At 42.0% G+C, this 144,179-nt stretch overlaps 3 protein-coding genes across 5 annotated transcripts; 2 read left to right on the forward strand and 1 right to left on the reverse strand.

Annotated features, from left to right (window-relative positions):
- Positions 1 to 23,326: 23,326 nt before the first annotated feature.
- Positions 23,327 to 42,272, forward strand: LOC115105579 (SAM domain-containing protein SAMSN-1-like). The gene is made up of 8 exons (XM_029627769.2): positions 23,327 to 23,550; positions 25,512 to 25,592; positions 25,847 to 25,981; positions 32,324 to 32,459; positions 34,565 to 34,716; positions 34,968 to 35,177; positions 35,405 to 35,555; positions 41,260 to 42,272. Exons 1-8 carry the CDS (start codon positions 23,488 to 23,490, stop codon positions 41,442 to 41,444), a joined length of 1,113 nt encoding a protein of 370 aa, XP_029483629.1. The 5' UTR covers positions 23,327 to 23,487; the 3' UTR covers positions 41,445 to 42,272.
- LOC115105580 (glycerophosphodiester phosphodiesterase domain-containing protein 5-like) lies at positions 40,633 to 101,100 on the reverse strand. 2 transcript variants are annotated; one of them, XM_065007351.1, is made up of 16 exons: positions 100,953 to 101,100; positions 81,435 to 81,612; positions 60,297 to 60,400; positions 59,997 to 60,090; positions 59,827 to 59,886; positions 59,619 to 59,717; positions 59,425 to 59,518; positions 59,075 to 59,220; positions 57,098 to 57,180; positions 54,950 to 55,100; positions 54,503 to 54,724; positions 54,237 to 54,382; positions 53,903 to 54,050; positions 45,747 to 45,829; positions 44,808 to 44,920; positions 40,633 to 44,674 (listed from the first exon to the last, which is right to left on the reverse strand). In XM_065007351.1, exons 2-16 carry the CDS (start codon positions 81,552 to 81,554, stop codon positions 44,598 to 44,600), a joined length of 1,740 nt encoding a protein of 579 aa, XP_064863423.1. In that variant the 5' UTR covers positions 81,555 to 81,612; positions 100,953 to 101,100; the 3' UTR covers positions 40,633 to 44,597. The 2 variants fall into 2 exon arrangements, with proteins under 2 accessions (XP_064863423.1, XP_029483632.1); XM_029627772.2 differs by having other exon boundaries at positions 100,654 to 101,100.
- A 1,159-nt stretch (positions 101,101 to 102,259) lies between these two features.
- LOC115104677 (serpin H1-like) lies at positions 102,260 to 116,148 on the forward strand. Of its 2 annotated transcripts, XM_029626031.2 has the most exons (6): positions 102,260 to 102,355; positions 111,045 to 111,130; positions 112,991 to 113,611; positions 113,731 to 113,829; positions 113,964 to 114,196; positions 114,897 to 116,148. In XM_029626031.2, the coding sequence occupies exons 3-6, from the start codon at positions 113,002 to 113,004 to the stop codon at positions 115,197 to 115,199; spliced, it is 1,245 nt and encodes a 414-aa protein (XP_029481891.1). In that variant the 5' UTR covers positions 102,260 to 102,355; positions 111,045 to 111,130; positions 112,991 to 113,001; the 3' UTR covers positions 115,200 to 116,148. The 2 variants fall into 2 exon arrangements, with proteins under 2 accessions (XP_029481891.1, XP_029481890.1); XM_029626030.2 differs by lacking the exon at positions 102,260 to 102,355 and having other exon boundaries at positions 110,959 to 111,130.
- Positions 116,149 to 144,179: the final 28,031 nt, after the last annotated feature.

Here is a 144,179-nt window from a genome sequence, read left to right on the forward strand (position 1 = left end):
CACCGACCAACCTACTTTAATTTCTGTCTCAAGTAAATAGACCATTAATAGGTATCACATGTCTTGGAGGTGCTCAGAAATACGTAAAGTATATTGTAAGGCTGATAACGCACACATGAAGGGTTTATGTATGAATTCTATGCAGTCAATGTAATGTCATTTATATTTTCCCATTCATAAAGCACACATATACTTACTATGCCAAACATTAGGAACACCTTCCTAATAAAGTGTTCCACAGGGATGCTGGCCCATGTTGACTCTAATGCTTCACGCAGTTGTGTCAAGTTGGCTGGATGTCCTTTGGGTGGTGGACCATTCTTGAAACACACAGGGAACTATTGAGATTTAAAAATGCATCAGCGTTGCATATCTTGACACGAACCAGTGCACCTGGTACCTACTACTATATCCTGTTTTAAGGCACTTAAATATTTTGTCTTGCCCATTCCCCCTCTGAGTGGCACACATACACAATCCATGTCTCAGTTGTCTCAAAGCTTAACAATCCTTATTAAACCTGTCTCCTTCCCTTCATCTACACTGATTGAAGTGGGTTTAACAGGTGATATCAATAAGGGATCATAGCTTTTCATGTCATGGAAAGAGCTGTTTTGCATTTGTGTGCCAATGCAGCATTTAGAAACATGCCTCACTTATCAAAAGGAATATGGGCACAACACAGAATGTTAAAGGAAATATGAATGGCCTCACTGAAGAGCTCAGTGACTTTCCAACAAGTCAGTTTATCAAATGTCTGCCCTGCTAGAGCTGCCCCAGTCAACTGTAAGTGCTGTTAGGTGAAGTGGAAACGTCTAGGAGCAACAACAGCTCAGCCGCGAAGTGGTTGGCCACACAAGCTCACAGAACGGGACCACCGAGTGCTGAAGAGCATAGCGTGTGAAAATTGTCTGTCCTAGGTTGCAACACTTACTACCAAGTTCAAAACTGCCTCTGGAAGCAATGTCAAAACTAGAACTGTTAGTCTGGAGCTTCATGAATTGGGTTTCCATGGCCGAGCAGCCGCTCACAAGCCTAAGATCACCATGTGCAATGCCAAGTGTCTGGAGTGGTGTAAAGCTTGCCGCCATTGGTCTCTGGAGCAGTGGGAACTGGAGGGATGAATCACGCTTCACCATCTGGCAGTCCAACGGATGAATCTGGCCTTGGCGGATGCCAGGAGAACGCTTCCTGCCTCAATGCATAGTGCCAGATGTAAAGTTGGGTGGAGGAGGAATAATGGTCTGGGGCTGTTTTTCATGGTTCCGGCGAGGCCCCTTAGAACCAGTGAAAGGAAATCTTAACGCTTCAGCATACAATGACATTCTAGACGATTCTGTGCTTCTAACTTTGTAGCAAAGTTTGGGGAAGGACAATAACCCTGTGCACAAAACGAGGTCCATACAGAAATGGCTTGTCGAGATCGATGTGGAAGAACTTGACTGACCTGCAAAGAGCTCTGACCTCGACCTCATCGAACACCTTTTGGATGAATTGGAAAGCGACTTCAAGCCAGGCCTACTCGCCCAAAACCAGTGCCCTACTTCACTAATGCTCTTCAAATCAAATCAAATTGTATTAGTTTATTAGTCAATATGCAACAGGTCACCGTACAGTGAAATGCTTACTTATGTGCCACTAACCAACAATGCAGTTTTAAAAAATAAAATATGAATAAGAAATAAAAGTAACAAGTAATTAAAGAGCAGAAGTAAAAATAACAATAGAGAGATGCTGATAGAAATTTGGTAAGACGAATTTAAGTTTCCCTGCATTAAAGTCCCCGGCTACTAGGAGCGCCGCCTCTGGGTGAGTGTTTTCCTGTTTGCTTAAGGCGGAATACAGCTCCTTCAGTGCGGTTTTGGTGCCAGCATCAGTCTGTGGTGGTATGTAGACAGCTACGAAAAATACAGATGAAATCTCTCAAGGTAGATAGTGTGGTAAACAGCTTATCATGAGATACTCTACCTCAGGCAAGCAAAACCTTGAGACTTCCTTAGATATCGTGCACCAGCAGTTATTAACAAAAATACATAGTCCACCGCCCCTTGTCTTAAAAGACACAGCTGTTCTATCCTGCCGGTACAGCGTATAACCAGCCAGCTGTATGTTGATTATGTTGTCGTTCAGCCACGACTCCGCGAAGCATAAGGTATTGCAGTTTTGAATGTCCCGTTGGTAGTTTAATCTTCCGCGTAGGTCATCCATTTTATTTTCCAAAAATTGCATGTTTGCTAGCAGAATGGAAGGAAGTGGGGGTTTATTCAATTGCCTACTAATTCTCATAAGGTAGCCCAACCTCTGGCCACTTTTTCTCCACCTTCTCTTCACGCAAATTATGGGGATCTGGACCTGTTCCTGGGAAAGTAGTATATTATTCACGTCAGGCTCGTCGGACTTGTTAAAGGAAAAAAAGGATTCTGCCAGTCCGTGGTGAGTTATTTTCAGTCATAAGAGACAGTAGCAGCAACATTATGTACAAAATGAGTCAAAAAATAAGTTACAAACAACGCAATGAAAAAAACACAATTGGTTAGGAATACGTAAAATGTCAGCCTTGTTCTCCGGTGCCATCTTCAACTTGTGGCTGAATGGAAGCGAGACCCAATAGCAATGTTCCAACATCTAGTGGAAAGCCTTTCCAGAAGAGTGGAGACTGTTATAGCAGCAAAGAGTTGACCAACTCCATATTAGTGCCCATGATTTTGGAATGAGATGTTCGACGAGCTGGTGTCCACATACTGTTCGTCATGTAGTGTAGCTAGCATTTCCTCCTTATGACAAAATCGTCATACAACTCATTGTCTATTAACTATTGAAAAGCTGTGATCTAAACATGAATAATTAACATTAGGGTTTATAAGAAATTATACAAATTATGGATTTAATGTCCGTATTTTTAGGAACCTCATTAATGGTATCATATTGCAACTCATCTCATAATTATGAAAATATTGTATTTTTTCTATAAATTGTCAAATATAATTTCCCCTCCCAAAAAATAGCCTAAGTGTTAATTGAAACAATAAGGCCCGAAGAGGTGTGATATATGGTCAATATACCACGGCTAAGGGCAACGCAGAGTGCCTGGACACAGCCCTTAGCCGTGGTATACTGGCCATATATCACATACCCAGAGGTGCCTCATTACTATTATAAACTGGTTACCAAGTAATTAGAGCAGTAATGATAAATCGTGGTATACGATCTGATATACCACGGCTGTCAGCCAATCAGCATTCAGGGCTCGAACCACTCTGTATATAGCCTCGTTATTGTTATTTTATTTTTTACTTTAGTTTATTTAGTAATTATTTTCTTAACTCTATTTCTTGAACTGCCTTGTTGGTTAAGTGCTTTTGTATTCGACGCATGTGACTAATACAATTATATTATATTATATTTTTTATTTTATTTAACCTTTATTCAACCAGGCAAGTCAGTTAATTAAGAACAAATTCTTATTTTCAATGAAGGCCTAGGAACAGTGGGTTAACTTCCTGTTCAGGGGCAGAACGACAGATTTGTACCTTGTCAGCTCGGGGGTTTGAACTTGCAACCTTCCGGTTTAAATAAATATCTGGAGACAAACATCTGCAAAAGTAACCATTTAAACACTTTATCACATTTCTTATTATTATCTTATTAAAGTTTGACCAGAAGATCACGACCCCCAAAAATAGCTTAAGCGTTAATTTAAATAATAATAATAATAAAAAATCCCCATAACAAAAGCAGCATGAGCTGGAGCGTTGTTTTGTTTGTTTTGTGCAGCCAGCCAGTGTCACGTCCTGACCTTAGTTCCTTTTTTATGTCTCTATTTTAGTTTGGTCAGGGCGTGAGTTGGGGTGGGCATTCTATGTGTTCTATGTTTTTGTATTTCTATGTGTTTGGCCTGGTATGGTTCTCAATCAGAGGCAGCTGTCTATCGTTGTCTCTGATTGAGAGCCATACTTAGGTAGCCTGTTTTCCCATTTCGAGTGTGGTTGATTGTTTTCTGTCTCTGTACCAGACAGAACTGTTTCGTTTTTTTGCTCGTTAGTTTGTGTTCAGTTTAAATAAACATTAACATGGACACGTACCACGCTGCATATTGGTCCGATCCTTCCTACTCCTACTCCTCCTCCTCAGAAGAAGAGGAAAACCGTTACAGCCAGCTTAAGTCAGTGCTTGCCTGTTGAGTGTGATTATGGGTGGCCTGCCTGGTCCGGAGCAGACCTGCCTGTTTGTGAGAGCTGTCTTGGACAGTAACGGCTCAATGTTTTCTATGTAGTTAAATTACTAGTTGAACTTGCAGGTTGCTAACTCAGGATTCGATACTGTAGCCTAGCAGTAGCTCAGGGATAGATAGTGTTATTTCTGTTGACGGGGATCCAAAATGGACTCTCTCAGGAAATTGACATAAAGGAGATTGAGCTTTCAGTTGTACTGAACATTATGAAGAGATATTTGTGTATTGTCAGTCCCGGCCTGTACACCCTGTTCACTCATGACTGCAAGGCTAGGCACAACTCCAACACCATCATTAAGTTTGCTGATGACACTACAGTGGTCGGCCTGATCACCGACAACGATGAAACAGCCTATAGGGAGGACAACAACCTCTCCCTCAACGTGATCAAGACAAAGGAGATTGTGGACTACAGGAAAAGGGGGACCGAGCATGCCCCCATTCTCATCAATGGGGCTGTAGTGGAGCAGGTTGAGAGCTTCAAGTTCCTTGGCGCCCACATCACCAACAAACTAACATGGTCCAAGCACACCAAGACAGTCGTGAAGAGGGTACGACAAAACCTATTCCCCCCTCAAGAGACTGAAAAGATTTGGCATGGGTCCTAGGATCCTCAAAAGATTTTACAGCTGCACCATTGAAAGCATCCTGACGGGTTGCATCACTGCCTGGTATGGCAACTGCTCGGGCCCCCTGACCGCAAGGCACTACAGAGGGCAGTGCTTATGGCCCAGTACATCACGGGGTCAAGCTTCCTGCCATCCAGGACCTCTATACCAGGCGGTGTCAGAGGAAGGCCTGAAATTGTCAAAGACCCCAGCCACCCAAGTCATAGACTGTTCTCTCTTGCTACTGCATGGCAAGCAGTACCGGAGCGCCAAATCTAGGTCCGAGAGGCTCCTAAATAGCTTCTACCCCCAAGCCATAAGACTCCTGAACAGCTAATCAATTGGCTACCCAGAATATTTGCATTGCCCCCTCCCCCTCTGGAATGCTGCTGCTACTCTCTGTTATTATCTATGCATGGTCACTTTAATAACTACCTACACGCACATATTACCTCAATTACCTCGACACCAGTACCCCCTGTACATAGCCCCATTATTGTTATTTACTGCTGCTCTTTAATACTTTATTCTTATCTTACTTTTTTGGGGGTATATTCTTAAGAACAAATTCTTAGTTTTCAATGACGGCCTAGGAACAGTGGGTTAACTGCCTTGTTCAGGAGCAGAAAGACAGCTTTTTGTCAACTTGGGGATTCAATCTTGCATCCTTTTGGTTACTAGTCCAACACTCTAACCACTAGGCTACCCTGCCACTCTGTAAATCTACACACAATTATGGGGTATTGTGTAAGGATGTATAGTATAAGGATGTAATGTAACAAAATGTCGAAAAAGTAAATGAGTCTGAATTTTTCCCGAATGCACCGTAGATATAGGCAAAGAGGCACACAAGACACTACCATGCTTTTGAACTCAACAAAGCTAAAATATTAATTTTACTTACACAATTAGACAGTCAATTTACCCTATTCACATCCCGGACGACCCCACAAAATCGATTAGCAAAAAAATGAAAAAAGCATAACTTGTAAATTTGTAAAATACCTTAAAATGAGAAAAAGCTGATGTTTTTTTTGCCTGTTTGGGTTTACTGGGTGAATTAAATTGACTTGGAGCTCCATACAACAGATCACAAGGTTATGTAGAGAGGAACGTGTCCTATTCATGAATTAGGCCAAAGTAATCGGACAAGCGTCAACATTTAATCCCCTATGCTCACTGTGTAAAGTGTCAATACAGCTACTTCATTAGTTGTCACATACACTACACACTTCAGGACATTACTTTTACAGCAGGTTTGACTGTAACCCAAGGTAGGATTTAAGGAGGGGAAAGGGGCTACTTAGTCAGTTGCACAACTGGATGCATTCAACTGAAATGTGTCTACCACATTTAACCCAACCCCTCAATCAGAGGTGAGGGGGTCTGCCTTAATCAACATACACATCATCAGCACCCAGGGAGCAGTTGTGGTTGGGGGTTAACTGCCTTTCTCAATGGCAGATCTTTCCACCTTGCTTGGGGATTCAACCAGCGACCTTTCTGTTACTGTCCCAACGCTCTTAACCGCTTTGCTATTTGGTAACTGAGAAACTGGGTTTTATATGGGCATTTATAACAGACTTTAGGGGTTTCTGATACTAACCAACCCCAAATATACAGAAAAAAAGGGTAATACTGGAAAGATCATGCCATTCCAATCACACAACACAGACTTGACTGAGCACAGAACTCATGGACTGTGTATACAGGAAGCCCAATTCTGATATTTTTTTCCACTTAAGGCCTTTGCAGTCTGTATGATTTTAGACGTCTTATACTACGATTTTGCCATTCCAGACAAGTGTCCAAGTCATGGGCAAATTCTTAGGTCGTAAATGATTGTAGGACATCTTGGCTCATTCAGGGTCTAGGTCTGCGGATTAAGTACCGCTATGTGCGGTTGTAGGCTCAGACCAAGTTCTGGCGGTGTCCGTGCATTATGGCAAGTGTTACGAGCCAATCCCGGTGACTGACCAATAGGAACACGGCCAGCACTGAGTATGCACACAATAATACGACTATTTTGAATAGTCAGATTTACATAATTGTTAGATTTAAACATTTACATGCTGTGCAAGAAGAACGATTTCCCTAATAATCTTGTTCATATGACACATCTCTAATATCAGACTACCTGAGGGGATTTTGATAAATGCACAAAATTGCTAATCAAAGTAAATGTTCTACCACAATTACCATTTTATTTTGGGGAAGCTTATTTGATTTTGAGTTCCGACAAGTTTGTATGTGAAAACTATTTCTAAGATGCATACTTTCAGTTTTTCCCAACTCGCGTCACTTACGCATTAACAGAGTGAGGCTTGCGCTGCAGGTGCTGGCACAAATACACTGCTGCAGTTGACATAGCCTACATTGGCTAATGTAGCTTCGCAAGCCAATCGCAGAGAACTGAAGGAAATTGTACAATCTGGCCAGGTTGATATCGAGATTTTAATTTGGTAACATTGCACAGTGTGACATGTAATAATCATACATCTGAATCCGACATAATCCGAGTCTGCAAAGGCCTTAATTGGTCTTTTGACCAATCAGAGCAGCTCAAAAAAATATCTGATGTAAAAAAAGATCTGATGTGATTGGTCAAAAGACCATTAGTGGAAAAATGTATCTGCCTTTGTAAATGCAGCCATGTTGATTTATCTATCCGATCTGACCTCAGCAATCCTTGGCCCACAACAGAGATCACATGGTCAAGGAGCAGCACTTAAACCCACTCATGGGTCAAGAAGGACTGTGGTTGGATGGCTTGTAAGCCCCTTCAGACCTCTTTCTAATGGAGTCATACTGTAATGTGTGCCCCTCCACATCAGAAAGGATCTATGTGGTCACATGTGGACAATTCCATTTTTAGAGCTGATCAGATGCAAAGTTTGATAATAGAATTACAGTTTTGTGCTGTCATTCGGTTACCAAACTTTGCTTCTGCACTGTTCAAGTAAATGTGTTTTTGTAAAATGTTCTGTTAAAATGGTTAACGGTAGTCTTTGTGCTTAGAGTTGTATGGTTTGTTTAACTGTGTAATCATTGTCTCAGCATCAAGTCTCAGCATCAATCTGTTACTGTGGAATTTCCAATGGGCATAGCTTTGAACAGGAAACTAGGGTGCATCGTTCTGTTCCTTTATTTAATGAGTACTTGAGAACAGATTTCAGTCTCCTGGCCTGACCTGGCGAGCCGCATCACCCCTAATTGAAAGAGTCCAGCACATAACCAAATAACACATCTAGAACTTGCTACCAGACAGTGGACTTTTCTAGCATTACCACATACTTTTGACAACCAATATAACACAGCAACGAGTCATGACACTTGGCAAATCTTGAATTTTGACCTTGGAATAAATCAGTAATACCCTATGGAATAATCAATAAACCCCAGCATTCAGTGTGTTTACAGTATTGTATCCTTCCAGTCCCTGATCATGTTGCTCTCTTTCCTCTGGTCTAGGAAGTCTCGACAGAGAGCCTGTATGAGCCTGCCCTCAACAAACACCCAGTCATCCATGAAAACAGTAGTAGACACAGTAGCCCATCTTTGAGGGACAGTGCCAAGTGGAGAGGCTCAGATCCATGTACACCCACGGTGAGTTCAACCAGATGTTCAACAAACTATCAATACACTAACTAACTATTGTAACCCAAACCCTAGGCAAGTTGTTGCATATCAATACACTTGCAAGTTTGAGAAAGAAAAGACCACCTATAGTTGACTTTCCAAATAAAGAGGGACCTAAAGTAGTATATCATACCTCAAATCAGGCCAATAGCTTCCAACACACTGACGTTATGGTCTCCAACAACAACAAACCAGTCAGACACTGCTTGTGACCTGTGACTGCAGTCTGCTGCTAAAGCTTCAGGTCACTGGATGGGTGCCTGAAAACCAACATTTCTGTGTTAGCCTATATGAACCTCTAGGTTCATCAGGGTATTCTGAAATGATTTCAGCAGACCTACTTGTGTAACACATTACGTGTGCCAAATCAATGCAAAGTTTAAAATCATAAAAAATCCTACAATGTGATTTTCTGGATTTTTTTTTCTCATTTTGTCTGTCATAGTTTAAGTGTACCTATGGTGAAAATTACAGGCCTCATCTTTTTAAGTGGGAGAACTTGCACAATTGGTGGCTGACTAAATACTTTTTTGCCCCACTGTATGATGCACCAGATAGATAGAACACCACCCTCCGGTAAGACGGTATATTTGTAAACCACAGCTGGTGCATGAAATCTAAGGAAGACTCAAGATTTTGCTCACTTGAAGTAGAGTATCTCATGATAAGCTGTAGACCACACTATTTTCCAAGAGATTTCATGATTTTTTTTAGTGGCTGTTTATTTACCACCACAGACAGATGCTAACACTAAGACCGCACTCAGTCAGCTGTATAAGGAAATAAGCAAACAGGAAACAGCTCACCAAGAGGTGGCACTCCTAGTGGCCGGAGACTTTAATGCAGGGAAACTTAAATCAGATTTACCTAATTTCTATCAGCATGTTAAATGCGCAACCAGAGGGGAAAACATTTCTAGATCACCTTTACTCCACACACAGAGGCGCGTACAAATCTCTCCCTCGCTCTCCATTTGGCAAATTTGACCATAATTCTATCCTCCTGATTCCTGCGTACAACCTAAAAATAAAGCAGGAAGCACCAGTGACTTGGTCTATAAAAGTGGTCAGATGAAGCAGATGCTAAACTACAGGACTTTTAGAATCACAGACTGGAACATGTCCTGGGATTCTTCCGATGGTATTGAGGAGTACACCACATCAGTCACTGGCTTTATCAATAAGTGCATCAAGGACGTCATCCCCACAGTGACTGTACATGCATACCCCAACCAGAAGCCATGGATTACAGGCAACATTCACACTGAGCTAAAGGGTAGAGCTGCCGCTTTCAAGGTGTGGGACTCTAACCCGGAAGCTTACAAGAAATCCCTCTATGCCCTGCGACGAACCATCAAACAGGCAAAGCGTCAATACATGGCCAAGATTGAATCATACTACACAGGCTCCGACGCTCGTCGGATATGGCAGGGCTTGCAAACTATTACAGACTACAAAGGGAAGCACAGCCACGAGCTGCCCAGTGACACGAGCCTACCAGACGAGCTAAATCACTTCTATGCTCGCTTCGAGGCAAGCAACACTGAGGCATGCATGAGAGCATCAGCTGTTCCGGACGACTGTGTGATCATGCTCTCAGTATCCGACGTGAGTAAGTCCTTTAAACAGGTCAACATACACAAGGCTGCGGGGCCAGACGGATTACCAGGACGTGTGCTCCAGGCATGTGCAGGTGTCTTCACTGACATTTTCAACATGTCCCTGATTGAGTCTGTAATACCAACATGCTTCAAGCAGACCACCACAGTCAATGTGCCCAAGAACACAAAGGCAACCTGCCTAAATGACTACAGACCCGTAGCACTCACGTCCGTAGCCATGAAGTGCTTTGAAAGGCTGGTAATGGCTCACATCAACACCATTATCCCAGAAACCTTAGACACATTCCAATTTGCATACCACCCAAACAGATCCACAGATGACGCAATCTCTATTGCACTACACACTGCCCTTTCCCACCTGGACAAAAGGAACACCTATGTGAGAATGCTGTTCATTGACTACAGCTCAGCGTTCAACACCATAGTACCCTCAAAGCTCATCACCAAGCGAAGGATCCTGGGACTAAACACCTCCCCCTGCAACTGGATCTCTGACTTCCTGACAGGCTGCCCCCAGGTGGGGAGGGTAGGTAGCAACACATCTGTAACGTTGATCCTCAACACTGGAGCTCCCCAGGGGTGCGTGCTCAGTCCTCTCCTGTACTCCCCGTTCACCCACAACTGCATGGCCAGGCACGACTCCAACACCATCATTAAGTTTGCTGACGACAAAACAGTGATAGGCCTGATCACCGACAACGAGGTGACAGCCTATAGGGAGGAGGTCAGAGACCTGGTCGGGTGGTGCCAGAATAACAACCTATCCCTCAATGTAACCAAGACTAAGGAGATGATTGTGGACTACAGAAAAAGGAGCTCTGAGCATGTCCCCATTCTCATCGACGGGGCTATAGTGGAGCAGGTTGAGAGCTTCAAATTCCTTGGTGTCCACATTAACAACAAACTAGATTGGTCCAAACACACCAAGACAGTCGTGAAGAGGGCACGACAAAGCCTATTCCCCCTTAGGAAACTAAAAAGATTTGGCATGGGTCCTGAAATCCTCAAAAGGTTCTACAGCTGCAACATCGAGAGCATCCTGAACGGTTGCATCACTGCCTGGTACGGCAATTGCTCGGCCTCGGACCGCAAGGCACTTCAGAGGGTAGTGCGTACGGCCCAGTACATCACTGGGGCAAAGCTGCCTGCCGTCCAGGACCTCTACACCAGGCGGTGTCAGAGGAAGTCCCTAAAAATTGTCAAAGACCCCAGCCACCCCAGTCAGACTGTTCTCTCTACTACCGCATGGCAAGCGGTACCGGAGTGCCAAGTCTAGGACAAAAAGGCTTCTCAACAGTTTTTACCCCCAAGCCATAAGACTCCTAAACAGGTAGCCAATGGTTACACAGACTATTTGCATTATGTGCCCCCCCAGCCCCTCTATTACACTGCTGCTACTCTCTGTTTATCTTATATGCATAGTCACTTTAACTATACATTCATGTACATACTATCTAAATTGGCCCGACCAACCAGTGCTCCCGCACATTGGCTAACCAGGCTATCTGCATTGTGTCCCACCACCCGCCAACCCCTCTTTTTACACTTCTGCTACTCTCTGTTCATCATAGATGCACAGTCACTTTAACGATACCTACATGTACATACTACCTCAATAAGCCTGACTAACAGGTGTATGTATATAGCTTTGCTACTCTTTAAAAAAAATGTCTTTCTACTGTTTTATTTCTTTACTTACCTACACACACACACACACACACACACACACACACACACACACACACACACACACAAACACATACCTTTTTTTGGCACCATTGGTTAGAGCCTGTAAGTAAGCATTTCACTGTAAGGTTTACACCTGTTGTATTCGGCTCACGTGACAAATAAACTTTGATTTGAATTAGCCCGACTAACTGGTGTCCCCTCACAGTGGCTACCCGGACTATTTTCATTGTGTCCTGCCACCCGCCACCCCCCTCGTTTATGCTGCTGGTACTCTCTGTTTATCCTGTATTGTTACGGATACAAGTATCCTGAGTGTGTATCCTGTGTGTATTTCTTTTCTCTCCTTCTCCCCTCTTCACAGGTGGCAATCATCATTCCCCAATCAGTCATCAATCAGAAGATACACCTCCTCCTGTTTCCATTACTCAATCACATCCCCTTTCCCTTGGTTTATAAACCCAGTCAGGTGTTTTCTCTGTAGCTCGATCTTTCTGTGTATCTCTCTCCATCTCTATTTGTATGCAGATATCTCTCTGTTTTTGCAACTACATTTCACTTTGTCCGTTATCCTGTGAGTATTGTTTTGTTATGGTGTTTGACTGTTTGTTTGATGGTGGGAAAGGGGGTACCAAGACAAGTTGCCCATGGACATACACTACCCGTGGGTAAACTTTGTCTAAATACCCTAGTTAAAACTGGGCGGACCACCCACTGTATTTTTGGTTAGTTAGCTGTATTGAAGTAGGCTAGTCTAGCTTAGGGGGGTGGGTATAATTTGTGGAACGTTCCAACAACTTCGTAAATAACAAGGTTCCCAACAAACAACGCATACAGAGTCGTATAACAGTAGAATGAGATACCGGGTAGAGAGTGAGCTGTGTACACCGCTTAGGGGTGTTTTTGGATATTTGTTTATTTCCTTGGGTCCAGCTCAGCCCCTTTTCCAGCTCCCCTTTACCGTCTGTTTAAAAATAAACCATGAGTGTTTGACGGTAATTTAGTTGTCTGTGGTTTTTCGTTCTCACTGTTACTTTTTCACTATTATACTTTGCATGAGTTGTTATGGGTCTCATTACCATCCCCCCTCGACTGCCAGGCCAAAGGGATTTTGTTTACCTAATACCTATTTTTACTTAAATTGCACAGTTTGTTAGGGCTTATCAGTACGCATTTCACTGTAAGGTCTACACCTGTTGTATTTGGCACATGTGACAAATAAACATGTAGCTCAGGACCTGAAGCAAGGATATGCATATTGTTGATAACATTTGAAGGGAAACACTTTGAAGTTAGTGGAAAAGTGAAATTCATTTAGGAGAATATAACCCATCGGATCTGGTAAAAGATAATACAAACAAAAAAACATATTTTAAATGCAAGAGGCCATAATATAGTACTGCAGTTTATAGGCACAATTTAGATTTTGGCCACTAGATGGCAGCAGTATATGTGGAAATCAGGAGTATTTGTACAAACAAGATGGCGCCGACAGAGATGGTCACCTCAATTAGAGTCCTTAGTAAACTATGCAGTATTTTGTTATGTATTATTTCTTACATTGTTACCACAGAAAATCTTAAGTCTTATTACATACAGCCGGGAAGAACAATTGGATAAAATCGCGATGTCAACTTACCAACGACCAGGAATACGACCAGGAATACGACTTTCCCTAAGCGGGTCTTCTGTTTGGACCACCACCCAGGACAATGGACCTTATCCCAGAAGCTGACTCAAAACAATGGCGCCACAGAAGGGGCAGACAGAGCGGCCTCCTGGTCACGCTCCTTAGACGTGCACATCGCCCACCGCTCCCGAGTATACTGCTCGCCAATGTCCAGTCTCTTGACAACAAGGTAAATGAAATTCAAGCAAAGGTTGCCTTCCAGAGAGACATCAGAGATTGTAACATTCTCTGTTTCATGGAAACATGTCTCTCGGGATATGGTGTCGGAATTGTTTCAGCCACCGGGCTTCTCCATGCATCACGCCGACAGAGAAACTCCTCTCTGGGAAGAGGAAGGGCGGGGGTGTATGCTTCATGATTAACGACTCATAGTGTAATCATTACAACATACAGGAACTCAAGTCTTTTCTGCTCACCCGACCTAGAATTCCTAACAATCAAATGGCGGCCATATTATCTCCCAAGATAATTCTCGTCAGTTATCGTCACAGCTGTCTACATTCCCCCTCAAGCACACACCAAGACGGCCCTCAAGGAACTTCACTGGACTCTATGTAAACTGGAAACCACATATCCTGAGGCTGCATTTATTGTAGCTGGGGATTTTAACAACGCAAATTTGAAAACAATGCTACCTAAATTCTTCAACGCTGGTCTGACCAATCGGAATCTACGCTTCATGATTGTTTTGATCACGCAGACTGGGATATGTTCCGGTCAGCCTCATAACATCGATCTATACACTGACTCAGTGAGTGAGTTTATAAAGAAGTGCATTGGAGATGTTGTACCCACTGTGACTATTAAAACCTACCCTAACCAGAAACCGTGGATGGATGTGGAATTCCCACAAAACTGAAAGCGCGAACCACCGCATTTAACCATGGAAAGAGGTCTGGGAATATGGCTGAATATAAACAGTGTAGTTATTCCCTCCGCAAGGCAATCAAACAAGTGAAATGTCAGTACAGGGACAAAGTAGAGTCGAAAACAAACTAAACACCTTCTTTGCCCGCTTTGAGGATAATACAGTGCCACCGTCACGCCCCACTAACAAGGACTGCGCCTCCCCTCCCCTCCTTCTTCGTTGTTGATGTGAGTAAAACATTTAAAAGTGTTAACCCTCTCAAGACTGCTGGCCCAGATGGCATCCCTAGCCGCCTCTTCAGAGCATGCACAGACCAGCTGGCTTGTGTGTTTACGGACATATTCAACCGCTACCTATCCCAGTCTGCTGTCCCCACGTTATTGATGGCCACCATTTTTCCTGTACCCAAGAAGGCAAAGATAACTGAACTAAATGACTAACGCCCGTAGCACTCACTTCTGTCATCATGAAGTAGTTTGAGAGACTAGTCAAGGATCGTATCACCTCCACCTTACCGGCCACCCTAGACCCAATTCAGTTTGCATACCGACTCAACAGGTCCACGGACAATTCAATCGCCATCACACTTGCACACTGCCCTATCCCATCTGGACAAGAGGAATACCTGTGTAAGAATGCTGTTCATTAACTACAACTCAGTATTCAACACCATAGTACCCTCCAAGCTCATCAAGCTGGAGGCCCTGGGTCTCAACCCCACCCTGTGCAATTGGGTTCTGGACTTTCTGACGGGCCAACCCCAGGTGGTGAAGGTAGGAAACAACATCTCCACTTCACTGACCATCAACACTGGGGCCCCACAAGGGTGCGTGCTCAGCCCCCTCCCGTACTACCTGTTCACCCATGACTGCGTGGCCATGCATGCCTCCAACTCAATCATCAAGTTTGCAGATGACACAACAGTGAAAAAAACAACAACATTGCAGTGCTTCGTTATGTGGAGGATTATGTTAAAAGAGACAGCTGAATGAGAGCAAACAGGGTGTCTGTTGAGTGTGCCCCACCTGTTTTGACCCTACCTGTTTAAAAAAATACAATTAAAAAGTAGGCTTGTTTTGGATGTAATTCTGGCATTAATTCATGTCACATATCAGTTGAGCAAACAATGTAAAAAAACATTTGAGTTAATAAAGTACCATACAAACTTGGTCTTCTTTGAGTAAGGCAGCTCCAAAATGCAGCTGTTTCAGCCTAGCTCAGTGATTTGTGTGGTGGAGGGGCTGCCAGCGAAAGCACACAGAGTAGGCGTTGTTAATCATGTTAATTGGCTCAGGGTTCTGTCACTCGTGGACATTGTGTCACTGCAGAATTTACGGGAGAGCAAGGCTGAAGATTATGGATATACTGACAAGATACATTTCTCTCTGCCCTAACAATGGGAGTCATTGATTTACAGAAGAAGTGCTTATCCAAGAAGGCTCAAGGTCATCAAAATGAAGTCAAATCACGTTATATCTCCCGTAGCTTTAATTGGACTAATCATGTCAACATCATACTTTCAAAATCTTAGCTAACAAGCAAACAGTCATCATCATTAGTCACATTGACAATGTACTGGAAAATCCTTTTCAATCCTTGCCGTATGAAGAAAAATTAAAGATATCATCGGCCATTGGACATAAACATTACATACCAAGTCAGAAATCGCAAATTCTACATTGTTCTTGGAAGGAAGCAGTGGCTAACTGCAAGCGTCGCAAAGCAATCACTATTATGCTTCCCCTGCCTGCGATTCGGTGGAGAGGGTGTGGTTCAAGTCTGGGTTTAAGGATTTAAAACACCTGTCTGAAATGGTCTCAAAACACAAGAATTGTGCGTAACATCTAGACAACGCTGTTAAACTCAGATTACTGGGGAAATCAAACGCTGTGCCACAGCTAGACACCCCATCAGAAAGTATTCACACCCCTTAACTTTTTCCACATTTTGTTATGTTACAGCCTGGCCTACACACAACATCCCATAATGTCAAAGTGGAATTATGTTTTTTGAAATATTTTTGAAATTAAAAATGAAAAGCTGAAATATCTTGAGTCTTTGTTATGGCAAGCCTAATTAAAAATGTGCATAACAAGTCACATAATAAGTTGCATGGACTCTGTGTGCAATAATAGCATTAAACATGGTTTTTGAATGACTGTCTCATCTCTGTCCCGCACGCATAAAATTATCGGAAAGGTCCCTCAGTCGAGCAGTGAATTTCACACACGGATTCAACCACAAAGACTAGGGAGGTTTTCCAATGCCTCACAAAGAAGGACACCTATTGGTAGATAGGTTTTTTTAAAAAGCAGACATTGAATATCTATTTGAGGATGATGAAGTTATTAATTACACTTTGGATAATGTATCAATACACGCAGTCACTACAATGATACAGGCTTCCTTCCTAACTCAGTTGCTGGAGAGGAAGAAAACCACTCAGGGATTTCACCATGAGGCCAATGGTGACAATGGTGACTTTACAGAGTATCATGGCTGTGATAGGATAAATTTGAGGATGCAGTTACTCCACAGCACCTACCTAAATTACAGGGTGAAATGAAGGAAGCCTGTACAGACTACAAATATTCCAAAACACGCATCATGTTTGCAACAAGGGACTAAAGAAACACTGCAAAAAAATGTGGCAAAGCAATTCACATTTTGTCCTGAATACAAAGTGTTATGTTTGGAGCAAATCCAACACAACACATTACTGAGTACCACTCTCCATATTTTCAAGAATAGTGGTGGCTGCATCATGTTATGGGTATACTTGTAATCATTAAGGAATGTGGATTTTTAGGATAAAAAAACCCCGCAATGGAGCTAAGCACAGGCAAATTCCTATCGGAAAATCTGGTTCAGTCTGCTTTCTACCAGACACTGGGAGATGAATTCACCTTTCAATAGGACAATAACCTAAAACACAAGGCCAAATCTACACTGATGTTGCTTAGGAAGAAGACAGTGAATGTTCCTGAGTGGCCAAGTTTTGACTTAAATCTGCTTGAAAATCTATGACAAGACCTAAAAATGTTTGTCTAGCAATGATAAACAAAGAATTTGAGCTTAACGGGCAAATGTTACACAATCCAAGTGTGTAAAGCTCTTAGAGACTTACCCAGAAAGAAGGGTGTGACTACTTATGAAAATGAGATATTTCTGTATTAAATTTTCAATACATTTGCAAACATTTCAAAAAACTTGTTTTCACTTTGTCATTATGGGGTATTGTGTGTAGATGGTGAGAAAAAACAACAATTTAAGGTGGACTGTGTACAGCTGCAGTGATCGGTAAGCTGCACTGACAGCTGACGCTTAAAGTTAGTGAGGGAGATATAAGTCTCCAACTTCAGTGATTTTTGCAATTCGTTCCAGTCATTGGCAGCAGAGAACTGGAAAGAAAGGTGGCCAAAGGAGGTGCTGGCTTTGGGGATGACCAGTGAAATATACCTGCTGGAGCGTGTGCTACGGGTGGGTGTTGCTATGGTGATCAGTGAGCTGAGATAAGGTGAAGCTTTACCTAGCAAAGACTTGTAGATGACCTGGAGCCAGTGGGTTTGGCGACGAATATGTAGTGAGGGCCAGCCAACGAGAGCATACAGGTCATAGTGTTGGGTAGTATATAGGGCTTTGGTGACAAAACGTATGGCACTGTGATAGACTGCATCCAATTTGCTGAGCAGAGTTTTGGAGGCTATTTTGTAAATGACATCGCCGAAGTCAAAGATCGGTAGGATAGTCAGTTTTACAAGGGTATGTTTGTCAGCATGAGTGAAGGATGCTTTGTTGCGAAATAGGAAGCTGATTCTAGATTTAATTTTGGATTGGAGATGCTTAATATGAGTCTGGAAGGAAAGTATACAGTCTAGCCAGACACCTATGTATTTATAGTTGTCCACATACTCTAAGTCCGAACCGTCCAGAAAGTGATGCTAGTCGGGTGGGCGGGTGCAGGCAGCGATCTGTTGAAGAGCATGCATTTAGTTTTACTTGCATTTAAGAGCAGTTGGAGGCCACGGAAGGAGTGTTGTATGGCATTGAAGCTCGTTTGGAGGTTTGTTAACCCTCTGAATAGCACATATACACAATCCATGTCTCAATTGTCTCAAGGCTTAAATATTAATCTTTAACATGTCTCCTCCCCTTCATCTCTCTCTCTCTTTGACTTTCTCGCTCTCTCTCGTGTGTGTGTGTGTGTGTGTGTGTGTGTGTGTGTGTGTGTGTGTGTGTGTGTGTGTGTGTGTGTGTGTGTGTGTGTGTGTGTGTGTGGTGACTTAAAGAAGAGTAAAGTTAAGGTCTCAACATCTTGATGAATTTATTTTAACTAAAATGTATATACATTTCTGTTGCTGTTGTTAGGTTCTTAACAAACAGAGTTAAAAACTCAAATGGACAACTAGAAAAAGCTCAAACCAAGTTTATTCACCCACTGGGTCAAACAGCTGCAAAGACATGGCAGATAACACAAGCACATATATTTATAACCTTCTAATTGGCGGGGTCAACTCCTTACACATTTAGAAAACCAATACATCTCTTTTGCTAGACATGAATTTAATTGGTTCTTCTCACTGTTTCTAAAACCACTGTGGAAGTGTGTGTGAGATAGGACTGTAGTAGGAAAGTCGTTGTGGTGGGCCTCTCTGGCCCCCCTCTCAGATCTGTTGATTTGACCTTGAGATGCATTCCTCACTCCTCCCTAAAGTAGTTCCGCAGTTGGCCTGCCTGATCAGAGACTAACAATTTCCTTTTGCCTCCCTCCTTAGAAACATGGAACAGAATAGTCTTACTCTTTCTCTCTAACTCTTCAGTGTTACTCTGTGACTTTCCATATTCCTAGTTCCCATCTACCCTTCATTGACATTGACCCTAACATATACATTACTTATACATGTGAAGTAATTAATGAGTTCTAGTATGGAATCATGAATCAGTACATTTCAAGCTAGAATCTAACACTGTCCATTTTGAAAGTTCAGAAAACATTGGCCTACCTCGTCGCAGCACATTTGCTTGCACTTGCTTATACTAGAACTCAGTATTAATGATAAGAAAAACAAACATTATGAATTTACTGTACATAAATGTAATCATCAAAAAGAAAGGAGGACCAAGGTGCTCTTCATATAATTCATTAAAATGCCTTTATTAGTATGGCAAACAACGTTTTTTTTAAAACGACGCGTTTCGGCTGCATGGCCTTCGTCAGGGAGTACAAAAAAAGGAATACAATGTCCTCTTTTGAACAGCTTTTCCAATTAGCCCTAATTGGAAGAGGGAGTGATTTTTGTTCCATCGTCCAGAATGCCACACCAAGAAAGTGAATTTTGATGTGGAGAATCTGTTTATGGGTAAAATTGACTCCAACCAAACACGACGTAATCTTTCTAAGACAGAACGGGATGCAGTTGAATCATTGTCCAAAAAGGAACAGATTGTGGTTAAAAAAGCAGACAAAGGTGGTGCTGCAGGAGTGACCAGAGGCCTCATGCTCATGGAAACTGATGGTGTATCCAGTGGCCTGTCCAGGACATGTTGTATAGGGTGTTTTAGGGGGGCAATAACATTTTTAACCTTAATCGATGCAAGAGGGTTTATTTTATATAATGATGATGGTTCAACGCATTAAATGCTTCAGCATCGTCTACTCCAAAGTCCAGCATCCAAACAGTGCACTGTGCACACGCCATTTGAATGGAAAGGGACATCTCTTAAAAACACCATAATTGTAAAAACATTCAGCCTACAAAGTGTGTGCCAAGGGAAAATAGACTTCTATTGCACAAGAGAAATCATCCAAATGAGGCAAATAGCGCCCCTCTGTCTTAAAGCTGATTTAAGCTGTCCGGAGACACTGTATGGAGCAACCTCCCAAATGTTGTAACAATGCGTAGGGCTCCGTATAACTCTGCATTGACATGATTGGTTGATGGTAGGCGAGGGGTGGCCAATCATATTCACGGGGGGGGGCAACTTGACAACTTGAGAGTACTAGGCATTACATAATGCACACTGATATTATGGACACTGAAAGCCTACCCGTATTAATCTGCTGCAGACTGGTGATGCGGAGGCTGACATCTCTGAATCTAAGGGAACGCTGAAGAGGTTCCAGAGGCTAGTGAGAGTGAAGAAGGGAAGCCAGATTGGACTAGATGATGGAAAGACTGATAGCAATGAGTTCTCATGAATGCACCTCATCACAAAAAGCACAGACAGAGCTGCCTGACTGCCTCTTACAGAACAGATCTTATGAATTCAAAACCGCTAAAATTCTAGGGTGAACTCTTGTTCACAAAGCTAATGATTTTATTATTCTTTAAAGATTAACTGATGTATCGTCACACAAGGCCATAATCAGAACCTATGAATGAATAGGCCTACAAAGCCCCTTATTTCTCTTCTTGTCCAGGTCACTTGGCAGACTCTGTGTTCAGTAATGACAGTCCTGTCATTACCTGCATCGGGCTGGTGAAGAAGACAGAGAAGAAGATCTCTAAGGCTGCCCAACCATCACCATAGAAGCAGCAGACTAAGGAGACCAATGGGAAAGCTGTGGAAGGACCTTGGAGCACTTGGGTTCACAACCACCACTGGGGCCCCACAGAAGTCCCTCCACCCTGGGACGTCCCCTACCACACCTGCCACCAGGCCCCAGGCGAGTCCTGGAACCATGGCTTTGACTTCACCCTGCCCCGAGCAACAGCCTGGGACAACTTTGAGAATCTGGTCCAGGACCTGGACAGCAAACAGATACCCACAGATGTCTTTCTCCAATGGGTGATCACAGATCTTGACATCTCAGAATCCACGGTAAGTTACAGTTTACTTAAAGCGGTGTGTCCCAAAACCGATCCTCGAGTACCCTCAAAAGTACATACAACAGTACAAGCACACCTGATTGTACTTGTCAACTAATCATCAAGCCCTTGACAAGTTGAATCAGGTGTTTTTGTCCAGGGCTACAACAAAAATGTGTACTGCTGTGAGAAATCGTGGGCCGGAGTTGGGAAACACTAACTTAAAGGAGCTACAATTAGGGTTGCACAATTCCTGGAACTTTCAATAAATTCCTTGGTTTTCCCAAAATCCCAGTTGGAGGATTCCCAGAATCAGGTGGGAATAAGCAGAAACTCTGTAATCTTTCAACCAGGATTTCTTGAAAACCAGGGAATTTATTAAAAGTTGAAACCCTAGATATGATAGAGGTACTGTGGGACAATGTGGGACTGGTGTGTCCTAAGAAATTATTGCTTTGTAGGGCACACTTAACCCTGACAAATAAATTGATATCCATTTTTATTAAGAATTATGATTTCTATACAAAATAATTGCTGTAATTGAACACTACACAGGGAAAATTATTATTAAGGCAAACTTAAGGCCTGTTTATTTGGTACACCCATCTATTACCGGGTCGGACCCCCCTTTGCCTCCAGAACATCCTGAATTCTTTGGGGCATGGATTCTACAAGGTGTAGCGTTCAAACATTGTTCAATGGGTATCAGGGACCTAATGTGTCCCAGGAAAACATTCCCCACACCATTACACCACCGCCACCAGCCTGTACCATTGACACCAGGCAGGATGGGTCCATGAACTCATGCTGCTTACGCCAAATCCTGACTCTGCCATCAGCATGACGGAACAGGAACCGGGATTTGTTGGACCAGGCAATGTTTTTCCCATCCTCAATTGTCCAGTGTTGGTGATTGCGTGTCCATTGGAGACGCTTGCTTCTTCTTGTTTTTAGCTGATGGGAGTGGAACCCGGTGTGGTCGTCTGCTGCAATAGCCCATCCATGGCAAGCACCAACGAGTTGTGCATTCCGAGATTCCGTTCTGCACACCACTGTTGTACTGCACCGTTATTTGCCTGTTTGTTGTCACATTGGTATGAATGATTCGGGAGAATATTTTTTTATTTCACCCAAATTATGGCATGACGTGTAAATGCACGGGGACGAAGACCAAACAAACAATACAAAACACAGGGTAGAAAACCAAACAAAAGAGCGAAGAGTACCTCAAATAAATAACACACGTGCACAATGATTAACACACGGGACATGACCCCTAATCATCTGGGAAATCCACAATGGCACGAAAGCCAAAACACACAGCACACGCACACAATAATTCGACAGGACATCGGTAAACCAAGGGCACACTTATACAATTACTAATAACTGGGAATAGGGGCCAATTGTGCATAATGAAAGTTCCAGAGGGATCCGTGACATTTGTGGCCCGCCTGTTAGCTTGCACAATTCCTGCCATTCTCCTTCGACCTCTCTCCTTAACAATGTGTTTTCGCCCACAGGACTTGTTTGTCGCACCATTCTCGGTAAACGCTAGACACTGTCGTGTGTAAAACGCCAGAGGCCATCTGTTTCATACCACGCGCAAAGTCGCTTAGGTCACTCTTTTTGCCCATTCTAACGTTCAATCGAACAGTAACTGAATGCCTTGATGCCTTTATATAGCAAGCCACAGCCACGTGACTCACTATCTGTAGGAGCAAAAAAAAATTGTGAATGGGTGTATATTTTGTATTCATTTAACAATGATTTAACTTAGTGAGGTAATAGAGCTGAAACTGCAATATACAGGATTCGTGGAATTCACCCCTTCCTGTGTTCACCAGTCTCTTGGCCACTTCCTCATCAGTAGTTTTACTGGTTACAGTGAGTTGCATTTAACTTGGTGCGTTGTCAAAAAGTGTCATGTAGGCAGCAGTTTGTGATATTGATTGAATAGTCTTTCAACTTTCATAAAAGGATTTTACCATACAACAACAATCCAGCAGTCTGATCAATGAGGCTTTCTTGGTGCACTGAAGATGTTTCAGTTTATGTAGCTTGTTGACGAAACTTTACACCTTCCACCTAAAAGTACAACACATTCATGCCTTTGATTACAGATAAACAGACTGTGTAGATATAGTCACATCCTGCCTGACTTAGAGGAAATGTACCTGCTCTGCACAACTGTTGCGTGGTAGTAGGTTGTTGATATGATGATTGGTCGAATAGGCTACAGCACAGTTGATATGATGATTGGTCGAATAGGCTACAGCACAGTTGTTTTTGATCCAAAATAAACAGTGTACAGCGGTAATTCAGGTTCAGCACAATGCTTCACAGGAAACCGTCAAACGTCTCAAACAAAGACCCAAAGAGCAAGACAAAACCAAAGGTGAGATCTTTTAAATGTCAGGTTTTTGGGGGGTACAATTTGCTTTTCGATTTGCTACTATCCAATGTAATAACAAAAAAACTATATTTGATATGTCTAACTCGTTGGGCATTTTGCTTGACATTTTTAAACTGCGTGTATTACAATAAATTGAAATGCTCTAAGGCATATTTTTCCAAACATTGGGCTGTGTTATGCACATCAAATCAAACTTAATTTGTCATTTGCGCCGAATACAACAAGTGTAGACCTTACCGTGAAATTCTTACTTACAAGCCCTTAAACAACAGTGCAGTTCAAGAGAGTTAATAAGAAAATATTTACCAAATAAACGGAGTAAAAAAGTAAAAAATAATCAAAAGTAACACAATAACATAACAATAACGAGGCTATATACAGGGGGAACCGGTACCGAGTCACTGTGCAGGGGTACAGATTAGTTAAGGTAACTTGTACATGTAGGTAGGGATGAAATGACTATGCATAGATAATAAACAGTGAGTAGCAGCAGTGTACAAAACAAACGGGGGGGGGGGGGTGGGGTCAATGTAATAGTCCGGTGGCCATTTGATTAATTGTTCAGCAGTCTTATGGCTTGGGGTTAGAAGCTCTTAAGGAGCCTTTTGGTCCTAGACTTGGTGCTCTGCTACCGCTTGCCGTGAGGTAGCAGAGAAAACAGTCTATGACTTGGGTGACTGGAGTCTCTGACAATTTTACGGGCTTTCCTCTGACACTGCCTATTATATAGGTCCTGGATTGCAGGAAGCTTGGCCCCAGTGATGTACTGGGCAGGATATTAAAGATGAAGATTCACTCAAAATATTTGAGTTCATTATAAAAGCAATACTAGCATTTGCTGCTCTTGCTATTTGACCATTATTTCTATTAGACATCATTAGCTTTCCCCAGTAGGTGACGGTGACTGCAGCCGGCCAAGGTTCACGGTTCAGTAATGGTCAGATGGTCAGTGTTGGGCCACAAGCCAGGGTTTAATGTAACAGATGTTGGGCGAAAGCCTCAGAATTAGTTCTAATGGGCCGCCAGTGAACAACGGACCATTGCTTTTCACACGCTCTCCATTTTAATGACGATTATCTTTCAATTAGATTATCTTCAATTAGATGACAGGTTTTAGGGAGATCAGGAGGACTAGAATGTGCTAGAACAGTGGTTCTCCCCACACGTCACGTGTATCTCTATGGCCACAAGCACTGACCATGGCACAAACGGTTCACACCCTTTTTGTTGGCGGAGAGATAATTGTACAGGTTTAAAGCTTATTTCCTGCAATTCTATCCATTTTGCAATGGACAGATGTCATTTTCTTTGCCATTTAAAAGCAAATTTCCTGCAATTCTACACATTTTGCCATTTCTTATTAGTGTTCATGTGATATCTGAGTGACTCAAACATGACAACAAAATCAGTGGGTAAAAAAACCTAGCTACAAAAACATTACCTGACATGATATAGTTGATCTGGACATTTCTGATGTTACAAATAGATCTCCAAGGTCTGCAATGACTGACATGACAAGAAGAAAACAGCTGATACACTACCCAATTTTACAAACCTCATTAGCTGCAGTGAAGCTGAGCGCCACTCAGCACTCATCCATTACTATACAGTAGTTCTCAATGCTCATGAGTCCAAACTGAAACTGCAGTTACATCATTAAATCCAACCCTAATCAAATGCAACATTAGATACAATTCAGTACAAAAAAAGATTAAGAAAAATCTTAGTCCGGTGGATAAAATGCCATAATAGAGCCTGATGGTAATACAGACAGTACTATGTAAATACATGACCAGAAGAACAGCAGATTAGATGGTTTACAGGGTATAGGCCTACAGACATGACTGCTCGGAGTTCTACATAAACATGGCAGCCAGACAACATCTGTTCTGCTGTTACCATCCAAAACACATTTGAATCCGTTAATCTCCCATCTCACCCAGCGCTCCACCAGCTTTGGCCGATTTGACACCTTTAGACACCAACCAGCCCCAGTGAAGCCAGTGGAAAATGGCGATTCTTCGGTACGTGAAGCATCTGTCTGATTTCAACCAGTAATTCCCTATAAGTGACACTGTAAACTGTTTCACTGTTTCAACATTAGTTTTCGGTATTTGTTGAAACAAAACAACATGTTTCAAGTCAGCGGGGCTGACTCATCTTTTTAATGTTAACACACAATATTTTTGAAACACTAACTTTGGCCTTTGTATATTGCTGTATCGTAGTTGAAGCATGTCAACTATGTAACAACATGTGTGTGTTAATATGTGTGCAGTCTGCAGAGGGAGAGCAGGTTGACAGTGGTGACCATACCAGATCAGGAGGTATAGGGAAGAAGATGAAGGCCATCTCACTGACGATGATGAAGAGGATGGGCAGGAATTATGCCAAAGCCCTGTCAGAGGAAATGGTGAGTGAGCAGAGCCCATTGTGTCATACAGATCAGGCCTCAACATTCAGTGTACCACAGACCTCGGATAAAAGTCAAAAGAGTGAAATGTAAGTTCAACAAAAAGAAAGCAGATGCCCAAATGCAGAGGTATGGGCTAGTATGTAGAAAATACTAAGAGCACACAAACTATAGGAACAGAATTGGATCCTTGATAATACAGTGATAATACAATATAGTGATAATACAATATAGTTATAATAGAGTGCAAGGCTTCTCAGGAGGATCCTGAGGAGGATGACAGGCAAAGAAAGGATTATACTGTAAATGATGATGAACAAGCAGTAACGGTGTGTGGGTAAAATCACTGGGGAAGCCAAGCCAGAAAAAAAGCTATATTACAACCTATGTGTTGTGATAATTGTGTTGTTCGCTCTGTAACCTGTTAGTTCATATGCCTTGTGACCGTGACATATAGGTTTAAGTCTGAGACATTAAGAAGACACAGTAGCAGAATAAAGTCAACAAAATATATTGCATGTAACAAACAGTTACATGACCTACAGCATGGTCAAGCAAGATCATGTTTCCAACATTTTCAGACTACTAAATAACTATTGATTTAACCCAAGTTACTACACCAAGACAGTCGTGAAGAGGGCACGACAAAACCTATTCCCCCTCTGAAAAGATTTGGCATGGGTACCCCAGCTCAAAGCAGCCGCAAGGCATGAGGTAGGGAGGATGGTCTCGGAGTCAGAGGAGGTGGCAGCGGGACTGTACAGGCAAGAGATGGTGTCAGGTTTAACATTATTGGACCCTGGGCAATAAGAAATTGTGAAGTTGAAGCTGATGAATAACAGAGCCCATTGGGCCTGCCAGGAGTTAAGGCACTTGGCTGTGCGGAGATATTCCAAATTATTGTGGTCGGTCCAAACCAAAAACTGATGTTTTGCTCCCTCCAAATCAAATCAAATCAAAGTTGATTTGTCACGTGCACCGAATACAACAGGTGTAGTAGACCTTACAGCATCGAATAGCCCCCGTGATATGCAACTTTTTAGGGAAGTTAGGAACCAATATACACAGGCTTTTAGGAAAGCTAAGGCTAGCTTTTTCAAACAGAAATTTGCATCCTGTAGTACAAACTCAAAAAACATCTGGGACACTGTAAAGTCTATGGAGAATAAGAGCATCTCATCCTAGCTGCCCACTGCACTGATGCTAGGAAACACTGTCTCTACCGATAAATCCACAATAATTGAGAAATTCAATAAGCATTTTTCTACGGCTGGCCATGCTTTCCATTTGGCTACCCCTACCCCAGTAAACAGCCCTGCGCTCCCACACAGTAACTCGCCCACACCTCCCCCACTTCTCCTTCACCCAAATCTAGATAGCTGATGTTCTGAAAGAGCTGCAAAATCTGGACCCCTACAAATCAGCAGGGCTAGACAATCTGGACCCTCTCTTTTTAAAATTATCTGCCGAAATTATTGCAACCCCTATTACTAGCCTGTTCACCCTCTCTTTCGTATCGTCTGAGATTCCCATAGATTGGAAAGCTGCCGCAGTCATCCCCCTCTTCAAAGGGGGAGACACTCTAGACCCAAACTGCTACAGTCCTATATCTTTTCTACCCTGTCTTTCTAAGGTCTTTGAAAGCCAAGTTAACAAACAGATTACCGACCATTTAGAATCTCACAGTACCTTCTCCGCTATGCAATCTTGTTTCAGAACTGTTCATGGGTGCACCTCAGCCACGCTCAAGGTCCTAAATGATGTCATAACCGCCATCGATAAGAGACATTACTGTGTAGCCGTATTCATCGACCTGGCTAAGGTTTTCACTCCGTCAATCACAACATTCTTATTGGCATACTCAACAGCCTTGGTTTCTCAAATGATTGCCTCGCTTGGTTCACCAACTACTTCTCCGATAGAGTTCAGTATGTCAAATCGGAGGGCCTGTTGTCTGGACATCTGGCAGTCTCTATGGGGGTGCCACAGGGTTCAATTCTTGGGTCGACTCTCTTCTCTGTATACATCAATGATGTCGCTCTCGCTGCTGGTGATTCTTTGATCCACCTCTATGCAGACGACACCATTCTGTATACTTCTGGCCCCTCTTTGGACACTGTGCTAACTAACCTCCAGACAAGCTTCAATGCCATACAACTCTCCTTCCGTGGCCTCCAACTGCTCTTAAATGCAAGTAAAACTAAATGCATGCTCTTCAACCGATCGCTGCCCGCACCTGCCCGCCCGTCCAGCATCACTACTCTGGACGGTTCTGACTTAGAATATGTGGACAACTTCAAATACCTAGGTGTCTGGTTAGACTGTAAACTCTCCTTCCAGACTCACATTAAACATCTCCAATCCTCCGGCTTCCTATTTCGCCACAAAGCATCCTTCACTCATGCTGCCAAACATACCCTCGTAAAACTGACCATCCTACCGATCCTCGACTTCGGCGATGTCCTTTACAAAATAGCCTCCAACACTCTACTCAGCAAATTGTATGCAGTCTATCACAGTGCCATCCGTTTTGTCACCAAAGCCCCATATACTACCCACCACTGCGACCAGTATGATCTCGTTGGCTGGCCCTCGCTTCATACTCGTCGCCAAACCCACTGACTCCAGGTCATCTACAAGTCTCTGCTAGGTAAAGCCCCGCCTTAACCCAGCTCACTGGGCACCATAGCAGCACCCACCCATAGCACGTGCTCCAGCATGTATATCTCACTGGTCACCCCCAAAGCAAATTCTTCCTTTGGCCGCCTCTGCTTCTAGTTCTCTGCTGCCAATGATTGTAACAAACTGCAAAAATCTCTGAAGCTGGAGACTCTTACCTTTCACACTAGCTTTAAGCACCAGCTGTCAGAGCAGCTCACAGATCACTGCACCTGTACATAGCTCATCTGTAAATATCCCATCCAATCTACCTCATCCCCATACTGTTATTTATTTATTTATTTATCTTGCTCCTTTTCACCCCAGTATCTCAACTTGCACATTCATCTTCTGCACATCCTACCATTCCAGTGTTTAATTGCTATATTGTAATTGTTACGGCTGTGTAAGCAAGGCGAAGTCAGGTGCAGGAGAGCAGAGTAGAGTAAACAGGTGCACTTTTAGTCCATTCAACAATAGGCACAAAAAATGACATAAGTTCCCAAAAACACGGAACATAAACTATAAAAGTATCGTGCGTAAACATACACCGTTAACAATGAGCAATTACACACAAAGACATGATGGGGAACAGAGGACTAAATACATGTAGATTGATTGGGGAATGAAAACCAGGTGTGTATGGAACAAGACAAGACAAATGGAGCGGCGATGGCTAGAAAGCCGGTGACGTTGATCGCCGAACGCCGCCCGAACAAGGAGAGGAGCCAACTTCGGTAGAAGTCCTGACAGTACCCCCCCTTGACGCGCCTCGGGGACGACAACACCGGCCTCGGGGATGACCCGGAGGGCGAGGCGCAGGGCGATCCTGCCGGCGACGGTGAAACTCCCACAGCAGTTCGGGATCCAAAACATCCGCAACCGGAACCCAGCACCTCTCCTCCGGACCGTACCCCTCCCACTCCACGAGGTACTGAAGGCCCCCCACCCGATGCCTCGAATCCAGGATGGAACGAACAATGTCCAAAGGGGAGGAGAGACCTCTCGCACCTCAGAATCCTGGAGCGGACCAGCCACCACCGGCCTGAGGAGAGACACATGGAACGAGGGGTTAATACGATAATCAGAGGGAAGCTGTAATCTGTAACATACGTCATTCACACTCCTCAGGACTTTGAAGGGCCCCAGAAACTGCAGTCCCAGCTTCAGGGGGAGCAGATGGAGGGGCAGGTCTCGGGTCGAGAGTCAGTCTCACTGCGGTGACGGTCTGTGCTGGTTTTCTGGCGAAACGCGGGTCGCTGGAGGTGTACACGGGCGGCCTCCCATGTCTCCTCCGCGCGCCTGAACCAGTCGTCCACCGCAGGAGCCTCGGTCTGACCCCAATGCCAAGGCGCCAGAACCGGCTGGTACCCCAATACGCACTGAATACGCACTGCATTATTTTTTCTTGGTAAATTTTTTGGGGTAAGCCTGGCTTCCCTTCACGAATACATCCATGAATACATGTCACTATGAACAAGTTAGCCTACTCCCAGGCTTTTAGCCCAAAGACCTTGTCGTAGCGGACGGCCTAGTGGTTAGAGCGTTGGGACTAGTAACCGAAAGAACAAGGCAGTTAACCCACTGTTTTTAGGCCGTCATTGAAAATAAGAATGTGTTCTTAACTGACTTGCATAGATAACAAAATAAATACAAAAATGTGAAGACTGTTATATTATCAAATCAATTCTCTATGTGTAATTATTCCTTAAGTGATCAAACTAATCCTGTAATTTAAATTAACTCGGAAGTCGGGGCACCAAGGGAAAATGATGTTTATAGAGTTTCAATTTCCCGAATATAACTCTTCAGATATTTTATTATCTTATCGATTACAGTCTTCTATTAATGTATTGTTACCTCTTTAGTCTCATTCCTGAAAGTCGCAAACCCTTGGATATCTGCACGCACCCTAAAATAAATCATGAATCAGCAATATACAAATTGGCTTAATTATTTATTTACTAACTAATCAATCACATAATTACATAAACACACACAATAGTTTTACATTGGTTACTGACATGATACACTGAAAAGTCCCAAGTGCGCTAAGCCGATATGACGGCTTGGTAGACAAAGAAAAGGGGTGGGGCCAGCTCAAGAGTGGGAAACTCAGAGTGGACCCCCCTACATATACTACACTACACTCATGGAAATGCTTATACTTTGAACATGAACAACCGCTCATTCAAAAATAAATAGGAATTTACTTATTTATGAGTGTATGCCTTTGTTGTCCCTCTCTGCGATCGCCGGTCCGCCTAATGGATAGATTGTTGACAGAAAGTCTCTGGTTTGACCACCAGAGATCAAAGTCTTTCGGAGTTGTAGCTTGTTGTAATGGATATGTCAGAGTACCATTCGGTCGTTCGACCAGTTGCGTTTACCAGACTAAAGTACTTAAACAGCTGCAGCCTGAATAATTGTTCTTTAGTTTGTAGATTTCTTAGCCATATCAACTTGGGAATGATCTCCAGGTTCTCTGGTCTTGTTCTTTGGTAGAGTTGCCAACCATTTCACCATGTAGCGACAGCTTCCAAGTTTTCTGGTCACCAGAGTAGTTTGAACCTCTTCACACACCAGCATCACCTGGCATGTTTTGGTCTAGAGTAGTAGCCATTTCAACATGTGGACCCTATCCCGGCGATGTCTTGACCAAATGTACATTTTGTCACAAGTCATTTTATTCTGGAGTAGAAAAGGGGGTGTTCCATGACACCGACGTAAATGTCTGTGCTCACGGGGTGTAGTTACTGACTAGTTAAAAAACCACTCTAATTTAGAAGGCTAACATCACATTTAATATTTTCAAAAGTAGTCCCATACTCAATCAGTCATTTTGTACAATATTGAGATGTAAATCTGGTAACTGGGAAATATACACATTCAGAGAAACAGTTATGTTGTTCTGCTGTGATAGTTACATGACACATTAGTAAGGAATTCGACACGATTGTTCTTTAAGTACCCACGGACAATTTCAACTGGTTGGAATACTGAAATATTGCTACATTATTCAACCTTTTGAGGTTACCGTACTGCAAAGTCTTTCTCTGTGGTAACAAAGGGATTCTCAACCTTCATTTTGGCCCGAGTGTGGTAAAGATTTTTTGGTATTTATGACCTTCATAAACCTTTGGTGGGAGAGAGTGAGAGAGAGGGCTATGATCCTCACCCTAAAAGGGAGTGTCTTGACAACCAACATGTCTAAACATCACTGAGTCAAAACAAATCAAAGACTCATTACCACATCACCTGGTCACCAAGCGATTTGTGGAGCTAAAAAGAAGCAACTCTTCTCTCACAGAGAGGACCAGGGAGGTACAGTCAGAGCCTATGGTAGATGACACACACTTCCTGGCCATGTCAAGTCTCAGTAATAAATGGTAAGGCAGCTCTGTGTGGATTAAGGACTCTTGGCAGAAGAGAGGAGAGGAGCTCTTCTGTGGCCTTACATAAACTGCCTGGGATACTGAGCAGCTTTGGCACATGAGAAATTAAACACGGAATAGCTTAGAGCCCTGGCCTGACCCAGCCCTTTGATTGGTTTTGCTTTTTCCTGTTCTTCCTCCTCAACTACCACGCTGTGAGATAAGATGAGATGGGGAGTGACAGCATAAGAAAAGGAGGGCAAAGAAAATAATAAAACGTGACCTTTATCTGTTGTTTTTTACTGTGTAGGTTGACGGGACAGAGAGAGATGAAGAAGGAAGAGGGGATATTGTTAATGGTGTCCATTCATTTCCAAAAGGACACAGAGTGTCCAGTCACTCCCTTGAAAGTCTCTACGGTCTCAACAGTGGACACAGCAATTCCAGTAAACTCATTGGGCACACAGCCAAGACCTTACTGAAATAATTAAGTTCCCTTTCACTCTCTACTAATGCAATTTTCGCTTACTCTGCATTACAGTAAAGCATGCTACACATTGTGGTTGATAAAAATCTAAGTATGGAACCCAATCTACAGTTGAAGTCGGAAGTTTACATACACTTAGGTTGGAGTCATTAAAACTGGTTTTCAACCACTCCACACATTTCTTGTTAATATAAAACTATAGTTTTGGCAAGTCGGTTAGGGTATCTACTTTGTGCATGACACAAGTAATTTTTGCCAACAATTGTTTACAGACAGATTATTTCACTTACAATGCACTGCATCACAATTCCAGTGGGTCAGAAGTTTACATACACTAAGTTGACTGTGCCTTTAAACAGCTTGGAAAATTCCAGAAAATGATGTCATGGCTTTAGAAGCTTCTGATAGGCTAATTGACATCAATTGAGTCAATTGGAGGTGTACCTGTGGATGTATTTCAATGCCTACCTTCAAACCCAGTGCCTCTTTACTTGACATCATGGCAAAAGCAAAAGAAATCAGCCAAGACCTCAGAAAAAAACAGTAGACATCCACAAGTCTGGTTCATCCTTGGCAGCAATTTCCAAACGCCTGAAGGTACCACGTTCATCTGTACAAACAATAGTATGCAAGTATAAACACCATGGGACCACGCAGACATCATACCACTCAGAAAGGAGACGCGTTCTGTCTCCTAGAGCTGAACGTACTTTGGTGCGAAACGTGAGAATCAATCCCAGAACAACAGCAAAGGACCTTGTGAAGATGCTGGAGGAAACAGACACAAAAGTATCTATATCCACAGTAAAATGAGTCCTATATCGACATAACCTGAAAGGCCACTCAGCAAGAAAGAAGCCACTGCTCCAAAACCGCCATAAAAAAGCCAGACTATGGTTTGTAATTGCACATGGGGACAAATATCGTACTTTTTGGAGAAATGTCCTCTGGTCTGATGAAACAAAAATAGAACTGTTTGGCCATAATGACCATCATTATGTTTGGAGGAAAAAGGGGGAGGCTTGCAAGCCGAAGAACACCATCCCTAACGTGAAGCACGGGGTTGGCAGAATCATGTGGGGGTGGCAGCATCTTGTGGGGGTGCTTTGTTGCAGGAGAGGCTGGTGCACTTCACAAAATACATGGCATCATGAGGCAGAAAAATTATGTGGTTATATTGAAACAACATCTCAAGACAGGAAGTTAAAGCTTGGTTGCAAATAGGTCTTCCAAATAGACAATGACCCCAAACATACTTCCAAAGTTGTGGCAAAATGGCTTAAGGACAACAAAGTCAAGGTATTGGAGTGGCCATCACAAAGCCCTGACTTCAATCCCATAGAACATTTGTGGGCAGAACTGAAAAAGTGTGTGCGAGCAAGGAGGTCTACAAACCTGACTCAGTTACACCAGCTCTGTCGGGAGCAATGGGCCAAAATTCACCCAACTTATTGTGGGAAGCTTGTGGAAGGCTACCCAAAACGTTTGACCCAAGTTAAACAATTTAAAGGCAATGCTACCAAATACTAATTGAGTGTATGTAAACTTCTGATGAATGAAATAAAAGCTGAAATTAATCATTTTCTCTACTATTATTCTGACATTTCACATTCTTAAAATAAAGTGGTGATCCTAGCTGACCTAAGACAGGGAATTTTTACTAGGATTAAATGTCAGGAATTGTGAAAACTGCGTTTAAATGTATTTGGCTAAGGTCTATGTAAACTTCCGACTTCAACTGTACTACGGCATGTTGTTGCACCTTGATTAACCAAACAAGGATGCCTGACAAACATAATCACAGTCAAAAGTCTAAACTGTCAATGTTTCACTCACTGCCATACCTTTCATAATTAAATGTTCAAATCAGCAAGTAGGCTACCATTAGACCATAAATCCTCATCTAGGAGCAGGAAACTCCCTCACTATGTAACATGATGTACTACAGTACCCAAAATGCCCTATGTAACACATTTGTCTATGGCTTCACATCAGTATTTACAAAGACAAACATCATGATGTCGGTCTCCTACCAATCAAACTGTGTTGTGTGCTGCTCCCCAGGTGGGTTGACCAGCGGGTCAGATGGCTTCAGTAACAGAGACAGTCTGAGGCTGGATGAGGAGCTGCCCTACACAGGCCAGTTCTGTGGCAGAGCCCGGGTCCACACAGACTTTGTCCCCAGTCCCTACGACACGGAATCACTTAAACTTAAGGTAATTAGCCTACTTGACTAAACTAGTTGTATCCTGATTCCTGACTGACTGAAATATTGCTGTGAATGTAGAATAATATAACATATTATGATGAATAGTTATAGACTGCCTCTTTCTCAAACCTGTCATTCCACACATCTTCCTGGATTTTTAAACAGTTGAGATGGAGCCAATGTCTTGGGCAAAGTAGGCGGTGTTGATCTATTACATGTACAGTATTTCTCAAGTAAAAGGACCAATTCTTCTTTCAGGTGGGGGATGTGATTGAGATAATCAGCAAGCCTCCTATGGGTATATGGACAGGCATGCTGAACAACAAGGTGGGAAACTTTAAGTTCATCTACGTGGACCTCATCGTAGAGAAGGTTCCTGAACTGCCTCAGAAGATGAGGACACACAGGAGGAGCAGGAGACCCCGTCCCAAAACGCTACAGGAGCTCCTAGAGCGCCTCAATCTGGAGGTAGACTGATTCTCTCTTTCGCCCTCTCTTCTCTGTCTCTCTCCTCAAAGTGGTTACAAATAATCCTTTGCAAAAAAACAGGTTCCCTGGATTCTTTGGAAAAAATCCCCAGATAAATTGCATCTTTAGGGAACAATATGTTTCTGATGTCAATGTCAATTTAGTTGCGTTTTTCATTGCAACATGGCGACTTGCTTACAGATTGGTATTGTTTATATGTATTGTAGGAGTATGCCTCTTCACTGCTCCTGAATGGCTATCAAACAGTAGATGACCTGAAAGAGCTGAAGGAGAAGTATCTGATGGAACTCAATGTGACTGATCCTGAACACAGACATCTTCTCATGGCAGCCATCGAGTGCCTCCAAGAACCCCAAAGTGAGTTAGGGTAGTCTTCCTCCTACTTACATTTCCAGGTGGAATGCAAAGGGTGGCAGCTTAGCCTAGTGGTTAGAACTGTTGGACTAGTAACCGGAAGGTTGCAAACCGAAATCCCCGAGCTGACAAGGTACAAATCTGTCGTTCTGCCCCTGAACAAGGCAGTTAAACCACTGTTCCTAGGCTGTCATTAAAAATAAGATTTTGTTCTTAACTGCCATGCCTAGTTAAATAAAGGTAAAATACAGTTAAAGAAAGGCACTTAAGTCAACACCTAGGCCTTAGGTGATGCGCAATAGTGTTAGTTCTGACAAAAGCATATGTATTCCACATATGTATACAGATCGCCAAAGCAGGTAAGGAAGGGCATACCATCAGTGGATGTGCTGTATCAGGGCTGTGGTATCAGGTACACAGGTAAAGAGGCTAATGATAACAGGATACCCTTAATAAAAACACATGAGAAAAAACACTGGGTTTGTGGACACATGACATTTCACGTGAACAAATCACATGTGGTTTGCATATACGTGTGAAGTTCCACATGGCAATTTTTCATGACACAGACATGTGGTTTCCCAACATTTCACATGTACTTTTAGAACTGGCAGGATTAGAACCCAGGTCTCCCACAAGTGAAGCCAACGTGTTGACCATTAGACTAAGAGGGTCAACACAAATGTTGAAGTTGCAGAGGGGGCTACCTCATCACATGACCATCAGCAAAAGCAACCAGGACAAGTCATGTCTGCTACACTTTCACATGTTCCTTGTTTGCCATTTTAATGTAAATTTTAACTAGGGCTGTCAAACGATAAAACATTTGAATCAAGTTTATCGCAGGATTTGCTGATTAATCCAGATTAATCGCAAATTCAGAATTTGCACAAATTTAAGATTTTTTTAATAAAAAAGGACTAAGAATGTTAACGTCTTGAGTTTGTTCAAAGTAACATTTAGCAAAATTAGGTTATTTGATGAGCACACTTTCTTTAACCTCAATGTTAACTTGTTTTGAGATTGCATTGTTGTTTTTAGCTGTATAGATGATGTATTTTGGATGTTTTCAGTGTATTTTGAATGGTTTCAGACAATGCGATTAATCACAATAAAATGACAAAGTTAACTTGAGTTAACTGATTAACAAAATGTTTACATGTTAAACATGATAAATAAGGAGTCATCTGAGACGCCATCTTTTTCTCATTGACTTGCATACAAAAGTTAGTTAGCTAGCTACTAAACTCATGTAAATGGTAAAAATCTCACCTTTTTTCTCACCTTTCTTTAACTTTCATTTTCAATTTATAAGTTATCTCTAGATTTTGAAAATGTAACCTTGCGTAGAAACCGTAAAACAGGATAAAATTTGGAGACACAGAGAGCTATCTTACCTGTTATTTTCATTCGGCATCTTCCAATGGTCACTGACCAACGTATGAAGAAGAGAGGCATGCGCCTGCAGCAGTAACAGTCCGAATGAATGGCTCAGAAATAATAAATTACCTTTAACACACCTGAAATTATAATGCTTCAGGTAGGCTAAGTAGTAATGTGCAAGGAGAGTAACAGTGTTTCACTGCCACATGTGAAAGTGAGAAGTTTTCTTAATCTAATTTGCATTTTCAAAATTTTCACATGTGATTGGGAATTTGGGAACTTGGGAACTTGCAGTTCCACTTATGAAAGTGAGTTTTTCACATCTGGAAGTATAATTAGTAAGAAAGTGAGTTTATGAAAGTGAGTTTTTCACATCATGGTAGAAGTAGTAAGAAAGTTACTTTTTGGACCTGAATGCCAAAAGAAAATAGAGGTGCTCAAAGTTGACCCCATTGCAAACCCCTTGCCTGATGACTCAAACTGAATTATTTCGATGCTCTGACGTTCGCTACATACAGTGCATTCGGAGAGTATTCAGACCCCTTGACTTTTTCCATATTTTGTTACTTTACAGCCTTATTATAAAATTGATTGCATTGTTTATTTTTCCTTATCAATCTACACACGATACCCCATAATGACAAAGCAAAAACATTTTTTTTAAAATACAAAAAATACAAAAATAGAAACTGAAATATCACATTTACATAAGTATTCAGACCATTTACTCAGTACTTTGTTGAAGCACCCTTGACAACGATTACAGCCTCGATTCTTCTTGGTTATGACGCTACAAGATTGGCACACCTGTATTTGGGGAGTTTCTCAAATTCTTCTCTGCAGATCCTCTCAAGCTCTGTCATGTTGGATGGGGAGCATAGCTGCACACCTATTTCCAGGTCTCTCCAGAGATGTTTGATCAGGTTCAAGACCAGGCTCTGGCTGGGCCACTCAAGCACATTCAGAGACTTGTCCCAAAATCACTCCTACGTTATCTTGGCTGTGTGCTTAGGGTCTTTGTCCTGTTGGAAGGTACACCTTCACCCCAGTCTGAGGTCCTGAGCACCCTGGAGCAGGTTTTCATCAAGGATCTCTCTGTACTTTGCTCCATTCATCTTTCTGTTGATTCTGACTAGTCTCCCAGTCCCTGCCGCTAAAAAACATCCCCACAGCATGATGCTGCCACCACCATGCTTCACCTTCGGGATGGTGCCAGTTTTCCTCCAAACGTGATGTTTGGCATTCAGGCCAAAGAGTTAAATATTGGTAACCAGAGAATCTTGTTTCTCATGGTCGGAGAGTCTTTAAGGTGCTTCTTGGCAAACTCCAAGTGGGCTGTCGTGTGCCTTTTGCTGATGAGTGGCTTTCGTCTGGCCAATCTACCATAAAGGCCTGATTGGTGGAGTGCTGCAGAGATGGTTGTCCTTCTGGAAGGTTCTCCCATCTCCACAGAGGAACTCTGGAGCTCTGTCAGTGACCATCGGATTCTTGGTCACCTCCCTGACCAAGGCTCTTCCACGATTGCTCAGTTTGGCCGGGCAGCCAGCTCTAGGAAGAGTCTTGGTGGTTCCAAACTTCTTCCATTTAAGAATGATGGAGGCCACACTGTTCTTGGGGACCTTCAATACTGCAGACATTTTTTAGTAACCTTCCCCAGATCTGTGCCTCGACACAATCTTGTCTCAGAGCACTATGGACAATTCCTTCAACCTCATGGGTTGGTTTTTGCTCTGACATGCACTGTCAACTGTGGGACCTTATATAGACAGGTGGGTACCTTTCCAATCAATTGAATTTACGACAGGTGGACTCCAATCAAGCTGTAGAAAAAACAGGATGCACCTGAGCTCAATTTCAAGTCTAATAGCAAAGGGTCTGAATACTTATGTAAATAAGGTATTTCTGTTTTTTATTTTTAAGAGATTTACAAAAATGTCTAAACAACTGTTTTCGCTTTGTCATTATGGGGTATTGTGTGTAGATTGCTGAGTTAATATATATTTTTAATACATTCTGAATAAGGCTAATGTTTGTGGGCGTCGCATAGCTTTTGGCCGGAGCAAGGATTATGCTTTCACGTCAATGATCTAATATTGCCAGATCTAGATGTTTTTCTTGTTCATAATATATGTTGTAGCTTAGATCCTATTTGATGTATTTATTGATGGAGGGTTTCATTCAAATCAAAAGGGGTTCAGTCAGAAAGTAATTGAATTCATATAGAAGACCCAGTAAAGACTGTCTGTATTAACAAAGTAATATCACTGCAAGAAGTGAACTTCAGAATGTAACATTAATTGTGTTCACCTCACAGTGTGTGTAAATAACAGGATATCAGCCATCTTGTACTGGCCATGGATAGCTAAAGATGTGTTATACTAAACAGTACCAGTCAAAAATGTGGACACACCTACTCATTCAAGGACAATTCTTTATTTTTCCATACATTGTAGAATAATAGTGAATAACATAAACTATGAGATAACACATATGGAATAATTGAATAACCAAAAAAGTGTGAAACAAATCCATTTTTTATATGAGATTCTTCAAAGTTACCACCCCTTGCCTTGATGACAGCTTTGCAGACTTTTGGTATTCTCTCAACCAGCTTCATGAGGCAGTCACCTGGAATGCATTTCAATTAACAGGTGTGCCTGGTTAAAAGTTAATTTGTGGAATTTATGTTCTTCTTAGCGTGTTTGAGCCAATCAGTTGTGTTGTGACAAGGTAGGGGGTATACAGAAGATAGCCCTATTTGGTACAAGACCAAGTCCATATTATGCCAAGAACATTTCAAATAAGCGATAACAGTCGATCATTACTTTAAGACATGTAGGTCAGTCAATACGGAACATTTCAAGAACTTTGAAAGTTTCTTCAAGTGCAATGGCAAAACCATCAAGTACTATGATGAAACTGGCTCTCATGAGGACCGCCACAGGAAAGGAAATCCCAGAGTTACCTCTGCTGCAGACGATAAGTTCATTAACAGCCTCAGAAATTGCAGCCCAAATAAATGCTTCAGAGTTCAAGTAACAGACACATCTCAACATAAACTGTTCAGAGGAGACTTCATGAATTAGGCCTTCGTGGTCTAATTGCTGCAAGGAAACCACTACTAAAGGACACCAATAATAATAAGAGACTTGCTCGGGCCAAGAAACACGAGCAATGGACATTAGACCCAGTGGAAATGTGTGCTTTGGTCTGATGAGTCCAAATCTGAGATTTTTGGTTCCAACTGTTATGTCTTTGTGAGACGCAGAGTAGGTGAACGGATGACCTCTGCATATGTGGTTCCCACCGTGAAGCATGAAGGAGGATGTGTGATCGTGTGGGGTTGCTTTGCTGGTGACACTGTCTGTAATCAATCATTTATTTAGAATTCAGCTTTACAGCTTTCTGCAGCAATACGCCATCCCATCCAGTTTGCACTTAGTGGGACTATCATTTGTTTTGAAACAGGACAATGGTCCAACACACCTACAGGCTGTGTAGGGGCTATTTGACCAAGAAGGAGAGTGATGGAGTGCTACATCAGATGACCTGGCCTCCACAATCACCCGACCTCAACCCAATTGAGATGGTTTGGGATGAGTTGGACTGCAGTGTGAAGGAAAAGCAGCCAACAAGTGCTCAGCATATGTGGGAACTCCTTCAAGACTGTTAGAAAAGCATTCCAGGTGATCTGTCATCAAGGCAAAGAATATATTTTTATTTGTTTAAACCTTTGTTGGTTATTACATGATTCCATATGTGTTATTTCATAGTATTGATGTCTTCACTATTATTCTACAATGTAGAATATAGTAAAAATAAAGAAAAACCCTTGAATGAGTAGGTGTGTCCAAACGTTTGACTGGTACTGTATACATAATCTATATACACTGCAATTACGCAAAACACTGCTTATAGGCTGTAAAGAGACAGTTACTAGAAGGACATGAAAGGAAAGGCAGAGTCAGGAAACTACATTGAGTGGTGCAAGACAAGACAAGCTATTAACAGGAAATGTCATTTTCAGAGGTAAGACACTGTGGTATGGGCGCTGCACTAGCTTATCTGTCATGTTTTTCAAGCTTATGCAAACCTTTTTATCTTTTGAACTTCACTTTTCGCTGCGGTAAGCAAATGTAACATGGTCTCACAGCTTTCACAGCCTACATACAGATCAAACATCCAGCTACAATAGGCATATTTCGGGGGTTGGGGGGGAAAGAGGAAACTATGAAAAAAGTTATTTCTGATAATGTGGGAGCATATCTGTGGCCATTACTTTTGAATACAAGTTCTCAAAGCCCCCATACCCATTCCATTCTAGGTGATGGTCAGGAGGGAGAGTTAAACCAGGATGCCAAGTCCCCGACTGAGAGTGTTAAAGCGGACCTGACCGACTGCCCCAGAGACTCTGGCTGTTACATCCCTTCGGACTGCTCAGACAACAGCAAGGAGACAGACATCCACCTGCCAGCACTGCACCATCATCCTCCCATGGCTCAGACCTAACCTAAAAATGATCAATGTGGATCAATGCAATTCACCCAGATCGTGATCTAATGTGAAAGCCCTTTTCTGCATTACAAGAGCAATCCTCTTTGCTTTCATACTGCATGTAGTATCTGTAGCCTATGTGGCTGTAGCACTGTAATTGTTATGCATGAAGCTACTGTACACAATTTCCTATTCTAGTGAGTTGGATTGGCTGCTGGTTTGTAAATGTTAATGATGATGTATGCCAAGCCTTTTAAATCACTGACATTGGACCTGTGAAATCATAACAGTGGGCTAGGCTTTGTTTTTAGCACAATGTGCAATGTCAACTTTACTGTGTGTGGGCGTACAGTACAAGAGGTGCCTGTGGAAATGGGAGAGATTAAATACAGGCAGGTCACTCATGGTACAAGTCAGTATTCAATGTCCATACATGTCTGAGGAGGTCGGGAGAGGACGTGGAAACTGGCTCTAGGGGCAACAGTAAGTGCTGTTATCTTTAAGTAGGTATTGTGGACAGGTATGGCAGCTGTGCATAAGCATCTGCCTGTGGCTCCAAAGGCTGCATGTTTGAATCCAGCAATAGAAAGTTGTTCCTGATATTTTGCTTTAAGCCTATCCCTAACCTTAACCCTTACCATAACCATTTGGTGTTAATGCCTAACCTTAAGACTTCAGAGTTAATACCTCAAATTTAACCTTGGAATTATACAGAGAAGTAACTAAACACTTTGACGTTTGATGTTTGGAATAACTTCAAAATGTGATTAAGAAACATGGATGAACGTCTAATTCTGATGTGCGACTGCGAGAGCTTGTTAATTAAATGAGGGTTTAAAGGATTTTTGTACTGTATCTTACGGTTTTCATTTATGCTTTGAGAGTGAGTAGCACACTGTCAGTTTCTTGAAAGCTCTCCTTCATTAAAGCAATTGTTACACAAATGTATTATTGAAATGCAGCTGTTAAATCAGTTATGGTGAGAATGGCACACAGGGCAAAATCATTTTGGGCTGAAGTTTCGATGAGAAGAACAACCAGCAGAAGTAATGGCAACATATACAGTTGAAGTCGGAAGTTTACATTCACTTAGGTTGGAGTCATTAAAACTCATTTTTCAACTACTCCACAAATTTCTTGTTAACAAACTATAGTTTCGACAAGTCGGTTAAGACATCTACTTTGTGCATGATACAAGTAATTTTTGCCAACAATTGTTTACAGACAGATTATTTCACTTATAATTCACAGTATCAAAATTCCAGTGGGTCAGAAGTTTACATACACTTGATTGTGCCTTTAAACAGCTTGGAAAATTCCAGAAAATGTCACGTCTTTAGAAGCTTCTGATAGGCTAATTGACATCAATTGAGTCAATTGGAGGTGTACCTGTGGATGTATTTCAAGGCATACCTTCAAACTCAGTGCCTCTTTGCTTGACATTTGGGGAAAATCAAAAGAAATCAGCCAAGTCTGGTTCATCCTTGGGAGCAATTTCCAAACGCCTGAAGGTACAACGTTCATCTGTACAAACAATAGTATGCAAGTATATACACCATGGGACCACGCAGCCGTCATACCGCTCAGGAAGGAGACACGTTCTGTCTCCTAGAGATGAACGTACTTTGGTGCGAAACGTGCAAATCAATCCCAGAACAACAGCGAAACACATTGTGAAGATGCTGGAGGAAACAGGTAAAAAAGTATCTATATCCACAGTAAAACGAGTCCTATATCGACATAACCTGAAAGGCCACTCAGCAAGGAAGAAGCCACTGCTCCAAAACCGCCATAAAAATGCCAGATTACGGTTTGTAACTGCACATGGGGACAAAGATCATACTTTTTGGAGAAATGTCCTCTGGTCTGATGAAACAAAAATAGAACTGTTTGGCCATAATGACCAAGGGTGGCAGCATCATGTTGTGGGGGTGCTTTGCTGCAGGAGGGACTGGTGCACTCCACAAAATGCATGGCATCATAAGGAAGAAACATTATGTGGATATATTGACGCAACATCTCAAGACATCAGTCAGGAAGTTAAAGCTTGGTCATAAATGGGTCTTCCAAATAGACAATGACCCCAAGCATACTTCCAAAGTTGTGGCAAAATGGCTTAAAGTCAAGGTATTGGAGTGGCCATCACAAAGTCCTGACCTCAATCCTATAGAACATTTGTGGGCAAAACTGAAAATGCATGTGCGAGCAAGGAGGCCTACAAACCTGACTCAGTTACACCAGCTCTGTCAGGAGGAATGGTCCAAAATTCACCCAACTTATTGTGGTAAGCTTGTGGAAGGCTACCCAAAACTTTTGACCCACTGGGACTGTGATGAAATAAATAAAAGCTGAAATAAATAATTTTCTCTACTATTATTCTGACATTTCACATTCTTAAAATAAAGTGGTGATCCTAACTGACCTAAGACAGGGAGGTTCTTAGGATTAAATGGCAGGAATTTTGAAAAACAGAGTTTAAATGTATTTGGCTAAGGTGTATGTAAACTTCTGACTTCAACTGTATTACCTGTTAGATACTGCTGCACTGTCTGTCGGATCTAGAAGCATAAGTATTTCGCTACACTCGCAATAACATCTGCTAACCATATGTATGTGACAAGTAAAATTGGATTTGATTTGACAATGCAAGAACAGTTCACTCCCATAATGCAAAATGTCATTCACACATCGATAGGAGGGGACACACATGTTAGTGAATTCAGTCTTATATCATAGTATTCAGAACTTCAAACCATGAAAATCCCCTGAGGGAAAATAAAATAACAGAAAAACTCGTCCAGAGCAGGTCGCTTTTCCTCTGCTATATAAACAAATTATCGAAGAAAAACATCCCATGATCCGTCAGAACAACAAAGTCACTCCAGCAAGAAGGTCAACAGTCTTCAAAATATTGAACATTCAGAACTTTTTAAAGTTCAAACTTCTGACATGTTGGTAGAAACATCCATGTTTACAGTAGCAGCCATTGTGATTCTGCCTGTTGCGGTCACCATGTTATGCCGTCATAAGTGTAGCTGTCACAACCAGCGCAGACAGGTACAGAGACAACTCATCCTTCCTGCACATTGGCATAGCCATTCTCATGGTATAGAGACAGTTCATCTGAATGGACCATTGTCCTGGCCGTTCTCCAGGTAGAGACACAGCTCACTTGTACTGCCCAATGTCATAGCCATTCTCTGGATATAGATGTTCATCTGTACTGGTCACTCCATTACTTACCTCTAAAAAAGGAGAGAAAAGAAGAATTAAAAACTTTGACCCTCACTCTTTTCCATTCTTGATTGGGTCAAGTGGGTTAGTTCGACCATGGTGCTGGCAACACCATTTTTTCCCCCTTTTCCTGTGTTTTGGTACCTGAGAATATGAGCTTCTCCTTCATGATGTTGACATCCCGGCTGGGCCTGCGCGCCACAGCACTCAGCATGATCTGCTCTGGATTGTAGTTCTGCATGCCACTCATCCTCCACCTGGTGCAGCACAGAGACGCACAGCACCGTCAGACACACCGTTAGAATCAGTGGAGGCTGCTGAGGGGTGGGCAGCTCATAATAATGGCTGAAATGGAGTCAACGGAGTGGTATCAACCACATGGAAACCATGTTTTTGACGTGTTTGATACAGTTCCATTGACTAGATTCCAGCCATTATTAAGAGCTGTCCTTCAGCAGCCTCTACTTGTTAGAATTGATAAAACATTGATAATTGATGAATACATTAAGACAAATGAAACCTATAGTGTTCACTGAGTTCATGAACATTAGAGCCACACGAGAAGCTCAAGGATAGAAGACAGATAAGACAGAAAACAAGGAAGCAACATGAGCCAGTGAAGTCACCTCAGTTACCTGATCACATGATAGCTGACAGACGCCAGAGTGCAGCAGAGAAACGTAGCATGCAGATCAGGAAGAACAAAGGACAAACAAGGCAAAGAGAGAGGAAGGAGGAAGGAACAAGTGAGAGATAGTGAGAAGGAGAGAAATGGAAAGACAGTGATGAGGAGAAGAATGAGAGAGTCAACAAAGAGAACGCGAGAGAGCAGAAAGGCAGGGCAGTGAAAGGGAAAGAGCAGAAGAGTCAGTTGAGAAGCAGAAGGCTATGTAGCACAAAGCTCATCACAGAGATCAAAGTAGACTCAGACCTCTACAACTACACAACAGTTAAACTTTTACAGTGAAGCAGACATATAGTATTAATGCAGTGTAAAGTATGCTGCAAATATAACTGCTCATAGCGAAATGAGAAGGAAATCAAGTTTGATAATAGAATCTCAATAAAACAATGGGTACCTACTTTTGAAAGATGAATATTCCTATAACTATGGCGATGGAGACTAGATCGGAGGTGATCCAGACCAAGCAGTATTTATCTGGGCTCTGGAACAACAAGGCAGCCAATGAGAACCAACATCCTCCACCACTAGATGGAAGCATAACCACACAAACATACAGTACATCTCAGTGCCTCTCATACATTTTTTTGCAGAAGGAGCTCTATTTTGGTGGCGACTGGTAAATTCTAATGCCTGAATTCCATACTTTTTTGAGTTTACCTCCCAGATTAGAAAAATTTGTTGTAATAGAATCTCTTGAGATTAGTTTTATTTACAGTTTTACTGCAAGATATTAATTGCCACAATGTTTGTCTGAAAATTCTGTATTTTATTAAAACAGAAAAATTCATTAAATAGCTCACAATTATATTGAAAAATAAATTAAAGGTTTTGTTTTTCCAGGTTTCTGTTTTTATTTTTTTATTAGAAAAACCACAAAATTGGATGCTCTAAATCCACAACAATGCTTAAACCATATTTTGAAGTCTGGGAAAAATCAAATGAATTTTAAACATGATGCATATAATCATGATATAATCCTTCCAGGTAAGCATAGGCTACTTTGTAGTTAACATTAAATTGACAAGCTTTTTGGGAAAGTCTTTCATCTACCAGAAGAGTGTTTTCATTAGCATCATTGCTAACATCTACACAGAGTGGTATTCTTGTTGCTTCTTCAGAACGTTGCAGGAAATTCAAAATCACTGATGCATTCTGTTCATGTCTTATGATAAACTTGGGCAAACTAATACGTTTTCAATACATTTAGTTGATTCACTACTAAGGTCAATACATATTTGAAAATTGTTCAATTCTGTTTTAATGCCTATATTCCGTGAGGGCCTGAATGATCATATTTGGACTAGAATGAGGCTCTCCAATACCTATTGTTCCTGCAGTGGTGATTCACCATCTTCATCAAATTATTTAATAAATAATCTGCAGACAATCGGCAAAAAGCCTAGGCCTACCAGTAGCCTATGCAAATTAGAGAGCCAAATGAACGGCTCTCTTTAACCAATGCGATTCATTAGGCTGCACTCACTACCTATGTTTCCATTAACTTGTCCAGTGATTTATTTTTTACATGTAGAAAGTTTGCATAGAAAATAGATACAACAATTGCCTGCTTGGCTGTGTTTCCATGTAACTATCATGTGTTGATAAAAAACAGCTGGATGTAATGATGTCATACCAAAAACCAACAGTATTGAATAAAAATGAAGTGGTTGAAGTGTTTCCATTACCCAATTAGGCAAACTGCTCATTAATAAGGGACAGATCTAAATTTACTGGGGGGGAGGGGCTGGTCCAACACAAGGTGTCATGAAAAAAATGCACTCCCCTCCCCAACGTAAAAAACTTTTTCACATGACCCTCACCTTGAACGAAGGCACCGGAGGAGATGGCTGCTGTTTTACGGGCTCCTAACCAATTGTGTGTGTTTTTGCACGTTATTTGTAATTATTTTGTACATAATGTTTCTTCCACCTTCTCTTATCAACGAAAAGAGCATCTGGATATCAGGACAACGATTACTCACCTCGTACTGGACGAAGATTTTTTCTTTAACAAGTCGAACGCAAAGGATTTATTTCAGACACCCGACAAGGCCCAAACCCCCGTCATTGGCATGAATAAGAGACAGAGACATCGGGGACGTAGGTCAGGGTTCTTTGTAAGGATCCGATAGCAAGTGAGTACTACCATCAGTCCTATTAGCCAATGTGCAACCATCATCATCAACAAAATGGATGAGCTCCGATCAAGACTATCCTACCAATGGGACATAAAAAACGGTAATATCTTATGTTTCACCGAGTCGTGGCTGAATGACGTTATGAATAACATACAGCTGGCTGGGTTTTCGGTCCATCGACAAGATAGAACAGCTGCCTCCGTTAAGACAAGGGGTGGTGGTCTGTGTCTATTTGTAAAAAACAGCTAGTGCACAAAATCTAATATTAAGGAAGTCTCAAGGTTTTGCTCACCTGAGGTAGAGTATCTCATGATAAGCTGTAGATCACACTATTTACCAGGAGAGTTTTCATCTATATTTTTCATAGCTGTCTATTTACCAGCACAAGCTGATGCTGGCACTAAGAATGCACTCAACGAGCTGAATAAGGCCAAAAGCAAACAAGAAAATAATCATCCAGAGGCGGCACTCCTAGTGGCCAGGGACTTTAATTAATGCAGGGAAACTTAAATCTGTTTTACCTCATTTCTACCAACATGTTACATGTGCAATCAGAGGAATAAAACTCGAGGCCACCTTTACTCCACACACAGAGATGCGTACAAAGCTCACTCTCACCCTCCATTTAACAAATCTGACCATAACTATATACTCCTGATTCCTGCTTACAAGCAAAAACTAAAGCAGGAAGTACCAGTGACTCGCTCAATAAGGAAGTGGTCAGATGACACAGATTTTTTTTAATTTCTCTGTTATTTTACCAGGTAAGTTTACTGAGAACACATTCTCATCTACAGCAACAACCTGGGGAATAGTTACAGGGGATGAATGAGCCAGTTGTAAACTGGGGATTATTAGGTGACTGTAATGGTTTGAGGGCAAGATTGGGAATTTATCCAGGACACCAGGGTTAACACCCCTACTCTTACAACAAGTGCCATGGGATATTTAATGACCTCAGAGAGTCAGGACACCTGTTTAACATCCCATCCAAAAGACAGCACCCTACACAGGGCAGTGCCCTGGGGTATTGGAATATTTTTTTAGACCAGAGGAAAGAGTGCCTCCTACTGGCCCTCCAACACCACTTCCAGCAGCACCTGGTCTCCCATCCAGGGACTGACCAGGACAAACCCTGCTTAGCTCCAGAAGCAAGCCAGCAGTGGTATGCAGGGTGGTATGCTGCTGGTTAAATGCTAAGCTACAAGACTGTTTTGCAAGTACATACTGGAATATGTTATTGGATTCTTATTCTTCCGATGGCATTGAGGAGTACACATTTACATTACATTTAAGTTACACCACATCAGTCACTGGATTCATCAATAAGTGCATCGATGACGTCATCCCCACAGTGACCATATGTACATACCCCAACCAGAATCCATGGATTACAGGCAACATCTGCACTGAGCTAAAGGGTAGAGCTGTTGATAACTTCCGGCGCCGACAGAGATGGCCGCCTCGCTTCGCGTTCCTAGGAAACTATGCAGTTTTTTGTTTTTTTACGTGTTATTTCTTACATTAGTACCCCAGGTCATCTTAGGTTTCATTACATACAGTCGAGAAGAACTACTGAATATAAGATCAGCGTCAACTCACCATCAGTACGACCAAGAATATGTTTTCCGCGACGCGGATCCTGTGTTCTGCCTTACAAACAGGACAACGGAATGGATCGCATGCAGCGACCCAAGGAAACGACTCCGAAAAAGAGGGAAACGTAGCGGTCTTCTGGTCAGACTCAGGACAAGGGCACATCACGCACCACTCCCCAGCATTCTTCTTGCCAATGTCCAGTCTCTTGACAACAAGGTTGATGAAATCCGAGCAAGGGTAGCATTCCAGAGGGACATCAGAGACTGCAACGTTCTCTGCTTCACGGAAACATGGCTTACTGGGAAGACGCTATCCGATGCGGTGCAGCCAACGGGTTTCTCCACGCATCGCGCCGACAGAAACAAACATCTTTCTGGTAAGAAGAGTGGCGGGGGCGTACTTTATTTAACTCTTTGCAAACTGGAAACCATTTATCCGGAGGCTGCATTCATTGTAGCTGGGGATTTTAACAAAGCTAATCTGAAAACAAGACTCCCTAAATTTAATCAGCATATCGATTGCGCAACCAGGGGTGGTAAAACCCTGGATCACTGTTACTCTAACTTCCGCGACGCATATAAGGCCCTGCCCCGCCCCCCTTTCGGAAAAGCTGACCACGACTCCATTTTGTTGATCCCTGCCTACAGGCAGAAACTGAAACAAGAGGCTCCCACGCTGAGGTCTGTCCAACACTGGTCAGACCAAGCTGACTCCACACTCCAAGACTGCTTCCATCACGTGGACTGGGACATGTTTCGTATTGCGTCAGATAAAAATATTGACGAATACGCTGATTCGGTGTGCGAGTTCATTAGAACGTGCGTTGAAGATGTCGTTCCCATAGCAACGATAAAAACATTCCCTAACCAGAAACCGTGGATTGATGGCAGCATTCGCGTGAAACTGAAAGCGCGAACCACTGCTTTTAATCAGGGCAAGGTGTCTGGCAACATGACCGAATACAAACAGTGCAGCTATTCCCTCCACAAGGCTATTAAACAAGCTAAGCGTCAGTACAGAGACAAAGTAGAATCTCAATTCAACGGCTCAGACACAAGAGGCATGTGGCAGGGTCTACAGTCAATCACGGACTACAAGAAGAAACCCAGCCCAGTCACGGACCAGGATGTCTTGCTCCCAGGCAGACTAAATAACTTTTTTGCCCACTTTGAGGACAATACAGTGCCACTGACACGGCCTGCAACGAAAACATGCGGTCTCTCCTTCACTGCAGCCGAGGCGAGTAAGACATTTAAACGTGTTAACCCTCGCAAGGCTGCAGGCCCAGACGGCATCCCCAGCCGCGCCTCTAGAGCATGCGCAGACCAGCTGGCCGGTGTGTTTACGGACATATTCAATCAATCCCTATACCAGTCTGCTGTCCCCACATGCTTCAAGAGGGCCACCATTGTTCCTGTTCCCAAGAAAGCTAAGGTAACTGAGCTAAACGACTACCGCCCCGTAGCACTCACTTCCGTCATCATGAAGTGCTTTGAGAGACTAGTCAAGGACCATATCACCTCCACCCTACCTGACACCCTAGACCCACTCCAATTTGCTTACCGCCCAAATAGGTCCACAGACGATGCAATCTCAACCACACTGCACACTGCCCTAACCCACCTGGACAAGAGGAATACCTATGTGAGAATGCTGTTCATCGACTACAGCTCGGCATTCAACACCATAGTACCCTCCAAGCTCGTCATCAAGCTCGAGACCCTGGGTCTCGACCCCGCCCTGTGCAACTGGGTACTGGACTTCCTGACGGGCCGCCCCCAGGTGGTGAGGGTAGGCAACAACATCTCCTCCCCGCTGATCCTCAACACGGGGGCCCCACAAGGGTGCGTTCTGAGCCCTCTCCTGTACTCCCTGTTCACCCACGACTGCGTGGCCACGCACGCCTCCAACTCAATCATCAAGTTTGCGGACGACACAACAGTGGTAGGCTTGATTACCAACAACGACGAGACGGCCTACAGGGAGGAGGTGAGGGCCCTCGGAGTGTGGTGTCAGGAAAATAACCTCACACTCAACGTCAACAAAACTAAGGAGATGATTGTGGACTTCAGGAAACAGCAGAGGGAACACCCCTATCCACATCGATGGAACAGTAGTGGAGAGGGTAGCAAGTTTTAAGTTCCTCGGCATACACATCACAGACAAACTGAATTGGTCCACTCACACTGACAGCGTCGTGAAGAAGGCGCAGCAGCGCCTCTTCAACCTCAGGAGGCTGAAGAAATTCGGCTTGTCACCAAAAGCACTCACAAACTTCTACAGATGCACAATCGAGAGCATCCTGGCGGGCTGTATCACCGCCTGGTACGGCAACTGCTCCGCCCTCAACCGTAAGGCTCTCCAGAGGGTAGTGAGGTCTGCACAACGCATCACCGGGGGCAAACTACCTGCCCTCCAGGACACCTACACCACCCGATGTTACAGGAAGGCCATAAAGATCATCAAGGACATCAACCACCCGAACCACTGCCTGTTCACCCCGCTATCATCCAGAAGGCGAGGTCAGTACAGGTGCATCAAAGCTGGGACCGAGAGACTGAAAAACAGCTTCTATCTCAAGGCCATCAGACTGTTAAACAGCCACCACTAACATTGAGTGGTTGTTGCCAACACACTGCCATTGACACTGACCCAACTCCAGCCACTTTAATAATGGGAATTGATGGGAAATGATGTAAATATATCACTAGCCACTTTAAACAATGCTACCTTATATAATGTTACTTACCCTACATTATTCATCTCATATGCATACGTATATCCTGTACTCTACATCATCGACTGCATCCTTATGTAATACATGTATCACTAGCCACTTTAACTATGCCACTTTGTTTACATTGTCTACATACTCATCTCATATGTATATACTGTACTCGATACCATCTACTGTATGCTGCTCTGTACCATCACTCATTCATATATCCTTATGTACATATTCTTTATCCCCTTACACTGTGTATAAGACAGTAGTTTTGGAATTGTTAGTTAGATTACTTGTTGGTTATCACTGCATTGTCGGAACTAGAAGCACAAGCATTTCGCTACACTCGCATTAACATCTGCTAACCATGTGTATGTGACAAATAAAATTTGATTTGATTTGATTTAGAGCCGCCTCTTTCAAGGAGTGGGACTCTAATTGGGACGCTTATAAGAAATCCCCCTATGCCCTCTGACGAACCATCAAACAGGCAAAGCGTGAATACAGGACTATGTTTGAATAGTACAACACCGGCTCCAACACTCGTCGGGTGTTGCAGGGCTTGCAAACTATTAGGGAAGTACAGTCGCAAGCTGCCCAGTGAAGCGAGTCTACCAGACAAGCTAAATAATTGCTATGCTTGCTTCGAGGCAAGCAACACTGAAGCATGCATGAGAGCATCATCTGTTCCGGACGACTGTTTGATCACGCTCTCAATAGCCGATGTGAGTAAGATCTTTAAACAGGTAAACTTTCACAAGGCCGCAGGGCCAAATGGATTACCAGGATGTGTACTCTGAGCATGCACTGACCTACTGGCAAGTGTCCTCACTCATATTTTCAACCAGTCCCTGACCAATTCTGTAATACCATAGTCTCCTAGTCCCTGCCGCTGAAAAGCATCCCCACAGCTTGATTCTGCCACCACCATGCTTCACTGTAGGGATGGTGCCAGGTTTCCTCCAGACGTGATGCTTGGCATTCAGGCCAGAGAACCTTGTTTATCTTGGCCTGATAGTCGGTTAGGTGCCTCTTGGCAAACTCCAAGTGGGATATCATGTGCCTTTTACTGAGGAGTGGCCCCTTTACCATAAAGGCCTGATTGGTGGAGTGCTGCAGAGATGGTTGTCCTTCTGGAAGGTTCTCCCATCTCCACAGAGGAACTCTGGAGCTCTGTCAGAGTGACCATCGGGTTCTTGGTCACCTCCCTGACCAAGGCTCTTCTCTCCCGATTGCTCAGTTTGGTCAGGCAGTTAGCTCTACGAAGTTTATTGATGGTTCCAAACTTCTTCCATTTAAGAATGATGGAGGCCAAGGTGTTCTTGGGGATTTTTTTTGGTACACTTCTCCAGATCTGTGCCTCGATACAATCTTGTCTCAGAGCTCTACGGACAATTCCTTCGACCTCATGGCTTGATTTTTGCTCTGACATGCACTGTCAACCGTGGGACCTTATATAGACAGGTGTGTGCCTTTACAAATCATGTCCAAACAATTGAATTTACCAAAGGTGGACTCCAATCAAGTTGCAGAAACATCTTGAGGATGATCAATGGAAACATGATGCACCTGAGCACAATTTCGAGTCTCAAAGCAAAGGGTCTGAAAAGTTATGTAAATACATTTTTTTTAAATTTTATTATTTTTAATACATTTGCAAAAATGTCTAAAAACCTGTTTTCGGCTTTGTAATTATGGGGTAGTGTGTAGATTGATGAGGGGGAAAAAAAGATTTAACCAATTTTAGAATATAACTGTAATGTAACAACATTTTCTACATTGCAAAATAATAGTGAAGACATCAAAACTATGAAATAACACATATGAAATCAGGTTATAGCCAAAAGAATCAAGGCGAAGGGTGGCTACTTTGAAGAATCTCAAATCTCAAATATATTTTGATTTGTTTAACACTTTTTTGGTTACTACATGATTCCATATATGTTATTTCATAGTTTTGATGTCTTCACTATTATTTTGCAATGTAGAAAATTTTATTACATTACAGCTATATTCTAAAATGGATCAAATATTTTTTCCCCCTTCATCAACGTAGAAAACAGTAAAAATAAAGAAAAGGCGGAGCTGCTTACCATAAGCCAGATGGGGTAAGGCACCTTGCGGAGGACCTGAGGGGTGTCAGAGGAGACAGAAGACACCCCGCTGCACCACAGCACTGAGTAAAGCCACGGCTCATTCACCGGGTACACCGTCACACTCATGTTGTTTGCCAAGAAGTCCCTACAAAGACAAATAGTTATTGGAAATGCTGGCCTGTGAGTAATACAGGGTGAGGTTAGGGATTTAGATAACATTTGTGGACCTACCAGATAAGATTCTTGGGGCATGTCCGGTTAAGATTGTGGAAGATCACAGCATGTGAAGGGTTAGGGTTAGTGTTTGAGAGTAACAGTAGGTATGTCTTACTGAATGTCCTTGTTGCTGGCCTGTGAGTAGCGCAGGGTGAGGCTGCTGATGCCTCTGTGTCTGAGCTCCTCCACTGACAGCTTCTCCAAGGAGGTCTGCTGCAGCCCCCTGACACGGCCCCTGTCTGTGTCCGGGGTCCACGTCACCTAAAGAGCAATAGGGCACAAGACACAGGGTAAGAGACTGGACCTGCTTTTTGATTCACACTTTTCTACCAATATTACTAATAAGGATTCAGTGAGACCCATAAACAGAGTCCTTCTCACTCTCTTCTGTGATATCCCAGACCTCTGGACGGCCCACAGGGTGTCCATGATCCAGGTCTTGTAGTGTGGGTGTTCTGGGGGAGGTCTGCGGAGATACAACAGGGCTGACCGGTTGGCCCTGGCAGCCAGACGCAACATCTCTACCAGGCTACACACTGTCAGGTTCCGTATCCGGTTCCGGTCCCTCCCTGTCAGAGACTCAACAGTCCAGAAGGGGTCGTTCTGGAGAGACAGAGAGGGTATTTATTTTATGAGGTGATGCAAAAAAAGATACATTCTAAAATTGTCTCGGTGTAGGGAGAGGGAGACTAGAGAAGGGAGAGACAAAGAAAAAAAGCAATACAAGGAGAAAGAGAGTGTCATAGATACTGAGAGAGAGAGAGAGAGAGAGAGAGAGAGAGAGAGAGAGAGAGAGAGAGAGAGAGAGAAGGAGAGAGAGAAAGGTACCTCCAAAAACCACTGCCCCGCATTTAGAGAGCGAATCTCTGTCCAGTTGAAGAGAGAGGCGTCCTCGTGCTGCCTGTCTGGAAAGACCTTGGCAATGTCAGTGGTCCGTTTCAAGGTGCGGTCTCGCATCAGGAAAGGCACCCCGTCCAGACTGGAGGGGAGAGGTGGGACCACAGATTTACATCACTGAACCAGCAACATATGTCATTCACACTTATGTCACTGCTTTCATAAATAAAGAATACAGTGCCTTGCGAAAGTATTCGGCCCCCTTGAACTTTGTGACCTTTTGCCACATTTCAGGCTTCAAACATAAAGATATGAAGATGTGAAGAATCAACAACAAGTGGGACACAATCATGAAGTGGAACGACATTTATTGGATATTTCAAACCTTTTTAACAAATCAAAAACTGAAAAATTGGGCGTGCAAAATTATTCAGCCCCCTTAAGTTAATACTTTGTAGCGCCACCTTTTGCTGCGATTACAGCTGTAAGTCGCTTGGGGTATGTCTCTATCAGTTTTGCACATCGAGAGACTGACATTTTTTCCCATTCCTCCTTGCAAAACAGCTCGAGCTCAGTGAGGTTGGATGGAGAGCATTTGTGAACAGCAGTTTTCAGTTCTTTCCACAGATTCTCGATTGGATTCAGGTCTGGACTTTGACTTGGCCATTCTAACACCTGGATATGTTTATTTTTGAACCATTCCATTGTAGATTTTGCTTTATGTTTTGGATCATTGTCTTGTTGGAAGACAAATCTCCGTCCCAGTCTCAGGTCTTTTGCAGACTCCATCAGGTTTTCTTCCAGAATGGTCCTGTATTTGGCTCCATCCATCTTCCCATCAATTTGAACCATCTTCCCTGTCCCTGCTGAAGAAAAGCAGGCCCAAACCATGATGCTGCCACCACCATGTTTGACAGTGGGGATGGTGTGTTCAGGGTGATGAGCTGTGTTGCTTTACGCCAAACATAACGTTTTGCATTGTTGCCAAAAAGTTCAATTTTGGTTTCATCTGACCAGAGCACCTTCTTCCACATGTTTGGTGTGTCTCCCAGGTGGCTTGTGGCAAACTTTAAACTACACTTTTTATGGATATCTTTAAGAAATGGCTTTCTTCTTGCCACTCTTCCATAAAGGCCAGATTTGTGCAATATACGACTTGATTGTTGTCCTATGGACAGAGTCTCCCACCTCAGCTGTAGATCTCTGCAGTTCATCCAGAGTGATCATGGGCCTCTTGGCTGCATCTCTGATCAGTCTTCTCCTTGTATGAGCTGAAAGTTTAGAGGGACGGCCAGGTCTTGGTAGATTTGCAGTGGTCTGATACTACTTCCCTTTCAATATTATCGCTTGCACAGTGCTCCTTGGGATGTTTAAAGCTTGGGTAATCTTTTTGTATCCAAATCCAGCTTTAAACTTCTTCACAACAGTATCTCGGACCTGCCTGGTGTGTTCCTTGTTCTTCATGATGCTCTCTGCGCTTTTAACGGACCTCTGAGACTATCACAGTGCAGGTGCATTTATACGGAGACTTGATTACACACAGGTGGATTGTATTTATCATCATTAGTCATTTAGGTCAACATTGGATCATTCAGAGATCCTCACTGAACTTCTGGAGAGAGTTTGCTGCACTGAAAGTAAAGGGGCTGAATAATTTTGCACGCCCAATTTTTCAGTTTTTGATTTGTTAAAAAAGTTTGAAATATCCAATAAATGTCATTCCACTTCATGATTGTGTCCCACTTGTTGTTGATTCTTCACAAAAAAATACAGTTTTATATCTTTACGTTTGAAGCCTGAAATGTGGCAAAAGGTCGCAAAGTTCAAGGGGGCCGAATACTTTCGCAAGGCACTGTATGTTTCTGTGGCAATGTAAGGGAAAAAAAGAGCCTGTAATAAAAGGCCTATAATGCATTGAAAATGAATGGATGTGAGATTAAAATGGTCTTAAAACATGTTGACTATATCAAAGGCAGTGACAGAATGGGGCTCTTTAGATTTGCTCTATAACCATTTAAACCCTGAGATTGTTGCTATTGATTAGTTCCCAGTCTACTGTAAAGAACTCATTGCTCCAAACATTGAGGTGGTAGGGTGGGGTGGGGTAAGGTTATTGGCTGGTCGAGTATGGTTGGTTACCTGACGGTGACGTCGGCCTCCAAGGAGCTAACCCCCTGCTGCAGAGCCTTGTTGAAGGACATCAGGGTGTTCTCTGGAGCCAGCTACAGCACAGGACACAGACAGAGAGACAGCCTTAGAGAGGTATAATGGGTTATTATGGGTTGTTAGAATCTGATGGTGGTCATTTGATCTAGTGGTGGGTGGCATTATTATTTCACTATTTTAATAAATAGGTAAAAGGTCAGCAAAAGAGGTAATTGTATGTGCGGGAGTTATCTTTTATCAGAAGCTTTTTAAACGTTGTACAAATGGTGCGGTTGGTGAGACCTGTACAAAAGCCATTGATCTTTCTAGCAAGTGGATGTCAGAGAGGCACGTTTACTTAAACAGAGAGGCATTTACAGCAGTACACCTCTGACATCATCATTTCAATTAAATAAATCCTCGCTCTCTGTGAAAGAGACAGGTATCTACACCACAACTCAAACCTACTACAGCCGTACAATGTTAGACATACTAATCCACTTCTGAATATATTGATCCTTTGATTTCTCCAGAGGGAAGAGGTCCTTGTCTGAGTTTGTAGAATAAAGCTCATAGAAAGACAGAATAATGAATCTATCTTGTCCTTTGGGAAGCAGCTTTCAGGCACTGGTCTCCTGTCTCCTTCCACAGACAGCTACCATATTACCCATAGCAGGAGTCAATAGAGGCAAGCCCTGACGGGCTGAAAGTGTGTGTTTGTGTTTTTGTGTTTGTGGAGTGTGTGTTTGTGATTTGAAGGCAGGTAGACAGGCAGAGTGTGTGTCTGGGCTACAGTGTGAGTGTGTATTTGTTTAAAGCAAGTGGTCTGGAACAATGTTTACTTACCCAGCTGCTTCGGGACAGGACAGTTTATTGTGTTCCCTACCAACAGTAGAAAACAAACCAAACATCTACAATCCTAACAAATGTGCTCTCGATCAATGAACCTACTGCTACTCCGTTGGGGGAGGGGGGCGACATATGGAATTGTTTTAAGAAGGTCATACAATGGATCCTTTAGCTATTTGATCTACAATTTTAGGACCACTTTAGGTCTAAAAAATATATATACACATGTTTGATAATATATAGAATTTGGCCTTTAATAAAATACTATAGCCCATAGAAACAAATTGAATAACACATTCTTGAATCACAAAAAAGACAGTCCAAAAATAAATCACAAAAAATAAGGTATTGAAGTGTCTGTCCTATATCTATATGTCAGGAAATATTTGTGTATTTTTTTTTACACATGTTTAGCCCCTTTTCACAAAACTACCTCCATACTTATTTTAATTTGTATGGGTTACCTTTAGACGAGTCCCGTGACACTTTTGAGGGGTCAAAATAGAGAACATTGTGTTTGTGAGAGTCTCCCCTTTCTATAGAGTGGTTTGTATTAGTTTGTAGGCCAAACCGTTTGCATGCTAATACGTTTTTGTGAGAAGACCAGTTTTCGGGATGTCTCCTTGTCTGACAAACAGCGTTGTAGCTCTGCCACTTTCCACCGCAGATGTGGAAGGGTGACATAGGTGGTTTCGGTGGATTGAAACACAGCCTATGCAAAAATATATCTTTAGCTTAAACTAAAAAATAATTATTACCGGTTCGTCAATAGATTCTAGGTTATACACTGACTGGACAAATGCTGTTTGTCTGGCCCTATTTGGCCTGCACTCATTACCAGGTCAAGGCAGCACAGTCAGTGCATGTCACAAAGCAGACCTGTTTGAACCTGATTGTGAACTCCACCTATCCAATGAACTGTTTCATTGTCCAGCAAGTAAATAGTGTTCGCTAATGGGGCTCTTTATTGGGGCTCCAAGACATTCAGTACATTCATTACCCTGAAGCAGAACAGCTCTCAAATTGAATGTGATTGTGAACTCCAGCCACCATTATCGCTTATACATATTTAATAATTAATGATCTACATGAAGAGGCTAGAGAGTAGAGCCATTGCCTTACCATTGGCGCTCCCCGTCGACCAATGACGTCAGGTCGTGATTTGAGGCTGTTCTTGTCCATGATGCAGGGTGAGGAGATGGCAAGGGGAGCCATGTAGAGGGCGAGCAGGACACTCAGGTAAACCAGCAGCAATATCATGTGGAACTCTGGGAAGGAGGAAGACCACAGAGTGAGGACATTAGGTCTCACAAATTTCTGAATGCTGCTGCAGTTATTGTTCGTTATCAAACATCTTAATGGTTATAATGGTTTACAATGATATTAATTATGATGTAATGTAATATGTACAATATTGGTATTATTGGTCAGAGTTACAGTGAAAGCCAATCCTAAGCCAACACAACACTTACTGGTTCTCTCTGCACGGACCACTTGTTCAGCAACTAGCCAGCCCAGCACTGTGACGGCAGCCAGAGCTCCTATGTGCAGGAAAGGCCCTGTGGACTGAATTACAACACAGGAAGACAGGAGTTTTATAACCTTGTTTACACACAAACATCTAAAAAAGACCCATAGAGAAATGGAGACAAATAGAGATGTAGACCTGTAGAGATATGAGGATGATGTCCCATTCGTCCCCCCAGACGTCATCGATGGAGACCACGCCACTGACAGTGGTGATCAAGGCAGCCAACACACCAACCTGAGTTAAAAAACATAATAACAGTTTGATTTGTCCTACACATTCCTATGCAGGGCTAATAGTAATACGGTATTTATTTCCGTAGGTCAGAGTTCATTTGGAAGCCTACCTTGTGGATCCAGTAGAGGTTCAGCTGCTGTCCCAGTGAAATATGACAAAGTGCTAAAATCTGGAAACGAACAGAGCCACAATCAGGTTAGATCATACTGAAAGCTGCTGCAGCAACATGTGCTTTACTGTGTGTATAAGCATATAACCAAACATGGATAACTCACTCACCATTAAAAATGTAATGTAACTAAAGCCAACTGCGGTGGTTGCCAGAATGGGGACAGTCCCGTCCTTCCATTCCCCAGAACGGTTGTATAGTAACCTGAGGATGAGACAACGGGTGGGGAAGGTGAACCAGTGCCTTGACAAGAAGAGGATGAAACAGACAAGCCCTTCTAGGAGATATTGAAATATGCACACATTCAATTACTAATTTAAAACTGCTCAAAAGAGAGTGCTTCTGAAGGACAGAAACAATGGTACAAACAGCTCACAGTCACTCTGGTAAGGACAAACTGCCCCACTCACCAGTTGAATTGGTTGTAGTCATTGTGGGCCTCCAACCAGAAGTAAGCCCAGAAGAGGAGCAGGGAGAAGGTGCTGCACAAGATGACGAACCATGCACACTCCCACTGGTGAACAAACAACAGACAAGAAGAAGACATTTGTGACTCGTTTCAGGAAATTAGGTATATGTCACACGTCACTACTTCACAGGAGAGTCATTTGAACATAAACATTTTTTATCAATTTTTTTTGGGGGGGGCAGAAATGCCTTCTGGAACAAGTGAACGTTCAAGTTCCTTAATAACAAACTTGTATTCCATCCGTAAATACAAATACAATTGCTAAATGACGAGCCTAGTTGGTTTAGCCTTGGAAAAAGTCAGGAACCTTCCCACTAGCCATGATTGGCTTATAATAATAATAATGGATGGGCTGGATATGCCAGGAGATGAGTTTGGATTGGTCTGCCATGTAGTATGCTTCTGTTTATAACGTGAGTTGCTCAGTATGTGTTGATAGTCCTTTATACCGCGCCGTTTTTTAAATATATAACGTTAGCCATCGAGAACTACAAAGGTTTAGCTACTTTTCTCAACAACATTGATGCCCTGAATTTAGCAGGCGCTATCGACAGATTAGTTGGAAAAAGTGATTTGCTACTTTCTGCACCTGCCATGGTCAGTGTGAACTGGAGTGACTTGACACAACGCTGGCCTAACAAGATGTAGCTACAAAAAACGGAATTCATTAATGTACACGGGTAAGAGTCTAGCTATATTTTCAGATATTATACGTTTCTAATTTTGTCAGAAAGTTGTTTTAATTGCAACTTAAAGCGTACTGTTAGCTAGCTAGCGAGTGTTAGCTTGCTGGCTCGCTAGCTAACATTACGTGTATGATCTATGTAGTAATATTATTCAATCAAACTATTTCCATTCTTCGTTGTAGCCTAATGTTAGCTACTGTAGCTAACATTGAACCTGGTTGGTTAGCTTTAGCTACCTGCAGATTTATATTACAGCTATGACAATTACGGCCATCTATTGTATTTCATGAACATGTGTACAAGTCTAGAGAATAGTGACTCATCCACTTAACTAGATGTGGCTGGGGAGTGGTTATAGCATTTATTTCACATGACCCATCAATTTCGACAAGTGTGTCAGGTAAGCGTAATCTAATAATTCAAAAATATTTATAAAAGATTTTCATCTGGACACTTTCTGTTTTTGATATTGTTACTATGCAAGTAACCATTTCACTGTACTGTTTACACCTTCTGTATCCGGTGCATGTGACAAATCAACTTTTTATTTTGTTTGATATCCTGTGTTTACCAGAGACGGTAATGTGAAGAACAACATGACCTGCACCAAAGTCAGATTAGGATATAGGCCAAGGACTAGATCAAGTGTTGGTTTTTTTACGTTGAGTTTTCCTTATTGTAGGCTAATACTTTTAGTCTTGAAATCTTTGGTTGTTTACTAAACTATTCACTCTGTTTAGCAAATGGCCTCACATGTGAATCGTTAAAGAGATGGGTGGAGCTAAGGGTTAACGATGCTGAATGGATTCTCCAGGAGGCATACCAAAACATTCAAGGGCCATTTTTTGGATTCTCCAGAAGGTATACCAAAACATTCAAGGGCTATTTTTAAAAGAATAATTACTTTCCCATTGTTCTCCAACTGCAGTGTGTTTTACCATTTTTTAGCTCTTAGTCTCTACTTTTATCCAGTGTAAGAAAACACTATTTCAAATTCTGCTACATAAGACCGAATCGAGGCGATCGGTCACATTTATATTCTATAACACTTTTAACATGTTTTTTAAAATATTTTTTTTATTTCACCTTTATTTAACCAGGTAGGCTAGTTGAGAACAAGTTCTCATTTGCAACTGTGACCTGGCCAAGATAAAACATAGCAGTGTGAACAGACAACACAGAGTTACACATGGAGTAAACAATTAACAAGTCAATAACACAGTAGAAAAAAGAGAGTCTATATACATTGTGTGCAAAAGGCATGAAGAGGTAGGCGAATAATTACAAATTTGCAGATTAACACTGGAGTGATAAATGATCAGATGGTCATGTACAGGTAGAGATATTGGTGTGCAAAAGAGCAGAAAAGTAAATAAATAAAAACAGTATGGGGATGAGGTAGGTAAAATTGGGTAGGCTATTTACCGATAGACTATGTACAGCTGCAGCGATCGGTTAGCTGCTCAGATAGCAGATGTTTGAAATTGGTGAGGGAGATAAATGTCTCCAACTTCAGCGATTTTTGCAATTCGTTCCAGTCACAGGCAGCAGAGAACTGGAACGAAAGGCGGCCAAATGAGGTGTTGGCTTTAGGGATGATCAGTGAGATACACCTGCTGGAGCGCGTGCTACGGGTGGGTGTTGCCATCGTGACCAGTGAACTGAGATAAGGCGGAGCTTTACCTAGCATGGACTTGTAGATGACCTGGAGCCAGTGGGTCTGGCGACGAATATGTAGCGAGGGCCAGCCGACTAGAGCATACAGGTCGCAGTGGTGGGTGGTATAAGGTGCTTTATTAACAAAACGGATGGCACTGTGATAAACTGCATCCAGTTTGCTGAGTAGAGTGTTGGAAGCTATTTTGTAGATGACATCGTCGAAATCGAGGATCGGTAGGATAGTCAGTTTTACTAGGGTAAGTTTGGCGGCGTGAGTGAAGGAGGCTTTGTTGCGGAATAGAAAGCCGACTCTAGATTTGATTTTAGATTGGAGATGTTTGATATGAGTCTGTAAGGAGAGTTTACAGTCTAGCCAGACACCTAGGTACTTATAGATGTCCACATATTCTAGGTCGGAACCATCCAGGGTGGTGATGCTAATCGGGCGTGCGGGTGCAGGCAGCGAACGGTTGAAAAGCATGCATTTGGTTTTACTAGCGTTTAAGAGCAGTTGGAGGCCACGGAAGGAGTGTTGTATGGCATTGAAGCTCGTTTGGAGGTTAGATAGCACAGTGTCCAAGGACGGGCCGGAAGTATACAAGGACTGGTCAAGGTAATTGAATGTCTCAAGAGAAGTAGTGTGGTGGTTACCTCGACTTTAAGGCAAAAAGTCCTAAGAGTAAAAAAAAATCTACAACACCTGACCTCTTAAATAAAAATACATTTTCCCCTTGATTGCTAACAGAACCTTCACCTTTTGTCTGTCCTCTGGCTTGACTTGTAGAGTGAAAGTATAGGAAAAGGTTTGGACAGGTTACCAGGCATTTCCCCCAAAGTAATGAACTGGATTGAGGGGGATAAGACAAATCAAATCAAATTTTATTTGTCACATACACATGGTTAGCAGATGTTAATGCGAGTGTAGCGAAATGCTTCTAGTTCCGACAATGCAGTGATAACCAACAAGTAATCTAACTAACAATTCCAAAACTACTGTCTTATACACAGTGTAAGGGGATAAGGAATATGTACATAAGGATATATGAATGAGTGATGGTACAGAGCAGCATACAGTAGATGGTATCGAGTACAGTATATACATATGAGATGAGTATGTAGACAAAGTAAACAAAGTGGCATAGTTAAAGTGGCTAGTGACATAAGGATGCAGTCGATGATCTAGAGTACAGTATATACGTATGTATATGAGATGAATAATGTAAGGTAAGTAACATTATATACGGTAGCATTGTTTAAAGTGGCTAGTGATATATTTACATCATTTCCCATCAATTCCCATTATTAAAGTGGCTGGAGTTGGGTCAGTGTCAATGACAGTGTGTTGGCAGCAGCCACTCAATGTTAGTGGTGGCTGTTTAACAGTCTGATGGCCTTGAGATAGAAGCTGTTTTTCAGTCTCTCGGTCCCAGCTTTGATGCACCTGTACTGACCTCGCCTTCTGGATGATAGCGGGGTGAACAGGCAGTGGTTCGGGTGGTTGATGTCCTTGATGATCTTTATGGCCTTCCTGTAACATCGGGTGGTGTAGGTGTCCTGGAGGGCAGGTAGTTTGCCCCCGGTGATGCGTTGTGCAGACCTCACTACCCTCTGGAGAGCCTTACGGTTGAGGGCGGAGCAGTTGCCGTACCAGGCGGTGATACAGCCCGCCAGGATGCTCTCGATTGTGCATCTGTAGAAGTTTGTGAGTGCTTTTGGTGACAAGCCGAATTTCTTCAGCCTCCTGAGGTTGAAGAGGCGCTGCTGCGCCTTCTTCACGACGCTGTCAGTGTGAGTGGACCAATTCAGTTTGTCTGTGATGTGTATGCCGAGGAACTTAAAACTTGCTACCCTCTCCACTACTGTTCCATCGATGTGGATAGGGGGGTGTTCCCTCTGCTGTTTCCTGAAGTCCACAATCATCTCCTTAGTTTTGTTGACATGTTGAGTGTGAGGTTATTTTCCTGACACCACACTCCGAGGGCCCTCACCTCCTCCCTGTAGGCCATCTCGTCGTTGTTGGTAATCAAGCCTACCACTGTTGTGTCGTCCGCAAACTTGATGATTGAGTTGGAGGCGTGCGTGGCCACGCAGTCGTGGGTGAACAGGGAGTACAGGAGAGGGCTCAGAACGCACCCTTGTGGGGGCCCCGTGTTGAGGATCAGCGGGGAGGAGATGTTGTTGCCTACCCTCACCACCTGGGGGCGGCCCGTCAGGAAGTCCAGTACCCAGTTGCACAGGGCGGGGTCGAGACCCAGGGTCTCGAGCTTGATGACGAGCTTGGAGGGTACTATGGTGTTGAATGCCGAGCTGTAGTCGATGAACAGCATTCTCACATAGGTATTCCTCTTGTCCAGGTGGGTTAGGGCAGTGTGCAGTGTGGTTGAGATTGCATCGTCTGTGGACCTATTTGGGCGGTAAGCAAATTGGAGTGGGTCTAGGGTGTCAGGTACGGTGGAGGTGATATGGTCCTTGACTAGTCTCTCAAAGCACTTCATGATGACGGAAGTGAGTGCTACGGGGCGGTAGTCGTTTAGCTCAGTTACCTTAGCTTTCTTGGGAACAGGAACAATGGTGGCCCTCTTGAAGCATGTGGGAACAGCAGACTGGTATAGGGATTGATTGAATATGTCCGTAAACACACCGGCCAGCTGGTCTGCGCATGCTCTGAGGGCGCGGCTGGGGATGCCGTCTGGGCCTGCAGCCTTGCGAGGGTTAACCTCTTAAGTCGACCCTCTACTTTTTTGAACATTCTGTTAAAAATCGCGCAACATTTCAGCGCCCTGCTACTCATGCCAGGAATATAGTATATGCATTTGCTTAGTCTGTGTGGATAGAAAACACTCAGACGTTTAAAAAACTGGTTAAATCACTGCTGTGGCTTTACCAGAACGGCATTTACATCGAAAAGCACAGGAAAAACTGATCACTGAAAATGGGAAAATATATCCATGCGCTACTTGAACCCATTGATAAACGTGAACCACAATTAATTGACTGAGGTTGCAGTACCTACAGCTTCCACACGGTGTCTAGAGTCTTGTCATTTCCCTTCGAGTTTTTTCTTGGTCAAACACATACAGGACACCGTATCTCCTCCGGTCTAGGACCGGATATTTTCGTTGATTTTCTAGCCGGACATTTTTCCAGACGGACAGCTAATGATCTTTACATCGCCTCCTGATGAATTTTATCGCTTATTAACGTTTACTAATACCTAAAGTTGCATTACAAACGTATTTCGAAGTGTTTTGTGAAAGTTTATCGTCGACTTTTTGAATTTAAAAAAATGACGTTACGTTTTGAAACGATGTTTTTTTCGTTTATCACACAGTCTACATATAACGATATCTAGGCTTTATATGGACCGATTTAATCGAAATAAAGACCCAAATAGTGTTTATGGGACATCTAGGAGTGCCAACAAAGAAGATGGTGAAAGGTAATGAATGTTTTCTATTTTATTGTGCGGTTTGTGTAACGCCGAAATGCTAATTATTTTGTTTACGTCCCCTGTGGGTCTTTTGGGGTGTTGCATGCTATCAGATAATAGCTTCTCATGCTTTCGCCGAAAAGCATTTTAAAAATCTGACTTGTTGCCTGGATTCACAACGAGTGTAGCTTTAATTCGATACCCTTCATGTGTATTTTAATGAACTTTTGAGTTTTAACTAATACTATTAGCATTTAGCGTAGCGCATTTGCATTTCCAGAGCTCTAGTTGGGACGCAAGCGTCCCGAGTAGAAGCAACAGGTTAACACGTTTAAATGTCTTACTCACCTCGGCTGCAGTGAAGGACAGACCGCATGTTTTCGTTGCAGGCCGTGTCAGTGGCACTGTATTGTCCTCAAAGCGGGCAAAAAGTTATTTAGTCTGCCTGGGAGCAAGACATCCTGGTCCGTGACTGGGCTGGGTTTCTTCTTGTAGTCCGTGATTGACTGTAGACCCTGCCACATGCCTCTTGTGTCTGAGCCATTGAATTGAGATTCCACTTTGTCTCTGTACTGACGCTTAGCTTGTTTAATAGCCTTGTGGAGGGAATAGCTGCATTGTTTATATTCGGACATGTTACCAGACACCTTGCCCTGATTAAAAGCAGTGGTTCGTGCTTTCAGTTTCACGCGAATGCTGCCATCAATCCACGGTTTCTGGTTTGGGAATGTTTTTATCGTTGCTATGGGAACGACATCTTCGACGCACGTTCTAATGAACTCGCACACCGAATCAGCGTATTCGTCAATATTTCCATCTGACGCAATACGAAACATGTCCCAGTCCACGTGATGGAAGCAGTCTTGGAGTGTGGAGTCAGCTTGGTCTGACCAGCGTTGGACAGACCTCAGCGTGGGAGCCTCTTGTTTTAGTTTCTGCCTGTAGGCAGGGATCAGCAAAATGGAGTCGTGGTCAGCTTTTCCGAAAGGGGGCGGGGCAGGGCCTTATATGCGTCGCGGAAGTTAGAGTAACAATGATCCAAGGTTTTACCACCCCTGGTTGCGCAATCGATATGCTGATAAAATTTAGGGAGTCTTGTTTTCAGATTAGCTTTGTTAAAATCCCCAGCTACAATGAATGCAGCCTCCGGATAAATGGTTTCCAGTTTGCAAAGAGTTAAATAAAGTTCGTTCAGAGCCATCGATGTGTCTGCTTGGGGGGGATATATACGGCTGTGATTATAATCGAAGAGAATTCTCTTGGAAGATAATGCGGTCTACATTTGATTGTGAGGAATTCTAAATCAGGTGAACAGAAGGATTTGAGTTCCTGTATGTTTCCTTCATCACACCATGTCTCGTTAGTCATGAGGCATACGCCCCCGCCACTCTTCTTACCAGAAAGATGTTTGTTTCTGTCGGCGCGATGCGTGGAGAAACCCGTTGGCTGCACCGCATCGGATAGCGTCTTCCCAGTAAGCCATGTTTCCGTGAAGCAGAGAACGTTGCAGTCTCTGATGTCCCTCTGGAATGCTACCCTTGCTCGGATTTCGTCAACCTTGTTGTCAAGAGACTGGACATTGGCAAGAAGAATGCTGGGGAGTGGTGCGCGATGTGCCTTTTTCGGAGTCTGACCAGAACACCGCCTCGTTTCCCTCTTTTTCGGAGTCGTTTCCTTGGGTCGCTGCATGCGATCCATTCCGTTGTCCTGTTTGTAAGGCAGAACACAGGATCCGCGTCGCGGAAAACATATTCTTGGTCGTACTGATGGTGAGTTGACGCTGATCTTATATTCAGTAGTTCTTCTCGACTGTATGTAATGAAACCTAAGATGACCTGGGGTACTAATGTAAGAAATAACACGTAAAAAAACAAAAAACTGCATAGTTTCCTAGGAACGCGAAGCGAGGCGGCCATCTCAGTCGGCGCACCCATGCAGGGGCCCATGCAGCAGGGCACAACATTGCGGAAGAGCAAATTTCCCAAGGATTATAAAGAATATGGTATCATGTCAGCGCTATTCATGACATCTCTTTCTGCAAAGTTCTACAACCATTGCCTACTGAACGTGGCCCAGGTCAGACCACAGCCAGTTGGAGTTGACCAGTGATCAGTTTTACACCTCATGCTGGCCAGACTAGTGCGGCATCTCCTCCACATCTCCTACATTCTATTATTAGAGGTGTGTAGATGTGTGGTTAGAGTGGAATACCACATTAACACTTCACACTGCACTGTTAATGCACAGGGGAGAATTGGAGAGTAGAGGGCTGCTGTTTTAATGAATTCTGGTTTCTGAGGTAACCACCACACTACTTCTGTTGAGACATTCAATTACCTTGTCCTGCACAATACTTTACAGCCTTGACTTGACTGTGTGTGTGTGTGTGTGTGTATGTAAGCAGTAAAGTTAGACCCTAGACCTAATGCGACTAAGGTAATAGAGGTAATACAAAGTGACAGTGGGGCAGGGGCTCTGACAAAGTCAGGTTGTAGTATTTAATTGGTCAACTTACAGTGAGCTGAAAGTGCATAGGTGTAGGACTACAGCCACAGTCACATGGTGAATCTCACATTCACTCAAGAACAGTCAGAGGAATCTCTCCAAAGCAGCTTTGGGGTGAAATTAATTTCCGATGCCGTTAATTCCGGAAGTTTGCTAGTGTTAGGAGAGAACCAAGGAGAAGGATATTTTGTACACATTTAGCAGACAACACATTACAGTGGGTGACTCATTCATTGTCACCAAGCTGATGACGTCTAATCCTGACGTACTTCCAATCCCATTACATCCTCCTCCAGAGCACAGTAGCATATGGGCACCCAGACGGTGTCTGGCCATCCTTCTCCTTCCCTCTCTAACGTCTTCACAGCCTGCTAATTATAACCCTAATAGGCAGTGCTGATCTACCACACTGTTACATCTACTGAGAAGAACACTGATTAATCACCATGAATGCGCTTAATCAGACAACCAGTATGACTGGTGCAATATTACAATGTGAATATTGATGCTTTGTGCCTCAATAATAACTTGCAACGTATGATTGAGCTATGGATCATAAGATGACCTCCAGCTGGAATTCCCTCCTCACTCCTGCTCAGCATGGGCTGCTTCATGGTGTGCTAGTGTTGAGCGAAAGTATTTCTAGGTCATTTATTACAAAGTTCTCTATTGGCTGGAAGAGCAGGAAAGAGCTCATCTGTTTCTGAGAAATACCAGCCTACCACTAAGTACCAGCAAGCAATGATATACAAACACAGGAGGATCAACTCAGGACTGGGAATCACAGCAGTACGATCTCAATGGCCAAGTCAATATCAGAATGAACTCTAATAAGAAGCGTGAGATAAATAAGTATTGTTAGAGAGCTGCATTTAGTCTGAGTATACCATAGACACACTAGAGTTTGCATACCGCCCAACAGATCCACGGATGACGTAATCGCCATTTCACTGCACACTGCCCTATCCCACCTGGACAAGAGAAATACCTATGTAAGAAAGCTGCTCATCGACCACTGCTCAGCCTTCAACACCATAGTTCCCTCCATAGTTCCCTCATCACTAAGCTCAGGGCTCTTGATCTGAACCCCTCCCTGTGCAACTGGGTCCTGGACTTCCTGACGGGCTGACCCAAGTGGTGGTGAAAGTAGACAACAACACCTCTGCCACGCTGATCCTCAACACGGAGGCCTCACAGGGGTGGAAGCTCAGCACCTCTGTGGGGCAATTGCAACGTCCGCAACAGCAGGGTTCCTCAGAGAGTGGTGTGGTCAGCCCAAGGCATCGTCGGTGGCATGCTGCCTGCCCACCAGGACATCTACTACAGTACCCGGTGTCATAGGAAGGCCAAGAAAATCATCAAGGACCCCAGCCACCCGAGCCACAGCCTGTTCACCCCGCTACCATCTAAAAAGGCGGAGACAGCACAGGTGCATCAAAGCTGAGACCGAGAGACTGATAAATAGCTTCTATCTCCAGGCCTTCAGATAGTCACCACTAGCCGACCTCCGGCCAGTACCCTGCCCTGAACCTCAAACAATGTCACTAGCCGTTACCACCTGGTACTCTAAGCTGCACCTAAGAGAACACTGGTTATTTCAATAATGTTTACCTAATTGTTTTACCCAATTTATATGTATATACAGTATTCTAGTTATGGCTCATCTATATAACTATTGTTATACAAACCTTTAATATTCACATTGTTAGGTTCTAAATTAACCTATTAAAACTCACGGATGATTAGTAAAGCTTATTAAACCGAGTTTATATCCGGTGTCCTGTGTGAATTTAAGTATGCTCTCTCTAATTCTCTCTTTCTTTCTCTCTTTCTTTCTCTCTCTCGGAGGACCTGAGCCTTAGGACCATGCCTCAGGACTACCTGGCATGATGACTCCTTGCTGTTCCCAGTCCAACTGGCCGTGCTGCTGCTCCAGTTTCAACTGTTCTGCCTGCGGCTATGGAACCCTGACCTGTTCACCGGACGTGCTACCTGTCCCAGACCTGCTGTTTTCAGGCGGCAGGGTAGCCTAGTGGTTAGAGTGTTGGACTAGTAACCGGAAGGTTGCAAGTTCAAATCCCCGTTGCAAGTTCAAATCCCTGCAAGTTCAAATCCCCAGGCAGTTAACCCACTGTTCCTAGGCCGTCATTGAAAATAAGAATTTTTTCTTAACTGACTTGCCTAGTTAAATAAAGGTTAAAAAATACAAATAAAAAATAGCCTGGTTTCTTCCTAGGTTTTGGCCTTTCTGGGGAGTTTTTCCTTTGCCACCGTGCTTCTACACCTACATTGCTTGCTGTTTGGGGTTTTAGGTTGGGTTTCTGTACAGCACTTTGAGATATCAGCTGATATAAGGGAGGGCTATATAAATACATTTTATTTGATTCCCCCATTGGGTCATACAGCTGCATAAGACAAAGACATATTTCCACCAGTGGGAATATATATACCCCAAATTGGGTAGAGTCTCCTTCTCTCTTAACATTACATCTTTATTACTAGGCAGGAAATTAAGTGATGCGGGCCACAAACTGTTCCTTCTCCCTTAAGGCGACCTGACCTCAACCCCCTTCCTCACTTCTCCACAGCTCCCCCCCATTATCAGTGAATGCAATCATGTGATTGCCTCTCCTCTACTCAGCACCTCCCAAAGCCCCCTGGATCCTATCCAACCTTCCTTGAACCCACCATAAACTTTCCTCCTACAGATAACAATTAACTTCTGGTGAATAAACCAGACTATGGCACTACTCATGTCTCTAGTTTAACTGATGATTAACAACATTTAAAAAGTTTAGAAATCAACATACTTTCCAACTGTCTATCAACATACTTTCCATACGGTCCATATTCACATACACTACATGGCCAAAAGTATATGGACACCTGCTTGTCGAACATCTCATTCCAAAACCATGAGCATTAATATGGAGTTGGTCAACCCTTTGCTGCTATAACAGCTTCCACTCGTCAGGGAAGGCTTTCCACTAGATGTTGGAACATTGCTGCGGGGACTTGCTTCCATTCAGCCACAAGATCATTAGTGAGGTTGGGCACTGATGTTGGGCGATTAGACCTGGCTCGCAGTCCGCGTTCATCCCAAAGGTGTTCGACGGGATTGATTTCAGGTCTCTGTGCAAGCCAGTCTAGTTCTTCCACACTGATCTCGACAAACAATTTCTGTATGGACCTTGCTGAAACAGGAAAGGGCCTACCCAAACTGTTACCACAAAGTTGGAAGCACAGAATCGTCCAGAATGTAATTGATTAATGTAGCGTTAAAATTTCCCTTGACTGGAACTAATGGTCCTAGCCCGAACCATGAAAAACAGCCCCAGACCATTATTCATCTTCCACCAAACTTTAAAGTAGGCAGTATTTATTGGGGAAGGTAGTGTTCTGCTGGCATCTGCCAAATTCAGATTTGTCAGTCCAGCGAATGAGTTTTCACTGCTCCAGAGTCCAATGGCTGCGAGCTTTACACCCCTCCAGCCAACGCTTGGTATTGCACATGGTGATCTTAGGCTTGCGTGCAGCTGCTCGGAAATGGAAACCCATTTCATGACGTTGCTTCCAGAGGCAGTTAGGAACTCGGTAGTGAGTGTTGCAACCGAGGACAGACGATTTTTACGCACTTCAGCTCTCGGTGGTCGTCTTCTGTGAGCTTGTGTGCCATACCACTTTGCATCAGAGCCCTTTTTACTCCCACACATTTCCACTTCACAATAACAGCACTTACAGTTCATCGGGGTAACTCTAGCAGGGCAGAAATTTGACAAGCTAACTTGTTGGAAAGGTGGCATCCTATGACAGAGCCACATTGAAAGTCACTGAGCTCTTCAGTAAGGCCATTCTAATGCCAATGTTTTTGCTATGGAGATTGCATGGCTGTGTGCTCTATTTTATACACCTGGCAGCAACAGGTGTGCCCGAAATAGCCGACTCCACTAATTTGAAGGGGTGTCCGCATACTTTTGTATATGTAGGGTATCAAGTTGTTTCAGATCTATACAAATGAATGTATGAATGAACTTGTATTTTCGTGTCAAATCACCAGTTGATAGCCCATCCCATGACACATAAACAAACATTACAATAATTCTTCAATACAAAATAGTAAATAAGGTTATCCAAATAATAATGATATGCCAAGAGCAGTACAAAATATACATACAGTGGGGCAAAAAAGTATTTAGTCAGCCACCAATTGTGCAAGTTCTCCCACTTAAAAAGATGAGAGAGGCCTGTAATTTTCATCATAGGTACACTTCAACTATGACAGACAAAATGTGAGAAAAAATCCAGAAAATCACATTGTAGGATTTTTAATGGATTTATTTGCAAATTATGGTGGAAAATAAGTATTATATATACAAGCTTCTGATAGGCTAATTGACATCATTTGAGTCAATTGGAGGTGTACCTGTGGATGTATTTCAAGGCATACCTTAAACTCAGTGCCTCTTTGCTTGACATCATGGGAAAATCAAAAGAAATCAGCCAAGACCTCAGAAAGAAAATAATTGTAGACTTCCACAAGTCTGGTTCATCCTTGGGAGCAATTTCCAAACGCCTGACGGTACCACGTTCATCTGTACAAACAATAGTATGCAAGTATAAACACCATGGGACCACGCAGACATCATACCGCTCAGGAAGGAGATGTGTTCTGTCTCCTAGCGGTGAGCGTCCTTTAGTGCAAAAAGTGCAAATCAATTCCAGAACAACAGCAAAGGACCTTGTGAAGATGCTGGAGGAAACGGGTACAAAAGTATCTATATCCACAGTAAAACGAGTCCTATATCGACATAACCTGAAAGGCCGCTCAGCAAGGAAGAAGCCACTGCTCCAAAGCCGCCATAAAAAATCCAGACTACGGTTTGCAACTGCACATGGGGACAAAGATCATACTTTTTAGAGAAATGTCCTCTGGTCTGATGAAACAAAAATAGAACTGTTTGGCCATAATGACCATCGTTATGTTTGGAGGAAAAAGGGGGAGGCTTGCAAGCCGAAGAACACCATCCCAACTGTGAAGCACAGGGGGTGGCAGCATGACGTCGTGGGTGTGCTTTGCTGCAGGAGGGGCTGGTGCACTTCACAAAATACATGGCATCATGAGGCAGAAAAATTATGTGGATATATTGAAGCAACATCTCAAGACATCAGTCAGGAAGTTAAAGCTTGGTCGCAAATGGGTCTTCCAAATGGACAATGACCCCAAGCATACTTCCAAAGTTGTGGCAAAATGGCTTAAGGACAACAAAGTCAAGGTATTGGAGTGGCCATCACAAAGCCCTGACCTCAATCCCATAGAAAATTTGTTGGTAGAACTGAAAAAGTGTGTGTGAGCAAGGAGGCCTACAAACCTGACTCAGTTACACAAGCTCTGTCAGGAGGAATGGGCCAAAATTCACCCAAAGCTGTGGAAGGCTACCCGAAACGTTTGACCCAAGTTAAACAATTTAAAGGCAATGCTACCAAATACTAATTGAGTGTATGTAAACTTCTGACCCACTGGGAATGTGATGAAAGAAAAAAGCAAAATAATTCATTCTCTCTACTATTATTCTGACATTTCACATTCTTAAAATAATGTGGTGATCCTAACTGACCTAAAACAGGGAATTGTAACTAGGATTAAATGTCAGGAATTGTGAACCTGAGTTTTAATGTATTTGGCTAAGGTGTATGAAAACGTCTGACTTCAACTGTATATTACTGAAAATGTAAGAGTATGGTGACTCTCCTACCGGGCCTCAATCCGAGGCCACCAGCAACAATGTCAAACACCCTAACCACTGTCCCAATAAGGGATATCTGAAGGGCATGTGCTTATTGGGCCACTATAGTTAGGCCCTGTCCAGAAGAAACTCCTCCTACCTAGGAACTTATGTAGATGAATCTACTTGATTGGTGTAAGGAATAGATGAATGCAACTTTGATATAAATCTCAGCTCTGTTAAAAGTACACTCAAGAAAAACTATTTTATTAATCATAGTGATTCCGGAGTAACAATAAAACAGGTTAACATGCCCCACCAACATTAGACAACTATACAAAAAGCCTTAAAAATCGCTGAAATAAGCAAGTCAAATCAACGATGAGACTCGTCAGATTAACTGACATCTGACACCGACATGGTGGTGTAGTGGAAAGATTAGAGTATCGTGGACCAAGAGGTTTTGAGTTTAAATCTCAGGTGAAGACATGATTCATAATTACTATATACATGAACATGCACAATGAAATTATTTATGTAAAATATGTAAGTTGAAAACTGTATGTTAAAAGCAATGTGTCGGTGTGAAAGTATCCCTAACCTTGCCAAAAGACAAAGACCTATGAATGGATCAGTGGTTCACTAATCAGGGCCTTGATTGGCTCTGCTAAAGTAACAAGGCATTATGTTTAACGAAACATTCATTTTTGGGGTATTGTTTCTTTGGGAACATCAGATGACGTTCTGACAACTGATACACAGAAATGTTCATGTCTAGAACATTAACATCTTAGATTCTGAGAACATGGCAACCATGTTCTGTGTATGTTTGGTGAGACGTTGATGAAATATTCTCCTAACCCTCAGAAAACTGGACACATGAGACATGGTCTAGAACATTCATATCTTATGTTCTGAGAACACGGCAACCGTCTGGACACAATGTTCTTGCAACGTTACCATGAAATGTGTCTAGAACATGAATATCTTAAATTGGTAACCACGTTCTGGGTAAGTTCTATTTGACAATAAGGGAATGGTCTCTTGGAAATATTCCTTGTACATAATGGAAACATTCCTATGAAAACGTTAGTTAATGACCTAATGAAACTCTTAAGGGAACATTCTCGAACGTTTTGGGGAAAAAAATTTGTTAGCTGCATCCTCACCAACTGCACCATGCAGCCAATTCCTGGTTAGTGGAAGGCAATATTTGTCTGTCTAATCAATAGGGTGTTTTTGGTTGACCTCCTCGAACGTGACCAAAGATGTGACTGCAACTTTAAAGCGATTCTAAACATACAAGCAGAACAGAGGATACAAATGAAAGTGACATTTGAGACTCTCTTACCAATTCATTATACACATGTTATGTTTTCAGTTTGTAAGTGTGTGATATGGGGATTAAGAAACGCTTATTTCAACATTTATAAACAATATGCCTGTTGATCTGAGCCTTGCTGTTCGGCTGTCACAGATTCATCTCTCCCAACTACACTCATCGACTTCCGTACAGTTGGTGTTGTTAGTCTTACTACTCGAACACACCCGATGAGATGAACATTATGCAAGACTTTGCTCTCACATAGTCACACAGAGTATCTGCACATGTGCACGGATGTGCGTCACGCTGCTACAACCAGGTAGTTACGGGACCAAAACAGCTGAGAAGTTTAACCTCGCACTACAACGCTCCTGGTTGTGGTGGAAATTGACCCACTACTACAGTTTACTTCATTAAGCTACAACCTCTCACTGAGTGTACCTTTAAACTTAACCTAACCAAGGCCACAGGGTTCCGGTCTAGAAGCACAATTTCCACTGTACCCAGAGGACTTTTTTTTTTTTTTTTTATTGCAGTTTAGCTGAATTCAATCCCAAAAAGATAATTGCCATGGAGTAGTCCACACTGAAAATTGCAAATAAGATGCCTTAGTCATCACCTTTAGTCAAGTAAATAATTTTTTCTATCACTCACAGCCAAAGATATTAACATTTATACTTCACAAAAAAATTAACGCAATATGCAAAGTGTTGGTCCCATGTTTCATAAGCTGGAATAAATTATCCTAGAATTGTTCTATACGCACAATAAAAAACATTTCTCTCAAATTGTGTGCACAAATTTGTTTACATCCCTGTTAGTAAACATTTCTCCTTTGCCAAGATAATCCATCAACCTGACAGGTGTGGCATATCAAGAAGCTGATTAAACAGCATGATCATTACACAGGTGCATTACACACATTACACACCTTGTGCTGGGGACAATAAAAGGCCACTCTAAAATGTGCAGTTTTGTAACACAATGCCACAGATGTCTCAAGTTCTGAGGGAGCATGCAATTGGCATGCTGATTGCAGGAATGTCCACAAAAGCCGCTGCCAGAGAATTTAATGTTAATTTCTATACCATAAGCAGCCTCCTGCAGTCACCCAGCCACCTCATCTGAGACCAGTCACCCGGACAGCTGATGAAACAGCTGAGTATTTCTGTCTGTAATAAAGCCGTTTTGTGGGCTTTTGATTGGCTGGGCCTGGCTCCCAAGTGGGTGGGCCCATGACTGTTCTTCAGCCCTAATCCTCATATAGTGGGGCAAAAAAGTATTTAGTCAGCCACCAATTGTGCAAGTTCTCCCACTTAAAAAGATGAGAGAGGCCTGTAATTTTGATCATAGGTACACTTCAACTATGACAGACAAGATGAAAAAAAGAATCCAGAAAATCACATTGTAGGATTTTTTATGAATTTATTTGCAAATGATGGTGGAAAATAAGTATTTGGTCAATAACAAAGGTTTATCTCAATACTTTGTTATATACCCTTTGTTGGCAATGACAGAGGTCAAACGTCTTCTGTAAGTCTTCACAAGGTTTTCACACTGTTGCTGGCAACAGCCCCACTGTAGATTAGGGCCTAATTTATTTATTTAAATTGACTGATTTCCTTATATGAACTGTAACTCAGTAAAATCACTGAAATTGTTGCATGTTACGTTTAGATTTTTGTTCAATGTCTGCCATGCTTCTGGATGATGTGATGACGCTGCTCGCGCTTGTTCCAGTGCACACTGAGTGCTGGCTATTGGCTCTATAAAGCAGATGGCAACCACCATGAAATGGGGTATGTGAACGTGAGTAAATTACGTTTAAAACAACGGGTGTCTAACTTGGACTACAACTCAGGACCTGACCCATCACCTTATGCCATTACTGCACCACAGTGGTAAGAAGTGACATCTCAAAAAACACCAAAACTATACAAAACATAAATGGCTCCTAGCCTCCCACACATAGGCTACTTTCTGTCCCTAACACTAAAACTGAAACCAAATAACATAAAACCTAAATAGAAATGTTTTTATAAAACTTAAACTAATTAAAAACTAGTAAACCAGATCTGAAAACTGACTGAAACTAAACTGAATTTTAAATAAAAATCTTGAAACTAATAGAAATATATACTAATATAAAAACACAAAACTATAATAACCTTGGTGTGCATGTGTGTGTGAGTGACTACATTCTGCTTTGTAAATGGAGAGAGGGAAAGCAGGCGTGCAGCTGTATGTTCCTATTTTTCCTCTTGGTCAGCACTTCATTATTGCCCCGCTTACAAATTCCCTAACTGGCCTAATTTATGGACAACCTACTGGGTCTTTATAGTCTAATGACAAGTCAAGTACAACAGGAGTGGCTGTAATACTCCAGTCTGCGTCACACACAGCTGGGAGTCTGGGTCAAAGCATTACATTAAAACACCCCATTGACTTCTACACTAAGCTTATGGCTGCCAATGCCTGCCATAAAGCTAAAACTTTACAATGAGCAGCAAAGTTTGATTAGTACTCCTCGCTGATACAGACCACTATTTACAGAACATTGAATTTGACTTGCATTTCATAACAAGACAATAACTGTATTTTGGAAAGTATTATTTTGAATCAACTGAATAATGTCTGTCTGTCTTTCTTTATGTATGTATGTATGGAAAATTGTTCAAATATTCCTGAGGTGTGATCAGCTTTCAATACAGGATGGGCAGAACTGTGTCCTGCTAGCCATTTAAAAGGAGTTTAGCATTATAGTACACACTGACCTCTATACCTATGCACACTACTTGCAGCCTCCCTCTGTAACATTTTACAGAGAGCTGACAGGTATAACACTATATTACCTGTTAGAAGCATATATGAACTATAATGTCTTATTATAAGGCGTATAATACTAGATCTTATTTCTCTCTATGAAGCCTAAGGCAAAGGTCATATACAGGCAGGCTCTTGCCTTGCAGGCTGACTGATATTGTTGTGCCCCATCTCACACGTGTCAGGTTACTGTATCTCAGTCAAGTTTCCTTTGTCACTGTTTTTTCCCTGCAAGTGATACTGTATGTCTCCTGACTTTGTTTTGCTTACAAACAAGCCTCTACCACTGCCATAATCTCACTAACTAATTTGTTGGAAAATCATCCATCACCCACGGTCTGAATAAGGCAGTTTTTCAATAAACAGACTTCAGACGAAACTAGCATATGGAATGGATTTAAGATGGTCATACCATGGACCATTTAGCTATTTTATTTAGAATTGTAGGACCAATGTAGGTATAAAAAAATATACATATAAAAAAATATTTGATAAAATATACAATTTGGCCTCGTCTTCTATAGCCCATAAACGCATTGAATAACACATGCCTAAATGGCAAAACATACAGTCCCAAAAAAATCATAAGAAATAAGGTTTTGAAGTGTCTGTCCTATATATAGGAAATATAAGAAAGCTCAGGAATATGCACTGAACTAAAATATAAACACAACATGTAAAGTGTTGGTCCCATGTTTGACGAGCTAAAATAAAAGATCCCAGAAATGACCATTTGCATAAAGAAGTTTATTTCTAAAGGAAATTGTGCACACATTTGTTTACATCCCTGTTAGTAAGCATTTCTCCAAGATAATTAATCCACCTGACAGGTGTGGCATATCAAGAAGCTGATTAAACAGCATGGTCATTACACAGACAATAAAAGGCCACTCTAAAATGCACACAACACAATGCTGACTGCAACTGGCATGCTGACTGCAGGAATGTCCAGCATGTTCATTTCTCTACCATAAGCCACTTCCAACTTTGTTTTAGAGAATTTGGCCAACCGGCCTCACAACCGCAGACCACGTGTATGGCGTTGTTTGGGCTAGCGGATTGCTGAGGTCAACGTTGTGAACAGAAAGCCCAATGGTGGCTATGGGGTTATGGTATGAGCAGGCATAAGTTACGGACAACGAGCACAATTGCATTTTAACAATGGCAATTTGAATGCAGAGAGATACCATGATGAGATCCTGAGGCCCATTGTCATGCCATTAATCCGCTGCCATCACCTCATTTTTCAGCATGATAATGCATGGCCCCATGTCGCAAGGATCTGTACACAATTATTGGAAGCTGAAAAGTCCCAGTTCTTCCATGGCCTGCATACTCACCAGACATGTCACCCATTGAGCACGTTTGGGATGCTCTGGATCGATGTGTACGACAGCGTATTCCAGTTCCTTCTAATATCCAGCAACTTCGCACACCCATTGAAAAGGAGTGGGACAACATTCCACAGGCCACAATCAACAGCCTTATCAACTTTATGAGAAGGGTGATGTGTCGCGCTGCATGAGGCGAATGGTGGTCCCACCAGATACTGACTGGTTTTATGATCCACGCCCTACCTTTTTTTAAAGGTATATGTGACCAAGAAATGCATATCTGTATTCCGAGTCATGTGAAATCCATAGATTAGGTTCTAATGAATTTATTTCAATTGACTGATTTCCTTAGATGAACTAGCTCAGTAAAATCTTTGAAATTGTGGCATGTTGCGTTTATATTATTGTTCAGTACATATAAATATATGTATTTCTTTTACACGTATTTAACCCCTTTATTTGGAGCACAAAATACTTCCAAACTTCCTGGTACTGGGAGAACACCATCGTGTTTGTTTGAGTCTCATCTTTCCATCAAGTGGTTATATTAGTTTGTAGGCCAAACCTTTCGCACGCTACAATTTTTTTTGTGAGAAGACTACCGGTCTGTCAAACAGCACTGTAGCTCTGCCACTTTCCACCAGAGATGCAGAACGCCAACATAGGCGGAAGCGGTGCATTGAGACGCAGCCCATATCTCTAGCTGAAACAGACAAATTGTTATGGGGATTTTCTTATTACGTTAATTGGATTGACGCAAAGCAGCCAATCCATAAACATTCAAATGTCAAACAGTAACCAGTTTCTCAAAGATCATTCTGGTTTAAACATGTTGATTCCACTTAGGTACATGGAGCTAAATCAGGTATGCTGCAGCAATGTTAATGACAGCCTAATAAACAGTCTAGCCCACTTTTTTCCTACATCCTGTACACACAGACACACCACACACACATGCATGCACGCACACACACACACACACACACAAAAATACTAATTGTGCTTATGAAGGTCTATCAATCCCTATATTGGTAATTCATCATTACCATTGATGTTTTGCGGTCTCCTGCTGCTCAGTAAATGTCAGATGAGGAGATCCAAAGGGTTTTCTTTTGAGCTCAAAGCATAGTTAAGCAGCATTGGCACAGATTCTCTGTTTGGGCCTCAATCCAAGTGGGAAAATAGATATTATGACTAACGGTCATTCAGTGGATCTACTGGTTATTAGTGATTGGGGGGGGGGGGGGGGGGGGGAATCGATACAGTTACATATCACAATATTATTTTGTAGGTAGCATTAGCTGCCGCTATTGGGCTGTACCTGCGCCCAAAACTCCGCTATTTTTCATCCTATAGCTTGTTCTCCATCTTATTTTTTAAATAGTGTGCCCTTTAATAATGTATTTGGCTGATTGAGGACTAGAGTGGTCCTCAGTAACAAGTCCAGACATGTTGCCAGCAGGTGCATTTAAAAGTCAGGACAATCTAGCTCTCAGACATTCCACTGATTTGTATGACAAGAGAATGTACAAATACACCTATCATTTGTCCACAACAGAACATCTTGTGATATTTGCAGAAGTCTTGTCTCTCACCTTGGAGCTGTCGTCATGTGAACGCTGGTAGCGTTTCCAGCGGCAGCCATAGATCCCAGTGAGGAAGGACAAACACAGCTGCTTCTCATAGACCTGCTGCAAGGGTTGGTGCTTCACCATGCTCCTTCAGCCTCGGCTCGCCACCGGTCCGCTAGCATTCCACACTGAACAAGGAAGCCTGCAGGAGAAGAAGACCGAAACATCTTGAAGATCATTTGGAGAGAATAAAGTAACTTGAAGGAAGATAAAGGAGTGTTTGTGTGGAATACCGTTTATTATATTTTCTAGCTACTCAACATGATGACTGCCTTTCCAGTAACTGAACTCCATGGTGATTGTTGTGATGAACAACAGGAACCCTATAAATCCTAAAAACATGCATGAATATTCTGTGCCTTAGTCGTGTAACTGGGGTAGCCGGATTGTGGATCAGTGGATTGGTTTCTTTATCTTTACTCATGGTAACTCTTCCATCTGAAGCCTCCAACCATCCTATGATTAATTAGTTCTTGGCAACCAAGCACACATCAGCACATTTCAAAATGGCCTGTTAAAAGAATAGCCTGCTCGAGAAAGAGACCCAGTATATTCAGCTCCCATTTGCCTCATGCTTTTTAAAATGCTGGTTGTCTTGGTTGCGTTTAAAAATGTCCTCTTGGCAAAGATAGCATTTTCATGCCCCTTTGGAGAACAAGGAAACCTTTCCTCAAATTGCTGACACCTCTGTTCTGGTGTCACTGTCTATCATTTGTTTTATTACTCTCTCGTTCAACATTTTCATCTTGTCAGTCATTTAAACAGCAGTATTACGTAAACAATACCTTTGAAAGTGTCTCAATGCAACTACTGTAGTATGAACCTTCCTCATGGCTTCATAATACTTAGACACAACCAATGGGTCAATTGTCTACAGTTGCAAAACAAGAGTCGATTTTGTGAAACATTGACCTTCAGTTCTCTTTCTATACATTTGAAATTAGTAAAGCAATGAGAAACTGGAGAGGTGCCCTGAAATGGTAGGTAAAATATATTCACATTAATTATGAACAAAAAGCTGGATAAAGCAGCCTGGTCCCATAATAAAACAGTGAACAATCTCAAGTTGCAGCCTTCTCAATTATTGTGAAAAATTCTTATTACAATAAATTCTTAATGTTGTGTGACTAGCAAAGGAAATTATATTATATATCTGTAGGACTGAAACACATCATCCATCCTCTGGCAACTCTCTTGATACTGAGGACCAATACCATGTTTTAATGGACAAAATGACAAATCAATGTCCTTTCAATTCAACACATATCAAGCCAAACCCAACCTCAGCACCCAGAACGAAATCAGCTGAGGCTGTCATGAGAGACTAGGCCTAACCACATGTGATGCACTTTCCAACATTCAATGAAAGTATTAATTACATGTAAAACAGAACATGATTGAACTTTTTGTCTATTATCTCATTTACAGTGTACTCGGAAAGTATTCAGACCTCTTGACTTTTTCCAAATGTTTTCCTAATCAATCCATACATACCCCATAATGACAAAGCGAAAACAGGTTTTTAGATTTTTATGTACAAATGTATAATAAAAAGAAAAAGGTAATATATTATTTACATAAGTAATCAGACCTTTTGCTATGAGACTCGAAATTGAGCATCCTGTTTCCATTGATCATCCTTGAGATGTTACTACAACTTGATTGGAGTCCACTTGTGGTAAATTCAATTAATTGGACATGATAGGGAAAGGCACATGCCTGTCTATATAAGGTCCCACAGTTGACAGCACAAGTCAGAGCAAAAGCAATTGAGGTCAAAGGAATTGTCTGTAGAGCTCCGAGACAGGATTGTGTCGAGGCACAGATGTGGGGAAGGTTACCAAAACATTTCTGCAGCATTGAAGGTCCCCAAGAACACAGCGGCCTCCATCACTCTTAAATGGAGGATGTTTGGAACCACCAAGACTCTTCCTAGAGCTGGCCGCCCGGCCAAACTGAGCAATCGGCCTTGGTCAGGGAGGTGACCAAGAACCTGATGGTCACTCTGACAGAGCTCCAGAGTTCCTCTGTAGAGATGGGAGAACCTTCCAGAAGGACAACCATTTCCGCAGCACTCCACCAATCAAGCCTTTATGGTAGAGTGACCAGACGAAAGCTACTCTTCAGTAAAAGGCACATGACAGCACGCTTGGACTTTGCCAAGAGGCACCTAAAGACTCTCAGACCATGAGAAAGAAGATTGTCTGTTCTGACGAAACCAACTCTTTGGCCTAACTACCAAGCTTCACATCTGGAGTAAACTTGGCACCATCCCTATGGTTGTGGCAGCATCATGCTGTGGGGATGTTTTCAGTGGCAGTGACTGGGAGACTAGTCAGGATCGAGGGAAATATGTACTTTGCTCCAATCATAGAGATCCTTGATGAAAACCTGCTCCAGAGTGCTCAGGACCTCAGACTGGGGCGAAGGTTCACCTTCCAACAGGACAACAACCCTAAGCACACAGCCAAGACAACGCAAGAGAGGCTTCGGGACAAATCTCTGAATGTCCTTGATTGCCCTAGCCAGAGACCGAACTTGAACCTGATCGAACATCTCTGGAGAGACCTTAAAATGGCTGTGCAGCAACACTCCCCATCCAATCTGACAGAGCTTGAGAGGATCTGCAGAGAAGAATGGGAGAAACTCCCCAAATACAGGTGCGCCAAACTTGTAGTGTCATACTCAAGAAGACTCAAGGCTGTAATCGCTGCCAAAGGTGCTTCAACAAAGTACTGAGGAAAGGGTCTGAATACTTATGTAAATGTGATATTGTATTGACAGCTGACCCTTACCTACTGACTCTTACATTAACCTAACCTTGATGCAAACAAATTTGGAAATTATATATCAGTTTGCATGTCAGCCACATCCCCTTAGTTTTTCCCTACCTCAAGCTGAAAATCAATTTTACACGAGAACATACGGTATCAATCATTGCCAAAAGCTACATTTCCACTATCTCCTCCACTCTGTTGATTTATCAAATCAATGCTACCATGCCAACCTAAACGAGATAAGCACGGAAATATTGATTGGTCTTTTTAATCACACCTGCGGTCCGGGTGAGCGTCAGTGTTCTCTCAGTGAATGGCTGTCAGATGAAGACATAGAACAGTGACAGGAGCCCATTTCCTGGTTAATCTTCCCAGACAAAGAGAGCAGTGAATTTCCCCCTGTTCTTTATCTCCTAACAGACTGACCGATTCTCAGAACGGAGAGATAGAGAGAGTGAGATTGAAAACGTGAGTGGCTGGCAGCTCCAGCTGTATTATCTGGTTTCCTCAGCTCAGCTGTGTTTGTGTAAAGCTACTGTGCCAGGTCCACTGTTTCCATGACGCTGGAATGAGCTCCTTATCAGCCTTTCACAGATCTAGCCTGGTCCTGGAATAGGGTTTTTCAAGAAATAAGATTGATGCTTTATTGAGTAATGACCATATAAACCAGTGGAGGCTCTTCAGATGAGAATGTGGAGGAGCATTCTCCTCAGTGAATTTCATAAAAATAAAAAGAGAAACATTAAAAAAGTAATCCTTTTTATATAAAACTATACTAAATATATTCACATCACCAAATAATTGATTAAAACACACTGTTTTGTAACAGTCTACAGTAGCCTTAACAGCACTTTGTAGGGTAGCGCCATGGTTTAGCCGGAGGAAAGCTCATTTCCGTCCTCCTCTTGGTACATTGGCTTCAATACAAAACCTAGGAAGCTCATGGATATCACCCCTTCCATAAACTTACACAGTAATTATGACAACTTCAGGAGGACATCGTCCAACCCATCAGAGCTCTTACAGCATGAATTGACATGATGTCCACCCAATCAAAGGATCAGAGAATGAATCTAGTACTGAAAGCATAAGCTACAGCTAGCTAGCACTGCAGTGCATAAAATGTTGTGAGTAGTTGACTAAGAGAGAGAAAGACAATAGTTTAACAGTTTTGAACAAATTAATTCAATTGAAAAATGAAGGAGAAGGAAGAGCGAGAGATACATGTATTTTTCTTTTCACTTTCACTTAGCTAGTGAATGCAGCTAGCTAGTTTAGCCTACTCAAAAAAACGGCAGAGAGGGATGCTATGTTAGCTAGCTGGCTATGGCTATCCAACACTGGAACCCTTCCAAGTCAAGGTAAGCTTTTGGTTTAATTCATTATTGCCACTGGGGTCCACAGGTGTAACTGCTAAACTGTTTGCTGACTGTACACTGTACTGCATGATTGTAGCGGGTTTACTAATGAGTTAGTTCTAGTGGCTAAGTTGACTATGAAGTTAGCTAATATAGAGACAACAATGTAGGCTGTGTGTAGCGGTCAGTGGTTATGATATTAAGGTTTGGCTTCGAAAGGTTTTTTCACCTGGTCACAGACAGCTGATGTGTTTGTTGTACACTGAAGTCTACAAGCGAAGGGAAAAGGTAAGAGGAGGAAAGCGTGTAGATGTGAGAAGGAATTACACAATTAGTAAAATGATTATGCTGTTTGTATGTGGCTGCTATGAAAGTGAACTGTGTTTGGGTGTGATCAAGGGTGTATTCATTCCACTGAGTTTGTTGAAAAACATACCTTAAGCGGAAGCAAACAGAACAAAAACAGATAAACATATACTAACTATACTGAACAAAAATATAAAACGCAACATGCAACGATTTCACTAAGTTACAGTTAGTTCATAGGAGGAAATTAGTCAACTGAAATAAATGCATTAGGCCCTAATCTATGGATTTCACATGACTGGGAATACAGATATGCATCTGTATTCCCATGACTGTACCAGATAAGGTATCTGTATCTGTACAGACACCTTAAGAAAAAGGGCTTCACAATGAGCCTCAGGATCTCATTGCGGCATTTTTTGTGCATTCAAATTGCTATTTGATAAAATGCAATTGTGTTCTTGTCCGTAGCTTATGCCTGCCCATATCATAACCCCACCGCAACCATGGGGCACTCTGTTCACAATGTTTACATCAGCAAACCGCTTGCCCACACGATGCCATACACCTGGTTTGCAGTTTTGAGGCCAGTTGGACGTACTGCCAAATTCTCTAAAACGATGTTGAAGGTGGCTTATGATAGAGAAATGGGACAATCAATTCCCTGCCAGTAGCTCTGTTGGACATTTTTGGAGTCAGCATGCCAACTGATACTCCCTCAAAACTTGTGACATCTTTAGCATTGTGTTGTGTGACAAAAACACACATTTTACAAGGTGCACCTGAGTAATTATCATGCTGTTTAACCAGCTTCGTGATATGCCACACCTGTTAGGTGGATGGATTATCTTGGTAAAGGAGAAATGCTCACTAACAGGTATGTAAACATTTTAGATAAATAAGCTTTTTGTGCACATATCTGGGATATTTTATTTCAGCTCATGAAACATGGGACCAACACTTTACATTTTGTGTTTATATTTTTGTTTAGTGTACATTACCAAAAGTATGTGGACACCGGCTTGTCGTAAAATCTCATTCCGCTCAGCCACAAGAGCATTAGTGAGGTCGGACAATGATGTTGGGTGATTAGGCCAGGCTTACAGTTGGCTTTCCAATTCATCCCAAATGTTTCGATGGGGTTGAGGTCAGGGCTCTGTGCAGGTCAGTCAAGTTCTTCCACACGATCTCGACAAACAATTTCTGTATGGATCTCGCTTTGTGCACAGGGGCATTGTAATGCTGAATCAGGAAAAGGCCTTCCTCAAACTGTTGCTACAAACTTGGAAGAACCGAATTGTCTAGAATGTAATTGTATATTGCAGGGTTAAGATTTCCCTTCACTGGAACTAAGTGGTCTAGCCCGAACCATGAAAAACAGCCCCAGACCTTTATTACTCTTCCACCAAACTTTACAGTTGGCACTATGCATTTGGGAAGGTAATATTCTCCTGACATCTGCCAAACCCAGATTTGTCTGTCAGACTGCCAGATGGTGAAGTGTGTTTCATCACTCTAAAGAACGCGTTTCCACTAATCCAGAGTTCAATGGTGGCGAGCTTTACAGCACTCCAGCCGATGCTTGGCATTGCGCATAGTGATCTTAGGCTTGTGTGCGGCTGCTCGGCCAAGAGTTCTTGTGCTGACATTGCTTCCAGAGGCAGTTTGAAAGTCGTGAGTGAGTATTTATTTTTACGCGCTACTCGCTTCGGCACTCGGCGTTCCCATTCTATGAGCTTGTGTGGCCTACCACTTTGCAGCTGAGCCGTTGTTGCTCCTAGACATTTCCACTTCACAATAACAACACTTACAGTTGACCGGAGAAGCTCTAGCAGGGCAGAAATTTGACAAACTAACTTGTTGGAAAGGTGGTATCCTAGGACGGTGCCCCGTTGAAAGTCATTGAGTTCTTCAGTAAGGCCATTCCACTGCCAATGTTTGTTTAAGGAGATGGCATGGCTGTGTGCTCAATTGTATACAGGTGTCAGCAACAGGTGTGGCTGAAATAGCCAAATCCACAAATTTGAAGGGGTGTCCACATACTTTTGCATATACAGAGCATTTGGAAAGAATTCAGACCACTTCACTATTTCCACAGTTATTTAAAATGGAATACATTAAAAAACAAAACCTAATCTTTTTACACACAATACCCATAATGACAAAGTGAAAACAGGTTATTAGAAAAACAAATGCACATTCATAAAAAATAAAGATGACCTTATTTACATACAGTTGAAGTTGGAGGTTTACATACACCTTAGCCAAATACATTAAAACTCAGTTTTTCGCAAATCCTGACATTTAATCAGAGTAAAAATTCCCTGATTTAGGTCAGTTAGGATCACAACTTTGTGTGAAATGTCAGAATAATAGTAGAGAATGATTTATTTCAGCTTTAATTTATTTCAAGTTTACATACACTCAATTAGTATTTGGTAGCATTGCTTTTAAATTGTTTAACTTGGGTCGAACAACTCAGGTAGCCTTCCACAAGCTTCCCACAATAAGTAGGGTGAATTTTGGCCCATTCCTCCTGACAGAGCTGGTGTAACTGAGTCAGGTTTGTAGGCCTCCTTGCTCACACATGCTTTTTCAGTTCTGCCAACAAATTTTATATGGGATTGAGGTCAGGGCTTTGTGATGGCCACTCCAATACCTTGACTTTGTTGTCCTTAAGCCATTTTGACACAACTTTGGAAGTATGCTTGGGGTCATTGTCCATTTGGAAGACCCATTTGCGACCAAGCTTTAACTTCCTGACTGATGTCTTCAGATGTTGCTTCAATATATCCACATATTTTTTCTGCCTCGTGATGCCATGTATTTTGTGAAGTGCACCAGTCCCTCCTGCAGCAAAGCACCCCCACAACATGATGCTGCCACCCCGTGCTTCATGGTTGGGATGGTGTTCTTCGGTTTGCAAGCCTCCCCCTTTTTCCTCCAAACATAACGATGGTCATTATGGCCAAACAGTTCTATTTTTGTTTCATCAGACCAGAGGACATTTCTCCAAAAAGTAAGAGTTTTGTCCATATGTGCAGCTGCAAACTGTATTCTGGCTTTTTTTATGTTGGTTTTGGAGCAGTGGCTTCTTCCTTGCTGAGCGGCCGTTCAGGTTATGTCCATATAGGACTTGTTTTACTGTGGCTATAGATACTTATGTACCTGTTTCCTCCAGCATCTTCACAAGGTCCTTTGCGGTTGTTCTGGAATCGATTTGCACTTTTTGCACCAAAGTACGTACATCTCTAGGAGACAGAACGCATTTCCATCCTGAGTGGTATGACGGCTGCTTGTCCCATGGTGTTTATACTTGTGTACTATTGTTTGTACAGATGAACGTGATACCTTCAGGCATTTGGAAATTGCTCCCAAGGATGAACCAGAGTTGTGGAGGTCTACCATTTCTGAGGTCTTGGCTGATTTATTTTTATTTTCCCATGATGTCAAGCAAAGAGGCACTGAGTTTGAAGGTAGGCCTTGAAATACATCCACATGTACAACTCCAATTGATGTCAATTAGCAGTGGGGCAAAAAAGTATTTAGTCAGCCACCAATTGTGCAAGTTCTCCTACTTAAAAAGATGAGAAAGGCCTGTAATTTCCATCATAGGTACACTTCAACTATGACAGACAAAATGAGAAAAAAAATCCAGAAAATCACATTGTAGGATTTTTAATGAATTAATTTGCAAATTATGGTGGAAAATAAGTATTGACGCCATGGAAAACACATGCAACACAGCATTTCTAACCCAGCCCACAATGTCTGCAGTGTGGATCGAGCAGTAAACAAGTTGAGCAGTCATTTGAAAGAGTAATAAAATTCAGTGAGACAACTCTAATGGAATTCATTGCCCTTGACAATCAACAGTTCTCTGTCGTGAGCGATGTTGGCTTTCCCCGACTGGTCGAGTACCGGTACACACTACCAAGTGCGCTATTTTTCAGATGTTGAGTTACACAGTGATGCAGAAGGTTACAATTGGTGGATAATGTTAAAAAAGGTTGGAATGTGAAGCAATGAAATGGGATATCAGTCTACTCGGTGACACCCACAGAACACAACTGTGAAGAGTTCACGCAAATTTTAGCATCGTAGCTCTAATCGCGAGACTGTGACTGTGAAATCACCTCCCCAGTCAGCCTATTATGTGTATTGACATTCATATTGCTCTGTACAACTTACCTAAGGATTGGGGATCAATGAAATGGGGTTTCAGTCTACTCAATACTCAATATATTTTTCCCCAACGTCCTCCTCAGAGGTATCAGACTCCAAAACATCCACGCAGTATTGTTTTTCCTCGGGAATAGTGTTCAATACACATAGGTTGACAATAAATGTGGCTCAATTCACAGTTGTTTCAGAGTCCCGCAATATGCCCACAGTGCAATTCTAAAGTATAATACATCCAGTGTGATTTCAACAGATTTTTGCAAATTAGACAATTATTGTCTTCTGTTGATTTCATATAACAACATTCCAACCTCGTTTAGCATGATCTATTCAATTATGGCATAATTCTACTATTTGTATTCATTTGTATCACATTCAATTTTAAAGGCTAACCACAAAGTCCACTATTGTGGCTAATCCTTATTGTGGCTAGCTTCACATAGATGGGTCCGACCACCATTGATCAAATAAGACCTGTCTTATAAATTCGTTTTTTTTTTTAGATGATGACACCAACTGTAGCTATATAGTTTGCTAACTTTACCAGCATCATAGCATACATATCGATGAATCATTATGACATATGAAATGTGATAGTGTAATCAAGTGTAATCAATGTGTAATAACTACGTAAAAAATGTATGAACACGTTAAATTATTATGTGGCGTGCAGTCATATTCAGGTCCTGATTGGTCAACAACCTTATTTGACACGTCAAATAGTGTTATATACTGTATATATCTTGTGTTTGTGTTATTGGTGTCAAATAGTGTTATAGTGTTATATATTTTTTGACACACAGAGACCCAAATGGTGTTCCATAGAAATCCTGATTGAGAATGAAAAGACTGAACAAATGAACAACGAAACAGCACAGCAAGTAAGTGAAAGAAATAGGTTTTGATTATGTTTTTCTGGTAACGGGGACATACGTAAATGCCAACAAAATTATTTTTGGGTCAGTGGTGTGTGTGTGTGTGTGTGTGTGTGTATGCGCGCGTGTGTAACCATTATTTAACTAGGCAAGTCAGTTAAGAACAAATTCTTATTTACAATGACGGCTTACCCCGACAAAACCCGGGACGAAGCTGGGCCAATTGTGCGCCACCTTATTGGACTCCCAATCACGTCTGGATGTGATACAGCCTGGATTCGAACAAGAGACTGTAGTGACGCCTCTTGCACTGAGATGCAGTGCCTTAGACCACTGCGTCCATGTGTTGTGTTAGCTTTTTAATTGTACTAGAATGCAAAAAAAGGCAGCAAGAACGTTTAATATTGGTTATCGGTATTGGTTTAATTTGGCAATGAAAATATCAGATATCGGTATCGACCAAAAATGTAATATTGGTGCATCACTAATTCAGACCCTTTGCTATGAGACTCGAAATTGAGCTCAGGTGCATCCTGTTTCCATTGATCATCCTTGAGATGTTTCTACAACTTGATTGGAGCCCACCTGTGGTAAATTCAATTAACTGGACATGATTGGGAAAGGCACACGCCTGTCTATATAAGGTCCCACAGTTGACAGCACAAGTCAGAGTAATAACCAAACCATGAGGTCGAAGGAATTGTCCGTAGAGCTACAACACTGGATAGTTTTGATTAACAGATCTGGGGAAGGGTTCCAAAAAATGTCTGCAGCATTGCAGATCCCCAAGAACACAGTGGCCTCCATCACTCTTAAATGGAAGAAGTTTGGAACCACCAGGACTCTTCCTAGAGCTGGCTGCCCGGCCAAAATGAGCAATCAGAAGTGAAGGGCCTTGGTCAAGGAGGGGACCAAGAACCGATGGTCACTCTGACAGAGCTCCATAGTTCTTCTGTGGAGATGGGAGAACCTTTCAGATGGATAACCAGCTCTGCAGCACTCCAACAATCAGGCCTTTATGGTAGAGCGGCACAACGGAAGCCATTTGTCAGTAAAAGGCACATGACAGCCTGCTTGGAGTTTGCCAAGAGGCACCTAAAGGATTCTTTGGTGTGATGAAATCAGGATTGAACTGTTTGGCCTGAACTGTTTGGCCTGAATGCCAAGTCTGTAAGAAACCTTGCACCTTCCCTACGGTGAAGCATGGTGGTGGCAGCATCATGCTGTAGGATGTTTTTCAGCGGCAGGGACTGGGAGACTAGTCAGGATGGAGGGAAAGATGAACGGACGGAGCAAAGTACAGATAAATGCTTGATGAGGTCCTGCTCCAGTGCACTCAGGACCTCAGACAGGGCTACGGTTCACCTTCCAACAGGACACCGACCCGAAGCACACAGTCAAGACAACGCAGGAGTGGTTTTGGGACAAGTCTCTGAGTGTTCCTGAGTGACATCTCCGGAGAGACCTGAAAATAACGGACGTTCCCATCCAACCTGACAGAGCTTGAGAGGATCTGCAGAGAAGAATGGGAAACTCCCCAAATACTGGTGTGCCAAGCTTGTAGGGTCATACCCAAGAAGACATGAGGTTGTAATCGCAGCTAAAAGGTGCTTCAACAAAGTACAGGGTCTGAATACTTATGTAAATGTAACATTTCAGTTTTTTATTTTGAATAAATTTGCAAACATTTCCAAAAAATTCATTATGTGGTATTGTGTGTAGATTAGAGGGGGAAAAAACAATTGAATCCATTTTAGAATAAAGATGTAACGTAACAAAATGTAGGAAAAGTCAAGGGGTCTGAATACTTTCCAAATGCACTGTATAGTGTGCCTGAATTTGTCCAATAGAAGCTCTCGTTTGCAACCCTATATCAGCTAGATGTAGGCAAGAGTGTGCAAGGCAGTATTGAATTAGTCACTGTCTGTCACCTTGATTACTCTAAATTTTCTCTCGCCCTGTGCACCTACAGTACGTTGTAAACTTTAAATCATAGAGACCTAGCCTAGAGCAGCTCACCATGCTGGGCGAGCTGAGCCGTGGGCACCCTGCCAGAGTCCACACCCTGGACGGGCCCCCAGGAGAGGGTCATGCAGGGACACCCAGCCCTCCATCACAAGGGAAATATTTTACCCAGGTCAGGTCACCCATCCCCCTATTGACACACTCTGACTTTTCAGAACAAGAAATCTGATGACAGGTTAAATGTTTATCCCTGTTAGGCTGTTCCATTCAAATGAATAGTTGAACACAAAAGGAAAGGTCTTTATTTTTCTTTTGAATAGGTTTCAAGCAGACAAGTGGAGGACAGATGAAGCCAGCAGCTAGCTGCAAAAGGAATGAAGTTTATAAAAACACACATACCTTTCAATAAATCAAACTGCCTTAAACAGAGACAAAGTCAGACAGATAATTATTTCTGTCAATATTCTCTTAATGAGTTCAAATCAAATGTTATTTGTAACATGCGCCGAATACAAAGGTGTAGACCTGACAGTGAAATACGTACTTACAAGCCCTTAACTAACAATGCTGTTCAAGAAATAGAGTTAAGAAAATAAATCTAAATCACATCAAAAAGTAACAAGAAAATGACATAACAATAATGAAGCTATATTTATTTTATTTGACTTTAATTTAACTAGGCAAGTCAGTTAAGAACAAATTCTTATTTACAACGACGGCCTACCAAAAGGCCTCCTGCAGGGACGGGGGCCTGGGATTTAAAAAATAAATACAATATAAATATCGGACAAAACACATCACAACAAGGAAGACAACACAATACTACATAAAGAAAGACCTAAGACAACAAAATAGCAAGGCAGCAACACATGACAACAAAACATGGTGCACACATTATTGGGCACAGACAACAGCACAAAGGTCAAGAAGGTAGAGACAACAATACATCACACAAAGCAACCACAACTGTCAGTAAGAGTGTCCATGATTGAGTCTTTGAATGAAGAGATTGAGATAAAACTGTCCAGTTCAAGTGTTTGTTGGAGCTCGTTCCAGTCACTAGCTGTAGCGAACTGAAAAGAGGAGCAACCCAGGGATGTGTGTGCTTTGGGGAGCTTTAACAGAATGTGACTGGCAGAACGGGTGTTGTATGAGGAGGATGAGGGCTGCAGTAAATATCTCAGATAGGGGGAGTGAGGCCTAAGAGGATTTTAAACATAGGCATCAACCAGTGTGTCTTGCGAGATGCACAGTTTACAGAGGAGTATAGTGCAGTGAAGGGTCCTATAAGGAGCATTGGTGACAAATCTGATGGCCGAATGGTAAAGAACATCTAGCCTCTCGAGAGCACCTTACCTGCCAATCTATAAATTATGTCTCCAAAATCTAGCATGGGTAGGATGGTCATCTGAATCAGGGTTAGTCCAGCAGCTGGGCTGAAAGAGGAGTGATTACAATAGAGGAAACCAAGTCTAGATTCAACTTTAGCCTGCAGCTTTGATATGTGCTGAGAGAAGGACAGTGCACTGTCAAGCCATACTCCCAAGTACTTGTATGAGGTGTCTACCTCAAGCTCTAAACCCTCAGAGGTAGTAATATCACCTGTGGGAAGAGGGACGTTCTTCTTACCAAACCACATGGCCTGTTTTGGAGGTGTTCAGAACAAGGTTAATGGTGGAGAAAGCTTGTTGGACACCAAGAAAGCTTTGTTGTAGAGGATTTAACACAAAATCCGGGGAGGGGCCAGCTGAGTATAAGACTGTATCATCTGTAAATAAATGGATGAGAGAGCTTCCTACTGCCTGAGCTATGTTGTCAATGTAAATTGAGAAGAGCGTGGGGCCTAGGATCGAGCCTTGGGGTACTCCCTTGGCAGTGGCTGAGACAGCAGACTTTGACTTTAAACACTGCACTCTTTGAGAGAAGTAGTTAGCAAACCAGGCCAAAGTCCCCTCAGAGACACCAATACTCATTAGCCGGCCCACAACAATGGAATGGTCTACCGTATCAAATGCTTTGGCCAATATACAGGGGGTACCGGTAGCAAGTCAGGTTAGTCGAGGTAAATCCTGGATGTCAGGATGCTTGGCCCCAGTGATGTACTGGGCTGTACGCACTATCCTCTGTAGCGCCTAATGGTCAGATGCCAAGCAGTTGCCATACCAAGTGGTGATGTCAGGATGCTCTCGATGGTACAGCTTTCAAACTTTTTGAGGATCTGGGGACCCATGACAAATATTTTCAGTCTCCTGTGTGGGAAAAGGTGTTGTCGTGCCCTCTTCACAACTCTCTTGATGTGTTAGGACCATGATAGTTTGTTGGTGATCTGGACACTAAGGAACTTGAAACTTGTTAATGGGGGGCCTGTTCAGCCCTCCTTTTGCTATAGTCCACGATCAGCTCCTACATCTTGCTCACATTGAGGGAGAGGTTGTTGTCCTGGCACCACACTGCCAGGTCTCTGACCTCCTCCCTATAGTCTGTCTCATCGTTGTCTGTGATCAGGTCTACCACTGTTTTGTCGTCAGCAAACTTAATGATGGTGTTGAGCGGCGTGCTTGGCCACACAGTCGTGGGTGAACAGGGAGTACAGGAGGGGACTAAGCACACACCCCTCCTGTACTAAGCACGCACCCCTCCTGGGTCTCGGGTTTCCGGCATGATGGTGTTGATGTGAGCCATGACCATTCTTTCAAAGCACTTCATGGCGACCGACGTGAGTGCTACGGGCGGTAATCATTTAGGCAGGTTACCTTTGTTTTCTTTAGCACAGGGACTATGGTGATCTGTTTGAAACATGTAGGTATTACAGACTCGGTCAGGGAGAGGTTGAATGTCAGTGAAGACACTTGCCAATTGGTCCACAAATGCTTTGAGTACACGTCCTGGTAATCCGTCTGGCCCCGCAGCTTTGCGAATGTTGACCTGTTTAAAAGGTCTTGCTCACATTGGCTACGTATAGGGTGATCACACAGTCGACTGGAACAGCTTGTGTTCTCATGCATGCTTCAGTGTTGCTTGCCTCAAAGCAAGCATAAAAAGCATTTAGCTCGTCTGGTAGGCTCGCGTCACTGGGCAGCTCGCGGCTGTAGTCCGTAATATTTTTCAAGCCCTGCCACATCCGACAAGTGTCAGGGCTGGTGTAATAGGATTCAGTCTTAGTAATATATTGACATTTTGCCTGTTTGATGGTTTGTCTGAGGGCATAGCGGGATTTCTTATAAGCGTCCGGATTAGTGTCCTGCTCATTGAAAACGTCAGCTTTATCCTTTAGCTCAGTATGGATCTTGCCTGTAATGCATGGCTTCTGATTGGGAAATGTACATACGGTCACTGTGGGGACAATGTCGTCGATGCACTTATTGATGAAGCCGGTGACTGAGGTGGTATACTCCTTAATGCCGTTGGATGAATCCCGGAACGTATTCCAGTCTGTGCTAGCAAAACAGTCCTGTAGCGTTACATCCACGTCATCTGACCATTTCCATATTGAGCAAGTCACTGGTACGTCCTGCTTTTGCTTGTAAGTAGGAATCAGGAGGATGAATGTCAGATTTTCCAAATAGAGGACGATGGAGAGCTTTGTATGCGTCTCTGTGTGTGGAGTAAATGTGGTCTAGAATTTTTTTTCCCTCTGGTTGAACATGTGACATGCTGGTAGAAATTAGGTAAAAAGGCCAGCATTAAAGTCCCTAGCCACTAGGAGTGCCGCTTCTGGATGACGATTTTCTTGTTTGTGCATGGCCTTATACAGCTTGTTGAGTGCAGTCTTAGTGCCCGCATCGATTTGTGGTGGTAAATAGATGGCTATGAATACTATAGATGGGAACTCTCTCAGTAGAAAGAGTGGTCAACAGCTTATAATGAGGTATTCTACCTCAGGCGAGCAATACCTTGAGACTTCTTTAATAATAGACATCGCGCACCAGCAGTTATTGACAAATAGACACACAACCCCGCCCCTCGTCTTACCAGACGTAGCTGCTCTGTTCTGCCGATGCATGGAGACTCAGATTCATTGTTTAGCCACGTCTCGGTGAAACATAAGATATTACAGTTTTTAATGTCCAGTTGGTAGGATAGTCTTAATCGTAGATCATCCAATTTGTTTTCCAATGATTGCACATTCGCCAATAATACGGAGGGTAATGTGTGGTTTACCTACTCGTCGGGGAATTCTTCAAGCACTCCTTGGGGTTTAACATACAATACTGCCAATGGTTGATTCAGTTAACTGGAGAAATATCTATAACAAAGCCCTTTAAGCTTTTTGGAATGTAACTTTTACCCTGGGCATGAAAATATCCCAGGTAGTAAGACTTCAGAGTCCTTTAAAGGATCGCTGCAGGGAGTTTCATAACTGGTGCCTTACTGTAGCTGAGGAACAAGTGTCCCAGGGGCAAACAGAGAAAAGCAAAACAACCCGAAACAAGACAAAACAAACAAAGCAAAACAACCTGAAACAAGACAAGAGACAGGGCGGTGTGTATCACAAAACAACTGGCAAATCAAATAATAGAGAAGGGCGTAGTCCCCTTTGGGAATTAAATTGTATAAATTGTTAAAAACTAGAGAAACAGTCGCAGGTGTGGGGATGCTGTGCAATGTTGGTTTCTCCATTTTTCCATGGAAAAAGATACAACAATTCTATAATCCACTGCAAATGTCTGTCAACACACTATCAGACGGCACTGTCTAGTTCCACCTGTGAGAGATGGAGAAATCAGTCTGGTTGTCTGTTTGCTGACCGGAGTGTCTTCAACACCCGTTGTTTTAACGCGCCCCCCTAGCAACTTGTAATAACCATGCAAAAGAGCCACCCAACTGACTGGCCCCTAAATGTCTTGTGACATCTTTCATCAACAGTCTCCTCTCAGCTGTTTGTGGTTATCTGTCCATAGCCAGAGGGACTGAACTGAAGAGACAGGACTTCCTTCCTGTTGGGGTGTCATTATGTCTTTCCTCTGAGTCTGGCTTTCCTGGTCAAAATATCTACCACACTCCATCTCAATCATCTCAAGTTGCTTCCTCTGCTCATCTCCTGTTTGAGTCTGCTTTATTTGAAGCTACCAACCAACACTGCTACATCTCAATAATCTAAAGTGGCTTCCTCTCCTTGTCTCCTTTTTTAGTTTGCTTTCCTTGATGCTACCTACCAACATGGCTGCATCTTAATCATCTAAAGTAGCTTCCTCGTCTCCATCTGCACTAGTATGAGAAGACAAGCCAAGTAAAATCCTTACAGCAGAGGGACTTGTTTTCTTCTGTCCAGCATGCAGGTAAAGGAGAGGAGACAAGGAGAGTGAATCTGTTTAGATTATTTGAGAGGCTGCCCACAACAACCTGAGAAGACTTCTCTAGGTTTCTCTCTCTGTGTCTCACTTCCTTGTTCTAGAACCATCCTCTCAGACGATAGCATTGTTCTAGAATTGGCTTCTCAGATGAGAGCACATGTCAAAGTTACCGTTGTCATTAGAATCATCAGCTCATGGTTATTCATAGAATAATCCACTGAGTCTCTGCCATGGATGTATATAAAATTAGCTCTTTATATTGGTCAGTGTTACTTATCTCCAGGCTCCCTCATCATTCATTCATTCCCTCATGAAAAATATATTACATTAGTTATTCATTCCTGGATCTCTCATTCAGTGTATTCACCTCCTCACAATAGGGTTTTCATTAGAGCAATGTTCTCATTATAGCTACTCATCAAAGGGGTGGGAAGACATTGAACATTTACTAACACTGCCCTCATTCAAACCATAGGTTCAGATATGACTCATACTAGATGTGAAATCAATCATCGCTGAGGTTGCTGGTGCCAGAAATAGACTTTGCTGACGCTGTGTTATGTACCTGACATTATCAGGTAGTGGGTGGATGTGGCTTAAAGCTGATTGAGATGTCCCTTAGTAGCAACGCTGTGTAACCTCTTGGTCTTCATTTGATCATTCATGCAGAGTCTGCCACGTTGAGGCCAAATCATTATTTCATTAATGATGATTCAGACCTGACAGATAATAACCTCATGATGACGTAGGTTGGGAAAGGCAGGGTAAGATACAGACTGGAAAGTGTTGTTACAAAAGCACTGGCTCTACACTCTTAGAAAAAACGGTGCTATCTAGAACCTAAAGGGTTCTTTGGCTGTCCCCTGAGGAGAACCCTTTGAAGAACTATTTTTGGTTCAAGGTAGAACCCTTTTTGTTCCAGGTAGAACCATATTGGTTCCATGTAGAACCTTTTCCACAGAGGGTTTTACATGGAACCCAAAATGTTTCAACCTGGAACCAAAAGGGTTCTCCATGGAACCAAAAAGAGATCTCATATGGGGACAACCAAAGAACCCTGTTGGAACCCTTTTCTCTAAAAGTATAGTCTCTCGACCAGATTCTCAAAGGCAAAAATGTCAACTTAATTAACCCAATTAATTAAAATGGAGATCCTAGAGTTGCTTATGACTGAGATGTGCCCTGGTGCAATTTGTTGCTGTGATTACTAGAGCCCATCCCAACCTTCTCTCTAAAACTATTGACGGATCTGGTACAGGACAAAGATAGGAAGAGATCCATATCACAACCTGGTTGGCCAACACCTGCTGAAAATATTTCAGGCAGTCTACGGGCTCCCGAGTGGTGCAGCGGTCTAAGGCACTGCATCTCAGTGCTAGAGGCTTCACTAGAGACCCTGGTTCGATTCCAGGCTGTGTCACAACCGGCCGTGATTGGGAGTCCCATAGGGCGACACACAACTGGCCTAGCGTCGTCCAGGTTAGGGTTTGGCCCGGGGTAGGCAGTCATTGTAAATAAGAATTTGTTCTTAACTGAATTTCCTAGTTAAATAAAGGTTCAATAAATATAAATAATAACCTGTCAAAATGTCAAAACAGCCCTCAATATTCATTGTATTAAAACACAAAGCTAAATGTGTGCATTCACAAATGTTGATCTTCTCTCAGAAATCATAATCTCTATGACAGGCCCAAGCTAGACAGACAGATAATAGCAGCCCAGAGATGTCTTTGCTGGCCCAATCCTATATGGCAGAGGACCCAAATGTAACTATGAGCCATTTCTTCATTTGGCCTTGAATTTAACTCTGGTTCAATCAAGAGATATGAGTTGGGAAACAGTTTGCATAAAGTTGCCCTTCGGCAATCTGTAACTATATAGTATTGTCTAATTACCCAGCTAGTACTACACTGTAATTGCAGACACAGTGTATGAAACAACTAATTAAACTAGAATTGAAGCAAGTGACCAAGTACTTTCTGCATTGGTCACTAGTACAGTTACTGTGTAGTTATTTGGTAATTACGCAAGTGAATTCAATTTCTATTTAACTAGGTATCAGTGCAACTTAATGTAAGGGTGACCAGGAATTTTAGGCTACAGTGAGAAATAATACAGTAAGGTATGATGATGGTGATGTGATAGAGAACAAAAATCATATTTAATTAAACTGTCCAGGTCTGGTCAGCCACTGTGAGCTACTTTACCTGTGCCAATTAACATGTTTTATATACATTATACAGATATATATTTTATCTACCCAGTTAGCCAAAATAAATACAACTTTCTGGTCATCATGGTCTCATTGCGTCTCATGAAATGATAGCAGGGAAACAAGGCACTTCACACAGGTCAATAGACTATGTGACAGCGATCGGATTATATGAAACGTAATCCGTTAACCTGCGCACAATGTCAACACTCACCTTCCCTCCACGACCGTGTATCTTCTCCAAAGCAAAACGTATAAAACAGGTTCCTCTGTCACAGCTATGTTCTTGTGAGATTAGGCTACACCAATACTTGTCCCCTCTTTGAAGTTATTGCAGATTCAAACTTCAAATAATACGCAAATGTGTGGTTTCTGGTTATGTTGGCAGCCCATCTAATGACAAAGCAACACACGAATTAAACTAAACGCAGCGAGAATTATATTTCAAATGACAATGTCCGAAGTTATTTTTCCTTATATCCCCCAAAAATTACTCACAGGACTGTGACTCACCGACACACTTCGCAGTTCAGGAGAGAACCTTAATCCATTCGACACGGTGTGGGTGGAGCTACAGTGTATCCTCTGCATTTGCCCTGGTTCGGAGTAGAGGGCGTTAGAAACTAGTGACACAATGAGCATCGGAGGTATGATCAACTGAATCAGGTCTACACGTTGGATAGGTAAATAAAAGTGCACACTGTAAACGTCATATTCCAATAATGACTAAATAACGCAATTATTTTTTCCATAGGTTCCCTACAAGGATCATATTCCTAATCAGGGCCAGATTAATCCAGGCCCGTGGGAGGCCCAAGAGGCAGCTAAAAATAAAAATAAATGTTAAACTAATACATCAAGAATATAACAGTGAGTGTAAAAAAACATTACAAACATGCTATTTCCATGGAATAAACTGAGCAGATGATTCCAGGTGAAAAATAGGATCCCGTATTGATGTCACCTGTTAAATCCACTTCAATCAGTGTAGATGAAGGGGAGGAGACAGGCTAAAGAAGGATTATTAAACCTTGAGACAATTGAGACATTGGTTGAGAATGTGTGCCATTCAGAGTGAATGGGCAAGACCAAGGATTGAAGTGCCTTTTCACACTCAACAGTTTCCCGGGTGTCTCAAGAATAGTCCGCTTCACACAACTATGGGAAGAATTGGACTCAACATGGGGCAGCATTAATGTGAAACGTTTCCAGCACCTTCTAGAGTCCATGCCCGATGAATTGGGGCAGTTCTGAGGGCAAACAATGTACAACTCAATATTAGGAAGGTGCTTTGAACACTTAGTGTATGTATGATATACAGTTGAAGTCAGAAGTTTACATACACTTAGGTTGGAGTCATTAAAACTCGTTTTTCAACCACTCCACCAATTTCTTGTTAACAATCTATAGTTTTGGCAAGTCGGTTAGGACATCTACTTTGTGCATGGCACAAGTAATTTTTTCAACAATTGTTTACAGACAAATGATTTAACTTACAATTCACTCCATCACAATTCCAGTGCATCAGAAGTTTACATAAACTAAGTTAACTGTGCCTTTAAACAGCTTGGCAAATTCCAGAAAAATGCCATGGCTTTAGAAGCTTCTGATAGGCTAATTGACATCAATTGAGTCAATTGGAGGTGTACCTGTGGGTGTATTTCAAGGCCTATGTCACCGGCCTACTAGCTGCCACCGATCCCTTTTCTGTTGTTTTTGTCTGATTAGTAACACCTGTTTCTTGTTTAGGTTTAGTTGGGCTATTTAAGCTGCTGGTGGGCCCGCCTGTTCTTTGTGTGGGCTTGTTTCATTTCCCACTGGTTATTTTGTGTGGTAGTGCTGGTTGTTTTGGATTTTCCCTCCGGACTGTTGCGGTCCTGGTTTTGGGCAATTGTATATGTGCGCCCAGTTTCTTGGTGAGTACATTTTCCCCAGTGCGTAATAAAGCGCTACTCTGTATCTTCTGCCTCCTGCATCTGACTCCGCACCCACTACGCCCAGTGCGTTACACCTACCTTGAAACTTAGTGCCTCTTTGCTTGACATCATGGGAAAATCAAAATAAACCAGCCAAGAACTCAGAGAAAAATGGTAGACCTCCACAAGCCTGGTTCATCCTTGGGCGCAATTTTCAAACACCTGAAGGTACCACGTTCATCTGTACAAACAATAATACGCAAGTATAAACACCATGGGACCACGCAGCCGTCATACCTCTCAGGAAGGAGACGCATTCTGTCTCCTAGAGACAATTCGACCACCTGGGCCGGGCCAGGTGCAAACTGCGTACAAGATTTTCCATCATGTCGGATTGCAGTTGGGCCTCATTCCGAATGTGTTCCACACAAACAGAACGCTCCAGCGAGCAGAACAACTGAAAACGTGCCACAACCTTCACCAGGGTCTTTTGAATGAAATTGAATCAAACATATTACCATTACGTTGCAAAGCCGTGTATTAACAAACACATTCCTATTGCTTTGCAAATCCATTTGTTATTCAGATCTGCCTCCTTATTAAGAAGCTAATCTGACGCTCTTTCTGTTCTGAGAGGAGAGGAGATATTTTATAGTACATTTTTCAAAGGAAATTGATTGATTTGCTGCCACCCTCTACCCCAACCCCACCCTCTACCCCAACCTCTACCGCTCAGGAAGGAGATGAGTTCTGTCTCCTAGAGAGGAATGTACTTTGATGTGAAAAGTGCAAATCAATCCCATAGCAACAGCAAAGGACCTTGTGAAGATGCTGGAGGAAACAGGTACAAAAGTATCTATATCCACAGTAAAACAAGTCCTATATCGACATGACCTGAAAGGTCGCTCAGCAAGGAAGAAGCCACTGCTCCAAAACCGACATAAAAAAGCCAGACTACGGTTTGAAACTGCACATGGGGACAAAGATCATAATTTTTGGAGAAATGTCCTCTGGTCTGATGAAACAAAATTAGAACTGTTTGGCCATAATGACCATCGTTATGTTTGGAGGAAAAGGGGGGAGGCTTGCAAGCCGAAGAACACCATCCCAACCATGGAGCACGGGGGTGGCAGCATCATGTTGTGGGGGTGCTTTGCTGCAGGAGGGGCTGGTGCACTTCACAAAATACATGGCAGAAAAATTGTGGATATATTGAAGCAGCATCTGAAGACATCAGTCAGGAAGTTAAAGCTTAGTCGCAAATGGGTCTTCCAAATGGACAATGACCCCAAGCATATTTCCAAAGTTGTGGCAAAAAAGGACAACAAAGTCAAGGTATTAGAGTGGCCATCACAAAGCCCTGACCTCAATCCTATAGAAAATTTGTGGGCAGAACTGAAAAAGCATGTGCGAGCAAGGAGGTCTACAAACCTGACTCAGTTACATCAGCTCTGTCAGGAGGAATGGGCCAAAATTCACCCAACTTATTGTGAGAAACTTGTGGTAGGCTACCCGAAACGTTTGACCCAAGTTAAACGATTTAAAGGCAATGCTACCAAATACTGATTGAGTGTATGTAAACTTCTGACCCACTGGGAATGTGATGAAGGAAATAAAAGCTGAAATAAATAATTATCTTGTAACGATCCTCTTCCTGTGAATGACTGGACCAAGGCGCAGCGTGAGACGTGTTCATGATATTTTATTAAAATCAGAACTGGAACAAAAAATAACAATGAGGAAACAAACAGTTCTGTAAAGAACCTAACAATACAGAAAACATAGAAAAAAGAACAGAATTCCTAGTCACAGAATAAAAGCCTCTCTATGGCCAGGGCGTGACATCTCTCTACTATTATTCTGACATTTCACATTCTTGAAATACAGTGGGGATCCTAACTGACCTAAGACAGGGAATTTTCACAAAGATCAAATGTCAGGAATTGTGAAAAACTGAGTGTAAATGTATTTGGCTAAGGTGTATGTAAACTTCCGACTGCAACTGTATTATACAGTATATACAGTATATATCAGTGTTCCCCAACTGGTGGCCCGTGAGCCGAATTTGGCCCACGGGTGGTTTTATTTGCCCCCTTAAGTTTTCTGAGCAAAAAATACCATGGCAATTTCACTGTTAAATGTATGGGTGTGCTAACAATGGCTGCCAGTCCTGACTGCCTTCCTGACTGCCAGTCCTGACTGATTATATTTCTATGGTTGTTCTCAAGAAAACCGTACAGTTTGGAAAGCAAATGTTTAAAGCTGAAAAGAGAAGACTAATCTGTCTCTAGAACCAACAGAACATTTTATTTTCTCAACAACTCCCAATTTTTAACAGCACTGTTTTTCAAAGTAGCTCATCTTTAGAAAGGCTATTGCCACGATGAGGGCATCAGCCATCACTGTGAGGAGCCTATGACTTAATCTTTGTTATTAGGTGAGTCAGTGCACCATTGGAAATGTTATTTAGTAGCCTACAGTAGCCTATATTCAGACCCCTTGACTTTTTCCAAACGTTATTTTACAGCCCTGTTCTAAAATTGATTAAATCGGTTTTTCCCTCGTCAATCTACACACAATACCCCATAATGACAAAGTAAAAACAGTTTTTTAAATTTTATTTTAGCAAATGTTTAAAAAAAATACAAAACTGAAAAATCACAGTACCTCTACTCAGTACTTTGTTGAAGCACCTTTGGCAGCGATTACAGGCTCGAGTCTTCTTGGGTATGACGCTACAAGCTTGGCAAACCTGTATTTGGGGCGATTCTCACATTTTTAGTCGCTGCACAACTATTTTCAGGTCTCTCCAGAGATGTTCGATCAGGTTCAAGTCCAGGCTCTGGCTGGGCCACTCAATGACATTAAGAGACTTGCCCCGAAGCCACTCCTGCGTTGACTTGGCTGTGTGCTTAGCGTCATTGTCCTGTTGGAAGGTGAACCCTTTCCCCAGTCTAAGGTCCTGAGCGCTCTGGAGCAGGTTTTCATCAAGCATCTCTCTGTACTTTGCTCTGTTCATCTTTCCCTCGATCCTGACTAGTCTCCCAGTCCCTGCTGCTGAAAAATATCCCCACACCCTTCACCTTCGGGATGGTGCCAGGTTTCCTCCGGACGAGACACTTGGAATTCAGGCCAAACAGTTCAATCTTGGTTTCATCAGACCAGAGAATCTTGTTTCTCACAGTCTGAGAGTCTTTTAGGTGCCTTTTGGCAAACTCCAAGGGGACTGTCATCTGCCTTTTACTGAGGAGTGGCTTCAGTCTGGCCCCTTTACCATAAAGGCCTGATTGGTGGAGTGCTGCAGAGATGGTTGTCCTTCTGGAAGGTTCTCCCATTTCCACAGAGGAACTCTGGAGCTCTGTCAGAGTGACCATCGGGTTCTTGGTCACCTCCCTGACCAAGGCCCTTCTCCCCTGATTGTTCAGTTTGGCCAGCTATATGAAGAGTCTTGTTGGTTCCAAACTTCTTCCATTTAACCTCTATGGGATCGGTGTCCATAAACCGGGACGGTTGTCGCTAATGTGTCCAATTTACAGTTGCTATTACAGTAAAAAGATACTACGCTATTGTTTGAGGAGTGCACAACAACAAAAAACTTTTATCACGTCAACTTGTTTGATACATTCACCTCTGAGGGTAAATAATGTACTTACGTTCAGTAATCTTGCTCTGATTTGTCATCCTGAGGGTCCCAGAGATTAAATGAAGAATAATGTTGTTGATAAATCCATTTTTATTTTCAAATGTAGGAACTGGGTTCTACAGTTTGAACCCCTGTTGTCTCTGGCCCCACACCCACCCCTAGACATGTGAAGATTAGTGTTTTTTCTGAGGGAAGCTAATTATCCATCATGTATGACATTCCTGAATGTGTGTAAACTTACATTTTTCATTACCATAGCATTTTTGTGTGTTCTCTATACTTAGGCACTTGAAAATATATCAATTGACCAATTCGTCACATTTGGGCAAACTCCTGGCAGACTAAAGTGTAGGAATGTAATACTTCTCTGGATCAGTCTGAAACTTTGCACAACCCTGCTACCGCCTGGTGGTCAGAATCTACAATTACACAAATTCCTTTCTCTTCAATTTCAAAAATCATGGAACAATTTTTTTTAATAGAAAACGCATGTTATTTTGTTTTATTATCTTTTACCAGATTTTTTGTGTTATATTCTCCTACATTAATTTCACATTACCACAAAATTCAAAGTGTTTCCTTTCAAATGGTATCAAGAATATGCATGTCCTTGCTTCAGGTCCTGAGCTACAGGCAGTTAAATTTGGGTATGTAATTTTATGCAGAAATAGAAAAGAACGGGTCCGATCCTTAGAATGGTGGAAGCCACTGTGTTCTTGGGGACCTTCAATGCTGCAGATATTTTAAAAATATGTATACATATACGTACATGTATATAAAAAATGAAAAGCTCTGGGGCCCATGATTTCTTAATCCGGCCATGTTCCAAATCATGGTAGTTGGTGATTTTCACTGCTGGATTTGATGTCCATGCCTTAATCGACTGTACTATTTGTGTATGGTACCTCCAGTAATCAGGATGGCTGGCCTACTACAGGTGCCATCAAGCACCAACCCCTGATACAGCTCGGAGGCATTGAGCCAACACCAGGCACAGGGAGTGACTTCCAACCGTATATCTATTTCAGGCCTAACAGCCACAGATTAACTCCTGGCTTGGAAGATGATTGCGTCAATTCCCTCTAATCTTGTGCAACTGACAAGTGAAGTTAATTTACTTTAGCATACTGTACAGTAGGTGACCAGAGACTCTGTGAATCTGTGTCTGTCTCTGAGAGCACTCTGCTGGAGATTGACTGCAATAATTTACAAGGCGGTTTTTTAGGAGTTTATAAACTGTAACTGTTAATTACTGTTACTTTTAAATATATAGATAGTTTCTAAGTCTATAACCAATAGTTGAAATTGTGTGACTGTCATTGGATTAAAAAAAAAAACAGATATCTAAATGCTATAATCAAGTGGAGATAAAATATATATATATAATAATTGTGCAACAGAGCTCATGGCTGAACATTCCCTAGCATTTGGTAGTCCCTGTTGGTGAATAATAATCGTCTTTTCTCTCTATAAGTCCCTGATCCCTGCTCTGTCATGATCATGGCACATTAGCAGATTTTCATCCACCAGAGACTGCTATTGCCAGCTGTAGCTCACTTTGCTCACTTGAGGGCCTCTCTCTAAAACATTTGTCCAGTTCCAAATGTACACTAGCCCCTACTCCTACGCACAACGCCTGAAAGTATTGTCAATATGTATGTCAGCAATATGACCAAAAAAATACAAAAGATTCTGCATGATACAAATCTTCTACACAAACTTTACTCATTAGTGCAGTGGTCTTCAATCATGGGTCGAAAGACCCACAGTGTGTGCAGGATTTTGCTCTAGCCCAGCAGTAACACACCTGATGTCAACTTACCCCCTGATTAACTGACTCAGATTCATTAGTATGGGGCTGGAACAAAGGTCTGCTCACCTGGCCGTGGGTCTGCAGGAACATGATTGAAGAACACTGCATAAATGGGATCAGAATAAACTGTAACAGTATATCTCTGCACACTTCCACTCTTTCCAGACAGGCACTAAACTACTGTACCAGAGTTTATACAGTAAATCACATCTTTGAGTGGGTTTGGCAGTAGTTCGTGAGAGTTAAACAGCTGAAGGTTGCATCAGCATGCAGTGCAACATTACTAAGGTCTTACATCATGAGAATATCAGGCCCATTTCTATTTCTAAAGGAAGAAACCGACTGTGACCATGCTTCCTCTTACAGAGAGCTCGTATTTGAGAGAAAAGTCCAAGTTTGCTGAAAAAAGTTCCAAAGAATAAGAAGGTATCTTGAGGATGCTCCTCGGCTTCAAAATATGGATGAGCTATAGGCCTAAGATATGGAAGTTGTCATTCACTTTTATTTTATATGATATACAAAACATTCTCCAAAACCCCTCATAAATGACTTAAATAAATGTAAAACGTTAAGCTGAAGTGCTGAACGAACTGTAGGGTAACTGAAACCAGATGGCTTTGGCAGTTTTTCACATGAATGCTTATTTTTCCCCCTCCATGATCAGCACCTCCATCCCTCTGCTACATGGTATTTCTGGATGTGGAACCAAGGCAGGTCATCACAGGAAGCTGGACAACATGGAGACGGATATACGTTCTGTTCCACTGCCCCTTTTTCCTACTGTTTGTTGATGGGATTCCCATGCCGCCATCGTTGCTATTGTTACATGCATCTTGACATGCAGTATTGTGCAGGCAATAACCAACGTGAGCTATTAAGTCCTCAGTAAAGGTATACAATACAGTACAGCATAGGAGGTTGGTGGCACCTTAATTGGGGAGAACAGGCTCGTGGTAATGGCTGGAGCAAAATAAGTGGAATGGCATCAAATACATAAAACACATGGTTTCCATGTATTTGCCATTCCATTTGCTTCGTTCTGGCCATTATTATGAGCCGTTCTCCCCTCAGCAGCCTCCTGCGCAATACAGTCATCTATTAATGACAGAGAACATTGTGTTTCGCATTGCCTATAAGATCTTAGTTGGAGACTGCACTATATAGCCCTTTATATACTGTACACAATTAAACCATTACCACGATTAAACCATGCATGGATTGGTCTGTAAACATTTGTAGAAATATGCAGAAAAGGCACAAGATGTTTAAAGCCATTACAATATCTTAAGAGGGTCTGTTCCATCAGTTTTACCATTATGTCTCTCCTACAGATGCAGGATGGATCTTAGTTTGACCAGTTTCTCACAACAGGAAAATAAGCCTGCAGAAACAGGAAATTATAATTATTGTGTGGATTATAATTAATGGGCATTTTTGTAGGGGTTGATACATTTTATAGTTAGGGCAAAACTTTAGAAGCCTTGAATATACTACAAATGTGCATTTCCAGCTGTGCAGGACATTTCCTGCAACAACAGGGTGACCAAATTGAGATCCTACTTCTGTATCTGCCGTTAATTAGTGACAGTGAATTTGAGTTTAATAAAAAATATATCTGAACTGTATAGATGTTCGAAGTGCCATCTCTTGGCTAGCTGAGCTGCAGCCTTAGCAGCAGAGTTCATTGAAGCTGCCTAGCCCTATATGCACGCAAAACTAAACCAATGCTGCCCTCAGGCAGTATATCAGGCCAACCTATTCTTCTGAGACAAAGAGCCAGTTTGGAATTTAGCTATGTAATACAAAAGCATGTAGCCAAGTGCTATGCTTTTTCATGTTGAGGGTGGAGATGTGGTGTGGGTGAGTGGGGATACTTCTTTTGTACTCAGACCTATGTTGGCTCTATGTAAATTGTCCATTTATCTAAACATCAACACAACATGTGTCTTATGCATAGCCTTTTCACTCTAGCAGTGCTGTGGCATAGCCAATGTAATGTGACCTAATTTCTAACATGATGTCACAAATCCCTTGGCACCAAACACTGGGCTACTGTGGCATGTTGAGTGATTTCCTCAACTTTATTGCTGTTCAGCAGAAACACTCCATGTTTTAAAGTGCCTGGATAGATTTTTCGACAGGGAATAATCAGATACACTGCATGCATGTCCACAATGACATGTTGTTCATTTTGGGGAAAAGTGAGTCAGTTAGACACCAGGGGATAATTTAACAATTTGGCATGGCTAGGCAGACCAGGTAGGGGGGCTTGAATGGACACATCCCCCATCCTGCATCCCACGCTATCAGTCTCTCAAATCAGACAGACACAGCCACAGACGTGGCACTAAGAAGGGGGAGGAAGAGGAAGAAAAAACTGTAAAATCTTCGCAACTTGCAAGCAAAATTTACGAACCATAACAATTATAATACCAAAGTACTTTGTACCCCCTAACAATTATTATTCTTCGCTCTCATGGAATTTTGGATTTTCAATGACCTAGTTAGAAAACTTCCCTGCAACTCTGTTTGCAGTAGGTAACCCAAACAGATGGCACTCTTATTCATTTGATGTTGTTTGCCATCTGCGTCTGACATTAATGTACCCAGCCCGCTATACACTCATGTCCACCAGGGACCAGCTCATACATAAAGCATCATCCATTCAGGCTGCAAAGGCCTCAATTTCCTCCTTAACTTGATTTAATGTCACACACAAACACTAGGAAAATATGTGTACTGTCTTAAGAAAACACAATTTCCCACCACTATTTTCTGACAATTTATAGATGTTGCACACTGTCTTCAGTCCAGCAGTCTGTTGTTTACCCCTGGCTCAAAGCGGTGTGCAACATCTAGAAGTTGTCAGAAAATCAGAAAATGGAAGTGGAAAATGTTGTTTAATTAAGACAGCATGCATATGTTCCCCGTTTTTTAGGCAGGAGGGCCATTAATACAAAATAATGTTGCTCTATGATGCATGGTCTAAAACTGTGTACAGTATATTACAGTAGCAACATTTGAGAATACAGAACTATGAACTTTATAGAAACTCTGCCAGACACTGTCTGCAGTGTGAATGAGCTTTCAGTGTGTCTCAGGCTTTAGGACCTGGAGGGGGGAAGTCCCACTCACATAGCTGCTCAACAGATACTGTGGGAGTGCCCAGTGCAGCTCACTGTGCATTGAAAATCACTGTACGTCATTAACATTTTCCATTCCCCAACTTCCAGAATATTTCCCCCATGGTTTGTAGACCAGCTGAAGGATCGTGTGGAAGCTGAGAGAGAAATTAGAGGAAAACTGCTGAAAGAGCCTGGTAAGTTAAAAAGGGTGGGGGGTGGGGGGGGGGGGGCTGGACTTGTGTTAACTGCAGGAAAACTTCTGACCAGGAATGTGAAAGTCCCTCCATTTCGGGCTTATAAAATTATTTTTGCTATTATAGTTCTGTATTACAATACAGCTTCATGTGATTGAGCATGTGCAGGCCAGTTGAAAGGAAAAAGTTGTCAGGCTAAAACATACTTCTTCCTCCCAACTTCACTGTTCACACTTAATGAATGGGTCACATGACAATGAAAATGCTATGATGATCAAATAAAGTGATGGTCAATTAACAGTGGCAATGCTGCTTTGAATTGTGCCATGTCTGAGGAAGCCTATCTTATTAGTAGCGGTCCCACCCAGCAACAGACTCTTGTGCTCTGATCTGAGTCTCAGTTGCCTCTGCCAGGGGGCATCTCACTTTACTTGGTCAATTGAACACATGCTGTGTGGTGGTAGAGAGTGTAGAGAAAGTATCAGATAGATTATCAGAAGAAATGAGCTGTGTAATTTATAAACCTATGTTCAGACAGATATTAATGACGATGCACGGAACTGTAAACCGGCATATTCCTCCTCCTCTAAACTTTCTCTCACAGTGGTTTCTGTCCAATAAGATGAGACCGTCATTGCCGGTATTTGTACGTGCCAGGATGTTTCTTTGTTATGACTTATAAGGGCATTGAATTACGCCCGATGTCCACCAGATGCATATGCATTTTGTTTTGCCGGATGTCTGGCCCACATTTTCCGTACTTGACACACATGTGTTTCACTTTTCAACTAGCTAAAACCTAGCTAGTTGGAGTCAGTGTGTTTACCTCCATTTGTACCACCGCATGGTAAAGCAAAGCACAAGTTGAAAATATTGAAAACATGCAGTACACAGACAGTTGTGGACTGCTCCTTTCACAATGAAGAGTTTGATGCATCTGGTGGACATGAGGCGTTAGCTTGTGCTGTGATTTGTAATTATACATGCAGAATCAAAATAATAGGTAATGCAAATTTAGAATGTACTGAAATAATTTGTAGTTCCAACAAAACTTCTAAGGGCATCATTGTTACATTAGAGATCAAACTTTCTGTTTAATACTGAAAAATGTGAAGCCTCACGCCTGCTTAAGGTCACTCATTCCAGGCCTCAGAGGATGCATAGCGTCCTTTTGTTTAGACTTCATGGCTTAGCCTGATCATGTTGCTACTTGTCTGCTACCGAAAGCCTCCTGCAGGGCAACACAGAGCAGAGAGAGATAAATAAAAAGTGTTTGGTCCCCCAAATGAAGCGAGAGCTTGATTTAAATGTCCATTGTTCTTCTTAAGAGAACTTGTATTCTTTATTCAGTGGCCCTCATTAGTTGCTGTAGAATTATTCCACTTAGAATGTTGGCCACTGTTTCTTTTTTTAGTCGTTTTACAGCTGCAGTGTCAACGTGGCTCTTGAGTCTACTTGGAGACTCTCCAATGGCACGGTCAACCCTGCTCTCAGATTCTCTACCAATGAATTCAGGTCTATAATTACATTACAGACTGCATAATGAAAGCTTAGTACACCACACAGCATGTCCATTCTGCATCATCCAGGTTGAATAAAAGAGAATGTGGTATTCCTCTTGAATCTCAGCGAAGTGTTTGAGAAGTGCATTATCTCCTTAACTTATGCTATCACTGGCAAGAGCAAGGAGAGAAGTCCCACAATAGGTTTTCTGCATTCAAAATACAGGACAAATTTAATTTAATTTGCCTCTAACACATGGGATTTGAGACTCTGTTGCTCTGTAATCGCTATGATAATCCATAAGAAAGTCCACTGTATACATCTAACACATACACCTTTTCCATGTCCCCTCTCAAGTCTCTACTGATATGGTTGACACCATGTGGGTGACTAACCTGGTAGCCATGGCCCTATTGGCCACTGCAGCCTCCGCTGCCACCGCCGCCTCAGCAGACAAGGTCTTGAGCAACCACGCCACCCTGCTGGCTGACAACAGCGCCAGCCTGGCCTTCAGCCTCTACCAGAACATAGCCAAGGAAAAGGACCTGGAGAACATCCTCATCTCCCCGGTGGTGGTGGCCTCTTCCCTGGGCCTGGTGGCACTCGGGGGCAAGGCCTCCACTGCCTCCCAGGTCAAGACCGTGCTGAGCGCTAACAAAGTGAAGGACGAGCAGCTGCATGCTGGTCTGGCCGAGCTCCTGGAGGAGGTCAGCGACTCCAAGGCCCGTAACGTCACCTGGAAGATCAGCAACCGCCTATACAGCCCCAGCTCGGTCAACTTTGCAGATGCCTTTGTCAAGAGCAGCAAGAAGCACTACAAATATGAACACACAAAGATAAACTTCAAGAACAAGAAGAGCGCTGTGAAGTCCATCAACGATTGGGCGGCTAAATCCACAGATGGCAAGCTGCCCGAGGTAACCAAGGATGTGGAGAAGACCGATGGGGCCATGATCATCAATGCCATGTTCTTTAAACGTGAGTTCTCTCTTACAAAGGACCAGAATTTTGTAGATGCACTCTTCTCTCTTTCGCTTAGTTTTTTTACTCATTCACATATTTACAGTATAATTGTATTTTACTTTATATCCGAACAGCCCATTGGAATGAACAGTTCCACCATAAGATGGTGGACAACCGTGGCTTCCTGGTGTCTCACACTCACACTGTTGGTGTACCCATGATGCACCGCACAGGTCAGCCCTCATTATAATTTCATAAAGTACCTTTGAACTGAACTGGGGTGTTCTCATTTCAAAGTGAAGGAAGATGTAAAGAAATGCCCTAGAAATGTCTCTTGAGTCTGTATCCATACTGACTGTACCTGCAGGTATCTATGGCTTCCACGAAGACACAGTGAATAAGCTGTTCATCCTGAGCATGCCCCTGGCCCATAAGAAGTCCAGCCTGGTGTTCTTCATGCCCTACCACGTGGAGCCCCTGGAGAGGCTGGAGAAGCTGCTGACCCGCAAGCAGCTGGAAGACTGGATGGGCAAGCTAAAGGAGACGGCTGTTGCTGTGTCTCTGCCCAAAGTCTGCATGGAAGTCAGCCACAACATCCAGGTACTGGAAAAACATTTACATTTTACATTTAAGTCATTTAGCAGACGCTCTTATCCAGAGCGACTTACAAATTGGTGCGTTCACCTTATGACATCCAGTGGAACAGCCACTTTACAATAGTGCATCTAAATCTTTTAGGGGGGGGGGGGGTGAGAAGGATTACTTTATCCTATCCTAGGTATTCCTTAAAGAGGTGGCGTTTCAGGTGTCTCCGGAAGGTGGTGATTGACTCCGCTGTCCTGGCGTCGTGAGGGAGTTTGTTCCACCATTGGGGGGCCAGAGCAGCGAACAGTTTTGACTGGGCTGAGCGGGAACTGAACTTCCTCAGTGGTAGGGAGGCGAGCAGGCCAGAGGTGGATGAACGCAGTGCCCTTGTTTGGGTGTAGGGCCTGATCAGAGCCTGGAGGTACTGAGGTGCCGTTCCCCTCACAGCTTTTTGCCAGGAAAACCTAGAGATGACACAGGTCATTGTTTAAAACAACATTTATTAATAATTTTGTTAACTGTTTAGAAGATACACGTTTGAATAACAATCATTTTGTTAACTGTTTATGAGATCCAGGTTTGAATAACATGTTAGGATACAGCACACATCACTGATGCTCTTAGGTGGCTGAGAGTTCATGCTTCAAACTCCTTCACAATAAAGATCTCTCTCTCTCTCTCTCTCTCTCTCTCTCTCTCTCTCTCTCTCTCTCAGAAACACCTTGGGGAGCTGGGTCTGACTGAGGCTGTGGATAAGACCAAGGCGGACCTGTCCAACATCTCTGGGAAGAAGGACCTGTATCTGTCCAATGTATTCCATGCCTCTGCTATGGAGTGGGACACCGATGGGAACCCCATAGACATAAGCATCTTCAGCACAGACAAGCTGAAGAACCCCAAGCTGTTCTACGCTGACCATCCCTTCATCTTCCTGGTGAAGGACACCAAGACCAACTCCATCCTCTTCCTCGGCAGACTGGTGCGACCTAAGGGCAAGAAGATGAGAGATGAATTATAACACTTTGGAGTCTTATGCGAAGTGTTTTTGTATTTGTGCGTGTTATGGTGTTTATGTGTTTGTATTTTTCTATGCAAAGTGAGGAAAGGGAGAAAATGAATTGTACGTTTAATACCTCAAGAGTACATTCCCATTTGATCATCAATGTGCCAACAGTTGTTCCTGTTGTTCACTATTCATGATTCAGAATTATATGTTTGTGTTGTAAGAAACAAAGCATTGTGTACTCTAACTTCACCTGGACATGGTACTATCATCAAGCCTGGTTTCAAAACTGAATATCGCCCCATTTCACAAAAGAGAGTGATATTGGGTTTGGTCACCCTCATGTTTGAGTATTTAAATTAAGATGAGATCACAGGATGGATACTTACATTAACTATTGCTTAAATGTAAAATAAGCATTCCTCTGTTTTCCTCTCCTGTCTCCAGTTGGGATCCCAACTGATTACACACTCTTTCACTTCACTTTGGATTATAGGCTATTTTTCTGTTGTAGTTGTTTATTTTAATTTCACAGAATCAACATCAACTTACTTTCAATAACTAATTGAACCTTTATTTTACTAGGCAAGCCAGTCAAGAAAAAAATATTATTTTACAATGACAGCCTACCCTGGCCAAACCTAACCCGGACAACACTGGGCTAATTGTGCACCGCCCTATGGGACTCCCGATCATGGCCGGTTGTGACACAGCTCAGGATCAAACCAGGGTCTGTAGTGACAACTTTAGCACTGAAATGCTGTGCCTTAGACCGCTGCACCACTTGGGAGCCCACTCATCCATTTGATAGTCATTCAAAGGTGCTGAGCAAATTGCTACTTTTTTTTTTTTTTGCCAGGATTACCGTGTACCTTTCACCAAATATCAAATTGTGAGTTTGTGAAATTTGTGTGGGCTCTTCCAATATCTTTAATGTTTAAAGTAAAAACAATTTTTTCACAAGCTTTTTCACAGGTTTACAACCTGGTGCTAGCCTTTTGTTCACTCCCCCAAAGAACATTCATCTATGACCCAAGGGTCACGCCTCTGTCTGCTACTCTGCTTGGCTTTTTACTGATCCACACTGAAGACACTGCACAGCACTCTATAGCTAACTTACTAGTGAAAGAAAAAAAGTATCAGGGATCAAGGTAAGACCCAGATGCAGACTGTCGAAGTAACAATGTTTATTGTAGCAACAGGGGCAGGCGGACTCAGGGTCAGGGACAGGCAGAGTTCAGTAATCCAGAGGTGGAGCAAAGGTACAGGACGGCAGGCAGGCTCAGGGTCGGGCAGAGAGGTCAGGCGGGCGGGTACAGGGTCAGGACAGGCAAAGGTCGAAAATCAGGAGGACGATTAAAGAGAGGCTGGGAAACGATAGGAGATGACAGGAAAAATGCTGGTAAGCTTGAATGAACAAGACGAACTGGCAACAAACAGAATGAGAAAACAGGTATAAATACACAGGGAATAATAGGGAAGATGGGCGACACCTGGAGGGGTTGTGGAGACAAGCACAAGGACAGGTGAAACAGATCAGGGCGTGACAGAAAGGCCATGTCTGTGGAAGGCTTTTGACTAATCAGTCTTGTCTCCAACACTATCACCTTTTGCCACAAAAAAAATATTTTTGGGAACAATGGAATGGTATGAGATATTTACAAGTTTCCTCTTTTTCCCATAAAATGGTAATACAAAGAAAGTTGTAATGTGACTTTGTTTGATAGTGGGCTGTGGGTGACTACTAGGATGAAATGATAGCCATAGGTAGTGTGGCTAGCATTTGTGATGTCATGCAAAGTAGCCAATAGGTTTTTCCAACTGGTTGGCTGTAAAGGAATTCTAGCTATGGGGCTTTAAGACTACACAAGGAAGGACAGATACACTATATATAAAAAGTATATGGACATCACTTCAAAATAGTGGATTCGGCTATTTCATTGTATGCTGTAGCGTTAAGATTTCCCTTCACTGTGCATGGTGATCTTAGGCTTGTGTGCGGCTGCCTGGCCATGGAAACCCATTTCATGAAGCTCTCGACGAACAGTCCTTGTTTTGATGTTTCTTCCAGAAGCAGTGTGGAACTCGGTAGTGAGTGTTGCAACCGAGGACAGATGATTGTTATGCGCTACTCGCTTCAGCACTCGGTGGTCGCGTTCTGTGAGCTTGTGTGGCATACCACTTAGCAGCTGAGCCGTTATTACTCCTACACGTTTCCACTTCACAATAACAGCACTTACAGTTCATCGGCGCAGCTCTTGCAGGGCAGAAATTTTACAAACTGACTTTTTGGAAAGATGTCATTCTATGACGGTGCCACGTTGAAAGTCACTGAGGTCTTCAGTAATGCCATTCTATTGGCAATGTTTGTCTATGGAGATTGCATGGCGGTGTGCTCGTTTTAATATACCTGTCATGTCAGCAACGGGTGTGGCTGAAAAGCCAAATCCACTCATTTGAAGGGGTGTCCACATACTTTTGTATATATTATTGGACCCAAGTAAGTCAGGTTCGTATCCTGTTGGTCTTGGTAAGATTGCCAGGTCAGCCAATTGTTGGCATTCAATGAGTTGCTCTTATACCTGGGTATTAAAGAGATTCTCAGGTACTTTTGTATTCTTTTTAGCCAGTAGTTCTGAAAGTAGTGCTCCCGAGACAAAAGTGGTAACCAAAACTTGCACACTGCGTCAAAAACGTGTATATATGTGCTATATGTCATTGCTCTCTCTTTCACTCTGCTATGTGTGCATCTTGATAGCTGTCACTCAAATGGTGAGGGGCTGAAGCTCATTGGATAGAAATCGAATTGCTTGGGGGCTGGCCCACATGGGAGAAAAAGTAGGGCAAATAGCGCATCACAGCTTCCAGAAAAACAGTTGCTTTAAATCTCGGGATTTCATGGCTAATTAAGTAAAAGTTATTTTCTTATAGATTATACATGTATGAACTACAAATTGAAACATCCAGTTGCCAATGTTCCAGAACATTAAATATATGTTGTTGCTGTAGTAATTAATTACACAGGTATAAGAGCAAGTGTTACCCAGTTGGTCAAAGGAGTAAGCCTACATCTAAATCCATGTATTTTGTCATAGGCTACATGCATGGTATGCCTATCTCTAATGAAGTGGCACTGTGGATCATTTAAGTATCTCTCACCAGCTAGTGGTTTACATTGCAGGCCTACCAATGGCCGTGCGACAGCTTCATTCACAGAGCGCCCGTGACAGCCGTGCTCCTGCCGTTTTCCTGACACAGCCCAGCCGCCCTTCACCCGCCCTTCTCCCAACCAACGACACTATTACAGCTGCCAGTTGGAGACAAGATGCTAATTTAGCATCAAGCCAGCAGCATGCCTACTACCTGTCACCACTTATTTTTTATATTTATAGATTTGTATTATTTAAGGTACATTGGATGCCATGTCCATTTGAAGAAACGTTGTAAATGATTGTGTGTGTGCAAAACATATCAGATAACGAATGTCAATCGTAGTCACCTGGATCCAATGGTGACGACTAATCAAATGTTATTGTCATGTACTTGCAGGTGTCGTGTCTTGGCTATGCCGGATTAAGGGATATGACATGCTATTCTATAAAATAATTTCTCTGTAATTAATATTACCTGATTGAACTAATTATGTACATGTAATTAACTAGAAAGTCGGGGAACCACGAAAGATTGTTTATAGAGCTGTTATCTTCCGAATAAACTCTTAAAGACCTGGTAATCTTTTACATCAATAGCATTCAATTCTTAATCGTCACCTTATTCAGTCTCATCTGAAGTCATTGAATTCTTGGTTATCTTCACGAACCCTGGCTAACAAGTTTAGTCAGCAATACCAAATTTGTTTTAATAATTTATTTACTAAATACCTAAACAATCACACAGAATTACATATACACAGGATGGGTCATACATTGATTAATAATTATGTCATAAAAGAAAACGTGCCTAGCGGACAGAACAGATATGACGGCTGGTTACACAAAGAAAGGGTGTTGGGGTTTGAATGAAAGCGTGGGAAGACTGAGGATGTAACGGCCGTTGGTGGAAGAAGGTGAGGACCAAGGTGCAGCGTGGTAAGTGTTCATCATTTTAATGGTAAAACTGAACACTATCAAACAAGCAAAAAAAGAACACCGAAACAGCTCCGTCAGGTGTAAACACACTAAACAGAAAATAACTACCCACACCACACAGGTGGGAAAAGGCTACCTAAGTATCGTCCTCAATCAGAGACAACGATAGACAGCTGCCTCTGATTGGGAACCATACCAGACCAAACACAGAAATACAAAACATAGAACAAAACATAGAGAATGCCCACCCCAACTCACGCCCTGACCTAACAAAATAGAGACATAAAAAAGGAACTTAGGTCAGGATGTGACAGAGGAACAAAGTTTTGGTTTCTGATCGGACCTTGTAAAGCTATGCTATCGTAAATACAGAATCTTATGCATTCTAAATAACCGCCCATTTGGAAAAGGAAAATGCAATAAATATTTACTCTGAGCTGTGCTTCAATAGGTTGGTCGTAGATGGAAGGCCGTGTTGCCCAACAGAGATCTTCCTGTCCTCTGAAGAATGTCTGGTAGAACGGGGGCGTTGTAATACCATCGTGTGTTTGGTAGAAGAGATACTTTGTCCGTCCTTTCCTAGCCCACGTTTACAGCTGCTGCTGCTCACTCAACGGCTAGGAGGTATCACTTCTTTAGTGTATAAGAGTTCAAAGTTCATACCAAGTTGCCATAATTTAAACTGTCGCTGAAGTTGGCTTAGTTCTGTAGTTTGATATTAGCCCTTTTAACATATGGACCGTTGTCCTCACGTCCTCGGGAACACAAATGTAACATTTTTGTAAAGGGCTTATGTAGTAGTAAGGAGAGAAGGGCATGTTTCATAGTTCACAACCAATGTCTGTTCACATGGGCAGGGCCACTGAGTTGAGCCTAGTTCACTTATGAAAACCAATTATCTCATTTAGAAGCTAAAATTACATTTAATCTGTTCACAAATAGTTTCATATTTAAACATTTAAACAATCTGATAACTATAATGTGTAGACTTTCCAAGGTACCATTTTTGTCATCCTATCATCAGTAATAATGTCTCAGATGACAACTGATCTGATATCATATTCTTTAAGAACAAATGCATATTTTCAACTGGTTGGATTACCGAAATATTTTTCTGTTCACCACCCTTTTGATGTTAACAGACTCTCTCTTTGTTTACAAAGGGCTTTCCAAGAGTCACATCTGTAGAGTAGAGAGAGGAAAGGGGGAAAGGTATTTATGGGGGTCATAAACCTCACCAACAGGGCAACGTCATGACACAGGCTTCTCACCAAAGTAACATGGTCATCAAATAAATAACATAGGAAAGCAATCAAATAAGTGACAGAGTAAATATACTGTATAACATACTACTAAAAATACTAAATAAAATAAATCAAGTACAAGAGGCATGCAGAAAAGAAAATAAGATAAAGTAAAATACGATTTTTTTCAAAAAGCCTATAGTGATATATTAGGCTATGGACATTGTTTGCCCATGTGCATTATGAGTGGAATAAGTACAGCGCAGTTGCAGCATAGAATTATATGAAAGTATATTCATTAGTAGTACTGGAAGGTTACATAACTATTGCAATGGTCCGGTCTACAAAACTGATTTCGGTGTGTATGGAATATAAATAAATGCTAAGTGTGTGGTAGGGTGCAGTAGTTCAGCTGTTGGAACAGTCTTGTGGCTTGGGGGTAGAGGATGGCATTGAGACAGGTGGTTGTGGCGATGGCAAGACAGTTTGACAGAATGCAAGGTAGCATCCACCACACTGTCTACTTCAGGTCCTTGGCACTCATTATAGCCAGAAATCTAAGCTACAAAATGTAAAAGAAGTATTAGAAATTACACATATTTCCCTCCCCCTATATATACACCCTATATTTTATATAAATGTATTGTGACAGTCTAAAGACAGATGGCAGATATTTCAAATAAGTATTTACATTTAAGTTGGCAACAGTTATGTTCTTACCTTCAACAAAAAGTGTTACAGAAAAAAAGTGTTACAACACGTGCTGGTACCAAGTGTTACAGAAACAAAAGTGTTACAACACTTGCTGGTACCAACTGTTACAGAAACAAAAAGTGTTACAACACGTGCTGGTACCAACTGTTACAGAAACAAAAAGTGTTACAACACGTGCTGGTACCAACTGTTACAGAAACAAAAAGTGTTCAAACACGTGCCTGTACCAAGTGTTACAGAAACAAAAAGTGTTAAAACACGTGCTGGTACCAAGTGTTACAGAAACAAAAAGTGTTACAACATGTGCTGGTACCAAGTGTTACAGAAACAAAAAGTGTTACAACACGTGCTGGTACCAAGTGTTACAGAAACAAAAAGTGTTACAACACGTGCTGGTACCAAGTGTTACAGAAACAAAAAGTGTTACAACACGTGCTGGTACCAAGTGTTACAGAAACAAAAAGTGTTACAACACGTGCTGGTACCAAGTGTTACAGAAAAAAAAGTGTTACAACACGTGCTGGTACCAAGTGTTACAGAAACAAAAAGTGTTACAACACGTGCTGGTACCAAGTGTTACAGAAACAAAAAGTGTTAAAACACGTGCTGGTACCAAGTGTTACAGAAACAAAAAGTGTTAAAACACGTGCTGGTACCAAGTGTTACAGAAACAAAAAGTGTTAAAACACGTGCTGGTACCAACTGTTACAGAAAGAAAAAGTGTTACAACACGTGCTGGTACCAAGTGTTACAGAAACAAAAAGTGTTACAACACGTGCTGGTACCAACTGTTACAGAAACAAAAAGTGTTACAACACGTGCTGGTACCAAGTGTTACAGAAACAAAAAGTGTTAAACACGTGCTGGTACCAAGTGTTACAGAAAAAAAAGTGTTAAAACACGTGCTGGTACCAAGTGTTACAGAAACAAAAAGTGTTACAACACGTGCTGGTACCAAGTGTTACAGAAACAAAAAGTGTTACAACACGTGCTGGAACCAAGTGTTACAGAAACAAAAAGTGTTACAACACGTGCTGGTACCAAGTGTTACAGAAACAAAAAGTGTTACAACACGTGTTGGTACCAAGTGTTACAGGAAAAAAAGTGTTACAACACGTGCTGGTACCAAGTGTTACAGAAACAAAAAGTGTTACAACACGTGCTGGTACCAAGTGTTACAGAAACAAAAAGTGTTAAAACACGTGCTGGTACCAAGTGTTACAGAAACAAAAAGTGTTACAACACGTGCTGGTACCAAGTGTTACAGAAACAAAAAGTGTTACAACACGTGCTGGTACCAAGTGTTACAGAAACAAAAAGTGTTACAACACGTGCTGGTACCAAGTGTTACAGAAACAAAAAGTGTTACAACACGTGCTGGTACCAAGTGTTACAGAAAAAAAGTGTTACAACACGTGCTGGTACCAAGTGTTACAGAAACAAAAAGTGTTACAGCACGTGCTGGTACCAAGTGTTACAGAAACAAAAAGTGTTACAACACGTGCTGGTACCAAGTGTTACAGAAACAAAAAGTGTTACAACACGTGCTGGTACCAACTGTTACAGAAACAAAAAGTGTTACAACACGTGCTGGTACCAAGTGTTACAGAAACAAAAAGTGTTAAAACACGTGCTGGTACCAAGTGTTACAGAACAAAAAGTGTTACAACACGTGCTGGTACCAAGTGTTACAGAAACAAAAAGTGTTACAACACGTGCTGGTACCAAGTGTTACAGAAACAAAAAGTGTTACAACACGTGCTGGTACCAAGTGTTACAGAAACAAAAAGTGTTACAACACGTGCTGGTACCAAGTGTTACAGAAAAAAAAGTGTTACAACACGTGCTGGTACCAAGTGTTACAGAAACAAAAAGTGTTACAACACGTGCTGGTACCAAGTGTTACAGAAACAAAAAGTGTTACAACACGTGCTGGTACCAAGTGTTACAGAAAAAAAAGTGTTAAAACACGTGCTGGTACCAAGTGTTACAGAAACAAAAAGTGTTAAAACACGTGCTGGTACCAAGTGTTACAGAACAAAAAGTGTTACAACACGTGCTGGTTACCAAGTGTTACAGAAACAGAAAAAAAGTGTTACAACACGTGCTGGAACCAAGTGTTACAGAAACAAAAGTGTTACAACACGTGCTGGTACCAAGTGTTACAGAAACAAAAAGTGTTACAACACGTGCTGGTACCAAGTGTTACAGAAAAAAAGTGTTACAACACGTGCTGGTACCAAGTGTTACAGAAAAAAAAGTGTTAAAACACGTGCTGGTACCAAGTGTTACAGAAACAAAAAGTGTTAAAACACGTGCTGGTACCAACTGTTACAGAAACAAAAAGTTAAAACACGTGCTGGTACCAAGTGTTACAGAAACAAAAACAACACGTGCTGGTACCAAGTGTTACAGAAACAAAAAGTGTTACAACACGTGCTGGTACCAAGTGTTACAGAAACAAAAAGTGTTACAACACGTGCTGGTACCAAGTGTTACAGAAACAAAAAGTGTTACAACACGTGCTGGTACCAAGTGTTACAGAAAAAAAAGTGTTACAACACGTGCTGGTACCAAGTGTTACAGAAAAAAAGTGTTAAAACAAAAAGTGTTAAAACACGTGCTGGTACCAAGTGTTACAGAAACAAAAAGTGTTAAAACACGTGCTGGTACCAACTGTTACAGAAACAAAAAGTGTTACAACACGTGCTGGTACCAAGTGTTACAGAAACAAAAAGTGTTACAACACGTGCTGGTACCAACTGTTACAGAAACAAAAAGTGTTACAACACGTGCTGGTACCAAGTGTTACAGAAACAAAAAGTGTTAAAACACGTGCTGGTACCAAGTGTTACAGAAACAAAAAGTGTTACAACACGTGCTGGTACCAAGTGTTACAGAAACAAAAAGTGTTACAACACGTGCTGGAACCAAGTGTTACAGAAACAAAAAGTGTTACAACACGTGCTGGTACCAAGTGTTACAGAAACAAAAAGTGTTACAACACGTGCTGGTACCAAGTGTTACAGAAAAAAAAGTGTTACAACACGTGCTGGTACCAAGTGTTACAGAAACAAAAAGTGTTACAACACGTGCTGGTACCAAGTGTTACAGAAACAAAAAGTGTTAAAACACGTGCTGGTACCAAGTGTTACAGAAACAAAAAGTGTTACAACACGTGCTGGTACCAAGTGTTACAGAAACAAAAAGTGTTACAACACGTGCTGGTACCAAGTGTTACAGAAACAAAAAGTGTTACAACACGTGCTGGTACCAAGTGTTACAGAAACAAAAGTGTTACAACACGTGCTGGTACCAAGTGTTACAGAAAAAAAGTGTTACAACACGTGCTGGTACCAAGTGTTACAGAAACAAAAAGTGTTACAGCACGTGCTGGTACCAAGTGTTACAGAAACAAAAAGTGTTACAACACGTGCTGGTACCAAGTGTTACAGAAACAAAAAGTGTTACAACACGTGCTGGTACCAACTGTTACAGAAACAAAAAGTGTTACAACACGTGCTGGTACCAAGTGTTACAGAAACAAAAAGTGTTAAAACACGTGCTGGTACCAAGTGTTACAGAACAAAAAGTGTTACAACACGTGCTGGTACCAAGTGTTACAGAAACAAAAAGTGTTACAACACGTGCTGGAACCAAGTGTTACAGAAACAAAAAGTGTTACAACACGTGCTGGTACCAAGTGTTACAGAAACAAAAAGTGTTACAACACGTGCTGGTACCAAGTGTTACAGAAAAAAAAGTGTTACAACACGTGCTGGTACCAAGTGTTACAGAAAAAAAAGTGTTAAAACACGTGCTGGTACCAAGTGTTACAGAAACAAAAAGTGTTAAAACACGTGCTGGTACCAACTGTTACAGAAACAAAAAGTGTTACAACACGTGCTGGTACCAAGTGTTACAGAAACAAAAAGTGTTAAAACACGTGCTGGTACCAACTGTTACAGAAACAAAAAGTGTTACAACACGTGCTGGTACCAAGTGTTACAGAAACAAAAAGTGTTACAACACGTGCTGGTACCAAGTGTTACCGAAACAAAAAGTGTTAAAACACGTGCTGGTACCAAGTGTTACAGAACAAAAAGTGTTACAACACGTGCTGGTACCAAGTGTTACAGAAACAAAAAGTGTTACAACACGTGCTGGAACCAAGTGTTACAGAAACAAAAAGTGTTACAACACGTGCTGGTACCAAGTGTTACAGAAACAAAAAGTGTTACAACACGTGCTGGTACCAAGTGTTACAGAAAAAAAGTGTTACAACACGTGCTGGTACCAAGTGTTACAGAAAAAAAAGTGTTAAAACACGTGCTGGTACCAAGTGTTACAGAAACAAAAAGTGTTAAAACACGTGCTGGTACCAACTGTTACAGAAACAAAAAGTGTTACAACACGTGCTGGTACCAAGTGTTACAGAAACAAAAAGTGTTAAAACACGTGCTGGTACCAACTGTTACAGAAACAAAAAGTGTTACAACACGTGCTGGTACCAAGTGTTACAGAAACAAAAAGTGTTACAACACGTGCTGGTACCAAGTGTTACAGAAAAAAAGTGTTACAACACGTGCTGGTACCAAGTGTTACAGAAAAAAAAGTGTTAAAACACGTGCTGGTACCAAGTGTTACAGAAAAAAAAGTGTTACAACACGTGCTGGTACCAAGTGTTACAGAAACAAAAAGTGTTACAGCACGTGCTGGTACCAAGTGTTACAGAAACAAAAAGTGTTAAAACACGTGCTGGTACCAAGTGTTACAGAAACAAAAAGTGTTACAACACGTGCTGGTACCAACTGTTACAGAAACAAAAAGTGTTACAACACGTGCTGGTACCAAGTGTTACAGAAACAAAAAGTGTTAAAACACGTGCTGGTACCAAGTGTTACAGAAACAAAAAGTGTTACAACACGTGCTGGTACCAAGTGTTACAGAAACAAAAAGTGTTACAACACGTGCTGGAACCAAGTGTTACAGAAACAAAAAGTGTTACAACACGTGCTGGTACCAAGTGTTACAGAAACAAAAAGTGTTACAACACGTGCTGGTACCAAGTGTTACAGAAAAAAAAGTGTTACAACACGTGCTGGTACCAAGTGTTACAGAAACCAAAAGTGTTACAACACGTGCTGGTACCAAGTGTTACAGAAACAAAAAGTGTTAAAACACGTGCTGGTACCAAGTGTTACAGAAACAAAAAGTGTTAAAACACGTGCTGGTACCAACTGTTACAGAAACAAAAAGTGTTACAACACGTGCTGGTACCAACTGTTACAGAAACAAAAAGTCTTACAACACGTGCTGGTACCAACTGTTACAGAAACAAAAAGTGTTAAAACACGTGCTGGTACCAAGTGTTACAGAAACAAAAAGTGTTAAAACATGTGCTGGTACCAACTGTTACAGAAACAAAAAGTGTTACAACACACCAAGTGTTACAGAAACAAAAAGTGTTACAACACGTGCTGGTACCAAGTGTTACAGAAACAAAAGTGTTACAACACGTGCTGGTACCAAGTGTTACAGAAACAAAAAGTGTTACAACACGTGCTGGTACCAAGTGTTACAGAAACAAAAAGTGTTACAACACGTGCTGGTACCAAGTGTTACAGAAAAAAAAGTGTTACAACACGTGCTGGTACCAAGTGTTACAGAAACAAAAAGTGTTACAACACGTGCTGGTACCAAGTGTTACAGAAACAAAAAGTGTTACAACACGTGCTGGTACCAAGTGTTACAGAAACAAAAAGTGTTACAACACGTGCTGGTACCAAGTGTTACAGAAACAAAAAGTGTTACAACACGTGCTGGTACCAAGTGTTACAGAAACAAAAAGTGTTAAAACACGTGCTGGTACCAAGTGTTACAGAAACAAAAAGTGTTAAAACACGTGCTGGTACCAACTGTTACAGAAACAAAAAGTGTTACAACACGTGCTGGTACCAAGTGTTACAGAAACAAAAAGTGTTAAAACACGTGCTGGTACCAACTGTTACAGAAACAAAAAGTGTTACAACACGTGCTGGTACCAAGTGTTACAGAAACAAAAAGTGTTACAACACGTGCTGGTACCAAGTGTTACAGAAAAAAAAGTGTTACAACACGTGCTGGTACCAAGTGTTACAGAAAAAAAAGTGTTAAAACACGTGCTGGTACCAAGTGTTACAGAAACAAAAAGTGTTAAAACACGTGCTGGTACCAAGTGTTACAGAAACAAAAAGTGTTACAACACGTGCTGGTACCAACTGTTACAGAAACAAAAAGTGTTACAACACGTGCTGGTACCAAGTGTTACAGAAACAAAAAGTGTTAAAACACGTGCTGGTACCAAGTGTTACAGAAACAAAAGTGTTACAACACGTGCTGGTACCAAGTGTTACAGAAACAAAAAGTGTTACAACACGTGCTGGAACCAAGTGTTACAGAAACAAAAAGTGTTACAACACGTGCTGGTACCAAGTGTTACAGAAACAAAAAGTGTTACAACACGTGCTGGTACCAAGTGTTACAGAAAAAAAAGTGTTACAACACGTGCTGGTACCAAGTGTTACAGAAACAAAAAGTGTTACAACACGTGCTGGTACCAAGTGTTACAGAAACAAAAAGTGTTAAAACACGTGCTGGTACCAACTGTTACAGAAACAAAAAGTGTTACAACACGTGCTGGTACCAACTGTTACAGAAACAAAAGTGTTACAACACGTGCTGGTACCAACTGTTACAGAAACAAAAAGTGTTAAAACACGTGCTGGTACCAAGTGTTACAGAAACAAAAAGTGTTAAAACATGTGCTGGTACCAACTGTTACAGAAACAAAAAGTGTTACAACACGTGCTGGTACCAAGTGTTACAGAAAAAAAAGTGTTACAACACGTGCTGGTACCAACTGTTACAGAAACAAAAAGTGTTACAACACGTGCTGGTACCAAGTGTTACAGAAACAAAAAGTGTTACAACACGTGCTGGTACCAAGTGTTACAGAAACAAAAAGTGTTACAACACGTGCTGGTACCAAGTGTTACAGAAACAAAAAGTGTTACAACACGTGCTGGTACCAAGTGTTACAGAAACAAAAAGTGTTAAAACACGTGCTGGTACCAACTGTTACAGAAACAAAAAGTGTTACAACACGTGCTGGTACCAAGTGTTACAGAAACAAAAAGTGTTACAACACGTGCTGGTACCAAGTGTTACAGAAACAAAAGTGTTACAGAAACAAAAAGTGTTAAAACACGTGCTGGTACCAAGTGTTACAGAAACAAAAAGTGTTGTTACCAAGTGTTACAGAAACAAAAAGTGTTACAACACGTGCTGGTACCAACTGTTACAGAAACAAAAAGTGTTACAACACGTGCTGGTTACAGAAACAAAAAGTGTTAAAACAGTGTTACAGAAACAAAAAGTGTTACAACACGTGCTGGTACCAAGTGTTACAGAAACAAAAAGTGTTACAACACGTGCTGGTACCAAGTGTTACAGAAACAAAAAGTGTTACAACACGTGCTGGTACCAAGTGTTACAGAAACAAAAAGTGTTACAACACGTGCTGGTACCAAGTGTTACAGAAACAAAAAGTGTTACAACACGTGCTGGTACCAAGTGTTACAGAAAAAAAAGTGTTACAACACGTGCTGGTACCAAGTGTTACAGAAACAAAAAGTGTTACAACACGTGCTGGTACCAACTGTTTCAGAAACAAAAAGTGTTACAACACGTGCTGGTACCAAGTGTTACAGAAACAAAAAGTGTTACAACACGTGCTGGTACCAAGTGTTACAGAAACAAAAAGTGTTAAAACACGTGCTGGTACCAAGTGTTACAGAAACAAAAAGTGTTAAAACACGTGCTGGTACCAACTGTTACAGAAACAAAAAGTGTTACAACACGTGCTGGTACCAACTGTTACAGAAACAAAAAGTCTTACAACACGTGCTGGTACCAACTGTTACAGAAACAAAAAGTGTTAAAACACGTGCTGGTACCAAGTGTTACAGAAACAAAAAGTGTTAAAACATGTGCTGGTACCAACTGTTACAGAAACAAAAAGTGTTAAAACACGTGCTGGTACCAAGTGTTACAGAAACAAAAAGTGTTACAACACGTGCTGGTACCAAGTGTTACAGAAAAAAAAGTGTTACAACACGTGCTGGTACCAAGTGTTACAGAAACAAAAAGTGTTACAACACGTGCTGGTACCAAGTGTTACAGAAACAAAAAGTGTTAAAACACGTGCTGGTACCAAGTGTTACAGAAACAAAAAGTGTTAAAACACGTGCTGGTACCAACTGTTACAGAAACAAAAAGTGTTACAACACGTGCTGGTACCAACTGTTACAGAAACAAAAAGTCTTACAACACGTGCTGGTACCAACTGTTACAGAAACAAAAAGTGTTAAAACACGTGCTGGTACCAAGTGTTACAGAAACAAAAAGTGTTAAAACATGTGCTGGTACCAACTGTTACAGAAACAAAAAGTGTTACAACACGTGCTGGTACCAAGTGTTACAGAAACAAAAGTGTTACAACACGTGCTGGTACCAAGTGTTACAGAAACAAAAAGTGTTACAACACGTGCTGGTACCAAGTGTTACAGAAACAAAAAGTGTTACAACACGTGCTGGTACCAACTGTTTCAGAAACAAAAAGTGTTACAACACGTGCTGGTACCAAGTGTTACAGAAAAAAAAGTGTTACAACACGTGCTGGTACCAAGTGTTACAGAAACAAAAAGTGTTACAGCACGTGCTGGTACCAAGTGTTACAGAAACAAAAAGTGTTAAAACACGTGCTGGTACCAACTGTTACAGAAACAAAAAGTGTTAAAACACGTGCTGGTACCAAGTGTTACAGAAACAAAAAGTGTTAAAACACGTGCTGGTACCAAGTGTTACAGAAACAAACAAGTGTTACAGAAACAAAAGTGTTACAACACGTGCTGGTACCAAGTGTTACAGAAACAAAGTGTTAAACACGTGCTGGAACCAAGTGTTACAGAAACAAAAAGTGTTACAACACGTGCTGGTACCAAGTGTTGGTTACAACACGTGTTACAGTTACAAAAAAAGTGTTACAACACGTGCTGGTACCAAGTGTTACAGAAACAAAAAGTGTTACAACACGAGCTGGTACCAAGTGTTACAGAAACAAAAAGTGTTAAAACACGTGCTGGTACCAAGTGTTACAGAAACAAAAAGTGTTAAAACACGTGCTGGTACCAACTGTTACAGAAACAAAAAGTCTTACAACACGTGCTGGTACCAACTGTTACAGAAACAAAAAGTCTTACAACACGTGCTGGTACCAACTGTTACAGAAACAAAAAGTGTTAAAACACGTGCTGGTACCAAGTGTTACAGAAACAAAAAGTGTTAAAACATGTGCTGTTAAAACATGTGCTGGTACCAACTGTTACAGAAACAAAAAGTGTTACAACACGTGCTGGTACCAAGTGTTACAGAAACAAAAAGTGTTACAACACGTGCTGGTACCAAGTGTTACAGAAACAAAAAGTGTTACAACACGTGCTGGTACCAAGTGTTACAGAAACAAAAAGTGTTACAACACGTGCTGGTACCAAGTGTTACAGAAACAAAAAGTGTTACAACACGTGCTGGTACCAAGTGTTACAGAAACAAAAAGTGTTACAACACGTGCTGGTACCAAGTGTTACAGAAAAAAAAGTGTTACAACACGTGCTGGTACCAAGTGTTACAGAAACAAAAAGTGTTACAACACGTGCTGGTACCAAGTGTTACAGAAACAAAAAGTGTTAAAACACGTGCTGGTACCAAGTGTTACAGAAACAAAAGTGTTAAAACACGTGCTGGTACCAAGTGTTACAGAAACAAAAAGTGTTACAACACGTGCTGGTACCAACTGTTACAGAAACAAAAAGTGTTACAACACGTGCTGGTACCAAGTGTTACAGAAACAAAAAGTGTTAAAACACGTGCTGGTACCAAGTGTTACAGAAACAAAAAGTGTTACAACACGTGCTGGTACCAAGTGTTACAGAAACAAAAAGTGTTACAACACGTGCTGGTACCAAGTGTTACAGAAACAAAAAGTGTTACAACACGTGCTGGTACCAAGTGTTACAGAAACAAAAAGTGTTACAACACGTGCTGGTACCAAGTGTTACAGAAAAAAAAGTGTTACAACACGTGCTGGTACCAAGTGTTACAGAAACAAAAAGTGTTACAGCACGTGCTGGTACCAAGTGTTACAGAAAAAAAAGTGTTACAACACGTGCTGGTACCAAGTGTTACAGAAACAAAAAGTGTTACAACACGTGCTGGTACCAAGTGTTACAGAAACAAAAAGTGTTAAAACACGTGCTGGTACCAAGTGTTACAGAAACAAAAGTGTTAAAACACGTGCTGGTACCAACTGTTACAGAAACAAAAAGTGTTACAACACGTGCTGGTACCAACTGTTACAGAAACAAAAAGTGTTACAACACGTGCTGGTACCAACTGTTACAGAAACAAAAGTGTTAAAACACGTGCTGGTACCAAGTGTTACAGAAACAAAAAGTGTTAAAACACGTGCTGGTACCAACTGTTACAGAAACAAAAGTGTTAAAACACGTGCTGGTACAAGTGTTACAGAAACAAAAAGTGTTACACGTGCTGGTACCAAACAGAAAAAAAGTGTTACAACACGTGCTGGTACCAAGTGTTACAGAAACAAAAGTGTTACAACACGTGCTGGTACCAAGTGTTACAGAAACAAAAAGTGTTAAAACACGTGCTGGTACCAAGTGTTACAGAAACAAAAAGTGTTAAAACACGTGCTGGTACCAACTGTTACAGAAACAAAAAGTGTTACAACACGTGCTGGTACCAACTGTTACAGAAACAAAAAGTCTTACAACACGTGCTGGTACCAACTGTTACAGAAACAAAAAGTGTTAAAACACGTGCTGGTACCAAGTGTTACAGAAACAAAAAGTGTTAAAACATGTGCTGGTACCAACTGTTACAGAAACAAAAAGTGTTACAACACGTGCTGGTACCAAGTGTTACAGAAACAAAAAGTGTTACAACACGTGCTGGTACCAAGTGTTACAGAAACAAAAAGTGTTACAACACGTGCTGGTACCAAGTGTTACAGAAAAAAAAGTGTTACAACACGTGCTGGTACCAACTGTTTCAGAAACAAAAAGTGTTACAACACGTGCTGGTACCAAGTGTTACAGAAAAAAAAAACAACACGTGCTGGTACCAAGTGTTACAGAAACAAAAAGTGTTACAGCACGTGCTGGTACCAAGTGTTACAGAAACAAAAAGTGTTAAAACACGTGCTGGTACCAACTGTTACAGAAACAAAAAGTGTTAAAACACGTGCTGACCAAGTGTTACAGAAACAAAAAGTGTTAAAACACGTGCTGGTACCAAGTGTTACAGAAACAAAAAGTGTTACAACACGTGCTGGTACCAAGTGTTGTGTTACTGGAACCAAGTGTTACAGAAACAAAAAGTGTTACAACACGTGCTGGTACCAAGTGTTACAGAAACAAAAAGTGTTACAACACGTGCTGGTACCAAGTGTTACAGAAAAAGTGTTACAACACGTGCTGGTACCAAGTGTTACAGAAACAAAAAGTGTTGCTGGTACCAAGTGTTACAGAAACAAAAAGTGTTAAAACACGTGCTGGTACCAAGTGTTACAGAAACAAAAAGTGTTAAAACACGTGCTGGTACCAACTGTTACAGAAACAAAAAGTGTTACAACACGTGCTGGTACCAACTGTTACAGAAACAAAAAGTGTTAAACACGTGCTGGTACCAAGTGTTACAGAAACAAAAAGTGTTAAAACATGTGCTGGTACCAACTGTTACAGAAACAAAAAGTGTTACAACACGTGCTGGTACCAAGTGTTACAGAAACAAAAAGTGTTACAACACGTGCTGGTACCAAGTGTTACAGAAACAAAAAGTGTTACAACACGTGCTGGTACCAAGTGTTACAGAAACAAAAAGTGTTACAACACGTGCTGGTACCAACTGTTTGGTTACGTGCTGGTACCAAGTGTTACAGAAACAAAAAGTGTTACAACACGTGCTGGTACCAACTGTTACAGAAACAAAAAAGTGTTACAACACGTGTTGGTACCAAGTGTTACAGAAACAAAAAGTGTTACAACACGTGCTGCTACCAAGTGTTACAGAAACAAAAAGTGTTACAACACGTGCTGGTACCAACTGTTACAGAAACAAAAAGTGTTACAACACGTGCTGGTACCAAGTGTTACAGAAACAAAAGTGTTACAACACGTGCTGGTACCAAGTGTTACAGAAACAAAAGTGTTAAAACACGTGCTGGTACCAAGTGTTACAGAAACAAAAGTGTTACAACACGTGCTGGTACCAAGTGTTACAGAAACAAAAAGTGTTACAACACGTGCTGAAACCAAGTGTTACAGAAACAAAAAGTGTTACAACACGTGCTGGTACCAAGTGTTACAGAAACAAAAAGTGTTAAAACACGTGCTGGTACCAACTGTTACAGAAACAAAAAGTGTTACAACACGTGCTGGTACCAAGTGTTACAGAAACAAAAAGTGTTACAACACGTGCTGGTACCAAGTGTTACAGAAACAAAAAGTGTTAAAACACGTGCTGGTACCAAGTGTTACAGAAACAAAAAGTGTTACAACACGTGCTGGAACCAAGTGTTACAGAAACAAAAAGTGTTACAACACGTGCTGGTACCAAGTGTTACAGAAACAAAAAGTGTTACAACACGTGCTGGTACCAAGTGTTACAGAAAAAAAAGTGTTAAAACATGTGCTGGTACCAACTGTTACAGAAACAAAAAGTGTTACAACACGTGCTGGTACCAAGTGTTACAGAAACAAAAAGTGTTACAAACGTGTTACCAAGTGTTACAGAAACAAAAAGTGTTACAACACGTGCTGGTACCAAGTGTTACAGAAACAAAAAGTGTTACAACACGTGCTGGTACCAAGTGTTACAGAAACAAAAAGTGTTACAACACGTGCTGGTACCAAGTGTTACAGAAAAAAAAGTGTTACAACACGTGCTGGTACCAAGTGTTACAGAAACAAAAAGTGTTACAACACGTGCTGGTACCAAGTGTTACAGAAACAAAAAGTGTTAAAACACGTGCTGGTACCAACTGTTACAGAAACAAAAAGTGTTACAACACGTGCTGGTACCAAGTGTTACAGAAACAAAAAGTGTTACAACACGTGCTGGTACCAAGTGTTACAGAAACAAAAAGTGTTAAAACACGTGCTGGTACCAAGTGTTACAGAAACAAAAAGTGTTACAACACGTGCTGGAACCAAGTGTTACAGAAACAAAAAGTGTTACAACACGTGCTGGTACCAAGTGTTACAGAAACAAAAAGTGTTACAACACGTGCTGGTACCAAGTGTTACAGAAACAAAAAGTGTTAAAACATGTGCTGGTACCAACTGTTACAGAAACAAAAAGTGTTACAACACGTGCTGGTACCAAGTGTTACAGAAACAAAAAGTGTTACAACACGTGCTGGTACCAAGTGTTACAGAAACAAAAAGTGTTACAACACGTGCTGGTACCAAGTGTTACAGAAACAAAAAGTGTTACAACACGTGCTGGTACCAACTGTTTCAGAAACAAAAAGTGTTACAACACGTGCTGGTACCAAGTGTTACAGAAACAAAAAGTGTTACAACACGTGCTGGTACCAAGTGTTACAGAAACAAAAAGTGTTACAACACGTGCTGGTACCAACTGTTTCAGAAACAAAAAGTGTTACAACACGTGCTGGTACCAAGTGTTACAGAAACAAAAAGTGTTACAACACGTGCTGGTACCAACTGTTACAGAAACAAAAAAGTGTTACAACACGTGTTGGTACCAAGTGTTACAGAAACAAAAAGTGTTACAACACGTGCTGCTACCAAGTGTTACAGAAACAAAAAGTGTTACAACACGTGCTGGTACCAACTGTTACAGAAACAAAAAGTGTTACAACACGTGCTGGTACCAAGTGTTACAGAAACAAAAAGTGTTACAACACGTGCTGGTACCAAGTGTTACAGAAACAAAAAGTGTTAAAACACGTGCTGGTACCAAGTGTTACAAAAACAAAAAGTGTTACAACACGTGCTGGTACCAAGTGTTACAGAAACAAAAAGTGTTAAAACATGTGCTGGTACCAACTGTTACAGAAACAAAAAGTGTTAAAACACGTGCTGGTACCAAGTGTTACAGAAACAAAAAGTGTTACAACACGTGCTGGTACCAAGTGTTACAGAAAAAAAAGTGTTACAACACGTGCTGGTACCAAGTGTTACAGAAACAAAAAGTGTTACAACACGTGCTGGTACCAAGTGTTACAGAAACAAAAGTGTTAAAACACGTGCTGGTACCAAGTGTTACAGAAACAAAAAGTGTTAAAACACGTGCTGGTACCAACTGTTACAGAAACAAAAAGTGTTACAACACGTGCTGGTACCAACTGTTACAGAAACAAAAAGTCTTACAACACGTGCTGGTACCAACTGTTACAGAAACAAAAAGTGTTAAAACACGTGCTGGTACCAAGTGTTACAGAAACAAAAAGTGTTAAAACATGTGCTGGTACCAACTGTTACAGAAACAAAAAGTGTTACAACACGTGCTGGTACCAAGTGTTACAGAAACAAAAAGTGTTACAACACGTGCTGGTACCAAGTGTTACAGAAACAAAAAGTGTTACAACACGTGCTGGTACCAAGTGTTACAGAAACAAAAAGTGTTACAACACGTGCTGGTACCAACTGTTTCAGAAACAAAAAGTGTTACAACACGTGCTGGTACCAAGTGTTACAGAAAAAAAAGTGTTACAACACGTGCTGGTACCAAGTGTTACAGAAACAAAAAGTGTTACAGCACGTGCTGGTACCAAGTGTTACAGAAACAAAAAGTGTTAAAACACGTGCTGGTACCAACTGTTACAGAAACAAAAAGTGTTAAAACACGTGCTGGTACCAAGTGTTACAGAAACAAAAAGTGTTAAAACACGTGCTGGTACCAAGTGTTACAGAAACAAAAAGTGTTACAACACGTGCTGGTACCAAGTGTTACAGAAACAAAAAGTGTTACAACACGTGCTGTGTTACAGAAACAAAAAGTGTTACAACACGTTACAGTACCAAGTGTTACAGAAACAAAAAGTGTTACAACACGTGCTGGTACCAAGTGTTACAGAAAAAAAAGTGTTACAACACGTGCTGGTACCAAGTGTTACAGAAACAAAAAGTGTTACAACACGAGCTGGTACCAAGTGTTACAGAAACAAAAAGTGTTAAAACACGTGCTGGTACCAAGTGTTACAGAAACAAAAAGTGTTAAAACACGTGCTGGTACCAACTGTTACAGAAACAAAAAGTCTTACAACACGTGCTGGTACCAACTGTTACAGAAACAAAAAGTGTTAAAACACGTGCTGGTACCAAGTGTTACAGAAACAAAAAGTGTTAAAACATGTGCTGGTACCAACTGTTACAGAAACAAAAAGTGTTACAACACGTGCTGGTACCAAGTGTTACAGAAACAAAAAGTGTTACAACACGTGCTGGTACCAAGTGTTACAGAAACAAAAAGTGTTACAACACGTGCTGGTACCAAGTGTTACAGAAACAAAAAGTGTTACAACACGTGCTGGTACCAAGTGTTACAGAAACAAAAAGTGTTACAACACGTGCTGGTACCAAGTGTTACAGAAACAAAAAGTGTTACAACACGTGCTGGTACCAACTGTTACAGAAACAAAAAAGTGTTACAACACGTGTTGGTACCAAGTGTTACAGAAACAAAAAGTGTTACAACACGTGCTGCTACCAAGTGTTACAGAAACAAAAAGTGTTACAACACGTGCTGGTACCAACTGTTACAGAAACAAAAAGTGTTACAACACGTGCTGGTACCAAGTGTTACAGAAACAAAAAGTGTTACAACACGTGCTGGTACCAAGTGTTACAGAAACAAAAAGTGTTAAAACACGTGCTGGTACCAAGTGTTACAGAAACAAAAAGTGTTACAACACGTGCTGGTACCAAGTGTTACAGAAACAAAAAGTGTTACAACACGTGCTGAAACCAAGTGTTACAGAAACAAAAAGTGTTACAACACGTGCTGGTACCAAGTGTTACAGAAACAAAAAGTGTTAAAACACGTGCTGGTACCAACTGTTACAGAAACAAAAAGTGTTACAACACGTGCTGGTACCAAGTGTTACAGAAACAAAAAGTGTTACAACACGTGCTGGTACCAAGTGTTACAGAAACAAAAAGTGTTAAAACACGTGCTGGTACCAAGTGTTACAGAAACAAAAAGTGTTACAACACGTGCTGGAACCAAGTGTTACAGAAACAAAAAGTGTTACAACACGTGCTGGTACCAAGTGTTACAGAAACAAAAAGTGTTACAACACGTGCTGGTACCAAGTGTTACAGAAAAAAAAGTGTTAAAACATGTGCTGGTACCAACTGTTACAGAAACAAAAAGTGTTACAACACGTGCTGGTACCAAGTGTTACAGAAACAAAAAGTGTTACAACACGTGCTGGTACCAAGTGTTACAGAAACAAAAAGTGTTACAACACGTGCTGGTACCAAGTGTTACAGAAACAAAAAGTGTTACAACACGTGCTGGTACCAACTGTTTCAGAAACAAAAAGTGGTACAACACGTGCTGGTACCAAGTGTTACAGAAACAAAAAGTGTTACAACACGTGCTGGTACCAAGTGTTACAGAAACAAAAAGTGTTACAACACGTGCTGGTACCAACTGTTTCAGAAACAAAAAGTGTTACAACACGTGCTGGTACCAAGTGTTACAGAAACAAAAAGTGTTACAACACGTGCTGGTACCAACTGTTACAGAAACAAAAAAGTGTTACAACACGTGTTGGTACCAAGTGTTACAGAAACAAAAAGTGTTACAACACGTGCTGCTACCAAGTGTTACAGAAACAAAAAGTGTTACAACACGTGCTGGTACCAACTGTTACAGAAACAAAAAGTGTTACAACACGTGCTGGTACCAAGTGTTACAGAAACAAAAAGTGTTACAACACGTGCTGGTACCAAGTGTTACAGAAACAAAAAGTGTTAAAACACGTGCTGGTACCAAGTGTTACAAAAACAAAAAGTGTTACAACACGTGCTGGTACCAAGTGTTACAGAAACAAAAAGTGTTACAACACGTGCTGAAACCAAGTGTTACAGAAACAAAAAGTGTTACAACACGTGCTGGTACCAAGTGTTACAAAAACAAAAAGTGTTACAACACGTGCTGGTACCAAGTGTTACAGAAACAAAAAGTGTTACAACACGTGCTGGAACCAAGTGTTACAGAAACAAAAAGTGTTACAACACGTGCTGGTACCAAGTGTTACAGAAACAAAAAGTGTTAAAACACGTGCTGGTACCAACTGTTACAGAAACAAAAAGTGTTACAACATGTGCTGGTACCAAGTGTTACAGAAACAAAAAGTGTTACAACACGTGCTGGAACCAAGTGTTACAGAAACAAAAAGTGTTACAACACGTGCTGGTACCAAGTGTTACAGAAACAAAAATTGTTAAAACACGTGCTGGTACCAACTGTTACAGAAACAAAAAGTGTTACAACACGTGCTGGTACCAAGTGTTACAGAAACAAAAAGTGTTACAACACGTGCTGGTACCAAGTGTTACAGAAACAAAAAGTGTTACAACACATGCTGGTACCAAGTGTTACAGAAACAAAAAGTGTTACAACACGTGCTGGTACCAACTGTTACAGAAACAAAAAGTGTTACAACACGTGCTGGTACCAAGTGTTACAGAAACAAAAAGTGTTACAACACGTGCTGGTACCACTTTATATAATATTTAGTACGATCTTCAAAAGTGAAATATGTTTGTATTCAACCTTGCACAAACGTGTGTATTCGTATTCAGTGTGTGACTGTCAAACCTCATATGGACCAAAAAAAAACGGCCCTGAACTGCACACTGCAGTCAGGCGTATTTGAATCACTGAGGTGGTTTAGGGAGTGACATTTATTGCTAGAAAGGAACAGTTTGTACTGCCTCAATTTATAGTAGCCTATATTAAATTAATGGCAAAAATGTTGGCAATTTTTGGACATAATCAATATATCATTAATCTACATAACCTGTAAATGATTAGGTGTATCACTTTTTGTGTCATCCTCAATGATTTTAAATGCATTATGTCCACGTGCATTGTATTGTGTTTTTAAATTGGCAAATAAATGCAATCACATTAAAATTAAAACAAATGTAAGGTATTTATAAAAACAACCAAAACAGCTTGCATCCTCTGGCTGGCTGTGGTTAGTGGAAGGGGCAGGATGAATTTGAGATTAAAGAAATTCCTTGCTATTGTCTTTCAAATTAAGTAATGGCTAGATGACTTGTCTTGGGTTTATAGCTATCCTCTGAGCGGAGGCTAAACGACAGAGATGAGAAAGCTGCCTGCCAAAGGCTTATTGCGATCGTATGAATGGGGGCTACACGGCAGAGATGCAAATCACTTCATTTGGCAAACTCCATTCGCCCGCTGGCGGTAGGAATTTATAGCCTTGGGCGTAAAGAAAGCAGAGAATAGCATGTGGGAGGAAGGCCTACAGGAAAAATGTTATCATCCCATGGGATAAATGGGCTCAAGAGGCCTACTTAGATTTTTCCCTCAAATCAAGAATAAGTATCGGTTTGCTTCCAGTTAGATTGCGTGTCAAATGTATCCAGCATATATTTGTTTCATACCAATTAAAATAATGTTTTTGACTTCTTGACTTATTAGATCATATGTTCGCATATTAGCTTTAAGAAAACATATCAAATATGAAAAGTTTTATTGCAATTAAAGTCAAACACCAATCTCATGAAATGTGTTAATTCAAGGACTACATTTATTTGTGTTGTTGAGCCTCCGTCCCAGGCTGGATTTTGACTGCGGTCAAGCTATCCTGCAAACGAAAATGATCGCTCAAGCCATCCGCGCTGTAGAATTTGTGTAAGCATGCACTGCACGTTATGGTATCAAGCGTAATATGTTTGACAGAAGAGATAACCTATTCTTAACAGATTTATTGTCGCCAGATAACTATGTTATGTTGATGTGAAATATTATTGTATTTTTTCACACTTTTTTTAGTTTGGTTTCGGTACCAACATGCATCAAATGCTGAAGCACATGCCTCCCAGTCAGTAGTTCGTTTAGACACTATGCAGTGAATATTGGGGGATCTGGGCTTGTTTTCATAATGTCCATGGCATTTCTAGGACAGTGAGATGTGTTTCACACATACAGTGCATTCGGAAAGTATTCAGACCTTCAACTTAACTTTTCCCACATTTCACATTTGGTTATGTTACAACCTTATTTAAAAAATGATAAAAAAAAAAAATCCTTATCGATCTACACACAATACCCCATAATGACAAAGTGAAAACAGTTTTTTTTAGGTGCAAAGTAATATTTAAAAAACAAACATAAATACCTTAACATTGATCATCCTTGAAATGTTTCTACAACTTGATTGGAAGCCACCTGTGGTAAATTCAATTGACTGGACATGATTTGGAAAAGCATCTGTCTAGATTAGGTCCCACAGTTGACAGTGCATGTCAGAGCAAAAACCAAGCCATGAGGTCAAAGGAATTGTGCTCCGAGACATAACTGTCTCGAGGCAAAAATCTTGGGAAGGGTACCAAAAAATGTCTGCAGCATTGAAGGTCCCCAAGAACACAGTGCCCTCCATCATTCTTAAATGGAAGAAGTTTGAAACCACGAAGACTCTTCATAGAGCTGGCCGCCCGGCCAAACTGAGCAACCGGAGGAGAAGGGCCTTGGTCAGGGAGGTGACCAAGAACCCGATGGCCACTCCTACAGAGCTCCAGAGTTCCTCTGTGGCGATGGAATAACATTCCAGAAGGACAACCATCTCTGAAGCACTCCACCAATCAGGCCTTTATGGTAGAGTGGCCAGACGGAAGCCACTCCTCCTTAAAAGCCACATGACAGTCCGCTTAGAGTTTGCCAAAAGGCACCTAAATGACTATGAGAAACCAGATTCTCTGGTCTGATGAAACCAAGATTGAACTCTGGCCTGAATGCCAAGAATCACGTCTGGAGGAAACCTGGCACCATCCCTACGGTGAAGCATGGTGGTGGCAGCATCATGCTGTGGGCAAGTTTTTCAGTGGCAGGGACTAGTCAGGATCAACGGAAAGATGAACGGAGCAAAATACAGAGAGATCCTTGATGAAAACCTGCTCCAGAGCGCTCAGAACCTCAGACTGGGGCAAAGGTTCACTTTCCAACAGGACAATGACCCTAAGCAGACAGCCAAGACAATGCAGGAGTGGCTTTGGGACAAGTCTCTGAATGTCATTGAGAGGCCCAGCCAGAGCCAGCACTTGAACCCAATCAAACATTATCTGGAGAGACCTAAAAATAGCTGTGCAGCGACGCTCCCCATCCAACCTGATAGAGCTTGAAAGGATCTGCAGAGAAGAATGAGAGAAACTCTCCAAATACAGGTGTCCCAAGCTTGAAGTGTCATACCCAAGAAGACTCAAGGCTGTAATCGCTGCCAAATGTGCTTCAACAAAGTCTGTGTAAAGGGTCTGAATACTTATGTAAATGTGAAATCAGGTTTTTATTTTAAATACGTTTGCAAAACTGTTTTTTTTTTTAATCTGTTTTTATGGAGTATTGTGTGTAGATTGATGAGGGGCGAAAAGACAATTTCATAAATTTTAGAATAAGGCTGTAATGTAACAAAATGTGGAAAAAGTCAAGGGGTCTGAATACTTTCCGAATGCACCGCAGTTATGAATGTGTCTCCCTCTGCCATATGGAAGAATTGTATGAGAGCAAATGGCGGCAAAAGATCTGAGCACAGAACTTGGAGATATACAGCAGCAGGTAATTTCAATTGTAAACTAAACCACATCCACTGCGCACCTGCCTTTTCACAAAGCTATGCGAAGATATGGGATCAGAGCCTGACAATGTTCTACTTCACACCAAGGTTTGGTGGTTATCGAGGGGGAGTGTTGGAAAGATATTTTGCATTGAGAGAGGAACTGTTTATTTTACAATCGATGTCAAAATAAAAACAAACACCTGGTTGACTTTCTGTGTAAGAAAATGTGTCTCCTTGCCTATGTAACAGACATATTTGGTCAACTGAACAAACTGAACGCAAGCATGCAGGGGAAATACAAAAACAGTCTACAGATGAGAGACCAAATCAGAGTACTCAGATCAGAGGAAATCATTTTTAAACGCGAACTATGCCCCTTTCCCTCGGCTGTGCACGTTTCTTACATAAGACAGCATCAGTAAGTGTCCCACACGAGTGACTGCTCATCTCCAATGCTTGGAAGAACACTTTAGGACCCACTTCCCAATGTGTTTGATCCTGGCTCAGTTGACATGCCGGTAAACATCAAGCTGGATGTGACCGAATGCTGCAGACAACGCATTCATGGGTCACAATGCAGAAGTTTTGGTTTCAGACTCAAAGGGAATATCCTGCAGTCTCCCTCTGAGCATAAATGTGGCATTCAAAACAACTGGGAACTCAGAACTTAGAAATCTCAGACTTCCGACTTCAGTGCATTCAAGACAACTGGTGAAAAAACTAGCTTTGAGTGGGAAAAATCATTTTGAACGGTCATCCAACTCGGAATTCCAACTCAGGAACTCGGGCCTATTTCTCCAACTTTCCGACCTGAAGATCACTGACGTCATGATTTTACCATGTATTTTTCAGAGTTCCCAGTTGTCTTGAAAGCACCATAAAACTCATGGTACCCTTCGCCAGCTCATATCTGTATGAAGCTGGATTCAGTGCACTCGTCTGCATTAAAACCAAATTTCCAGGTTAGATGTGACAGCAGAAATGGGGTGCGCACTGTCGACTATGCCCCCTGACTTTGAGAAGGTCTGACGCGACATGCTTCATGCACACCCATCTCATTAGTGATGGTGAGATAAGAGACATTATGTCAGACTAATTTGCAATTGACTGTCATAGCCCCACATTAAAAGTATGTGACGGTGAGCTTTGATAGCCCAGCCCCCAGGACTCTCTCACCATAGCAGACAGAGAGCTGGTCTGTTGTTCTCACTGACCGTGTCCGCTCCACATAGGCAACCAGTTCCCTCAGAGAGCACAGCATGTCGGAGGGAGGCCCAGACCCTCCCGCCACTGGAGGAGGTCATACTGCACCCCACATGGCTCGGGCAGCACCTCAATACCAGTGCACCAAGAGAAGAACAACCGCCAGCGCAACTGGTATGCAGAGGTTGTAGCCGGTGCCCTTGCACTCTGCATGGTGTTCATTACACCCTCCTGTAGTCCTAACATGGACCATTGGTGCAGTGGCCAAGCCCACAGCCTGAGGCGGTGCTGCCTCGGATGCCACAGAGTTCCCCCAGTCTGAGACAGCAGGTCCGGTCTCAGGGGAAGTTGCCAAGGTGTCCCAGACAACAGGGACAGCAGAAGGCTGAACCAGGGTAATCTGGGCCAGTATGGGGCCACCAGAAGCAGACGATTCTCTGCCATCCTGGTCCTGTCCAGCACAGCCTGGATCAGGGGAAATGCGTAAAGCTCCAGCCCTGGCCAATCGTAAGCCAGAGCGTCCAAGCCCCGAGGCCCTGGTGGCTCTGACATGGAGTACCACAGGGGGCAGTGCACATTGTCCAGGGAGACAAAGAGGTCCACCTGTGCCCTGTCGAACTTGTCCCACAGGTGCTCCACCTGGGGATGTAGGCTCCAGTCCAAAGGTGGCGGGCCCTCCGTTGAGAGAATATCCGCTGCCACATTCAGGATGCCAGGTATGTGCGCTGTGCGTAGAGATGCTAGACATTCCTGAGCCCAGAGAAGGAGATCCCGTGCCATAAGATGG

The sequence above is a fragment of the Oncorhynchus nerka genome, linkage group LG22, assembly GCF_034236695.1.
Source record: "Oncorhynchus nerka isolate Pitt River linkage group LG22, Oner_Uvic_2.0, whole genome shotgun sequence".
In the NCBI taxonomy this organism is placed as follows: Eukaryota; Metazoa; Chordata; class Actinopteri; order Salmoniformes; family Salmonidae; genus Oncorhynchus; species Oncorhynchus nerka.

Coding starts and splice junctions, on each gene's coding strand:
- LOC115105580 (XM_065007351.1), bottom strand. CDS start 81,554: ATGGTGAAGCACCAACCCTTGCAGCAGGTCTATGAGAAGCAGCTGTGT. Junction 60,401..81,434: donor CACATGACGACAGCTCCAAG/GTGAGAGACAAG, acceptor TTTGTTCACCAG/TGGGAGTGTGCATGGTTCGT. Junction 59,887..59,996: donor GTTACATTACATTTTTAATG/GTGAGTGAGTTA, acceptor GTTCGTTTCCAG/ATTTTAGCACTTTGTCATAT.
- LOC115104677 (XM_029626031.2), top strand. CDS start 113,002: ATGGTTGACACCATGTGGGTGACTAACCTGGTAGCCATGGCCCTATTG. Junction 113,830..113,963: donor ACCCATGATGCACCGCACAG/GTCAGCCCTCAT, acceptor CTGTACCTGCAG/GTATCTATGGCTTCCACGAA. Junction 114,197..114,896: donor AAGTCAGCCACAACATCCAG/GTACTGGAAAAA, acceptor TCTCTCTCTCAG/AAACACCTTGGGGAGCTGGG.
- LOC115105579 (XM_029627769.2), top strand. CDS start 23,488: ATGCTTCACAGGAAACCGTCAAACGTCTCAAACAAAGACCCAAAGAGC. Junction 25,593..25,846: donor TGGAAAATGGCGATTCTTCG/GTACGTGAAGCA, acceptor ATATGTGTGCAG/TCTGCAGAGGGAGAGCAGGT. Junction 35,178..35,404: donor TAGAGCGCCTCAATCTGGAG/GTAGACTGATTC, acceptor TATGTATTGTAG/GAGTATGCCTCTTCACTGCT.